The following is a 144,179-nucleotide window of genomic DNA, read 5'->3' as shown; positions in this document are numbered from 1 at the left end:
TGTTGATACACAGATACACTTTACTTGACGGGAAAGTTAGCTAGCTATATCCTTGTTTTGCCTAACGCGGTTTACGAGCTAGGTTTTCACATAGATGACAGATATCAAGACAGATATCTAATGTCCGCGTAGAAATACTAACGTCAGAAGTTAATTATCCCAAGTTGAACGGTTCGTAATGTTCGAAGTCTATAAACGTTCCTGAACAAATATTTGTATTTTTCCGATGAATAAGCCTTTATCACAGTTATAGCTTCAGAAATTTATAGTATACTGACTGTCACAGGCCAACAGTATTCTACTGTCACTTAGCTAATCGATTTATTATATTTAAGCGAAGTTTTAGAAAGTTCAGTTGGCCTAATAACATTCGAAGATACGCTAGTGCTTTCATAAAACATATTGTTGATTCTTGCTCTAAAGAATCTTTGAAAAATTTAGAAAACAGGCGAGACTTGTGCAATACACATTTATCAATATACGCTGCGTGCATTTCTAAATATATATTAAACTGAAACAAACATAAATATTAAAATAATATTAAATCCGTTATAATAGAAATCATAGAGAGTATTGTTCCGGCCCAGAATCAACTAACGAATAATGTTAAACAATAAAGCATTTAAAGCACTTTTTGTGGAGTTGTAAAAAGAAAAAGAAACAAAATGCAATATTTAATAAAGCTTGTTTATGTAGATTAATTTTAAAATGTTTCTTTCGAGATTGACATTGGTAAAATACCAGAAATATATATTATATGGATTAAACACTATTTTTTTCCTGGAATGACACTTTAAAGCAATTGAAGTATATTCCAAAACACATATTTTATGTAGAAGAACTATTAATTTAAAGTACATCTCTACAGAATAACAGTAGATAGCACTGAAAATATAGATTAAGATAGTTATTTTATAATATATTCCCGCACAAGTTAACGGAATTTCTGAGAGTTTAACAAAAGACAATAATTAATTTAAGGTTTCTAAACATATTTCTATAGTAAAATAACTGGTAGCTCGGCTACCAGTCTTTTTACCTTAAATTAACAGTGACATTTTTTACAGTGTGTGAACGAACTAGCTGTTTGACTAGTTGAGATTTCCAAGCGAGACAACTGTTGCCCCTAAAGAGTTTTTTTTTTATGTGCGCTTTGGTTAACAAATCTACTTTATGCATATGTAAAATATATACTATTTTATTATGTTTATTAAAAATAGTATTGTTATATTAACCATTCGCTACTGTTTGAATACTCTGTATGTTGAAAATAGATTGTCTTATTTTAAATAATGTGTACAAATTGCTATTTTCTGTTATTACCAAGGCTTCAATACGAGTAAATGTTACCTTTCATGTGTTCTACATTTTGCAGGGTAAGCATCTTGTCTTCAAATTCACACTTATCCAAAGACAAAAAAGATGAAATTTCCTTACTTAAATTTTCTAAGTAAAATTCAAATGGATGAAGCAAAAATTGAAACATCAATTTCAAATTTTTAAATTCGGAGAAACGTGATTCAAATTTTTGAGATAGATTTTTGATCCAGTTTACATGGAGAACATTTTTAGCAGGCCCGGCATGGCCAAGCGTGTTAAGGTGTTCGACTCCTAATCCGAGGGTCGCGGGTTCGAATCCCAGTCGCACCAAACATGCTCGCCCTTTCAGCCGTGGGGGCGTTATAATGTGACGGCCATTCCCACTATTCGTTTGTAAAAGAGTAGCCCAAGAGTTGGCGGTGGATAGTGATGACTAGCTGCCTTCCCTCTAGTCTTACACTGTTAAATTAGGGACGGCTAGCGCAGATAGCCCTCGAGTAGCTTTGCGTGAAATTCAAACAACAAAAGAAATTTAGCATCAGAGAAATCATAGTCCTTATTATTTTCTAGAAAACTATTCAACTTTGCAAAATGTGTCAAATCATTCTTTTGTAATTGTTTCGCAAGAGGATTTAGCTTTAATTGAAATTCATGAATAGACTGATTGTTTATTATTTTACCCCATTCCTGAAGCTTCGTATTCAAATTATTCAAGTGAGCCATCATGTCGCACAGAAAGTGAAAATCACAATGCTATGAGAAAGTTTCAATTTCAGGGAAATTTTAAATCTTACCTTTTTCAACAAGATACTGTTTTATTTGAAGAAATAAAGAAGTAAATCGTTCCAAGACATTCCTCTACTTAAGCACCTTACATTTGCAAAATCAGTAAGATCATCAAAAGTACAGTCACTGCTTTTCTTTAAAGACTTGACAAACTGTCGATGGATGAGAGAACTTCCACTTCTAATATAATTCACAATTTTTACAACAATGTCCACCAAATTGTTCAATTCATCACCTTTAGACATATGAGCACATAAATTTTCCTGATGCAAAATACAATGGAAAAATGGCAGAGCGGACTTCACGTTATTTTCAATTAAACGCTGCTTCAAAAGAGAAACAAGAGGGAACACCGTCTGTTGTGAGAGAAACCAGTTTTTTAAATACAGATTGAATTTTTTGACATTTCAAGAAATTTTTCAAAGATGTTCCACATGTTCGATCTCCTAATTCACAAAAGCTAAACATTTCTTCCCTCACTTTAAGATCTGAAGTTACGTATCGAAGCCAAAATATCAACTGTATAGTATCACTAACATTTGTTGACTCATCTAGTGCTAAAAAAAATACAAACAGTCTTTTAGTTGCTCAAGCAACTAATGTTCTATGTCTTTCGCTAACTCTAGCATTCTGTGGACAATTGTTCTTCGACTTAATTATGGCCATTCCCACTATTCGTTTGTAAAAGAGTACTAGCTGCCTTCCCTCTAATCTTACACTGCTCAATTAGGGACGGCTAGCGCAGATAGCCCTCGTGTGGCTTTGTGCGAAATTCAAAAACAAACAAAAATAAAACAAACTTTCAAAAGTATTACAATTAGTCTTAACTAAGAATGGTACTTGAAATTAATATTTAGGTTTAAACATTACAATAAACTTTTTATCATAATCTTTGACTGCATTAGTTTTGAGTGTTTTATGTTTTTTCGGCGAATATTATATGGTGTAATGAAAAACATATGTTGGCGGTGGGTGGTGATGACTAGCTGCTTTCCCTCTAGACTTACACTGCTTAATTAGGGACGGCTACCGCAGATAGCCCTCGTGTAGCTTTAAGCGAAATCCAAAAAACAAACAAACAAATTGACTTAATTGCAAACTATTTACCTTTTGAAGAATATTATCATTTATTTTTGAATCATAATTCTCTATCAGAGTTTCAATGACCACAATCAATATTTTTTACCAGTTTAGCATCAGTTAACGATTTCTTTTTTTTGAACTAGAATCCAAGCTACTTTATAGCTAGCTAATGTAACTAGTTCTGTCTATGATAAAAATATTTTCAGACCTCCCTTGTGTTCATGAAGTAAAGCTTTCAGACGGCTAGTTTCATTCATACGATTTTTGCTATTAACTGGAAATTTTACATCAAATTCGTTGTGAAAATTGTTAAAGTGTTGCTTAAGGCTGTATACTTTATTATTCATAACAACTTTGTTACACATAAGACACACTGGATTATTATTTACTTTAATCATTACAAATTTCAACTCCCAACTTTCATTAAATTCTCGTTTCATGTGTTTCTAGTCACACGTCATTCTCTTTTCAACAGTACTGTTAAAATCAATTAAATTATCTTTATTTTCTGAGTGTTCACCATCATCTGGATCCTTTCGTTTTCGAATTATCCATATTATGAGATTAAAAACAAAATATATTTAAACTCATGAAAGCTGCACGAGAAAAATATGTTTGCAATGGCATACGAAACAACGCACACTCGATAATAAACATCAAAACCATACTGACGTTACAAAATGGGCGGAGTCTGTGGCAGTGATGAAGCGCGCGACGTTAGCGATGACGTGAGGCATTGCAGTTGTTGATTATCGAATTTACGATACAAAAATAAATGATGGAAAAGGTTGATTCCTAAACTCGAGCTGGCCAGAATGATGCTATTCACTGGTCACATATTGTGAGTGGCCATGGAGTTGGCCACCCCTGCTATAGATCATTTGAAAGGGTGCTCAGATATGAACAATTATATGAGTGTCTTTATTGTTATTTATCTGATTTAAAATGTAATGTAGATCAAAACTACCTGAAATATTTCACTGGATGTTTATATCATTAATTAGTTAAATAATCTTACGCTACACTGTTAATCAATGTGAGAACAGTTTTACTTTGAATATCATCTATTCGTCCACAGCGTCCAACAGTGATTTAATCTAAATAATGGTAGCACTATAAATCACACTATCTTATTGTATGTCTTGTTTGTGTTGTTGATCAGAATAGAATGTCAATAACTTTATGAAATAACGATTTACTCCATCCGGTGTTTTCACTACCAATTTGTGTAGAAAGTTTATATGGTATAAGCCTTTAATATATTGTCCTATGATTAATTAATCCTAATATTTTATGCATTGCTAATCGGTGTAAAAAGTTTTCTTTTTTTGGAAGACTGTCCTCAGATTTTCATGAATTATTCTAAAGGTTGTTCAAGCTGTTAATTCCTTCAAAAGGTTTGTATTCTGGGGATCATCCACAGAATGGCCGTAAGTAAATTGTTTGTAAACATTATCTTAATTGCTTGTAATTGCAAAGATTGTCATACTTTAACATCTTTCACTTCATGTGCGAGCTTACCTCTGTTATAGTTAACAAAGTAAAGAAAACAGAAACATTTTGGTTTATATATCTTACAAACTCATTCACAGACTGCATTAACAATGACCAACCATTTTTTAAAGTTAGCACATTGTTGTTTGAAACATATGCGAACTTGAAAAAACTTTGAACCAAATAAGTCAGGTGATGATATACCATTTAAAATGTTTTATGATCGTCTTCATTAATTCCAATGTTCTTGCGAAAGGTCCTTGATGTTTATATCTTCTTCATGTATCAAATCTGCGGCAGACATCGACGACCATGGCATGCCAGACTTCTCTGTTGTCAATCCTCCTTATCAACTCGATGTTGCTCATTGAGTTCTTGGTGACATAGTTATTGAGGCTGTCGATATATTTAATTCTTTGACACCCTCTGCTTTTCCTCCCTTCTATTTTTCCACATAGCATCTGTTTCTCTATCCCATTTTTCCTACAGATGTGTTCTAGAAATTCCATTTGTCTCTTTCTTGTAGTGTTCATGAGGGACCTTTTGTATTCTGCCAGTTCCATGACTTCCACATTTGTTTTTCTTTCAATCCATGATATTTTTAGCATCCTTCTAAGGAACCACATTTCAGCAGCTTCTAATCTCTTCTCTGTATCTTTGTTCAGTGTCCAGCTCTCACAGCCATATAAGAGAACAGACCATACACATGATTTCAAGATGTTAATTTTAGTGACATTTGTTATGTTCCTGTTTGTGAATATGGACTTCATTTTATAGAAAGTATCCTTGGACATTGCAGTTCTTTTCTTTATTTCTGTGTCACTCTTTGCATTTGATGTTATGGTATATCCAAGATATTTGAAGCTTTCGACTTGTTTTATTCTCACGTCCTTGCCGGTTATGCTACATGTGGGTGTAATTGATTGTTTTGAGATAACCATGCACTCTGTTTTCTTTGCGTTTAACTGCAAGCCTTTTTCTTCACTCTCGTCTACTGTTGTTGTGAGGAGAGTCTGTAGATTTCGTTCGGAGTCCGCAATAAGGACTGTGTCATCAGCGTAGCGCAAGTTGTTGATATTGCATCCGCCTACTTTGACTCCCTGATGTTCATTGATGTTTCGTAGGATTATTTCGCTGTATAAGTTAAAAAGATCTGGTGAAAATACACATCCATGCCTCACCACCCTTTCAATTGGTCTATATTCACTCAATTCATTTTCAATTTTGATAGCTGCCATTTGCTGCCAGTGAAGGTTTCTAAGGATTCTTAGATCTTTAGCATCGATGTTCAGGTCTGACAACATGTCGAATACGTCACCACGTCGAATACGTCACCATGTCTCACTTTGTCAAAGGCTTTAGAATAATCGATAAAACATAGATATAAATTCTTTTGTACTTCCAGTGATCTTTCCATGAGCATGTTTAGAGCGAAAATTGCATTTTTTAGTGCCTTTATCGGCTATAAATCCAAACTGAGCATCAGAAATCTCTGGTCTTATCTTATTCCTCATTCTAGACATGAGCACTCTTTAAAGAACCTTGGTAAGATGACTCATTAGACTAATTATCCTGTGCTGTTCACAGTCAGTTGTTCCGGGCTTTTTCGGCAATGCAATAAAGATTGATTCTTTAAAGTCTTCCGGTATTTCACCCGTGTCATAAATAGTGCTCAGTAGTTTTGTCACTTCCTGGATTCCCACTTCTTTTAGGGCTAATGTTTATATACTCATGCACAAAGTGAAGAGTTCAGTACTATGGATAACAATCTCGGGGTTTGTTTGTTTGTTTTGAATTTCGCGCAAAGCTACTCGAAAGCTATCTGCACTAGCCGTCCCTAATTTAGCAGTGTAAGACTAGAGGGAAGGCAACCAACACCCACCGCCAACTCTTGGGCTACTCTTTTACCAACGAATAGTGGGATTGACCGTCACTTTATAACGCCATCACGGCTGAAAGGGTGAGAATGTTTGGTGCGACGGGGATTCGAACCCGCGACCCTCGGATTACGAGTCGAACGCCTTAACTCGCTTGGCCATACCGGGGCCGGCAATCTCAGGGATTGCACTGACCATACATGTGGAGACTAGATGTCTCGTAGAAGAGAGAATAGAGTTTTGTAATGGTTTTACCAGTGGCATTATGTCTCTACTGTTCTTTTGATTCCCCATCCTCTGTTATTCCAATTAGACTTAATGTTTTAGCAAATTCATTCCATCTTCATCCTGATAAAAAAAAAAACTTTCATGTTTTCCACTGTTACCTTACTAGTGCAAAGAAGTTTACCTTGACAGTAAACTAGTGCAAGATTTTGTAAAGAAGCTTCCACAACAATATTTCAGTTTTCTAATTTAGCTTTACATATGTTTGGTACAGATGTATCCAGGAGGTAATTTTAACATACAGTTGTTTTACTTTTTGCTATCAATCTTGGGACCAACCACATTGAATATTACGATCATTGCTTGTTTGTCAGTTACATATATTTTGTTTGTGAGAAGATTCCTAGTGGCTTCGTTGTGATGTTTTTGGTAAGCTTAAATGCTCCACTAGTCTTATATAGAATGTTTTTTCTCCACAAGACAATGAATGCCCAACCAGCTCTCTCACTTTCTATGGTGTAGAAACCATCTGTGGCCATGATGACATGTAACATTCCATGTTATTTTAAGTATAACTACAGGCATTTTAATATTTTCTGTCTAAATTGATATTTATAAACACCAGTGGTGCCACATGGTTCATCTGAGATGTAATGGCAACGGATTATCTCAGTGGTAGCTGTACAGCATCCATCCACTCATAAATGTTTCTTAATAAACCTGTTAAATAATATTCTGGTTGGTTGGTATAGCCAACTATATCCTGTGTAAATGATAATTCTCAATTTAAAGGAGCAGCAAATTTAGGATGGAACATCTGGTCCTTACATTACAAGGATATAGTGAAGAATGGTGTATGAACTAGTTGTCGGTGATCTGTAATAGTGCTGATACTTTTAAAATGTACCAGGATCTTGATTATGTTGGCTGAAGTACATCACATGACTAATCATAAAATATTGTTTTGTATCTTCTCAATCTTTTCTAGCTAAGTAACATTTATGCTCATCACCAGTAGTACATACTCAAAGATGGAGTGGCTAAAACCTTGGTAGAGCGTAAGTAGGTAACATTTTTCAACTTTACTTCCTGACTACAGCTGTCTGCATACTGATATCTTGGAAAGAAATAGTTATGATAATATTAAAATGTTGTGGTGGATTTGAGATTTGCCAATGGTGACCCCGAATTACTCCAGCTTTTAATTTTCAAGTGAAATGAAGGACGATGATGGCTTTTCATCATCAACATGTCTGTTGTTGATTGTGCAGAACGTTACTGTGGCTTTAGAAAGTTTGATGATCATTCCTATGTCATTTCTCCACTTACTCGCTCTGCTAGGAATTTTTATAATTTGTTTTCTACTTATATTTTACTAGATCCTCTACTGTACAAGAGAATGTTATTTTAAAAAAATTAGCACACAGCATCTGGTATATAATAATTCACATCAGAGTTATCGCCAAACTTATGGTGTGTTTCTTGACATAGCACAAATTTCTATTTATATCTGTTTGGACTGTCTAGGTGAGTTAGATCTATGGTGTAGTTATTGAAGAACACTAAATAGTGTTAAATAGTGATAACCTTTGAAGCAGACTAGTATTGATGGTGATCTACTATGATTGCTAGCTTACATGCTTCATGATGCATCTTCTAGTAGTTAGTGAAGTTGGTACCCATCTTACATATCATCATTGCTGCTTGTGGGAAACTTAAATGTTCCATCAGCCTTATGCAAAACGTTGTTGATCTGCAAGACAATCAATGTTCCAATAGCTTTATGCAGAATGTTACTGATCTGCAGACAATTAACGCTTCATCAGTTCTATCGCTGCAATATTATGATTACAGTTGCTTTATTTTACAGTCTACACCACAAGCTTTAGTGGATTTTCCGAGGAAAATGAATAAACCATCACTACGAACATAGCAAGAAATCAGTACAATTTAGTTACAGAGTCCTCTTTAATACAATAACAAACGAAACACCATTTTAATGTTGCACTAATTGTAACGAAACGAAAAGTCGATAATAATTTATGCTATATTCAGAAACGTTATGATCTTTTTCCTTAGCAAGACACACTTCTTTACTTACATATTCTTAATGGCGTTGGTTCATACATGTTCTATGTAACTATAACGTAGGTCTTTTAATATTAATGACCCATAAATGTACTTTAGATTATTTTAATAAATAGAAACAACGACATTTTGATTCGATTATATTTGTCAGAGCTATGGAAGGAAGAAATCGATAGAAAACATAATACAAAAATATATTGTTGTCAAAAGAAAACAACTAAATATGTTAATGATATACTCTTATAGCTAGGGGTGTGTATGAGCTGTTATAAACAAGGCACCGTGGTCACTCACTGGTCAATGAATTACATAAAATTTGTTTATGTTTTTATCTCTATGGGATAGGATATTATCATCATAGAAAGTGTCTAACAGTTGTTTTTTTTTTTTTTCGAGTTCAATAATGACTGAGTTTGGTCTCTTTTTCTTTTCTTCAGGTTATTTCCACTAAAGTAACTAAATTTCTCTATGTATTAAAAACCATACAAAATATACACTTAGTTATTAGAAGGTTAGTAATTAAACTGGTATCTTACATTTAAAATGTTTCTCATTCTGTTTTCATTGCCTGTTCAAAAGACCATTTTAATTCAAGTATGAAAATATCTGAAAACATCATTACATAAATTTATGTAAGAATTTCAATTTTTCGAAATATTAGAAAACGTTTAAGTTATCATACATGTAATAAAATATTGCAATTCAACCAATGTTGTTTACAACATTTCATTTTTACTTTACCTGTTGTTGGCTATTAATTAGAAAAATGAATGTTAATATTTCGAGTATGTATCTATTAGGAATCATCATAGACAAGGCCTTCGCTCAGTGCCTCAATTAACCAAATATAGTTTATATTCCCTAGCTTACAATGCCGAATCTGAAGAGATATAAGAATGTGAAAACTCACGTTTTTAAACTCTTTATTCCTGACTGAGCCAAAAAAAAAAGATTCTAGTAAAGGCTCTGAATAATGGCATTTTAATTTAAATTTTAATAAAAACCCACAAAATGGGCTCGGCATAAACCAAGTGGTTATGAAGCTGGACTCGGAATCTGAGGGTCGCGGGTTCCGATCCTTGTCCTACCAAACATACCCACCCTCTTAGTCGTGTGAACGTTATAAGGTGGCTATCAATCCAATTATTCGTTGGTAAGGAAGTAGTCCAAGGATTAGCGGTGGGTAGTGATAAGTGATTGCCTTTCCTTCAGTCTTTCACTGCTAAATTAGGTGTGGCTGACAAAAATATCCCTCGCGTAGCTTCACACGAAGTTAAAAAAACAACAAAAAACGTGATAAGCCAGTTGAAAGTGTAAGTTTTAATAATTACTAATTTTACTTCGATGTTTATGCATCAGATTTATAAACTTAAACTGAACTATTTGCGTGATGAGAAAATCTCACAAGATCTTCAGAATCCGGGAATATAACACAAAACACTGCACAACAATTTTTTGAAAAATTTTACTTCCTGAAAAGTTTTTGCTGATTGTGACGGGTACCTGGTGGATATGCACAAATATAGTTTTGGTTTTTGCTTCATCACGTAGGAACTCTGAGAAATAGACAGTTAACTGTTTACCGGAAATAACGTATTTAATTGCATTTATGTTTCTAATACGCTATTAAGTTCAACATAATTAAAAGTGTTTTGCTCCTGATTTTCGTTTGTATTCAATGTCCGGTGCATCACGTTGCAGTGTTCAACAGTAGTCAGCAAGCATTGACGGATTCCAGTTGCCCTGATATCGTTTTTACATTGTAACAATGTCCTGGTGAAACTGAAGATTTCGATGAAACGGTACGTGAGGGACAAATTTGGATGTGATTTTCGTGATCAGCAACCAGAAATCTATAATGAACACACAACAGTGTTCAAGAAGCAAAAACTTTGTTGTGCAGTGTAATTTTCGTACGATAATATTCAAATGAATTCTGAGATTATGTTAAGTTCATTAACTGTGAAGCTTCATATTTTTAGCGAGAAGATACGAGCTAATGGAAGTTATTAATCAATGAATATCAATTATTGTCGGTAAGATCTCAAATCATAAATTGCGTGATAAATCACTCATTTATCTGGTAACCATGTTATATCGATTCAGATTCATAATAACTGTGGTGCTGTCCGTATTTACATTTGTCTATGTTGGGGATCATCTATACATTATCCCATAATGATATTGATAACACCAATAAAAGCTGTTTTAAATCACATGCACATGCCTTCAACTTATTAGTATCCCGCTAGTATGGCGATAAGTCTACGGATTTATAACGCTAAATTGAGGGGTTTAATTCCCCGCGGAGGTTTCAGTAGGTAGTCTATTGTGGCTTTTGTATAAGAAACACTGACTAAAATTATTATCGTTCTCTTTACAATGAAGCTGTTACATATGCACGTGATCCAAAATTAAATATTTGGAACCGTTAATTACCTGTTTTTGTTATTATTAATCAGTATTTTGTACAGTGGCATATAACTTTATGTACAAACTTATGTTTTAACAATTATTTGAAAGTTTTCAATTTTATTAATGCTCATCATAATAGTATGTTTTGAAAGTTAGACTGTCACTCATATCTAAAAGTACAAACATGTTCTGATTATGTTAATATTATGTTATTATTATGTAATAATACGTCGAGTAAAACGATAAATCCACATTATGAACATAGCAAGAAATCACTATAATTCGGTTACTTCGTTCTACTTATTACGTCAACAAACGGAACACCGTTTTATTGTGAAGCTATTTTAATGCTGCACTAATTGTCACGAAACTAAATGTCTATAATAATTCACGGCATGGTTATGGCGAAATTTATGGTCTGTTTCTTGGCATGGCGCATTTTTCTATTTATATATATTCTTAATGGCGTCGACTCAAGTTTTGGCTCATACGTTATAAGTAAATATAACGTAAGCCTCTTAACATCAGTGACTCGTTTAAGTACTATAGATGACTTTTGTAGAAAGAGGCAACGACATTCTAATTCGATTACGTTTGTCAAACCGATGAAAGGAAGAAATCGATAGAAAATATAATACAAAAATATATTTATAAATGCAATGTAACGCTATACTGAAGACACAAATTGAAAAATCTCATTACACAATAATTTCTTTATCTGTTGGATATCCATCCGTCTTGAAAACAGCTGAAAACAGGAAATGGTGTTTGTTACTGTTCATATTAAATAATTCCGGAAACGAACTGTCGTTTCACATACGAAACTTAAGAACCGTATATTGAATTCCTTTAGAATCATATTTATTTTTATATTGAAGCAGAAATGGAAAAAAAAAAAAGAGGAAAAGACGCTTTCTGTTGTCTTCAGTCTAAAGTGGGGAAAATAACAATAGAATATATATAACCATAGGTTTGTTTGTTTTTTTGAATGTCGTGCAAAGCTATACGCGGGCTATCTGTGCTAACCGTCCCTAATTTAGCAGTGTAAGACTAGAGGGAAGGCAGCTAGTCATCACTACCCACCGCCAACTCTTGGGTTACTCTTTTCCCAACGAATAGTGGGATTGACCGTCACATTATAACGACCCCACGGCTGAAAGGGCGAGCATGTTTGGTGCGACCGGGATTCGAACCCGCGACCCTCGGATAACGAGTCGAACGCCTTAACACACTTGGCCATGCCGGGCCTTATCTGCTGTGCCCACCGAAGGAAATCGAACCCCTGATTTTGTGTTGTAAATCTGTAGACATACTGCTGTACTAGCGGGGGGCCATAACCATAGGATAATGATATCCTTTGTTCAAACGTAGGGTGTACTCTAGAATTTACCGAAATAGTAATGTTACAATCCAAACTACTTTTGTTCTTAAGTTATAATCACATAATAATTTAAGATAGAGACACTAAACACAGACAACGTTTCAATGTATCTCTTGAATAGCTCAGACGAATAATTAATTAAGCTAATAAATGAAAAAAGAATTAAATATTGCTCAAATTTCAGTTGTAGTTTAAAAAGAAGTCAGTATTTAAACGTCCCCTACTGGTACAGCAGTATGTCTCCGGATTTACAACTCTAAAATCAGCGATTCGATTCCACTCGGTGGGCTCAGCCTAATGTGGCTTTGCTATAAAAAAACAATCACATACAGGATTTAATTATCCTCATCTAGTATCGACGACACGTGTTAATGATGACAAATCTACCAACGTTTACACGAAAATAAACCTATTTAAATCCTAACTAACCTCAAACACCTATGTGAAAACATTTCTAAGCCATGTGTGTTGAAACAGTAAAAGCAAATTTACTTATTTCAAATAAAAACTAGGAAAAAAGGTCATCTGACAGACACGGTTATTAATAAAATACACTTAAGGCCAATGAATATAAGGGTAAAATATGCATTTTGCGTTGTTAGATTCAACCACTTATTTGAATTGAGCTTAGAAAGATGAAAATAAAAAACTTTTTTAGCACTTAATAGGGAAAATGTGAACACTATGAAATTAGCCTAAATATTAGCTGGTCAAAAGTGTAAGACCATACTGAAACGAAGCATTAATCGCTAAACACGTAGCGAAATCTAGTCATTTGTGTTCAAGCGTTAGCGTTGGCAAGATCTTCCACTGAAATCTCCTGTGTTACATTGGGTAAAAACATGGCAAAGGCTTAAGAGTTGATAGAGTTTGAACGTGACAAAATTGTCGAGCTGCAAAAGTAAGGTCTCTCTCAACGTGCCATCGCTGGTGAGATTGGGCGTAGCAAAACTGCTGTTGCAAGTTTCTTAAAAGACCCTGAGGGATACGGAACGAGAATTTCAAGTGGCCAGCCCAAGAAAATTTCTCCGGCATTGAGCAGGAGCATTCGACGGGTTGTCTCGCAAGACACCAGCCGATCGTCGAACCAGATTAAGGTCCTTACGGACGCAGAATGCAGCTCAAGAATAATAAGACAGCATCTACGAGAAAAAGGCTTTAAAAACCGTAAACGTCTTCTAAGGCCACGCCTCTTTCCACACCACGAAACAGATAGGTTAAACTTTGATTAGAAGCACCAAACATGGGATGAAGAAAGGTGGAAGAAGGTTTTGTTCTGTGATGAGAAAATATTTAACCTGGATGGTCCAGGTGGATACCAACGTTCCTGGCACGATAAGGATGTCCCACCGAAAACATTTTCTACACGACACAGTGGAGGAGGTTCCATCATGATCTGCGGTGCTTTCTCCTTTCATGGAACAATTGAGCTTCATGTTAAACAGGGCGTCAAACAGCAGCTGGCTACATTGGCATGTTGGAAAGAGCATCCTTATTGACTGAAGGCCCTCGCTTGTGTGAAAATTACTGGATCGTTCAGCAGGACAACGCTGGAATCCACAATGCTTGCAGGACAAAGGACTTTTTCAAGGCGAATAACGTGATTCTTTTGGACCATTCAGCGTGTTCGCCCGAACTGAACTCCATTGAAAATGTTTGGGAGTAGATGGCAAGGGAAGTCTATAGAAATGGACGTCAGATGCAAACAGTGCATGACCTTCATGAAGCCATCTTTACCACTTGGAATAACATTCCAGCCAGCCTTCTGCAAACGCTTATATCGACCATGCCAATGCGAATTTTTGAAGTTATTCGCAATGACGGCCGTACAACTCACTACTGAGACCTATTTTTGGGCATTTCCTACCCTGTTTAGGACTTCTTTTTGGTATGGTCTTAAACTTTTTACCAGCTAGTATTTAGGCTAATTTCATAGTGTTCACATTTTCCCGATTAAATGATAAAGTGTTTGTTTGTTTTTTAATTTTCCCTTTTCTTGTTTTAATCTTTCGAAGCTCTACTCAATTAAGTAGTTGAATCTAACAACGCAAAATGCATATTTTTTCTTTATGTTCATTGGGTTTAAGATTTTGGTCAGCAGTGTATGTTGTAGCTTTTATTTTTTTCTTTCGATCAAAACTTATGTTTCCGCATTCTAATAGTGGTATAAAACAATTTAAAATTGTTATACTTTTGTTTAAACAATTTCAAACTGAAAAAAATATCCCTACAAACCAGACTTTCATTGGATACAAACAATTAAACATCGCATCTGACTACAATTGTTTTAATTAGGTTCTATTTTACTATTTTGATTCGGTTATATTTTACTATTTTAATTAGGTTCTATTTTACTGTTTTAATTGTCTAACCACAAGTCTTGGAACAGGAGAGAAAATAGTATTTCAGATTTCTCCTTTGTCTGCCATAAACGACTGTTAAAGAGAGCCTTCGTTCAATACCAGACGACACCAGCTAGTCTAGACCCACTGCAGTCAAAACTATAACTGAAATTCTGTTTGTTTGCAGCAGAGATGTGAAGAGTTTATCGTCTTTGTAATAAAAGATGTTCTACCGTTAATTACTCTTTCTTGATTACTGCAAGTATTTCCTCGAAAACAATCCGACATTTTTGCTTAAAATGATCATCATTGGTTGATATTAGTTTGGGTATGTCCTGGTTTCTCATTTCGTTTAAATTTCTTTGTTTTTAAATTTCGCGCAAATCTATTCGATAGCTATCTGCGCTAGCCGTCCCTAATTTAGCAGTGTAATACTAGAGGGAAGGCAGCTAGTCATCACCACCCACAGCCAACTCTTGGGCTACTCTCTTACCAATGCATAGTGGGATTTACCGTAACATTATAACGCCCCCACGGCTGAAAGGGCGAGCATGTTTGGTGCGACGGGGATTCGAACTCGCGACCCTCAGATTACGAGTCGAACGCCTTAACCACCTGGCCATGACGAACCTCATTTAAAACAGGTTGAACTAGAGTCAATTGATAAAGTGTGATATACTTTAAATAATTATTTCGATTTTACATAACGATGAGTATTTTTAAATAATTTCACATTAATTCATCCTCCACCTCGATAGTTTAGAGGTATGCTTAAAGGTTAAAATCGGGGTTCGATCCCTGTGGTGAACACAACTCAGCTTGTTTGTATCTTTTCACTTAATACAAAACAAATAAAATTAAATGACATAGCCTCTCCAAAAGGTAAGTATGTATAAGTGTGACGTAAACAACAGGTTAAAACTGTAAATAATAGAAACATATAATTATGTATGAAGAATAATATTGATTACACATGTGGTATATCACATGTGTATTTTTGTAGCTAATACTTTCTCGCGTTGAAAAAAAAAATGTAACAAAAATGTTTGTTTCAGGCTTTAGATTATAGGGCTCTTATAGGTAGACTTACAGATTTACATTTTAATACAACTTAAGTAAACAGTAATTCGTTTATTGAAAAAGAACTCACTAACTTCATCAGCAACATTTCCTTAAAGAAATAGAAAATATTATAATTTTTGTTTCAAAATTTAGAAATATTCGAAATAAACTCTGTATAAATTACAACGATACTTATCAGAAGTACTAAATGAATAACTAAACGTGTTTGCAAAAATTAAACACATTCAAGGGCCATTAGTTTTCTCACAACTCAAAACCTCGAGGAATTGTTTCGTCGGGCACCGGTTGACCCTATGTTGGAACACTGTATTTCAGAGCTGGGCAAGCATGTTAGAATTTAACACCACAAAATGTTCCCCACACTTTAAGTTGTGAGTTCGTCGCAAAATCTTGTATGGTAGGCGGCAGAGAACAATCGACTTACTACTTTCCCTCTGGTAAGTAGTTCAAAAGTAAGGATGGTGGCTGACAGATTTAGTAGCTTTGTCATAGACACAAAATACAGAAACAACGGGTGTTTAGGTACTAACAGTAGTGTTAGATTTAAGTGGATTGAACTTATATCTTCTAATTGTATCACAATAATAAATTAATGTGCTGAGATATGTAAAAAGCAAAAATTGTGTAGCGATGCATGAAATATTAGACTTGTACGAGTGTGACTGTTGGAATGTTCCAGCAGAACGTACGATCAGAAAGGTGCTGATCATCAGTTTATCAAACACGTAAGCTTTATTTCGATTAGCATTACACATGTTCCTATATTTCAGTATTGTATTGCACTTTGACGTCACATTATAATGGGATGTAGGATGCTGTAGACTGGCTGTAGTTCCTAATTAGGGATAACGAGAGATAGACTCACTACTTTTGCTGATACAAAAACATCGATACCATTACCTACGTGACAGAAAGAACGTAGACCAGTATCATGCGTATTCATAAGAAAGAATTTACGATTAGTTGTAAATTTAGAGAGATGGGTTGGGTGATTAACAAGGCAGGTCGAAAGCCTTAAGTAAAGTTGCTAAATTTATCCCTTAGCACTTAGTATATACGTACGTGAAACTATCTAACAAGGTTAACTGAAATACCCAGGTTTATGTATCACGTAATTTTTAACTTTAAGATCCTAATGAAATTTCAAAACAAAAAACGAATGTGGCAAAAGAAATAACCGATATTTATAGAAGCTAATCCAACTTATCAATTGAAACTCTTGCCTTAAATTGTAATAATATTAATATAGTTACCAGGATGTAATGTTCACAATGTTGCATGAATAAATAGTTTTATACAATTATTTTTCAATACCTGTAACACCTGTGGGGACATTATAAAGTTATAGTCAATCCCACTATTATTTTGTAAAAGAGTAGTCCAAGAGTTGAAGATGGGTGGTGATTACTAGCTGCCTTCCATCTTGTCTTATGCTGCTAAATTAATGCAGATAGTCTCTGCGGAACTTTGTATGGAAATTAAAAAAAACAACTAAACTAAACATCTGGGGTTCGATTCTCTGCAGCGGACAGAGCTCATGTAATCCATTATGTGTCTTTGCGCGAAAACAAAAGCAGATGTATGTGTTATTGAATTAAAATAAATCAAAACACTAATTATTATTTTTACCCAAGTTCAAACTGACTTTTTTCTTTTGTTATATTTTTGACAGTTTTTTGTTGTTTTTTTAGTGATTTGGAACTTGAAATGAAAATATTGTTTACTTTTGTGTAAAATTTTTCTCCTTGTAGATAGAAGATATATCTTACTTAATTGTGTACAGTTTAGAAACGAAGATAACGTGGCATGCTTGTAGTTTTCGAGATGCGATATACACACACACACACACACACACACACACTTAAAGAAAAGCTTCAGTTAGACACTGACCCCCAAATGGCACATTTGTATGTCTTCGGACTCACATGCTAGAAACTTAATTTCTATATCTTTTGAGGGCAGAGCATACATAGTCCATTGTGTAACTTTGTGGTTAACTACAAACATCATCATTATAGGTGAGATATCATTATCATATTGTCGTATAACTATTAATGACGTTAGAAAAACACACAGGTTTAAGAAATCAACTTAGCACAAAGATATGATGCCCTTTCTCCTTTTTATTTTAACTCTTCTCATGAATTTTAAAAGGTCATAGGATATCGTATCTTTGGGCGTATAGCTATAATATCACGGGTCTCTCCTTCGCTCGGCTGATTTAAGCCACAACTGTAACTTATCGAATTTTCGTTTTGTCGATTTATTTAACCATAAAATCAACAGTCGATTGGACAGAAGCTAGTGAATGCTTTCGTCATAACAGTGTCTGCAAAAGGATAATAAAAACACAAGAAAATGCCTATCAACAATAACTTAGTATTCTAAGTTTTCATCAATTCCAGTTTTCGGCTCATCTCTTACAGAAAAAAAAAAAAAAACTCATTTGAAAGTGAATTATTTTCGTTTATTTCAAGACTTTGGTGAATATTTGTTGGTTCTTGTAAAATAGTTTACCTATAGAAAAATCATTTCCATTGCTAAAACTAATCAGTATACAATGGTAGAATATTCAAAAGTAATCTTTAGTCATACTCTTAGCTGAAAGTGTAAAGTTAATAAACGTTGTAAATACAGTTACCGTTGGATTCCTATTGAAGTTTGCCTGGTATGGCCAGTGGTTAGGGCACTCAAGTTACAATCTGTAGGTCACGGATTCAAATCTCTGTCCCACCAAACATGCTCGCCTCTACAGCCGTGAGGGTGTTATAATGTTACAGTCAATCTCATTGTTCGTTGATAAAAGAGAAGTCCAACAGTTGGCAGTGGTCAGTGATGACTATCCGCCCTCCCTGTAGTCTTTCACTACTAAATCAGGAACGGTTAAGACAGATAATCCTTGTATAGCGTTGCATGAAATTCATAACAAACAAACAAATAATTTATTGTAGTTAAAACGATCAGAAAGACGGGTTGTCCCAAAATGCTAGAATCTAATCAAAATAAAACAAGAATAATGCGTAGCAAAAATAATAATAAGGATGAAATCATTTGAAGTTCTTAACGTAACCAATGCCATTGTCATAGCTCATTCAGTGATTGACGAATTTAAATTTGGTTGATCAGATCCCAAACAATGAAAGCCATCAGAAATAATTGAAGAAAATACATCAGATATCCTCGCCATTTCATTCGTGGGGGCGTTATAATGTTCGGTCAATTCCACTATTCGTTGGTAAAAGAGTAGCCCAAGAGTTGGTGATGACCAGTTGCTTTCCATCTGGTCTTACACTGTTAAATTAGAGACGGCTAGTGTGCATAGCTCTGGTGTATCTTTGCCCGAATTTCAAAACAACCAAAAAATCTGTAAAAGTACTCTTACTTTTAAAATATTTTTAATGAACACCAAAACAATAATTTAGTATGCTAATTGCGTTTCTAGAAGCTAAAGATTGAACCCAAAATTAATCAAAATTTTATGTAAGATAAAGGTCAGCCAACAGGTTTTCTCTTTTTCAAATTTTCCACCAAAACATGGCAATTTCTGTAGAGTTGATATATTGTGATTCTTCCCACAATCATTATTTCAAGTTTAATGACTGTAGGGAGTAGTGGAATATTTATCAGTCTTTAAATATTAATGTTTGTAGCATATAGTGGAATCTTATACAACCAGTGTTTCAATGTTAATGTTTGTAACTTAAACTATAATTTTTTATACAAGTGCTAGATTTTCATTTTTGTGACGCATAATATAACTTTTATACGATCAGTTTTTCTATGATAATGTTTGTAACACGTACTATAATTTTTATACAACTAGTGTCTCGATTTTTGAAAATGAACAGCCAGTAAACCATCGTTAGTTAGGTGTTTGTATAAAAGGCACTTGATAAAAGGTGAAACCGAAGCATCGAACACAAACATTTAACGTAGTAGTTGCCTGGAATTAGTGATAATTCAGTTTTTAATAGGCCCGGGATGGCCAAGCGCGTTAAGGCGTTCGACTTGTAATCTGAGGGTCGCGGGTTTGCATCCCAGTCGCGCCAAACATGCTCGCCCTTTCAGCCGTGAGGGCGTTATAATGTGACGGTCAATCCCACTATTCGATGGTAAAAGAGTAACCCAAGAGTTGGCGGTGGGTGGGGATGACTAGCTGCCTTCCCTCTAGTCTTACACTGCTAAATTAGGGACGGCTAGCACAGATAGCCCTCGAGTAGGTTTGTGCGAAATTCAAAAACAAACAAACAGTTTGTAATAAATTAATTATTCAGTAATATAATTATATAAGCTCTACCTTTGTCCTTGTTCTGCATTTTTTTCGGTCTTATTTTCTTTCAAGTAGAAAGACAGCAGTAACAAACCCCAGTGCTTTGATTTTAAAATGTTTCATTTCTTCTGAAGTGGCGTTAGTCGCCACATAAATCAAAATGAACATGTAAAAGTGTATGTTAAATATTTCTAAAATGTTTGGGTTAATTAAACGACTTCTAACTCCAGAATATGTTGACTTATCAATTTTAAATTTATAACTTCTTCAGTCACGAGGGTTTACTTTGGTTGGTAAATCTACGATATAATAAGAACCTAAAATATAATAATTGGAAATGAAACTACCAATTCGTATTTTAATCGTTGTTTTTGACATTTGTAGATACAAAACAGAACAGAACGGATACATGTTTTATTTTTATCACGTTTCTCTTTATTTTATAACAAGTTAGATAAGGCTACTATCTGATGTGTCCACCGCTAGAGATTAAACACATATTTTAGCGGTACAAGTCCGTAGACTCAACTCTCTCCCACAGGCGTACATTTTCCTCTTTTTTTATTTTATTGTGAATTTCTAATCAGGACATTTCAGATTTGTCTTTCGTATAAAACAAATCATTTCCGAAGATGCCCCAAATTCAAAATCTGCAAACAAATAATTAAAGAAATGAAACTGTACAAACATTTATTAACATCTAGCCCTCCCTTGGTGCATTAGCGGCTAGTTGGCTGATTTATAACCTTAAAGCATGGAATTCGATTTCCTGCAGTAGGCCATGGCCAGGTGGGTTAAGGCGGTCGACTCGTAATCTGAGGGTCGCGGGTTCGAATCCCAGTCGCACCAAATATGCTCGCCCTTTCAGCGTTATAATGTGACGATCAATCACACTATTCGTTGGTAAAAGAATAGCCCAAGAATTGGCGGTGGATGGTGATGACTAGTTGTCTTCCCTCTAGTCTTACACTGCAAAATTAGGGACGGTTAGCTCAGATAGCCCTCGAGTAGCTTTGCGAGAAAATCCAAGAAACAAACAAATAAACCATCAGTAGGCAGAGAAAGTACTGAGAAGTCTTGCACTAATAAAAAACCTAACACTCGTCTTTTTATCGCAAGTATTAGGTCTAATAATTTTTTTCCACAGCGTGTATGATATTTGCAAGAATGTTAGTAATAATTAGGTTTGGTAGTCTGCCTGTTCCAAAACAATTACATTTGACATTCGCTATCTGTTATAAGCGTTCGACTTGAAGTCAATGCTGCGTATCTATTTTTTTGTGACTTAAAAATCTTTTAGCTGAGAATAAAGCCTCTACTTCCGATGAAGATGCGACAGCATATTCTCTGTTACTAAGCAATAAGCTCCTACACTAATAGTTCTGTTGCACTGGCTTGTCATCCTTAAACATTACATGACATTTATTTGTCGTATAAACTTCAAGATATTTCACCAATTTAATTATTAGTGCTTATGTAATACGCAACAAAGTAATATCATACATTTGTCACTTGGTCTTGTTTCTAGTAAAGTATTTTGTTTTTGTTATTCTCTTATCGGGGTATACATTCGAAATTAAGAAATTAATTTTTTATGTTTTTTTTGTCTGGGTGCATGTGTATTTCTGTTTATTGTCCTTTCAAACTGAGAAAATGAGATAGATATCCTTACTTACATGATATGAGCCATCTATGGTATTTTACATTGAGCATTAAAGTAGAAACATCAGTGATATAAAACTGAAAAATGATGCCAAAACGTAATCATTTACGTGAATAAGAGGGAAAGAACAAATTTTATCTTAATAAAAGAATGGAAAATTTATATCCTCTTGAAACTTGATCACTGTGCATAACATCATGCAAAGATATAGAGAAATTGATTGGATAAAAGCAAAAATTATCCAGATTGAATGATAAAATTGAAGAAAAGTGCTGAAAATATGAGAAATCGATATATAAGATCGTCACAGTAATTGATCATGGGTTATTATTCGCAGGAGCCCATTCAATGGCACGAAGAATGTTATAGTACAACATATTGAACGAAAGTATTGTTAAAATGTTTTCCTAACGTTCGTTTTTCAGGTTTGCAAAAACAATGAGCTGAAATCCATTTTGCATCAAATTTAGAGTGTTTTCACTGCGTTTAGATGGATGCCAGCGATGAAGGCGTGAAATGTAATTTTCATGAACGTATTCACTTTGAAAGCCATAAGAAACACTATCTTGCTTGATGTGAAGCCCATCAGAAGTAATGATCTGATGGTCAGTCATGAATAAGAAGATCCGTCTTTGAAGTTCTGGCTGAATGTGAATCTGTAGGTGTTGTGACTAATTTAAAGGAGTGAGATTCTGGCCTATGTGTGAATTGTCTGTATCTGTAAATGCTAACGAATAACAAAGCATCATAATTTAACACATTTCGATAGACATACTTTTGATCACTTGGCCATTATGTTGTCCTAGATTTGATACTTAAATTATATTTAATATTTTTTTTTAGGTTAGAGAGACAAATTCAAATTATTTCGTCAATGATTTTTAATCATGAGAATGGTTTTACTTTGTTTACTAGAGGAATATGGACAAACATCATTTTCTAACCAATGCACGAACTGAAAAACGTGGTAATTCTTTTTCTCATGGCCACGTTTCAACTTGTCGATAAAACAATTACTGGTGAGAATAGAGTTTAAGTGCTAAAAGCTCTGAAGGAATGCCAAAACTTACATGGTTTTAGTTGGACTGTACAAAAGTGTTAGAGAATATTTTGTCATTCTTTCGAGTTTATGTTGCTAATTCTTTCATGTCATTACAGAATGTAAATTTCAACAATATAGTAATGCTTCACTGATTTCTGAAGACAACTGAATGAGCCATGGTGACAATATTTATCATTCTTTAGAATTGCCATATACTTGTATCAAGGATATAAGAGTTCTGCTTTAATGAACATACTGACCAAACTTAGGATCTGAAATAACTCTCATGGTACCCCATTTAGTGTCTTAACTATATAGAAAAAAACTAACAAGAAGCTAGCACATGGCATCGGTGTATGCTAAAAGAAATCAATTTAATAGCACTCCACAAATAAACCTTGATAAAAACGGTGTTTAAACTATATATATATTAAGTTTTGTTGTCAAGCCAAGGCCCAAAAAGTATGGATAATTTTCAGTAGAGCAGAGAATTCGTATAAATGCTTTTACGTGATGCTGGTTGGACTATCCAACAAATTTCCGCTGGCTTGAAATGCTATCCAAACACTTTCAAGTATATCTTAGATCGTAACACCAGGACAAGTAAATTTGAAAATATAAAAGTAAGAGACAGAACACCTAAACTCGATAATACTGATGTTAAGTATCTTTGTTTACTTGACAAACCAAACATTTCTTCTAAAGAAACTTTATGGAAGTGTATTAGAGACATTTGTTGTAAAATTCCAAAGGACAGTTTGATTAAATATGTTGCTAACGTGCCTGAAAAGCTGTCGGCAGCTATTAAAGCAAAAGGTGACACACAAAATATTAACTGTTTAATGAACTCAAGCACTTCCACTAAGTTTCTGTTGTACTAAACACGAAAATTAATAAACTTTGATGTTTCACCTGTGACTTACCTTCCATTGTTCTCTGAAAGTGGCCTGAAATCTAGTTTTTGAATTTTTCCTATAATATATAATAAATGGAAGAAAGATAGTGAACAACTCTCTACCAGCTCTTAGCTAGCTTTTGTCTGGCAGAATATCTAACAGCCTCTTTTATGACACACCGCCAACTCCAAAGTACGTTTACGCAGCAACGAGTCGAGAACCATGAACCCTCAAATTGAACAGGTATAGAGATAAGGCATAGACACTAACAAATTTTGTATGTTGTAGAGTATATCAACACCGGATATATTACTTTTTTATACGAATGTTAAAAATCATTCATTATCTGATCTAATGGTTAGTGTGCCAGACTGCAAGCAATAGGATCCACGTTTCGTAATACACTAGGTATTCCGCGTCTTTGTGAGCCATGACAGAGGATATCATATCCCACCAGTCGATTCAACCCTACCTACCTTTCTTCTAGTGTCTTAGTTCATAATCAGGAATGACTAGCGCAGTTAACCCTTGTGTAACTTTGCGCGGATAACCGAACTAAACAAATACTATGTATTTGTTTTTTTTCTGTATGTATGAATGCATCAATATATATCGATAGGCTTTGCACCAATTTAAATTAAAATAATGCTTGTATTGTTGTAGCCGGTAACGTACACCAATATTTTTGCTTGTTGTTGCCTAACATGTTATTACCCTCACTGCTCGATTGGCGTATTTTGAACTTCTCGCAAAGTTACAAGAGAGCTACCTGTGCTAGCCGTCCCTAATTTAGCGGTAAAAGACTAAAAGGAGGGCATCTAATTATCACCACCCTTCCCCAATTCTTGGGCTACCCTTTTATCAATGAATAGAGGGATTAAACGTAACATTATAGAGGCTCCACGGCTGAAAGGGAGATCATATTTGGTGGACGAGGAGTCAAATCTACGACATTAGTTTCTGAGTTAAGTCCTAACCACTTTGCCTTACTGCTCGAATTTCCTGTTTTTAATATGACAGCGAAAATGGCCGTCGTTACACAACTGCCACCATGGCCACGTACCATACTAGGAAAGTCGTCAAGTTTAATGTTGTCAAGTGTTCCGCGTATTGATCTTCGTAATATTGTAATATTGAACTTATTAAAATAATAAATAACGTGTTTTTTTATTACAAGCACATTTGAGTGTTCATTTAAAGCAACTCTTAATTTTTTTTAAATATTCCAAACTTTTTAATGGATTTCTCTGATCATAATTCAGAGTGAAATGGACATATTTCTAATCTGAGCTAACTTTCTACGAAACTCATGGCGACTTGGTTGTGGTTATCACAGCACAAAATCTGCAGTTGTTTTAATATGCTAGATTGACCTTCCCAATATTCGCGTTGTATTTTAAAGCTGAAAACTGTCTTTTTTTCTATGACATGGTGAAACTGTTAGGCCGTATTTTATGGAATAAATTAAAACGATTTATACATTTTGGGAAGAAGACGATAATTATGCCTACATATATAAAGCTTCTTCTATAAACTAATTAATATTATAATTATAACACGTGCAAGTGTTTTTATTTATTAAGTGTTGCTAGAAGCACTAATGCAAAGTTGTTGTTTTTAACTTTTTTAAGCCTGATATTAATTTTCTGAACTAAGTGCACCAAATAAATATTACCTGAGACTTTTGTTATAAATGTAGCAGGAAAAAATCAAAATAGGTGAAAGTTTAATTTGTTTCACTAATTTTAAATAACCTTAAATGCACTCATAGTAAGTATTGGTAGTATCGAATAATACGGTCTGGTAATCATCTGATATCAGCCACACCCTCACTTGAATATTTTTTTCAGTTGCACAATAATATTTTAGGATCATAAATTTCTAATACATGATACCTTATTGCATCTCATATCCATACAGGACTAGTAACAAATAATTCAGGAAATAAATAATATTTTAATTTTTACATTTATTTTTCAACTGTAGAATAGTATTTTATAATATTAAATGTGTTTTTTTATATTTATCGACTTGAACGTAAGTGAATTTTTAACTGCAAAAATATCCTTACAGGTGCACAATTTGTGATCAAATGCGCAATAAGAAAACCTCTGGTGTTGACCAAGACGATGCTAATCGGTACAACTTTATTTTTATGATTTGAAGTACTTTTCAGTTTTGTCCATTTAAGAAAGGCAATAAACGATGTTTTCAAATGTTTCTAAAACATCGGATTAGTTTATTTGACGAGCATCAAGCGAGCAGTAAACGTAAAAATAAGAAGCTTTGATTTCTTTTTCTGTTATTTCATTGTTTTCACCTATGGATAAATTATGTTTTAAGAAGTGCTGACCCTCGTTAGTCCTCAAATTCTAATTTGGTTTTATGTGGGTTCCACATCGTATTATACTGAGTAATTTTACCTCTTTATATGCTACAACACTCGATCCAAACAAATGAACAAAGTAACTGGATAAAGTAATTTCTTTTCTATGTATATAGAGGAATCCACAAAAATTTAGACGAATTGATTATACTATTGATGTTATTTCTCTTTACGATTTTTAGTGACTTCTGCTCCGAATCCAACAAAGTTGTAGACCCACAAGCAATTTGATACTTATGTGTTGTTGTTTTTCTTTTAAGCTAATGAAGTTTATTAAAAATTACATCTTTTAAATATTGCCCTTTCGTTGTAATTGTGGCAACATGAATTTGGGTTACATCAGGAGACTGAAGCATTTTTCATGATAATACTATATTTATTTGTTGATAACCATTGACTTGTCTTTACTTATTTAAATTATACACATCTGTCATTAATTAAAGTCTATCAGCATGGCATTCCTTAAGGGGTACAACTACCTCTTAAGAAACTGCGGCTAGCAATAGGAAAAGACGACTGCAGAAGTTTATACAATGCAACAGTTTTCTAAGTGTGCCACGACTGGCCATTCAAACAGCAATGGTCTCCATATCACGCGAAGAACTTTACAAGTGTCATATGTCAGTGAACAACCATTCTTTAAAAAATATATTATTTTAATGAAAAGAGAAGAGAACTCAAAACATAGACATTGACTCACTGGAAGCATGATTGGGTTTTATATTCTCTTGTTTTGAAGTAATGGTAGGGTACAAGTATAAATAAACGCGTACGACGCACTGGACTTGCCTTTGTTGTTCCCTTAGAGCAAACTGCTGGAGGAGAGGTAATGGTGTGGGAAGAATGTTCTCGTGATGCTTTAAAAGATTTTAAAATATCTAACGTGTATAGCAACAACAACAACAGATAAATCATAAACTTCTTTGTTATTAAATACATCTACACCACATTTGTCTTATTCTTATACCTTTATGTTATTTATTATGTCACATCAAATGTCATGAGAACATACATATATTTTTGAGGTATCACGCGTTTAAAATATTTATAAGGAAATGGAAAACACCTATCATAACTTAAAATCACAGGATATGAAAGCAAAATAAAAATATCACAACTGATTGTTATGAGAATGTTATGAGAACACAAAAGAGTTGAAAAGTGAAGGAACAGCTTTAATAAAACAAAGAAACTTTGATGAACAAAACTTCAGGAATTAGGCTATTTACTATAGTTTTGTAACTCTAACATCAGTAGTTGATGTTTATATGTTGTCATGTACACATGATTATGCTTCTTGGCAAAATGTTATGTATGGTCTTAATTCTATTTTGACCTCGTTTTTAGATGTTTTATTTATTTATCTTCTTTATCAAACAGCACATTAAATTCTACGCATGAAAATGTGTAGTGACTCATGCCTGCGATAGTGTTGTTGTCTTGAACTTTTTCCATGTTTTACAATAATTTCTATAAAACATGTTAAAATGATATGTATTTTTCACCATCACATACAAATTTTCCCAAACATCATAATATGTGCTTTTATATAAGTTAATTATTTTCATAGAAATCAGATCACATTTTGTTATGCTTAAAATGTTGAGAACCACTGGCTATAGATTTCTTTAGGCCATTCGCGATGTGAGAATCTTATAGATCGTTCTATAACCCAAACATAATAATAAAAAATTTAATTGTGGTAAACAAAATAATAATTTTATCTAAGTAAGAGGGTTTTTTATTTTCAGATTTGCGAAACAAAAAATCCTTACGTGGTACAAAAAAAGAATAATATTATCGAAATCTACGTAGCTGAATTATGGATAATCAGTTATGGAAACCAAAACAAGTTAAAATTCGCAGGCCTGTGTAGATGTAATTCATGTTCCAGGAAATGTGGTTCCGTGTTCACGTTTCATTAAGTTAAAATTTGCAACTGCAAGCATGCTATTTACGTGAACAGTAATATTTGACATAAACGTAAATCTATGATTTATTGATAAAAGGTAAAGATTAAAAATATACATTAGAGTGTTTAATAATATCAATAAAAGTGTCTCCTTATTGGTGACATGTATGTTCTTTTTACTGTTTTCACAACCCGTGATTAGTTCTACTCTGAGCTTTTCTTAATACTTGTTTGTGATTCCGCGATCGTCCATACACTGAGCTCTTCTTGATACTTGTTTGTTAACCCACTACTGTCCATACACTGAGCTCTTCTTAATACTTGTTTGTAAACCCACTATTATCCATACACTGAGCTCTTCTTGATACTTGTTTGTAAACCCACTATTATCCATACACTGAGCTATTCTTAATACTTGTTTGTAAACCCACTATTGTCCATACACTGAGCTCTTCTTGATACTATTACTGTCCATACACTGAGCTCTTCTTAATACTTGTTTGTAAACCCACTAATACACTGAGCTCTTCTTGATACTTGTTTGTTAACCCACTACTGTACATACACTGAGCTCTTCTTAATACTTGTTTGTAAACCCACTATTATCCATACACTGAGCTCTTCTTAATACTTGTTTGTAAACCCACTATTGTCCATACACTAGCTCTTCTTGATACTTGTTTGTTAACCCACTACTGTACATACACTGAGCTCTTCTTAATACTTGTTTGTAAACCCACTATTATCCATACACTGAGCTATTCTTAATACTTGTTTGTAAACCCACTATTATCCATACACTGAGCTCTTCTTAATACTTGTTTGTAAACCCACTATTATCCATACACTGAGCTCTTCTTGATACTTGTTTGTCGACCCATGATCGTCCATACACTGAGACCCCCAACCAGTGGCACAGCGATATGCCTGTGAATTTACAACACTAGAAACCGGTTTTCGATACCCATGGTGGGAAGAGCACAGATACTTTTTTATGTAGCTCTTTGCTTATTTACAAATAAGCGAACAAACCATACACTCAGCTCTTCTTGTTTGTCGACCCATGATTGTTCATACTCTGAGTTATTCTGAATTCATAGAAGTTATAAAGTCATTACCTTGGAAATAAAGAAAAACCTTGAAATCTGGGGAGCAGGTAGTATTTAATTTATCTCAACACTTGACAAAGTCTCACACTTTTTCAAATTTTCTTCAACATAAAGTTATAGTAAAAATTTTATTAATATTTATCATCGCCTTTTCAAATAGTTTAAAAGGCACACCCCAACTAGAAGATAACAATATTTTCTGTGAAAGGTTTTTTCGATGCTCTATAAGGTTGTGTTAAAATAGAATATATTCTTGTTTTCAATAAAGTAGAATCTATTTTGACGTTTCTCTTTCCAGATAAGCCTCTAAAATCCTCAAAGGCAGCTCTATTATACTCTATTACACTTAAACAAGTTATAGTAGTGACATAATGATAACTTAAAAGAGATATAGCGAAACATAGACTTTGTTTTTCTACACAAGTTAAGTATTGTATGTGTGATGTCACGGAAGTGGTGTAAATTTAACAATGTTTGTTTTTTGTTTTTGAATTTCGCGCAAAGCTACACGAGAGCTATCTGTGCTAGCCGTCCTAATTTAGCAGTGTAAGACTAGAGAGAAGGCAGCTAGTCATCACCACCCACCACCAACTCTTGGGCTTCTCTTTTACCAACGAATAGTGGGATTGACCGTAACATTATAACGCTCCCACGGCTGGGAGGACGAGCATGTTTGGTGTGAACCCGCGAGTCGAACGCCTTAACACGCTAAGCTATGCCGGGCCGTAAATTTAACAAATCTTTGTTGTTGTTGTGTTTTTTGTTGGTCTTTTTACCGAGTAAATAAAATGAGTATTATTACCTGGTGAGAAACATGACCCGGCATGGCCAGGTGGTTAAGACACTCGACTCGTAATCCGAGGTCACGAGTTCGAATCCCCGTCACACCAAACATGTTTGCCATTTTACCGTGGGGGCATTATAATGTGACGGTCAAGCCCTATTCTTTGGTAAAGGAAGAGCCAAAGAGTTGGTGGTGGATGGTGATGACTACTTGTCTTTCTTCTAGTCTTGACCTAGTGGCTCAGCGGTATGTCCGCGGACTTAACACTAAAAACCGGGTATTGGAACCCCGTGGTGGGCAGAGCACAGATAGCCCATTGTGTAGCTTTGTGCTTAATTCTAAACAAACAAAAAATCCTTCTAGTCTTGCACTGATGAATTAGGGACGGCTAGCGCAGATAACGCCAAATTCAAACCATAAAGTAAGACATAGCGTTAAGATTTTAGCCCTTCTGAGTATAAAATATATAACTGTATCTAAGTTAGTTCAAAGTATTTAAATAAAATGCAAACTTTTACTAACTTCTACACTATTTGTTAATTTTTATTAACCTAGAATTGAGTTCGTTTTATGTCAACTAAAAAGGCTTATTATTTGGAACTATTAACGGCGTTAAATTAAAACCCAATATTTAATCGACAAAGTTAGAAAGAGAGATTGATTTTCTCGAAAGGAAGCTGCTGAGCACTGATGTTACTTAGCTTACTCAATGGATCACACTTTAGGGTGTCTAACTTCACAGCTGATTACACGCGGATGATTGATAATTCAACACTTCGCGCAGTGTGCAGTAATCATTTAGGTTTAAGTGAACTTCCTGAAGTATTTATGTTGTACACAACACATAAATAAAATTAACGCTAATTATTCCGAAATGTAACAGCTGATGCAGCGAGAACATGCAATACGCTTTAAGTGCGTGCAGTTTGAAAACCGTTTCTCTAACGTCAGTGTTAGCGTTTCATTTCCCGCTAACGTTCTGCGAAGAACTCGTACTAAGAGATATAACAGAAGTGTTGATTTTGATGGTCAAAGTATCAACTGATATGTTGTTGTTTTGCTGCTGTTTTGAATTAAGCACAAAGCTACACAATGAGCTATCTGTGCTTTGCCCACCACGGGTATCGAAACCCGGTTTTTAGCGTTGTAAGTCCGCAGACATACCGCTGAGCCACTGGAGGGCAAACTGATATGAAGGCGCATATAATAAACTTTTTGAACATATCAGCCTGATAAACGCAAGTTTTAATTTTTTTTATCCTGCACGAGGTTCTTTTAAACGAAACGAGTGGTCCGGCGATTAACAAAATAAATCAAACAAAACTCCAGGTGGCAGTGCTAAACATATCACACATATTTCACATCTACTTGATGTAAAATTAGTGTTTTAAATTTAATTTGTATAAGTTATACTTTCTGGTGTATCACGGTGAGTGAAACAGTTCTTAGGAAGGTTATAAAATATATTTAAGACTCAAGTTTCCTGGAGATGTTAGAGTGTGGCTGTGTTTCTCAGTTAGAAAACCATCTCTAATGGTCAAATACGGCGACAAATAAACGATAAAAGTTACCCGGAATTCGACCAAACAACTTCTGTTGTATGTGCAGGAGTAATGTTCACCAATAATTTTCTTTTTCTTTTGTCATTAAAATTAAAGCTATACAATGAACTATTTGTTCTGTACCCATCACGAGTATCGAAACCTGATCTTTAGCATATAAGCCATTAGAATTATTACTGAGCCAACGGGTCACTTGAAATGAATCGATCTGTTATTTGTTTACTTGCAAAGCCACATTAGGCTAACTGCTGTGTCCACCGAGGGAATTGAATCTCGAAATTCAAAGTTGTAAATATGTAAAATTACCATTGTTGGACATGAAAATGTTCCATCTCAATATTTACATTGTGAAAGTAGTCCTATATAATAACCAGTAGCCTTTGTCAAAATATTATGTGTTTTTGTATTTTCTCTGATTCGTGCACCATGTATTTTGATATGTTAATCAAAACTTGATTTTCTTATCGTGAATGAACAATATTTAATAATAACATGATTTTTGATGAACTGTTTAGATGTAAGTATTTTAAAACATTCACTAAACTGAATACACGTTATATATACTACTAATGCTTGAAAATCATGTACAAAGAGTCCTGGAGGAAGTAGTTTGTGGTGAATTAAAACCTCGAGAAGGAAGATCCGTAAATGTTCTGTAGCCACAGTTTCAGCTTCGTATTAATATTGCATTTGGTTTCATAATGTTGTTAAAACTGAACTAATCAAAAACTCGTTTTATTTGTTGTGGTTAACTTTAGTACGTCAGTTCGAAAATTACAAGATTTTAATTCATCACTCAAAGATTAATTTGCAGTGGCGATCACGTTCAAGTTAGGATATGTGCTGCCATCTATCAAAGCTTCAGATATATTTACAGTCTTTTAATTGCATGTCCGTTCAATATTTTAAACTCTTATAAAAACGGCACTTTTAATTTAGATATCACATTAATAAATATAAATCTTTTTTATCTACATAATTTCAAATAGCCTAAAGTCCAGGTTGGGCGTAGTGTTTTTCTATTGGTGTTTGTCGTCTGCTGTAGCATGGAAAATTTTTGTACATGTAATGAAATTGTTTAGCAAGATATGTAAACATAATTGGACAAAATTAGTATTACTATTCACTCAATAAGTATTTATTTTTATCCACTCCAGACAGCGGGGGATTGTCTTCACATCTCTTTGCGCGTGTAAAGTGAAGTGTGGGGGTCATGTATGTTACTCGAAATGTTTTCATAAATTGATATAAAGATTAAGTGCTCACAAAACTATTTGATTCACTTTCGGAGAATGTGGCTCAAACATCAACGACAGGTTAGAACCATTGTAACGGAGAAAGAGGGTGATAGCTAGAATTTTGAAAAAGAAAGTGATCAAAATTTCAAAAATTAAGATAGCAAGAGTTTTGGTTTGAATCTCGCGTAAAACTATAGCAGGGCTATCTGCTATAGCCGTTCCTAATTTAGCAGTGTAATATTAGTGAAAAGACAATTAGTCCTTACCGCCCATCATCAATTCTTGGGCTACTCTATAACCAAAGAATAGTGGAATTGACCGTGACTTTATAACGTCACCACGGCAGAAAGGGTGAGCATATTTGGCATGACATGGATTCGAACCCAAGAACCTAACATTACAAGTCGAACGCCCATAACTAAAAGATTTTGGTATTTATGCCTATATATCTGATGGTAAGATAATGCTTGTTGCATGATTTTCGTTGGTTAAAACAACAACAAAAGCAGGGCATGAGTGGCCGTGAATCATCCAGTACCTTCATAGTTTTTCTGGCTCGGCATGGCCAGGTGGGTTAAGGCGAGCGACTCGTAATCTGAGGGTTGCGGGTTTGCATCCACGTCGCGCCAAACATGCTCGCCCTTTCAGCCGTGGGGGCGTTATAAAGATACAGTCAATCCAACTATTCATTAGTAAAAGAGTAGCCCAAGAATTGGCGGTGGGTGGTGATGACTACCTGTCTTTCCTCTAGTCTTACACTGCTAAATTAGGGACGGCTAGCGCAGATAGCCCTCGAGTAGCTTTGCGCTAAATCCAAAAACAAACAAACATAGTTTTTCTCTAACTTGAAAACAATTATTGAAAAATTTACAATGGGAATTAATTAAGTAGGTGTTCAAGTTAGATAAACTTAACGAGTAAAACATTTACATTTATTTGTATTATGAAACATCAGAGAAAATATAGAGAGACCAACCAAGAACGACACAATTACTAATTACACAAAATAAAACAAATATACAGAGCTCCAACCTACACGGTATAAAACAAGAACACAGAACTAATATCGACACAGTATCAAACAATAATACAGAGCCATCACTTACAAGGTATAAAACTGCAATACATAAGTGCTATCGACACAGTATAAAACAATAATGCGGAATGAATATCGACACAGTATAAAACAATAATACAGAGCTACCACCTACACGGTATAAAACATGAATACAGAACTACTATCGACACAGTATAAAATAAAAATACAGAACTGTCACCTACATGGTATAAAACAAGGATACAGACCTATGAGACTGTTGCATATAAAATATCAAATTTTTAAAGACGATGTGAAACAAGTACATCCTTTTGTTGTTTAATTTATTTAACCAAAATAAGCTCCTTTAGACTAAATACATTCCTAACAACATGTTGTTTAGTTTATCAATGCCATCTTTCTAGAACTGGGTGTCCTTTGATGCAAATGATTCTTCGAAAGCACTTTTAATTGACCTTTGGTTTGCAAACGGTTTTTTTTTCTTTAAAAATGCCTAAATGTTTAAAATAGCTATCATTTGTAGTAGACAGATCTGGTGAACCTGGTTTATAAGGTAAAGTTTTATTCTGTAGTTCGTTTAGTTTCTGGATAGTGACAAGTAAGACATGAGGTCGAGCATTGTTACGAAGAAGTATGGGTCCACAGCGATTGACTGTTCCTGGATGTTATCGTGACACGTTTCAATGCATAGTTTCAAGTTCGCAACAATATTTCTCTATTGTGATTGTTTCTTTTGTGTTTAAAAATGAATAGTGGGTCACACCTGCCGATGACCACCATATGTTTTTAGGGTGAAAAGCTAGTTTTGATGCTTTCTCATAGTGAAGCCTCTATCAGGATCGTCGTCGTTTATCGTAAGTAATCCATTTTTTACCACAAATGACAATTCTACTGAGTAACGGGTCATTTTTGCTGCGAGTAAGGAGTGAAGAATAAATTTCAACTTGTCTTTTTGGATAGTTTTTAGTCAATTCGTGAGGCACCCATTTACCGAACTTTTTCACCTTACCAGTTAATTCAAGATGTCGGGAAACTGTTGAATGATGGACAAGAAGTTTTTCGGAAGTTTTCTCACGGTTTTGTAGGTCTCTAATTCATATAAGGCCTTCAATTCTTCCTCATTAATGACCGCATGAGGGCGACCGTGAGGCTCATTTTAAAGGCTTGTGTTACCAGAGAGAATTCTTCTAAACTAACGCTGTGCTTTGTGCTCATAAGCTGTGCCATCACCGAATGCGTGATAATATTAGGAGCTGCTGTCGCCGCATTGTGACCAAATTTGAAACTCGCACAAGAAAATTACACAAATATTAATTCTATCCGTTTTATTAATATGCCTTAGTTTCTGAAAAATAAAGTGAGATTGAAATTAACCACGTAATACACTACATTATTCTGACAAATTTACGATTATGCTTCTCTTTCAGACAATAAAAATCGAGTTTCAAATTTGCGTCTGAAAATCCGACATTTCATATGCAACAGCTTGGTACTATAAACACAATACAAAACAAGAACACAGAAGTACTATCACCAGACATTAAACAAGAATACAAATACAAAACTACCATCGACACGGTATAAGCAAGTTTACGATATGCCATAAAGCAAGAATAGAGAACTACCATCGACACGATATAGTACAGTAACACAGAAAAACAAGTTACACAGTAAAACATAGTAATGTAGAATCACTAGTGACACAGCATAAAACTGTAACATAGAATAACCAGTAAAATTATTTAAACCAGTAACGTACACTAACAGTAATAGAATAAAACAACAACATGGCATCATTCATATATATTATAGAACAATAACACAGAATAACCATTGACAAGTTATGAAAGAATAACACGAAATAACCACTGACACGATATAAACAATAACACAGAATAACCAGTGGTACGGTATAAAACAATAAAACATAATAACTAGTGATATAATATGAAACAATAACACAGAGTAGTTAGTAACTAGATATGAAACAATAAAACAGAATAATCAATAACAGGGTATAAAACAATAACACAGAATAGTTAGTGACTAAGTGTAAAACAATAAAACAGAATAATAAGTAACAGGGTATGAAACAATAACACAGAAAAATTAGTGACAAGGTATAAAACAATACGCAGAATAATTAGTGAGAAGATATGAAAGAATAACACGGAATAATTAGTCAGAAGATATGAAACAATAACACGGAATAATTAGTGACTAGGTATGAAACAATAACACAGAATAATTAGTTACTATGTATGAAACAATAACACAGAATAAATAACCAGTGACAAGGTGTGAAACAATAACAGAGGTGTTAAAGTGTATTATATTATTATTGAAGCACCCTAAAAAGTAAATTTAATATATATATTACATTATTTTACTGGAAAATGTTCCGTTAGAGTTATATTTTAACATTATATAAACGTAATAAAATTTACATATTAGTAGTAGACGCGAAGCAGTGATGTTTTCAATGTCCATCTCTATTTTTCTAATATTAAAACCTGCTAGAAAAATAACCAGCAAACTTACAAGTTCTTTAGTTTTTAATCTATCTGTTTCTTTTTAGTTAAGAACGACCATACATTTTTAAAATGATAGAACAACCAGCTTGATGGTTAAAAAATGTGATTTCACAAATATAGTTGAACAGATGCTTGCAGTCAGTGTCGTCCCACATCAAGTTCGAGGCCGACCATAAGTGGACACAGTCGTAGTTACAGAGAGGTTGGCCAGGGGCCCAATCAGTAAACCCATGTATTGTCGTATAGTTGCACTCTTTCAAACGTCTAACGTCGATCCAGTGGCTCGCTGGAAAACCCTGGTACGTGGTGTTGATTAGGTTTTTCAGGAAGTCATTGGTGGCGGAGTCAGGAACCACAGCCAACTTAGCTCCTACTTCTTCACACGCTGTTTTTGACTGATTCCACATCATTCTAGAGTCGGACAGCTTGAAGAAAGAGTTTCTGAATGGCACATAAGGTGGAACGGCTGCAAGACATAAGTTTGTAATACTTCGTTTGATGGCGTACGAACAAACATCATGCTCTTAATGTTAAAGCTGAAACACTTATTCTCTCGAGTCCCTACTGGTTAGTTACATTTATCAGAACACATAAACTTCATAGTTATATTTTCTAGTTTTTCAAATTAAAGTTGTCGTCCTTTCACCTTAGTTTTATCAAAAAAAAAAGCCAAACAGATAAATGGACGAAGCAACATTTCATCAATAAGAAATTTCCACATCAAACTTTCCTGGCAGAAAACAACAACATCAAGAAAAAAGTGACAATGTTCTAAAGTGTTGAAATTAAAAAGATTGATTCGTCGAAACGTTTGAGCACCAAAACGTTTTAAATGAGAGAAAAAAATTCTTAATGAAAAAACCGTTTAATCTTTTCTGGGTTTAGTAGAAACTTTGCATAATGCTGCATCTTGTTGTTACATATACATAAAATACACGTGCTTTTTATCAGCTTCCTCAACGCGGAATAGGTTAGACCTATTAAAAGAACTTTGCTTCAATTATTGTGAGCATCATTCCACTAAATGTATATTGTTACTTTCAAGAGAAGCTCCTGGGTGTGAACCACAACGTTAATTATTAATATAATCGAAAGATATGTACATCATATTAGTTCACATAATTCTGTTTTTTATTTCTTTAAACAAAATGTTTTTATTTTCTTACTACATTTCAATATATAGATTAATCACTATCGTAATGGATAATAAACTTACGCATTTCACATGTGAGTCCACTGAACCAGAACCCGCAATCACATTTAAACCAATTAGAGTCACGTAGATCAGGCATTTTCTCAATACAGTGGCCTCCATGATGGCATGGCCTGTCCTTACAAGTTTCCTAGAGATCAGTTAACTACGTTTAGCAACAAATATGCCTAAAGAAATTATTTTTCTGCTAACCAATTTTATTCCAATATTATACATCTTTTATTTCTTGAAAAAAGGCTGCTCTTAATATATATATAGTTTCCTAGTAGCTTAGCGGTAAGTCTGAAGGCCTATAACGATATAAACTGGGCTTCGATACACGTGGATGGCACAGCACAATTAGCCTATTGTGTATCCTTTCCGCTTAATGACAGAAAATGGACTTTACATTCCTATCTGTAATTAAATGATTCATTTATAGCATAAACCTAAGAGTTCATCATAACGTACGATCCCTAGTATCAGGTGAAAATATATTATTACTCCTATTTTATTTGTTTGTTTCTGTACAGATACACTGTCTTATCAGATATTTATATATAACTACATTAAACACTATGCTTTCACTTTCGTCGAATACGTGTATGTGTGTGCACGTGCTTTCTTATAGTAAAGCCACATCTGGCTATCTTCTTTGTCCAACGAGGGAAATCGAACCCTTGATTTTTGTGTTGTGAATCCAACGACTTACCGCTATCCCACTGGAAGACTGTCAGACACCTAAGAAAGTTAACTACGAATGATCCCAACTCCATACTCGGTTTATGAAATTTTTTTAATATAGAATAGATTATCCTGTTTCTTTGTTTTGAAACACAAAACTACACATTGGTTTGTCTGTGCTGTACCCACCCCAGGTATCGAAATTCGGTTTTTTAGCATGATAAACTTTTAGACTTACCGCTAAACCACTACTGGTAATACAGGATAGACAGGTGGTCAGAAATATTTATAACTATCGTGTTCTTTACTTTGTGTTTGAAATAATGTCTTTTTTAAGAAATGTGGATAAGTTATTTCATTCTGTATTTTCATACAACACGAAGTTGTTTTTCAAGGACATTTGTCTAAGTTAAACATATTAAAATAAAACTTTTAGTCAAAATTTTTGTTACATGAAAAGTGTAATATCATGACTGAATTTTTTACTTTTAAAGATACGTTTGTCCTCTTATAAAGTTTATTTTAATTGAATGGTAAAAAATAATGGAAACTTTAGTCCACGACAAGCAAGGCTCTCCAACCTCACCGAGCGATAGGCCTAACGTACACATAAAACTAAATAGTCAGTTACTTGTTAAATTTATTTCAGTATCAATGACACAAACAAAACACTGGTTGGCGAACAGACTCGCTAACTTAGCAATCGATAGTTAACAACGTAAACGACTCACTAACTTTCTAAAAAACAACTCTCTCTGATGTTTTTATGTTATCGCATTACTCTTGTCAAAGCCTAAGAAATATTCGAGACATCCTGTCAGATACACATATACAGTGCTCTAGTCGTCACACATCACTACGTGATATCAAAACTCCCTCTAGTAACTAGTACAGAACGTTTAAATCAGAACACTAAATCATAAACTCTAATAGTATTTCTATTAAAAAGATTATCTATGGACTGTGGGATTAGTTTATAGTATTAAAAAACTGTAATTTACTTGATCCAAAAGTAAGAATTACTTTATATTTTTAGCGTTTACTTTCGTTGATAGTATTTGTTGCAATGATTGATATATATATATTTGTATTAACTTTTATTTGTTATTATACATATGATTTTTCATCGGTAGCTTATAATATTAATTTAAGAAAACCTATTTCTCCAAAACAGCCCAACCTCGTGAGACATTATTGGGTTTATTTCCACATATGTCTTTAGCATTGAATGAACCCAAGTCATAAAACAATGTACAATGGTACCTCGGTTCTCGAACGACCTCCTTCTCGAAAAATTTGGTTTTCGAACATATTGTTTGAGAAAAAAATGTCTCGGTTGTCGAACATAAACTCGGTTCCCGAATCAAGCTGTCGTGGCCCGAACCCCCGAAATAATCCGACTGATGACCCGAACGACCCTTCGACCATTTTCAGCCCACGCCAAGCTTGCCCAAAACATTTTACCCGCACCTGTCCTGTCACTCAGTTCACACCTCCGCTAAAATCTGCTGTGAACGTTCTCGTTTTTCTTTTTGTTTTTTTGTTTTTCTAAATATTCTGATTAAATAAGCCACCATGGGGTCAAAGAAGGATAATGAAAGCAGTAAACCAAAAAGAAAAGTTGTTAGAGCCACAATAGAGGGGAAAAAAGATCTCATTGCGAAGTATGAGAGTGGTGTTCGCGTGTCTGACCTTACTACACAGTTTGGTATGGTGAAGTCTACAGTCTGCACCATACTGAAAAATAAAGAGGTCATCAAAGGAGCTGATGTTACAAAAGGAGTGACTGTGCTTACGAAACAAAGATCACAAACAATGGAAGAGGTAGAAAAACTGTTGTTGATTTGGGTAAACGAAAAACAATTAGCTGGTGATAGTATTTCCGAGACCACCATTTGTGAGAAAGCAAAGCAGTTGCATGCTGATCTCCTGAAAAACACCCTTAAACGAGTGCTTATACAAGTGATGCCTTTAAGGCTAGTAGGGGGTGGTTTGAAAAATTTAGGAAGAGAAGTGGCATACATAGTGTGGTGAGATATGGGGAGGGTGCCAGTTCTAATAAAGACGCTGCTGATAAATTTGTTAGGGAAATTAAGGACTATGTAGAAGCTGAGGGTTTTATTCTCCAACAAGTGTTCAACTGTGATGAGACAGGCCTCTATTGAAAGAAAATGCCAAAGAGGACTTACATCACCAAGGAGAAGAAGTCACTGCTAGGATACAAGCCAATGAAGGACAGGCTAACTCTATTGTTATGTAGTAATGCAAGTGGGGACTTAAAACTTAAGCTTTTTGCTTGTGTACCATTCTGAGAACCCGAGGGTTTTAAGAAAAATAATGTCCTGAAAAGTAAACTAAATGCCATATGGAGGGCTAATAGTGATTTTTTTATGGAGTGGGTCCATGAAGTGTTTGCTCCAAGTGTAAAGAATTACCTCATGGAAAAACAGTCGCCACTCAAGGCCCTTCTTGTGATGGACAATGCATCTACTCACCCACCAGGCTTGGAGGACGGGTTGGTGGAGGAGTACAGTTTCATTACGATGAAGCTCTTGCCCCCTAACATAACTCCTCTCATTCAGCCTATGGACCAGCAGGTCATTACGAACTTTAAGAAACTTTACACCAAAGCACTGTTTCAAAGGTGCTTTGAAGTGACCTCTGACACAGAGTTAACCCTCAGAGAGTTCTGGAAAAATCACTTTAATACCCTCCATTGCTTGAGGATCATAGACAAAGCCTAGAGGAAAGTGTCTTTGAGGACCATGAACTCAGCCTGGAAGAAATTGTGGCCAGATTCAGTAGCAAATAGAGACTTTGAAGGTTTTGAGGCTGAGCCTGTTGTCAAGGATATTGTCTCACTAGGCAAGTGTATGGGCTTAAATGTGAGTGATGATGATGTGGAAAAGTTGGTGGAAGACCACAACACTGAGCTCACCACGGAAGAACTCCAAGACCTTCAGAAGGAGCAGCAACAAAAGGCAACTGAGGAAGTGTATTCAGATGAGGAGGAGGGAAGGGAGGATACTTCTAGTTCACTGATCAAGGAATGTGTGGAAAATGGGGAGAGTTACAAAGTTTTGTGGAAAATTTCACCCTGATAAAGCTGTAGCAAACCGCAGCATAAACCTTTTCAATGACAATGCCATGTCTTACATCAGAAACATTTTAAAATGCAGGTAGAAACAAACCTCATGAGACAAGTTTTCAGTGAGAAATAGGTCCAGTGAGTCTCAAGCAGGTTGTAATGGCGCGAAGAGACAGAAATGAGAAAGAACCCCAGAAGGAGAGTTACCTGACGTTTTTATGGAAGGTGACTCCCCTTCTAAACAATAATAACCCTCCTACTCTCCTCGTTCCTCACCACCTTTCACTTACGCCATCACTCTCCTCAGCACAGGTAAAGTGAAGTTAAATTTTCATTTATTGCTTTTTAATTGTGTTTATAGTTTTTGTGGTTGACTTTATGCATATAAGTATTATTATACAGATATAAATAAGCAATATTTTTACTTAAAATGCTTCATAATGCGTAATTTTTGAAGGTCTGTAACGGACTAATTTAATTTACAGTGTTTCTTATGGGAAAAATTGATTCGGTTTTCGAACAAATCGGTTTTCGATCAGCCTTCTGGAACTGATTAAGTTTGAGAACCGAGGCACTACTGTATTATTAATTCCACAAGTAGTAGCGTAAAAATGGCATATATAGTTACCTGTGTTTATTGCCAGATTGTGTTTTGGTTTGAGTAGATAGGTTGTTACGGAAGTTTTTGTTATCAAAATATCGACTTTGAAATGTATTTTATAAAATAATAAAGTGTAGAATTTTATGAGAAAAAAGTTATATATATATTTCTCTGATCCTAAGTTGTTTACGTTGTTAACAAATAGACTTGGTGAATCAATAGTCCTTGCGTGATAATTTTCAGTCATTAACTTAGCCATAAAGCTATTATGGACTGTCAACTCAAGTTAATATTTCAGAAACTTCGAGTCGTTGACCTGAATTTACTAGGGTGGAGTTCTTATAGTAAAGAACAGAAAAACTTGGGGTTTCCGTTATAAATATTTCAGAATTCTTATTTGGTCAGAAACGATGGGGTAGTCCAAGAACTCCATTAATGTCATGACTATGCACATTATATTCCAAATCTTTCTGGAACCCAACAGGAAGTCAATACTTTAATAAAGAAATAAATCTACATTTCTGCGAAAGTACTAACGATAGGCATCACTGATGAATTGTACGAAACAACCTTCCGTGTTATCATTTCTTATAAATCATGTTTGGCCCATTTTTTGTATATTAGTAATAAGTCTAATAGTTTATAGTGTCTTTATACATGTATATAATAACTGTGGTATACATTGTATTTAGTTTGCTGTAGATTCCGTAGAAAAACAAGTTTAAAATATTCTTGAAGTTTTCTGTAAACGCAAAAACTAGAAGAAGGAAGAGAAGCATTTAGATGACGTCACTAAACACATTTCTCATTATCTTAATTTGTCTTAGTAATTATTTCCGACAACATGTATAAAACTTAATAAACGAAAATAATATTAACTTGAATGTTCAGCTTGTGCTAACTACGTTATTAAACACAAATATTTCATAGGACCTTTTTTTCCACGTACCTACTCCTATATCTCTTCATACGGGCAAAGGGTGTGTGTGTGTGTTTTCTTATAGCAAAGCCACATTGGGCTATCTGCTGAGCCCACCGAGGGAATCGAACCCCTGATTTTAGCGTTGTAAATCCGTAGACACACCACTGTACTAGCGAGGGGCACGGACAAAGGACTAGGAAAGTAAAGCAAAATCAATGGATAATGTCACTGCAAAGCTAAATTAATCATGACAAACTGAGTCCAAGGTTTAGAAAGATAGAGGGTGCCTTCATTCGTGAAAACACCAGTTGATAACGACACTGGCCTTGGCTTTTAACTTTCAGCTCTAAGTGGATTTTTTTCTCCAGTCTGACCATAACTAAAAGTTTACACTGTCCTTCTTACTCGCAAAATATTCCGTTGAATTATCGCGAGTCATTTCTAAGTTAGGCCACGGGAAGGCGTAAGCGTATGATTAACGCATTTCATCACGGAATAAAGTCGTTCAAATAACATAGTTTATAAGGTTATAACGTCTAACATCTCCGAACATTTGATTTATTAGGTCTTCCTGATTGTGAATTATGTTTACTAGTTTTGTCTTCTAGTAACAGTAAAAACTCTGCTTGAGTCTCTAGTTTTTAATTTCTTACACATTTTGTGATTTAAAACTTTCGTAGAAAGAAAACCACATCACTTTGCATCCACAATTATCGTACGTACCATGTTAACTCTTACTCGATTGGCTTCTTTGCCGGTGAATTCCACACATCGCATCATACTGAACTATTTTACGTTTTAGCTTGTTACAACATTCAATGTAAAGAATGGACAAAACTTTCTGGTGAAATAACTGATTTCCTGTGTGAAATATGTAGAACACTCCAGTAGTAATTACTAAGGTAAACTGTAATACTGATAGAATTTTTGTATTATAGTTTCGTGTAACTCCTAATATTATTAAGGACATGTAACTAACAAATTCATGACCCATAAACAGTCTTGTGCATAAATAGCTCAGAAAAATAAAGATGTGTTTAAAAAGTCGATGTGCCCCCATCTTAAATGTTAAATAATCACATAAGATTAATCGAATCCCCGTCATACCAAACATGCTCGCCCTTTCAGCCATGGGAACGTTATAATGTGATGGTCAATCCCACTATTCGTTGGTAAAAGAGTAGCCCAAGAGTTAGCGGTGGGTGGTGATGACTAGCTGCCTTCCCTCTAGTCTTACACTGCAAAATTGAGAACGGCTAGCGCAGATAGCCCTCGTGTAGCTTTGCGTGAAATTCAAAAACAAACAATACAAAATCATAAGAAACCTATAACCTGAGCCGTTTCTTCTTCAGAGGTAAACTTTATAAAATTGAACTTTGAAATATAATATTTGACAATGTTTTTAAACAAAAAAAAATATTGTTTGGCTAAAAAAAATGAGTGATAGAAATTGGAATACCTAGCACTGAGTCCAGCACTGAGTGAAAACGATAAAGAATGGATCTGGTAACATACAGAACCCTAAACCCTGATTATACATGGAAAACTATTAGTCTTAGCTCGCTGCTTGCGTTACGCTATATTTCCTCGAATTTCGTCTTTTCCATTTCAAATTCCCGAAACAGTTGCTTACGATAAGTGAAAGACAAACTACGTCTCAAATTGAAAGACAAAAACAAGTACGTGAACGTCAGGGGAAAGAAAACAGGGGATATATGTGCGCTACTCACAACAAAACTTGATTTACAGCAGTACAAATCGGAAGACATACCACTGTGGGTGGGGGGCATTACAAATATTTGTATTATGAAATGGACACGTTTGTTCCTAGAGTCATCAAGAAATTTGCGCTTCTTACATTGTTTTAGAATAACCTCTTTATATTTCCTGTTTTGTTCCCAGAGGAAAACTGCACATTGGGCCATCTTTACTTTACCAACCTCGGAGAATCGAACTACGGACTTTAGCGTTGGAGGTTCGAAAACTTACTGCTTATTCATTGGAAGATTTTAGAATAACTTTAGAATTGTCTTCTGGGTGTCCGTTAAAGTTAATAAGCTACAATACAAAATCAAGATTATACTCTGGAAGGCCAAATATCGTGTATTTCATGTACATTTAAAATTTGAGAGAAAACTTAATGTTCATTAATATTTTCATTAAAAAATATAAATTGTGTTTATGCTATGTTGCAACTTCAAAATATCTTGAAATCTAAGAAATATTTACTTTTAAAATTTGCAGTTTTGTTTCTATAATAGCAAAGTAAAATGCATTTGCTTCATATTAATATTTGATAATTTTATGCAAAAGGTTGTTTCATTTCAAGGTTAGTTGTATTTGGATTCTCTCAAAGTAATTCAAATGTTGACCTCTTACATTTAATGAATATAACTGTAATATTCTTCAACTTTTTCACCTAGTTTCTAAGTTTATTTTAAGCCACAAAGATAACAAGAAGTAATTAACAATTTTAAAGTGAATGTTTGATCTATAATAAATAAAATCCAATTAAGAAGTTGTGTAATTATCTAAAAGTAAACTAACATGCTTCAATTTGTAGTTTCTACATAAATACTGAACTTCGTCAAGTTTGATAAACGCCATTTTGGAAGTGAAATCCTTTTTTTTTTCCTTACCATTTGAGACCAGACGGAAAATAAGGGCTCATTCGTAATATTGGCCGTTTCTCCCACGAATGTTAAAAGCTCGCAAACTTTACTCTTGTAGCTGAAATTAACAGCCCGACAAGCTGTGGTCCTGTAACTACAAACTAAGGTACACTCTTCAATGGTTTGGACAGTGTCCAGAACTTCCAAGATGTTGTTCGTCTGCCGGCTACCGGTCAACAGCTTATAATACAACTTCTCATAAGTCCCTGTGGAATCAACAACCAGTTGTAAAACAACGGTGAAGATCCAATAAATCTTCTCAGCTAACATAACGTTTTGTAGATATGAAAATTATTCTATTCTAAATGAATTTTTCTTACGTGTTCATCTAACGCTTCTAAATTCAGTAGTATTTACCCCTGGCAGTTTATTTGAAAACGCACGTTTTGATTAGAGTTTTATACTTAACACTCTAGTGAGTCTAGTTTCTTTGAACGAGAGAATCTTATTGGTTGTTGTTCGTTAATAGCTCAAACGAGGACAAAGCAGTTAACCAATAAGCGTGCACAGAAAATAACTAAGGAGTTTGATAATATAAAACAATGGCACAATATTGATCGAAATATACTGCATATCTACACTGTTTGTATGTTGGTGTCTATGTTTTTAGAGAGACCTAATAGATGTTTATACAGTGCTATATTTGTAAGTTTGTAAATAAATGTGTTGGAGATAAAAAGTATCGCTCGATATTGAAAATTATTTTCATATTATTAACTTAGCCCTGCTGCTATGTGGTTAGTTGATTTCATTGTTCCTAGTTCTGTATTTCTATCTTTGTAAAGGAACAAGTGAGTGCAACCTCGTTAATTGTACCACGCTGTGGATGAGAAAATCCAGGGTTCGAGTACTAGTAAGAAGCTAAACACTCTTCGCACTTTTAGCAATGCGCATATTATAAAAGTAGCCTTGTAGCTGACTCCTTAATCTCCCTCTTATTAGTAGTTCTAAATGAGAGCTGGCTCCTCCTGAAAATTGGGGTTTCTGATCCGTTCAAAGTTAGAATACTAAACTCCATGTACAGAGGGCCAACAGTGGTATGGTAAACGTTACTAAAAATATAAATAAACAACCTCTCGTTAAGAGAGACGTCACTCCTTCAGAAAATTACTAATATTATTAACAAGTCCAGCTGCTAAGCATTTAGTTTGACTCTTATTTAAAATTAACTTTTATAATATTGTCAAAGACTATATTACGTTAAATCTTCTAAATATACTCAAAATGGAAAACAGTGAATTTTATATGAGAATTATTCTTGACGTTTTTATTCCATCCATAAGTCATCAGGAGAACCCGGTATGACCAGGTGGGTTAAGGCGTTCGACTTGTAATCTGAGGGTTGTGGATTTCAATCCCCGTCATGCCAAACATGCTCGCCCTTTTAGCCGTGGGGGCGTTATAACGTTATGGTTAACCCCACTATTCGTTGGTAAAAAAGTATCTCAAGAGTTGGCGGTGGGTGGTGATGACTAGCTGCCTTTTCTCCAGTCTTACACTGTTAAATTATGGACGGCTATCGCAGATAGCCCTCGTGTAGCTTTGCGCGAAATTCAAAACAAACAAACAAGACATCAGGATAGTCATCCAAACAAAATACAAGGCTCATTGTCTAAGATACACGATATCTGCACTGAGATCTTATGGTTTTTAGGTTCTTAGTAAATATAACAACTATATAAGTAAGTTTTAACTATTAGAATATAATAGCTACTGATTATTTTATAGTTTTACAAACTGAGAAACAAAATTCCAACACGCTTTTTTTATTTGTTTTTTATACTGTAAAAAGAGTCCTATCGTTGGAAACCCCCTATACTAGTCATTGCGTGAATAACCGGAAGCCATGCTCCTTGCTGGGTGAAGGGCATAAATCCTAGATCAAAGTCATAATTCATTTACAAAATTGCCACATAATATGACTTGCCTTAATATAGTTTGAACAGTTCCTTCATACAGTATAACCTTTCCTTAGAAAAAATCAGCGATTTTAATTTTCTGTTACTCTGTAATAAATAGGGTTATAACCTTCTCTAAGTTTAAATCAATAGACAAGAGCAGTAGTTTTCAAACTGGGTGGTACACGCCCACACCGAGAGAAGGCGTGGAATGTCCATACACACATTTCTTAGTATTTAAGTCGTATTTTAGATAACATTTTCTTTTCTGTATATTTACATGTTTGTTTATCTTAATAGATGGCGCACTACGTTTGAAGCTTTCGTGACAGTGGCATATTAGTTTATTTCTGCAGCTATGTATCTGTGTATTTTATGAATAGATATCACAGAAAATACAAACAGTGCGAAAAGGGGCTTGTTATAAAAGAATGAGAACCAGTGGTTTAGAGGTAAAGCTGTTAATCAACAACACCCACCATTTACTCTTAGACTATATAATCTTACCTAACCAAAATGTAAGATTTAATAGTCACTCTCATAGTCTACCCATAGTCCAGAAGTGCAGAGCGTATTTTTACGACAGCGGTCCACGAACAACGAATCTTATAATTCACCATACAATCATGCTAACCGTTAGATCACGCCCGGGTCGTAAATTAAACTTAGTGGCGTCATTCGCAAACGCTATGCGAAAATGAATCATATTTCATCTGCCCACCAGTAATAATAAAATTCCATTTTTTTTAGTTTAAAGTCGTTAAGCAGATGTCGCACAAAAACGGAAATAAAAAACATCAATGAGAACTGAATTGTATTTGCAGCTTATGAGTTGTATGACGTAAAGGTGAAACATGTTTAAAAATAAAAGAAAACTTCAACAGTACTATTCACAGTAAAAAATAAAATAAAAACATTAAAATTTAAAAAAATCTTATACAAAAAGACAAGTATTCTTAGAATAACATACATTAGTGTTTTGTTTTAAATAAAAGTCAAACAGCACAAAACGTCGACGTTTTAAAGAAAAAAATATCTCGTCCGCATTCTGTAAGTTTGGTTAAACGTTTTTACATAATATTTATATAGAGTAGCCAGCTTATGGCTAGGCAGTTAATTTTAGTGATTATAATGCTAAAAATCTCGACACCCACTATCGGCTTTGCGTGAAATTCAAAATAAAAACAGTACAAAGTCAATTGTACTTATTTCACTCATTTGACAATAGAGGGCAGAAAGCAGCAGCAATGAAAAGAAATAAGGGTTTGTTTTTGAATTTCGCGTAAAGGTACACGAGAGCTATCTGCGCTAGCCGTTCCGAATTTAGCAGTGTAAGACAAGAGAGAAGGCAGCTAGTCATCACCACCCACCACCAACTCTTGGGCTACTCTTTTACCAACGAATAGTGGGATTGACCGTAAATTATAACGCTCCCAAGGTTGAAAGGCCGAGCATGTTTGGCGCGACGGGAATTTGAATTATCTAAATCATTTTTTTTTCAAGAATTTCCAACTTCAAAAATCGGTGGATTTAAACGTAAGTTCATTCTCTTTCGTGTCTAACGCACGTTAGTGAAAATATAAATAAAAACACGTGATAATATCTTTATTAAACTGTTCGTTGACAAAATTAATTCATCACCTGCACTTTTCCTACTTTAATATTCACTTACATATAATGTATCCTTTTCATTTTGGAATAGAAAAAAAATGATTTTTCTATATTAATACAAATTATGAGAAGCTAATGTACGAAAAAACAAATCACTTTTCTCTATATTAATTAAACTTATAGGAAGCTAATTTACGAACAAATCAAATGATTTTCTTATGCTACTACAAGTTATGAGAAGCTGATACACGAACAAATCAAACGATTTTCTTATGCTAATACAAGTTATGAAAAGCTGATTTACGAACAGATCAAATGAATTTTCTATGTTCATACAAGTTATGAAAAGCTGATGTACGAACAAATCAAATAATTTTTCTATGTTAATACAAGTTATGAGAAGCTAACTTACGAACGGATCCAATGATTTTTCTGTGTTAATACAAGTTATGAGAAGCTGACTTACAAAAATATCATTGTTAAAAATAACTTCTTAGTCCAATAAACCGTGACACATGAATATTAATTTTAAAAGTGACGCATAAAGAACATTAACATTAACTCTACAGATGTTTATTAGTAAAATAATAAAAAAAAATCTTACGAGTTACGTGACTTAAGTTTTTCTGTCACTGTAGCAATTAATATTCAAGGAACTTTTACAGTACCTTAACAATAAATTTTAGAATTAAAAGAAGAGGTATAAAAAGGTTCGTTTTATTTGTTAAAAGCGGATTAGAAGTTAATGATAAGTTATTTAGAATAACTTTAGATATGTACTTTTTTATCTAATTCTGACAGAGCTGGTGTGTCTCTCTGCTGTCGTTCCTAACTATGAGCTGTTAAGTAAAAGGGATGCAGCCAATGAGCAGCGCCCTACCGCTCAATATCTACATTAAGATATTGACTGGCAATTTTATAACGGATCCGCATCTCCGCAACATAGACCTCTGCTGCTATTCCAACAGTGAGTGGCTCAACATCTAATAGAATGAAATATCATAATTATTCTTGTTCGATATCTATACAGAAACTCTATGTAAATTTCATATGTAATTTTACTGTTTTTTTTTTTAAGTTAAATCCAAAGCTACCCAATGAACTATCTGTGCTCTGCTCACCAGAAGTATTTTAACCCGGCATCTGACATTGTAAGGTGGCAGACATGTCGCTGTGCCACTGGAAGGCATGCACTTTTAATCATACTTAAACAAAAGTGTGTTGACAATGCGACATAGAGTTCATCGTCAGGAAGTATAGTGTGTAATAAATATTCAAGTTTCGCTAAGGGGTAACCTTTCTTTCTTCTTACTGTATGAGGAAAGAAAATAGACTGTTGAATTGTGTTGAAATTACTGTCAATATCTGTACACCTATGTGTTCTTCACGAGTTACTTTAGTGGTTCTATTTCAAATTACTGTCAATATCTGTACACCTATGTGTTCTTCACGAGTTACTTTAGTGGTTCTATTTCAAATTACTGTCAATATCTGTACACCTATGTGTTCTTCACGAGTTACTTTAGTGGTTCTATTTCAAAATGTTTTTCTCATCCACATTAATTAGCTTTTATTATTATGTGAAACTTTAAAGTATTTTTCTTCTATTTTCAATTATTTATTCGTGAAATAATCAGTAAATTTAAAACAGAAAATGTTAATCTCTGTCAGACCTCTTTTCCCTTTTAAGCCCTCTACCGGGAGTCATACACTAAAGACTTAATATTGTGTATACTTTATGAACGCCTTCATAATGTTTATACTGTGGAAACACCTTCATCATGTGTCTCATTTTTAAATGTCTTCGTATAGCATACACGTTGTAAAATATTTTTGATGAGTATATTGTTAAACCTGTTACTATGTGTATCATTTGGGAACCTCATCACGATGTATGCCCTTGGCAAATGGCTTCACAATGTATTTATTCGTAAATGTCTTTACTCATAACTTCTATACTGTTGTAATTGTTTATACCGTTGGAAGAGTTCTTTTAAATTATTCAGTAAAAATGAGAATCCAATTTCTAGTACACTTAAGGCTCTACACGTTCGACGTACTAACCTTACGTTCACCAAACGATTGGCCTAACTACAGAAATAATGCTAAAAGCGTGCTATTCATATCTGTGGTACTTATCCATAGACAGACGCAGATGGAATATATATGATTTTTATAGCACTCGGAAAAGAGTTGATTTCGTCGTACAATTCTGCAAAAGTAAGAAATAAAACAAGTTTTCAAATATTTGTTTTTATCCGCACAGTGTAACTGTGTTGTGTGTGTGTGTTTCTTTCAGACACTGGGTACATGTTAAGCCGCTCACTTCCGAAAGTGTGTTTCTTGCATTCCGAGATAAAATGAAGAGCACTGTAATTCATTGAAAGTGAAAAAAATAATTGACTATCCTACATATAGTTGATCTGATTATGTGGATTTGATGAAGTAGTCTTTGTTCCAAAAACTTATGTTTCTTCTGATGTGCCTGGATGACAGAAGAAACGTTTTTCGTATTAAGCTGACATTCTGTAGCGCCTAAGTAATTAAGATTTTAGAATGTAAATTAATCAAAAATAATTTATTTTTATTGTCTTCTAGCGATTCTAAATGTGTAAAAATGTACTGACATCCCTTTCCATAGCAATCCTTTTCCACGTCTCCGACATTCAACTTTCCCAGATACAAAACTATCAACCGCCATACTCCTTCCTCTTGGATAAAATCCTCAACTAACTGACAAATTGACTAACAGACTCGCTAACTCAGCAATCATCAATATATTCTAACTGAATAAAAAATAAATTATCATTTACCCTAGCCTAACTTGCATTTATTACTGACCTAAGTGTTTTAAAACATTGGATAAAGTTCCTGACTTTAAGTTACGCCCATCACGATACGTTATTAATCTCTACCATCATTCAACAATACTGTAAAAAGATCTTATCTGAGTATACTTAGTAAACGCCTTCTTAATGAATACCTTCTATTTGATTTAGAAACTTTTTTTATCTTGTTTCAATGTATAGTGTACATTTAACTACAATGATGTCATTAAAGTAGAAAAATGTTCAGTACTGGTGGGCCAACAGTTGTAGACGGGTGTGACACAGTGCAAAAACCTTCTGCCAAAATAAAACTGTGCATGCCCTTTCCTGTTCATAGAAATAATATTTTTATATAACTCTAGAGGGATCAAGCTATTGGCCTTCTTCTCTCTCCCTGTCTCCCGCTGGTACAGCGGTGAGTCTACAGATTTATGACGCTAAAATCAAGGGCTCAATTCCCATCAGTGGATTCAGCAGATAGTCCGATGTGGCTTTGCTAAACGAAAACACACACACACAAACTCACTCTCGCTCTCTCTCTTATATGCTGATTTTTCGATACTCATGGTGGGTATAGCACAGATAGCCCATTGTGTAGTTTTGTATTCAATAAATAACCAACCGACAAACAAACGAAATCATCTTCCAATTTTTTCAGTTTAATAAATTTATCCTAACATATCTGTTGAGAACAGCTTCATTCTTCCTTAAGAATACAACATTCAAGTAAATAAACTCAGAGTTACGTGCATCAGATGTAAAAAACACGTAAGAAGCTTCTGCGGTAATTAGATGAAAACATACTCTGGAAATAAAGTCTCGACTTCACGTGGTCTTAGTTTCAAACGTGTTTCCCCTCCAGACCTGTGTCGCCACTGAGCATGTCACTTTCTTCTAACCAGTCTCCGGTTTAGTGGGTGTGTCAGTTATCCTTTATCTCATGTCTCTGTCACTCACTAGGGCTAATGAAAGAGAAACTTACGTGCATTTTGACTTTTGTATTTCTTAGCTGCGATGCTGTTTTAAGGCAAATAGGAAGCACTTGATAATTCTCATAGTTAACAATATCTTTTGTGGTTTAGTTAACCTTGAAGCTAGGACTAAGTTTGAGAGAATAGTTGAAATGAATGCAGCGTCTCTCAAATTATCAAATACTGTGGGTTTTCAAAACATCCCAATTCAAGACTCGAACATCTTTAACGGTTCTAGAAATACGAAAATTGTGTCAGCTACGACATTTGTTTCATCACTCAAACCCGAAAACGTCACGAAATGTTTTGGCCCAGTCTTGGGTACAGCTTCTCCTATAGCGTCATCAGGAGTAAACATGAAAACAGAACGTTCTGGTCACTTTCTAGCTCCAGCGCCTCTTGACCAGACCCAAAGAACATGTCTCGTATGGGCCTGTAAAGCTTGTCAGAGAAAGAACACAACAGTTAACCGACGGAAAGCAGCGACTTTACGGGAAAGACGAAGACTCCGGAAAGTGAACGAAGCATTCGAGGTTTTAAAGAAGCGGACTTGCCTTAACCCAAACCAGAAACTTCCTAAAGTAGAAATACTCCGCAATGCGATTGTTTACATTGAATCTCTTAAATGGATTCTTCAGAGTAAGCACAGCTCTTGGGACGGATGTAATTCCTTCTGTACCAGATGTGACCCTGAGTCTGAAGGTGAACTCAAAACCGACAATGTAAGTTAATACAACATCAATACAAGACTGTTTCCAAGAGATTTTAAAACTGATCATTAAACATTCTATTTCAGCATGTCCTACTAGCATAATTCTCTTTCTTAAACTATTCTAAAACATTATTAATTAATGAGATATTTCGTTGAACTATTAAATATATAGTACTAATAGTTTATACAGTAATCAAATTACTCCAATAGAACAACTAAAATTACTTTAGCGTGTTAACTTACGTTTTAACTTAATACTAATCATTTGAAATTATATGTTGATAATCCTAATTTGATGTATTTCAATCGCCGTAAACACAAATAATTCATAATTGTGTTATGTTTGTAAATTGGTGCTATAATATTTTTTCTGATGAAACTCGTATTGTTTTCACATACTACATTACGACTCTTACTTCATATTATCAGCTTGCTAGACAACGTTTATGGCCTGTTTTCACTGTTATGACTTGTCTAAATAGTTTTCTGTCCGTTTAATTCTTTACTAAGGGTATATTCGAGTAAGAGCAAGATAGGATTTTAAACTTACGCTTGAGACCAAACGTTTCGAAGACGTTTTCTGACACAAAAATACGTAGGAAATTCAGAAAGTGCTTTCTCACCTAGCGCTTGAGTGACACGTACTATGTAATTATCAACAACGTGGTTTTCTTGCTGAAAATTAACATTCTGAGAGAATTAGAGAAATCAAACCTTATGTAAGTTTTCACATGCACAAAATTACAGAAATAAAATAATAAAAAATATGAAATGTATAATTGGTTTAAAAAAGAGTGAAGGTTTTACATGTTTGAAATACATAAACTCGAAACATTCTACTATAAAAGAAAACTAATAAAACAAAATTGGCTTTATGATTTCTGACCATTTCTGTGATTTTTTATAGATTGTGGAAAACGTGGTTGTGTTTTTGTATACATAATATAGAAGAGCATCCATTGAAGGTGTAAAATCATAATAGACTGTATAGGATACGATGAGAAATTTGCGCATCACATGATGTTGCTAATCCATGGCCTACGTAATTACAGATGTTTGAAATGTGTACTGTTGATATAATGATACAGCATCACAGAAGCATCGTTTCTTCACGTTCTTATAAGACTAACGACATCTCAAAAGTCAATAATACACAAAAATATTTGTTTGATTGTTGCTGAATTTTGCGCAAAGTTATTAGAGAGCTGTTTGCGTTAGCTGTATAACATTAAAGTAATAGACTTTAAGGAAAGTAATTAGTGAAAAACACCCACTTCCAATTCTTAGGCTACTCTTTACCAGTGAATAGTGGGATTGACCGTAACATTATAACACCTCCACGGCTGAAAGGGCGAGCATGTTTGGTGCGACGGGGATTCGAACCCGCAACCCTTAGATTACGAGTCAAACGCCTAAACCCACCTAGCCATGCTTAGCTTTGTATAAGAAGATAACAATCAAACACAACTTTCTAGAGATAGGAGGAACTCCCTGCTAGGAACGTAGTAGGCCAAATGAGAACTGATACTTTTCGAATCTGGAATTAATCTGTCGTGATATTGAATTGTACATGCTGCAAAGTTTTTGTTATATGTACATGACTGTTTCGCTTAAATTTAATACAATATTTATGTTTTAGATAGTCTTGAAACGGAAGTATTAATTTTAATATTTTTGGAAGCGATAGTTTGTCGCAAGCTTACTTATGTATTTTGTTTAGTTTGTTTAGAATTAAGCACAAAGCTACACAATGGGCTATCTGTGCTCTTCCCACCACGGGTATCGAAACCCGATTTTTTTTAATGTGTAAGTCCGCAGACATACCACTGTGCCACTGGGGGCCCTTACTTATGTAACCTTTTACGAATCATTTTTTGTGTTGTGAACTAACATCATTTTACTGAAACCTTTCAAATTTTTCTCGTTGCTTTAAGCTAGTATTGTTACATTATAACATCTCATAGTTTGTATAAAGTCCTAGGCTTAAGTGTCGAACAATATATATTTATATATATATATGCGACCACGTTAGTGAAAGTGGAGGTAAAAGTGAAAAAAGCTAAGTCAGACTATGTGCAAGTTTCGCTGTAATTGGTAATTTCCAGTTAGTTTCACAAAACGTATTGTAATAACAAAAATAGAGGATAATAATTAGTCTGGTCGAAGCATGTTCTAAAGCAACTGAACCCACCTTTGTTGACTTTAATTGAAAAAAGACAATTGTATAAAACTATGGATACATCCAATAGTGTAAGGAGCTTTTGTACATACGATTAACTTCTTTTTAAGATATTATTTTAGAACAAGTGGATTGTGTACTGTGCTGTTTGTTTCTTCTTGTAAGTTATTGCCAACAAGTCACAGACACCTGCCCCCCGCTAGTACAGCGGTATGTCCACGGATTTACAACGCTAAAATCAGGGGTTCGATTCCCCTCGATGGGCTCAACAGATAGCCCGATGTGACTTTGCTATAAGAAAACACACAGACACATACTGTAAAAACTCCTGCTTATACACATGCTATAAAGCCTAACAAATGGCGAGCCAGCCAGGAATATTCAGTGGTAAGTAGCGGTAGAATAAAATGTGAGCGACAACAGAAATATTCCTATGTACACACAGCTGTAGTGGTGGCCAAAATATCAAAGAGTTAGAAACTACACTCTTTAACCACGTTGATTGACTTTGATAAACGAATAGACAGAGGGGGGCGACTTGGGCTCAAAGATGGCGAACTACTAGAATTTGTTAAATAACAACAAGAGCTATAAAGAGAACAGTAGCAACAGAAGAGAGGGGAAGAGAGAAACAAAGACTGAAAGAAGAAAATGAGAGACAAAGAAGATAAAAAAAGAAGAGAGACTGGAAACAGAAAAAAATAACAGTATAAACTGAGATCACTAAACTCACTCGACAGAAAGAGGAAAGACCCCCAAGAATAACAAAGTTGCCCAAACCTGATGAAGAGAAAGACGACGTGGATGCTTTCTTGGAGGGATGTGAAAAATTGGCCTAAAGGCAGAACTAGGACAAAAGTGATTGGGTTGTCTGTTTCAGTCCACTTCGTGCAGAAAACGGCCTACAAGTGTATGCAAGATGACATCAGAAAATACCAGGGATTATGACATGCTAATAACGGTTTTGTAGAAACGCTATGAACTTACCGAAGAAGGTGTTTGTCGGAATTTAAGAGAAGTCAAACTTGACACCGAAGAAACTGTATTTCAGTTTGTGACATGTCTACAGTGATACTTGACAAGATGAACTGACATGGCCAAGTATAAGAATAGTTTTGAGGGACAAGCAGATTTACTTATACGTGAACTTATGTGTACTCAACTTACATGTCACTGTTCTTAAAGAAGAGAGTGCCAAAAGACGTGTACAAGATGATTAAGCTAGCAGAACAGTTTATGGAAGCCCATGGAAGGAGATTAACTGGCAAGTCCAAGAATATCCAGTTAAAGTCGAAACGAGGAGCGTCAGATAAGAAGCATGGTGCCCCTAAAGGTGACATGAAATCAACAGATAGAAGGGAGAATACATACTATACATTGCGAGAGGGTGCAAGTCTGATGTCAACAAGAAGCAACAGAAAATTCAACGCAAAGCAGCTGGAACTACCTACAAAAATTGTTCTGATATAAGACAAGTAAAGAATATATTTTGAATATGTTGTTTCAAAACAAGTGGATTGTGTGCTGTCCGTTTTTTGTTGAAATTCACTGCCGGCAAGTCACATAAATATATTGTAAAGAATCCCGCCCATACCTGACAGCTTGAAAGTAAAAGTAAGCTGGCTCGTATGCCATCTGTCACAACCACATAAGGGTAACAGAAGTTCACTGACATGTCATGAAATAACACACAATATTTAGTAGAAGATATCAAATTGAATAAAAAAAATGCCAACTATACCCACATCAATGGCATTTGTTTAACTGTCTGTGTCTTAATTGCATTAATATCTAACGGTACCGAATAAACATAGACAACCAAACCGATATCATTGACTTTTAATTGACGGTTTGTGTCTTAATTACATTAATATATAATGGTTTTGGATAAACATAAACAACCAAACGTATATCAATAGCTTTTAACTGACGGTCTATATCTTAATTACATTAATATCTAATGGTACTGGATAAATATAAACAATCAAACCCACATCAATGACTTTTGACTGACGGTCTGTATCCAAATTGCATTAATATATGATGGTACTGAATAAAAATAAACAATTAAACCAACATCAGTGACTTTTAACTGTACGGTTTGTATCTTAATTACATTAATATAAACACGGTATTGAATAAACATAAACAACCAAATCCACATCAATATGTTTTGCAGCCAATGAAAATTCGATGATATTAAAAATATATTTTTCTATGTTTTATAATAACGAAAAATATGTCTAGTCAAAATAACTATAATAATGTGCCAGTTTTATTTATTTATGTGTGATGGTAAGATATATTTAAACACGTGACTCAGTGGTGAGTCTAAGGCTTATAACTCTAAAAAACGAGTTTTAATATCTGCTCTTAGTAGAGAAGCGATAATCTTTGTGTAGTTTCGCGCTCAACAGCAAACAAACTTCCAATAACATTTATATGTTGAATTTCAAAGTGAAAAATGTTAAAGTAAGACGTTTTCAATGGCAATGGACAGAAGTTATGGTGTGTTTGCAGCGAAAGGCGCCACACAAACACATATTTAGTTTACCTCATCATTACATACTTTTGGCCCTAACTGTTGATATTGGTTTCTCAAGATGTTAACTTCAGTAAAATAATTTGTGCTTTCAATATGATTTTTATCGCTTTAAGTCTTTAATAATTTATTTTATTAAGATATTACTTTTACCACCTCTAGTGTAGCGTTTATAGAAATATGTTTCTTTAAGATGATTTTATTACCGCTAGTGTCGTGTCTTTAAGAATGTGTTTCATTAAAATAATATTTTTACCGTCTCAAATAGATTGTATTTAAGAATCTATTTCGTTAAGATATTTCTATCACCACTAGTAGTATATTTATAAAATATATTTCATTTCTGTTTCTTTAAGGTCAATTTTATTCCTAGCAATAAGTGTAGATAGTGAGTAATAGATTAAGTACATGTCATTAAGGTAAGAGTATCCAAAACAGTAACTGTTAATTGTAAATTACCTATATAAAGATAAGTTTGCAAAATAAGGTTAAATCTGCTAACACTTATCGCTATTTCAACAAAAATTACGTCTATCAGAATACGCTCCACATTTCCCACTCTGTATTCGTATCTTGGTTTATCTGTATATTCTTTACGTTATGCAGTGCCATTTAATTAATATATATACATATGTATACACACAGAGAGAAAATTAATAGATAGATGTATATATATATATATATATATAGAAGGCGTCTTATACATTTTTCCTCAACTTTCTCTTGTCATTAGTGTACAACCTTTCACCGAGGTGCTGTAAGTTATCACATAAAGATTAAAAACAAGGGGTTGTCAGTTTGCCAGGGACGCCACGAGATTGTGAGATGTGACGTCCCGCACTGTGCATTATGATAGCCAGCAGTAATGAACCTGCACTTCAAGCGTAGCTAGCTAGCAGCTTAATGACATCCTTCCACACACAACAGTTGCACAGAAGCTTCGGAGGACGGCTTCTTCCTCCAGAAAAAAAAACGACAGAAACTCTCGCTGTTAACAAATAAGCTATTTAATTAGTTAAAATAGTTTAATAAATGTTTTATTTCTTCCTTTTTTTATATCTTGTATGCATGCATGAATTTCAGTTTGCGAATTGTTCTCTTGTTTTCATAAAACGAACAACAAAAAAAAGAAACCAAAACCTAGATTATTTCTTTGATACATTTTATTGCTATCGAAGTTTTTCAGAATAAATATACGTAGATGTTGACTTCTCAGATTCTATAGTTCTTGTTGTTGTTAAATCAACTCGAGTTGTTCACTCAAAATGTCACATAATTAGTTCGCAAGATATTAATTAAAGTTACAAACATTTAAAGACGTGGACATGTGTAAGTCTTTGTTATATCTTAGTCTCTAAAATCCTATCTGTCTTTTGGTCAAGGATTCTTCATCAACGTAATGTTGATCATTTTTATTTCTGTTCAAAAGTGTGAAATCAAAAGCGTTTTGATTTCCTTCAAAATTCTAGACGTGTACTCACACAGCTTTCCTGCTACCATATGTTTGTTTAGCAACGTCACTTACAAGCTGACCTGCATATCTGTGACGACTAAAAAAAAATCAAGAGAACATTCTGATAAATGTCTACGCCAAGAATTACGACTTCCAGCGTTTCCCACGTTGGTCTCGATTATAAAAACCACCACTGCGAAATGAACCTCTAAAAATACAAAAGTTATGCGTTATTAGGTATATCAAACTCAATTTAACCAACGTTTCGGATTATTAAGCTCATTGAGTTCATTAACGCAACAATCTCAAACTCAACATCAACAGAAAATAGCCACTAAATCCCTCTTATGCTGTCTGGCCCAGCATGGCCAGGTGGGTTAAGGCGTGCGACTCGTAATCTGAGGATCGAGGGTTCGCATCCCCGTTGCACCAAACATGGTCGCCTTTTCAGCCGTAGAGGCGTTATAATGTGACCGTCAACCCCATTATTCGTTGGCAAAAGAGTAGCCCAAGAGTTGGCGGTGGTTAGTGATGACTAGTTGCCTTCCTTCTAGTCTTACACTGCTAAATTAGGGACAACTAGCGCAGATAGTCCTCGTGTAGCTTTGCGCGAATTAAAAAAAACAACAATCTTATGCTGCCACTTGACCAAAACAAAATTTAACGGAAAAAAAACTCGTCTGACAGTTTCGGTTTAACAGGACTATGTATTATTATCTGATTACGTTCAACACACACTCAAGGTTGGATATTTCAAAACGTTATTAAATTTATACTTTTTTCAAGACGCAGCTAAGCCTGTAAGTTTTACACAAAAACAATTCAACGTGAAGACAGATTAACAGCTGTATCTAAATAAGATATGGTAAGAGTATGATTGATCGTTACCGGCGTATTGTTTAATATTAAATAAATAAATTAAAAGTTTAATTGTGTAAGTGTGTATATTAATTATTTATTTAATTTTAAGATACGGTACAGTCTTTTACAAAAATATCTCTCTGTGTAAAACAACTTCAAGTAGATAAATAGCTAGAAAAGTGAACTAATAAGCAGAAACATGAAATGTTTGGACGAGCATACAACTCGATATGTTGTTATCCAAAATGAACAACATTTTACTTTGCTTTAAGTTATTGATAAATGTGAATTATGTTCAAGTTCCACGGTTCTCTTTTTCTTATACAAGCGTTAGTGGAATATATGTATTTAAACATTAAATAACAGAACATCGAAATAACACTGTTTCTTTGTTTTTAGAGCAGAGCTTCATTTGGACAGTCTTCTGTGTCCACCGTGGAGAATCGAACCTCGGGCTTTAGTGTTAAATCTGTAAACTTACTGCGGCCCCACCATCGGATAAATAAAATAGTAATTTAACTATAAGATCCAAAAGATTTAAATCGATCGAAGTTTGCCAGGATATTTTTGAAGTTTCTATTTTGGCAAACAACAAGCAACCTGTATCTCCTTTGTGTTCATTTCTGATTAGTATTCTATTTTATTTCGTCAAAAAAAAAGAAAAGAAACATTTGATGTATTTTACATCTGACTGGATATTTGTTACTACTTCTTGTTTCATAATAAAACTAATGGTTTCTTGCACACTATTCTCATAAACTCATTGCTTCGGAAACTTATGTTATAGATATTATTCTAATTTTCGCTAGGCCTGGCATCGCCAAGCGTGTTAAGGCGTGCGGCTCGTAATCCGAGGTTCGCAGGTTCGAATCCCGGTCGCATCAAACATACTCGCCTTTTCAGCCGTTGGGGTGTTATAATGTTACGGTCAATCCCCCTATTCGTTGGTGAAAGAGTAGCCGAAGAGTTGGCGGTGGGTGGTGATGACTAGCTGCCTTACACTGCTAAATTAAGGACGGATAGCCCTCGAGTAACTTTGCGCGAAATTCAAAAAACAAACAAATCTAATTTTTACTTGTCTTTATTCTTACTTGATGTATATCAAAAAACAAAAGCAATGCTTTATGCCTATTTCACTACTCCATCTCTCAAAACTTAAACAAATAATTAAATATATTTCACGTACTAGCAGTTTACTGTTAAAGTATTTTGTTGTTTAATAAAATGTTAATTTGTTGTTCTGTATATTTTACACAGTTTGACATCAACACCTACTACTTTCTTCAAGGCAACAAATCTCAAGCTGTTAAAGTTAAGTATTCATATATTGTTTAGTGATCAATACTGTATCTTTCTGTAAAGATCCGGAAACCAAACATTCGATATAACGAAAGACAAAAATATATTTCGTTCTTTTCGTCCTTTCTTATATTTACTGATTTTTTTTTATTTATCATTTGTTTATCAATTATTGACTTTTTGTTATCAGTTTTGATCATGTCGCCAAAAACCTAAATGCAGGAAATTTAATCCTACTACTGAACAGTTCAGTTTTTTAAATTTAACTTTATTTTTTCCTTGTAACAACATTTTGTTATATTTTAATTTGTTGTGCTTAAAAGAAACGAAAAAGAAAACGTACTCAATTGCTCCATTTATAATTTCACGCAACAAAAGAAAATATTTCAACACAATAACATTCAACAATGCCGTACATTACCCTAGTGTAAAGCTGTAATATCTATTTACAGATAGCTACATCTTAACCGCAAACTTTAAACCATGAAAAAATACTAATAGTGCAACACGAAATTTTCTAAATAATTAGTTTCTTTGTAATTGCTTTTTACTCAACTTTTCGGAAACTGACTTTACGAGAATCAACGTTTCTAAAACAACTTTGACTACAAGGCTAAGATATGCCTAAAGAAAGCAGTAGCACGTGAAACACCCATAAATGAATCAAGAGTAAATAATTTAATTTTTGCTGGAACCTTTTTTATATATATTTAAGTGTCACTTGCGATAGAGCACGTGTGTCACGACGAAACCATGCTACGTCAATTCCAGCACCTGATATAGAGTCTATAGGGAGTTTAAGCCACACTCTTATGTTGGCAGAGCTGTACTGAAATCTGGTGTCAGCCCTCAAAAGTACACTGATGACCTAGACAGAGACAAATTTGTGTGATACGTCACGACATTACACAGAAAGCTATTTCTGAGGACGTCTTTTTATTGAGACAAAAAATAAGTTATTGCACAGTATATTAAATATTTTGTAAGTATGGTTAAGGATGAAAGAGATCCATTTTTATCCTGTCAAGTAACATACGTAATTCTTAACCACCTTATTTATAGTTTACAAGTATAAAACATCATTATTCTGTAGCTTTTGAAATATTTGCTACATCCATCATATTCTCTCTTTAGGTCTTCCGAAAACAAATCTGGCAGTATTGTATACACACACTATATCCGATGTCAAGAAGTGCGTGACAAGATTCATTTATTTGCATACCTTAAATTTTTATAAGTTAAAAAATAAACTGAGCTCAAACCATCTAAAGTTTTATATCTTGTGTCATGCTCTAGTCATAAATCAGACAACTTTATACAACGTAAAAACACAGATTCATTAAGACTATATTTAGTTCGTTTTTTTAACGCAAAATCGCACGAGGAACTATCGGCGTTGTATTTACCATGAGAATAAAACCCCAAGCTTCTCGCCAAATCACAGTAAAACTACACTTGAAGTTCTTCCAGTTTGTTTGGTTGAAATAACAATGTAACAATGTGGTAATTGAAAGTCTTCTGATATTTTAAGATATATTAGTGTCATATAACTTTTGTAATGATATATAACGCGGGAAACCTCACTAAACTGCGCATGTAGCATTTAGTGCAGGTAATTGAATCCAGCTTCTTTCAATAATTTCAACTTTATATCGCCTCTGTAACAAAGTCTATTGAGTAAAACTGAGGTTAATTTTCTGTTAGTTGGCACCCAAACAGGAATCAAAATACAACTAAATACGGATAAAAATACTTTTTAGACAACCATTACATCCTAATTAAATGAGTTCCTATACCTTACATATTACTAGGTCTAATACCACTGATCGATTATCTTATTCGCTGTCATTTTATTTCTCTTAGATGTGTTTCTAAGATACCGTTTGATTTCTTATATTCTGTTAATTCTTATATATTTTAAGTACACTAGAAGCTAATGCGTTTATCAGTTGTTTTTAGTTATTATCTATTTCGTTTTATTCTTTCTAAATATGTCACTTGCTTACTTCTCAATTTCTATTTATTAGATTAAAGACACAAGCTTGTTTTTATTATTTCCTGTCGGCTCCTGTCTATTAAATTGTGTTCAAGATATAATCTTGTTTTTATGAGGTAGGCAATAGCATTGTTTATGTAGGGATAGCTCGGATTGTTCGAAATGGTACTTGTAATATCTCATTAATAGGTCATCAAAATTTTACAATACTATACAATGTTTTTTTTTCATGGCAATATCTATATAATGATTGAGTAATAAGTACATGGAATATCTGTTAAGTCTGCTTATTTTCTATTACATAATAATTCAAAACCAAAACAATGGTGTCAACCAATTTCACTGAAGTATGAAGTAACACGGATTTAAACGATGTATCCGCTTTTACAGGTATTTTAAACTAGTAGTGATGTACAACAAATCATAACGTTGTTATTATTACCCCTTGAAGGTAGCCTTCTCATAAGCATTTGATGTCCCTATAAAAAACACTTAAGTATATAGTGAAACAGGAATTACCAGCCAATAATAAATCAGCAATAAATATCACAGTTGGAACTTTACTGTATTTAGAACTTGGTTATAAATATAACCTTCCTATGACTATTGAAACATTTCACTACATTACAAAACAACAGCAAGCAAACAAGTTAAGAAAAACTTTTTAGAAAATGAAGTAAATATAGGGATGGCTAATATGAATTCTTCAAAAACAATACAAACAAGATAGTGCGTATGGAATTTGCACTATACTTACTTAGTAGCATAGGTCCAGATTAACATATAGCAATATACATATATACAACTATTCGATCATAGATTAATTTAACTTATCCTATTTTTTTCTCTGAACATTCTACTATAATGTGTGCCTGTTATTACTTCATGTCAATTCTTATTTATTAGTTTGTGTGCTTAGAAACTTCTGTTAGGTTCTGAGTCCAAGACATTGGGTCATTTCTCATGTGCAATATACATATATTAAAGTCTTCATTTATCTCTACTTCAACAACACTTAGAAAACATTAGTGTCTGTTTCTATATGCTTTGCGATTAACACCTTTTGTCGGATGTTTTTCGAAACGTAATTTTACACTTCAGTTACATTGATAGATAAGTTCTCCAAAACTATGTCCTCCAGTGTAACTCTGAACTGGTCAGTTTATTTGGTCATTATGAAAACTGTCTTTAACTAATATATTAAAGAGTAATAAGATGGTTGTACAAAAGAAATCTCTCTTTGAGACTGAATATTTTCCATTTTTTCTGACTTTCATTTTCACAACAGTTAATTTTGCATGTACACGTGATTAGAGGTGTAACAGTTCAATAAAGATAAAAATGTATAGTAATTATGTTTGGTGCATGAACGTGATAGAAAACACTGGACTATAAAATAATACAAATTTTAAGTGCTTTAAAAACGCATCTAATTAAGGCCATTCAGATTGATGTCTTCTGTAACTTTATCTGCAGTTTTCCTCTAACGTTCACGCTAGGCATTCAGCTCTCTCTCTAGGAAGAGATAAAGTAACATTGTCTTAATTACAGTATTCCTAGCGTCTCCAAGAAAGGAATTTACAGATAAGATTACAAAGATAACGTCATTAGCTCTTGATGTGAGTTAAGTGTTTAATTAGCTCGTATTTTCTTTTACTGATCTTTTAAGTCAATTATTCATTAACATTATGAAGTATCATAACACGAACTAGAGTCTACCGATGTTTTTCTCTCTTATCTCAAATTATATTTTATTTTCGACGTGTATATATGTATATAGTGTTATTTTTAGCTGCTTATTATGAATACTGCTTACTGTAGTCTACTCTAACAATTTCGTTGGTAACTGAATTTTAGCTATTCATATATTCCTGAATTTTGCTGTCTTGTTTGGCCCTCTGATGAGTGAGCGGCAAGTCTACATACTGAAAACACCAGAATGCGGGGCGCGATTTCCCCGCGGTAAACACAGCAAATAGCTTGTTTCATTTTTAATGTCGTGCAAAGCTACACGACGGCTATCTGTGCTAGCCGTCCCTAATTTAGCAGTGTAAACATAGAGGGAAGGCAGCTAGTCATCACCACCCACCGCTTGGGTAGCCCAAGTCTTGGGCTACCCTTTTGCTAACAAATAGTGAGATTGATCGTTACATTATAACACCCCAGGGCTGAAAGGGCTAGCATGTTTGATAATGAGGGAGATTCGAACCCGCGACCCTCAAATTACTAGTCGAGTGCCTTAACTACGTGGCCATGCCGGGTAGCAAATAGCTCCATGTAGTTTCACTCTGAAACAAATTGTCGTGGGTGTTTTTGTCTGCCCGGCATGGCCAGGTGGATTAAGGCGTGCGACTCGTAATCTGAAGGTCGCGGGTTCGCATCCCCATCGCACCAAACAGGCTCGCCTTTTCAGCCGTGGGAGCGTTATAACGTGACGGTCCATCCCACTATTCGTTGGTAAAAGAGTAGCCCAAGAGTTGGCGGTGGGTGGTGATGACTAGCTGTCTTCCCTCTAGTCTTGTACTGCTAAATTAAGGATGGCTAGTGCAGGTAGTCCTCGTGTAGCTCTGCGCGAAATAAAAAAAACAAACAAACAAAGTATTTTTGTTAAGCAAAATGCCACAGAATTGGCTATCAGTGTTCTGCTGACTGTGGGTATTAAAACTGGAATTTTAGCGTTATAAGCCCAAAGACTTGCTAGAGACAATTAGACATTTTTTTCTGAATTAACATTAAATATATCACCAAGCAGAATTTAACAGAAATGTTTTTGCTAACACTAACAAACGTTAAACTTAAACAAAAGAATTCTCAATTGTTAATGAACTAAAATAAGATTATAAAAAAATTGTTTCCTTTGACGTAACGTTTTTTAAATCAGAAAGTTTTCTTCAATGATGTCGGTTTTACTTGACACAATTTAATACATTTTTAGTGACTTGAAACTTTAGTCACCGTAGTTGGCTCTAGTTTTGGTATTACTGTTGATTTATAACTCTAAATTTAAAGGTTTGATCCCTGCAGATGGCATAGAGCGGATACTTATTGTATAGTTTTACCTTTTGAACTAAAAAAACACGAGCGTGAGTTGACTTCAAATCAATCTATTTGTGGTTCACGTTTCGTTGCCGTGAGAACGCACTTTGCACTTCGTATTGCTATAACGGTGGAATCCCACTATTTGGTTAGACAAAAATTGGCTCTGGCCACTCTTGATTAGCTACCTTCCCATTAGCTTATCATTTGGGCAGTTTTTTTATAAAAAATTTGAAAAGAAGCTAAGAATGGTGGTATTAGAGCAGGACTGCGGCTCTCGGACTATATGGTGTGTCCACCGAAATGAATCAAACCCCTGATTTTACCGCTGTCCCACCAGAGGACCTTCGTTTTTTGTTTAGGTTAGATCGTTAAGTCATGTTGCGGCTTTCGAAATTTTTAGGTCTGAGACAAAGAGAAAAGATCCTCTTCTTTGCGGGGTTGCCAACTCCTGGATTAGGGTATACATTATAACTGAGTTCTCTTATGGACAACAATTTTAAGGATGTTTAGAGTAAAGCGTTGCTGGAAATGTCATAAAATATTGCAAGTAATATGAAGATCAACGATACATGTAATGGAAATATTATATAAAACTGAAGGTTAATCGTACTTTGATCTAGACCAGGGGTGACCAAACTTTTTTCACAGAGGGCCAGATTACTTGGGTAATGAGAAGTGCGGGCCACATGATCATTATGTTCAATATTCATAAGTTAGAACGAAAGTTTCTGTAAAAGACTTAACACTAAGTTTAGGATGACATATTAGCCATGTGGGAGTAGCATGCAATACACCCATATAATAAAAAACAAACAGAAATACAACCAACATTTTTATTTACCAAAAGGTTATCAAAGAAGATGACATTAGCAAAAACAATTCTCACATCGCACATCGTGAGGACATATCTGAATTTCACTAAGCATCAAAAAAGTTAGTGAGATTTATGAAATTGGCGTTTGACTTTCAAAATATCTTCAATGTTCGGTTTGGAATTGCTGCATCCAATCGTTAGAATTGCTTTCAAATGTTCATCAGTCAACCTTGATTAATGTACCGACTTCACATATTTCATTTTTGAAAATGCTTGTCCACAGACATAAGTTGTTCCGAACACTGATGCCATACCAGATGCGAACTGCTTCAGCTTTGGAAAATCATCTTCAGGTATGCAGCTGTAAAATTCAATAAGTTGCCCCTCTCTGTGTTTTGCTTTCAACAAGTCATTTCCTTGCAAATCGATGACCTCAGCTGAAGTTCCACTGGCACGTCATCAATGACACAATCAAAAGGATTCAGAAGAAGGAGAATGTCACTTTCGATTCTGACGAGATCCGAAAATCTCTCTAAAAATGCTTATTAAAATCACCAATAATCTTTTTCTGAAACTCCAGGTTGACATCTTCTTCTTCTGTGATTCCAGCATAAAACTCATTGAAACACTGCAAATGAGAGAGGTTTCCTCGTTCCAAATGTGCTTCAAACAATGACAGCTTTCTCCGAAATCCTTTAATGATTCTATAGAGATCACAGACAAGGTTATTCTTTCCCTGAAGTTTCAAGTTCAATTCATTCTTGTGGGATGTGATGTCAACCAAAAATGACAACTTTGACAACCAGGTTGGATCCGACAGAAGTGAATCGGCTCTATATTTTTCGATAAGAAATATATCTATTTCTCTTCTCAGCTTATGAAAACGAGACAAGACTTTACCACAACTGAGCCACCTCACCGCCGTATGATAGGCAAGTCACAGAAATCCGAATCAGTTTCTTCAAGAAATATCTTGAACTGGCGATAATTAAGTTTATGACCCCGAATGAAGTTCACTGCAGTCATGACTGGTTTCAGTACGCAAGAAATATCTAAGTCTTTTCCACATAGTGCTTGCTGATGTATGATGCAGTGTATGAACAGAGCGCCTGGGAGTTGAAGATCTTCCAACTGTTTCCTGATCAGCCCCACCAGACCCTTCTTTACACCAGTCATGTTTTTTCCCCATCAACTGTTACACCTCTAAGCTGATTCCACTGAAGGTTATAGTCTTGCAAAGTTTTATGCACTTCCATGAAAATGTCTTCTCCAGGTGTTCTTCCGTGCATGCTGCAAACTGATGCCAACTCTTCCGTGATCTGAAAGTTCAAATTAACTCCATGAATGAACACGAGACGTTGTGACGTACTCGAGAGATCAGTAGACTCATCCAGAGCCAGCCAGAAAATACCATAGGAAGTTTCTAGCATTTTGGCATATCTGTAATGCGATGTTCTCTCCAAGTTCTTCTGCTCTCCGTACAACTGAAGTTGCTGAAAGGCTGATACTTTCAAAAAAATTGGCTTTTCAGGACACAGCTCATTTGCTGCTTCCATCATACACTCTTTGATGAAGTTGCCGTCAGTAAAAGGTTTTCCTCGCTCTGCCATCCTATGCACTATTTTGTAACTTGTACGAGTAACAGATTCATTTTCAGCAAACTTTCTGGTGAAGAGATTCTTTTGAGATTCAAAAACACGTTTCATGGATTCAAATTTCTCAGAACGACACTTTACTAAAAATTTCAAATATGTTGATAGATGTTTTGTTTCATAGTGACGCCGAAAATTGTACTCTTTTAAAACGGCAACACTTTCGATGCATATCACACAAGTAGCTTTCTGGTTTTTTTTTGTTTCCACAGAGAAGTACTTTTCTCCCCATTCTTCATTGAAAGCACGACACTCAGAGTCCACTTTTCTTCTTTTGAAGGCAGTCATAACAATGGATGAAAAAAACAGGATCTGAAAATGAAAAACACAGAACGCTGTGAGAAAAGTATTGTGATGGTCCAAGAACGCACAAACAAAATATATTGAAACGTACGTTTACCACGACACTTACCTAAGAACGAGTTACGAAAAGCGTATAACCCGACTAATAAGAGAAATGAGCTTGCTGAATAGGTAACCCTAGGCCGCTGAATTTACAAGACGAGTCAATAGGACGAGGGTTAAGTCTGTACTTGTTTTCGAAATCCTAATGCTTTCATAAATACGTGCCTCGATATGAATATACGGGCAGCAAGGACGAAAGAAGAATTTTCCTATTGGTTAAAAATGCGCGTGACAGCCTTGTTTTTTTTACAATAACTTTTGTGTTTGGCAGCTGAAAGCGACCATCAGTGTGATTTATTTTGTTATAACAGTCGGACATTTGATGAAATGTCACTTTTTATTTCCAAGCGGTTAGCTGCTGGCGGGCCGAACAAAATGACCTCGAGGGCCGTAGTTTGGTGACCCCTGATCTAGAGGTTAGGGCGCTCGACTCGCAATCTGGAGGTCGCGGACTCGAATTTCCTGTCGCCGGCATGTTCACCTTTTCAGCCGTGGATAACTTATAACACGACAGTCAGTCCCACTGTTCGTTGGTAAAAGAATAACCCAAGAGTTGTCGGTGTATGGCGTTGAATTAACTTACATCCCTTTATTTAGTCTATTACTGTTAAATTAGGGACGGTTAGCGCAAATAAAGCTCGTGTAACTTTGCGCGAAATTCAAAACAAACAAACAATCGGACTTTATTTAAATACGTTTAAGATCTTAACACAGTGGCGTGTCGCCGCAGGTATAAACGGTGTTACACTTTTCACATCAGTATACTCAGTTAACTAATGAATTATTTGGCACTTGACAGTGTATTATTGCAACGAGTGGCTTACGGCTATCTCGGCCTTTTGAAAGAAGGATATTCGTATTGTAAAATGCCTAAACGATGTAGAACTTTACAGTGAACATAAAAACAGAATAACTCGCACAGAAAATTGTTAAGGATACAATGAGCCCCAAAACTATACATCCGCAAAGTGAAGACTAGGGTTATAAAAGAGAACGTTCCGAGACAGAAAGCCATTGATGAAACTATCTCCTGGTACAGTCAACAGAATAATAACACGTATTTTAATATTAACTTGAGAAACAAGGACTTATAAGCATAATGAAAATTATTTTATCTAGAAAATATTTGGAAATGGCAGACCATATTTTGTAATATTTTTTTAGTATCGTATTAATATAACATACTTCCATAGACGAGTTTAAATATTTGAAGTTAGAGGCAGCACACCTCGAAATCAATAGTTGTTTTCATGAGAAATATAGCAAAGAAAGCGGCATTGCACCATTCCATTTAACTACATATCTGTCAAGTTTCACAAAGCATCAACTCCAGTGTAGAATCTTGGATCTTTGATTGCTTTGAACATGATTTTGGAAGCCGACGTCCACATACAGAAAAGGGCTTGTAGAATGTTTGTTAACATTTAAGGTTTAAGATTCGCCTAAAGTGTCCTTCACAGAAGCTTGTTGCTATTAAAATTATATCAAACTGAGCACAACAGAATATGTAAGAACTTCCAAAAATAGTGCAGAACTTTGAATATTATTCTTATAAAACGACAATGTAAATAGTTCCAGGAATAGTGGAAGACCTTTCAACATCATTCCTTTATAAAATAGCAATGTAAGTAGTTCTAAAAATAGTTAAGAACTTTCAACATCGTTCTTATAAAATAGCAATTTAAATAGTTCTAAAAATAGTTAAGAACTTTCAACATCGTTCTTATAAAATAGCAATGTAAGTAGTTCTAAAAATAGTTAAGAACTTTCAACATCGTTCTTATAAAATAGCAATTTAAATAGTTCTAAAAATAGTTAAGAACTTTCAACATCGTTCTTATAAAACAGCAATGTAGGTAGTTCTAAAAAAAGTTCAGAGCTTTCAACATCGTTCTTATAAAACAGCAATGTAGGTAGTTCTAAAAAAAGTTCAGAACTTTCAACATCGTTCTTATAAAACTGCAATGTAAATAGTTCTAAAAATAGTTAAGAACTTTCAACATCATTCTTATAAAACAGCAATGTAGGTAGTTCTAAAAAAAGTTCAGAACTTTCAACATCGTTCTTATAAAACTTCAAAGTAAGTAGTTCTAAAAATAGTTCAGAACTTTCAACATCGTTCTTATAAAACTGCAATGTAAGTAGTTCTAAAAATAGTTCAGAACTTAAAGCATCGTTCTTAAGAAACTGCAATGTAAGTAGTTCCAAGAATAGTGCGAGAACTTTGAATATCATTCTCATAAAAGTGAAATTAACCTCAGTATTATCGGGATATTTTGTTTAAAAGTGTTTGTAGAAAGATTTATAATACTTTAGACACTTCTGGATTGAAATTTATGAGCGTTAACCTTTTAAATTTACTTATTTATTAAAGCTTTTGATTTGCAAGTCTATAAAATAGATCACAACACCTGTTCACATACACTCAACGATTCATCACAAACGTACGAAGTCACTGACTGATAATGAACAAAATATCTGTCTACTAATGACCACGTGGAATATTAATTAGGTAGTGCTTCTTTATATGTGGCTATGATTCAAATGTAATGCCAATAACTTTTGTTAATAACTTCACTTTTTTATGCTATTTTATTTAATGTTTCAACGTCAACATTGCAACTCTCTTTACTCAAAATCGACAACAAAAACTAATCTTTATTTCATTTTCGTATATTATTATTGACTGAAGTAAATGAAACAGTTTATAAAAATTTAATGTGTTTGCAATTTATGTTTGGATATCAGTACTTTAAAACTTAGAGGGCACATCACCTTGGTCAAGGACAAGGACACCAATCTACATGATATAATTTGTGTTTCATAATTCAACTTTTCAGTAGGACTATCTTCTGTGTCTATAAAATCAACCTCAAGTCCGTTTATTGGAACATACTGTAGTTTTGTCAATGACGCTTCATTTGAGCAAGGAAAATCTTAAGCACGCAATATTCGCTTTGGACAATGTCAACTTAATGACTCTGAAACAAATGAAAACAATATTAGAAATCAGTATTGAAGAAAAAAAATGTATTAATTTATTTTCCGTTTTCTGCTGTATCTAGATTTTCTGTCATATGTTTTGCACGTGCTACAGTTTTTTCATTGTTATATACATAATTATTTAACAGGTTTTGACGAACAAGTGACGCCCTTGTCCAGTCTTGAATACCTGTCATACATCGTAGAGAAAATTTCTCCCACTTGTACTTCTCATCGCTTACTAAATTCGGTGGCAAAAACTAAGCAGTCCGCCAAAGTTGACGAGTAAAAATTAAAATCTTTACTGTTATTCAACTGTAAAAATAACTCAGAGATGATTCATTCAAAAAATGGGTTCACTTCGAACCCAGATGATCAACAAATTATTATTGATAATTAATTAACTGTTAATTAAAAAAAAAGACTTTAAATGACCTGAACTGGAATATTTTTATTCAAAATACGTTGTACAACATCTTAATTAAATATGTTAGACAATATTACCTGAAAAATGTAATTAATAGGAAAATATCCAAAAGTAATAATTACTTTTTTAATTATTAGGAGTGGATTAAATTTACAGAAATTTATAATTCACTTTATACATTTTGTATGAAAATCCCAGTGTTTCTAGTGTTTAGCAAAAATAAAAAAGCCGCTGAATAATTTCATAATATATTTTTTAATAAAACTAAATATTTTATATCGTATTTTCTCTGCTTTCCTTAATTATCATTGTAATGTAGCAGTAGACGTTTGTTGATTACATCTGTTAAACATCACGTGCATAGCTTTCACAAAGCACGTGTGAAACGTGCCTTGTTTTTAAGTATAACACATTCTTAACATAAATGTAGTGAATATAATGTTTACTATGTAAATTAGTTACTAAATATTAAGTATGGAATGAACTAAAAAAAACGAGGGGCTTAGTACATTCTAAATAGGAAAAGTTTATATCTCTCATGATGTTCTTGTGAATATGTTGTAACCTGCACAAAAGTTCGGTGAAATTATATGGAAGCTCAATTATAATGAAAAAAAACCACGACGCAACGTTTTTTGTTGTTGTTTTTTCAACATTACATAATAACATGAACGCACAAACCATTTTAGTAAAGGATTGGTTTGTTTTGAATTTCGCGCAAAGCTACACGAGAGCTATTTGCGCTAGCCGTCTCTAATTTAGCAATGTAAGACAAAAGGGAAGGCAGCTAGTCATCATCACCCACCGCCAACTCTTTGGCTACGCTTTTACAACCGAATAGTGGGATTGATTATCACATTATAACGCCCCCACGGCTGAAAGGGCGAGCATGTTTGATGGTGGGACGGAATTCGAACCCGAGACCCGCAGATTACGAGTTGAGTGTCGAGCATTTTAGTTAAGGAAGTCAAAATTAGTGAAAGTTTATTTTACATATCCAATGCATGATATTCCGAAACGCTAAGAAGATAGTATATATGGTACAGACTAATTTGATGACAAAATTTAAGTAAATAACTGATGCGCCCGATAAATAAAAATAAACAAGCTTTAAAAGCAGCTTAAAACAACATATTTAACTATTCATCGTTTCAACTAGCTATCACTATGATTAAAAGAATGCTAGAATACACTGCAATTAAAAGTAAAGAAATAACAAAAACGTTGCAAATGAGTCAATTTATATTTCATCAAATTTAATGTCTATTGTTGTTTTATCATGTCGTGTTTACAAATGGTCATTCTACCCGAACTGGCTCAAATCGTGTTGACATAGCAGAAACAAGCCAGAAACTCCGTGAAGAGTCAACCTGACAAACTTATTTATACACGAACTATGGTCCAAATTAAAGTCGAAGAAAAATTCCGAATGAATTTTCCAATTTGATACTGTGAACTATTTTTTGTATTTTTTATTTTCCAAATTTGAAAGAAAAAAAATCCAGTTCAGCCCCTTATTCTACATTATGGTTCATGAGACACGAACCATATGCGAATGACAAAATTATGCTCTGGTTGAAGAATGTGCATGCGTAAGAAAATCTTCCTGATGCACGCCCTGCTCGGTAAAAATGCATCTAGAAAGATGGTAAAGCCCCCGATTATGTGACCTTTTGTGTGGAGATAACTTACAAAAAATGTATTGCTTTAGAGGTTGTTCCAAGGCTTTACTTGCAAAATATAATTTACTGGCATTAGCCGAACGTTTCTCACTCGTGAATATTTTTCATATCATCAACTACTATCGATCGTGTACAACCATGCTCAATTCACTTTATAATGCAGTTAATCATTTAAGAGCTAACCGAGATGAAAGTTGATATTGGTCGGATAAAATATATATCTACACTGAAAATATTTCGTTGGTACGTCATTCACACGTAAAGGGCCTAGCTAGGAGGACGATTTGAATGTTGTGGGATAGAAGCCTGCCCGTTCTTTCAGCCGTGAGGCGCGATATAATAGAATGGTAAATCTTTCTAAATAAAACAGGAGTAGCTCAAGAGTTGAAGGCTATTCGGTTTTACAAACTGCATTACATCTAGTTTATCATTCGAAAATTAAGGACGGCTAGCTCGGATAGTTCTCCACTAATCTTGCGTAAAATTTAAAACATAATAAAACAAACACGTAAAGTTGTGTCAATTCTTATTCGCGTCATTAGAATCTGGGTAAGGATCATAGAGAAGTACATTTAGACCTAACCTCATCCCTACCAAACAATTAATCAGGCAGTTCTGAACAAAATGTAATGAGGACTTTCAACTGAATAAAATCAGTTCTCTCGTCCCTCAACAGTGTGTTTGTGTGTGTTTTTCTTATAGCAAAGCCACAAAGGGCTATCTGCTCAGCCCACCGAGGGGAATCGAACCCCTGTCCTCAACAGAGAAACTGCTGCAGATGTGTTTGTCCGGAAGTGTGGTGTTCTAATTCTGAATTCTCAGTGACGAGTAATATCGAACCTGCAGGATGTGTCAAAGAAAATTTGAAACTTACCCTAAAGGCTTTGGGCGAAAAGCCAATTAACGTTATCCATAAACAGCGACAAACTTATGAATATGTCGCTTTAAAGGAGGTCACGAAACTTGTTTCAAGGCAATTATAACTTAATCTGGAAATGTCGCGGAAAGTTCACTCTAGTAAAGGAAATATATAGTTCAAACGTGAAACCCAAAAACGAACCAGGTATCTTTCCTCTATGCAGATAGTTGTCAACATGTGATTATGATTATTTCTCATCTTGTATCAAACACTTGCGGTAGATAAAAAAAATTGCTGTGATGGAACAGACTGACTTGTCTTAACCGTTTTTTTCTTTTTGTCTGGAAAGCCTTGAAAGAAACTTTTAAATGTGGTTAATGCTACTCTTGAAAGTCATCCCCACATGAAGAGAAATAAAAGTTTCCAAATTTGAAATCTTTGGAACTTTTAAAACACTTTCGTCATGTAGGACATTAACTACATAGATGTTTCCTCATTGTCATGTGCTTTCAGTTCTATATTGTGGATAGGAAGGTAAAAAGAAATTATTTTAAAACTGAAATACAAAATAATTCCTATGTTGAAACTGAATTTTACCGTTAGCTTCCCTATACCCTCCCCTTACAGTGATTCATTATGCTATGAAAAACATTCAATGTGTGATGTTCAACTAAAAACCTAGGTCAAGTAAAAACTGCCTAGTAGAAATGTTCATGTTAATTAATCAGCACATTCATTATTGCGCGATAAAGTGGAATCTATTAGAAATCAACTATCAACGCATTCCTTTTAAACTGACACCAAATAAAATAGAATATTTCAAAATTTAACTATTAACACACCTTAAAATTAAATTTATCAACACTCAGCACATTCGTGTGGACTGATTTAATTATATTGTAATTTATTAAAAATCAACTATCAACACATGCTTATTAGATTTATACAAATAAAACAATCTATGGAAGTTCAACTACAACATATCGTGTGAACTAATTTAATTAAAGTGAAATATATCAACATTCAACAATCAAAACATTCATGTAGGATTAATACAAATAAAGTAGAATACATTATAAATAAGTTATCAATATAATCGGATTACATTTATTCACATACAATGAAATCTGTTACATATTCACTACCAGCATATTCGTTTTGGAAATTAACAAATATATTTGCAATTACACTTTCAGTTATCACCGTGTTATTTGTCAAACGGTTCTATACAAAATAAAAAACTGCCATCGTGTTTCTATATCGACTCCAAGTGAAAGAATACCAATCAAAGATCAATTGACTACACGCTCCAGTTCGAAGATAGAATATATTGAAAATATCAAATATTAATGCAGTCCTATAAGAAACCTACCCAACATTTTATAAAGAAATTGGTGAAGAAAAATAAATATTTAAGGTATTTGATAAAGTAATTTGTTTTTCTTTTTAATGTTGTGTATATTACTTTGTCAATTAATACCAAGAGGTTTAATTAGTGACAAATGGAAGTATTTATTGGTAAAAAAATATATATGAATAAGGTCGAATATTTTCAAATTATAAAAATAAATCATAGTAAAGGACAGGGAATTACTTTTTTTGTCAGTCCAGAAATAGAATATACCAAGATACCAAAAATTGTTCAAGTAACATAAAAAAAAAATATTAACAATCAGGGAATGTTTCAAGAACTAAAACACTGTTTCTCATAGCAAAGCCACATCTGTCAAGTCCACTGAAGAGAATCGAATCTTATTTTAATGTTGTAAGTCCACAGACTTACCGCTGTAACAACAGGGGACAGAACAAAGAAAAAAATATATTTTCTGCAACACAGAACAAGTTGTGATATGTTTAACAAAGAAGACATTTTCCGATTGCAGCCAATAAGCCATTCATTGTAAAAACAAACGATTTTTCTGTTGAAAATAAGAAAATAAAATCTAATGAGAAATAAATATGTTCGTGTTAGAAAAGAAATTATATTTAATAGAAAATATCACGTCAAATATCATATTGTTACGTCTACTCCTTATAAAAACAATATATATTTGAAATTAACAAACCTGAAACCTAGTTGTTTCTTTAAATATACTGTACAAAATAATTACAGAAATTAATTGAAATGCATAACATTTTATCTACAAAAAAAGCATGTGATTGAAAATACAAATAATTGGCCATTCAATCTGTGCTTGTAAATAAACATTTAACGGATATGGCTTTATATCATTTTTTATTCATGGCATTTCTCTTCAGTATTTGTAGCAAGTTTAACAGAATCAATGCTGAATGCTAAAAGAAAAGTCTTGAATTACTATAGTTCAGTGTCATGGAAGAACTATTTCCAAGTGCTTTAGTGCTTAACCTAACAAAGATGCAACAGGTCATACAAGAGTGTCTCAGAGGTACCATTTTCTTTAGACTGTGATGGCATTCACAGTCTAAAGGTAATATCTGATTTAATCTCAGACAATACACCTTATGATTGCAATGAACCAGATATCTCATGATGTGGACCAAGAACTGATTCATCCACCAGCTAGCTGTCTTAACAACTATACTATTGATTCGAGAATAATTCATTATGTTCATAATGCTCAAACACTTGTGGCTAATTTTCAACAGCATACTTGTCAGCTTCCATTCATCCAATCTCTCTTCACATGAATGAAATACCTAAATGTATTTTTTCATGCCTAACCATGGCTTATGAATAAATAAAGTTAGCTTTAAGCTCTACAATTCACTATAAAATATCAAAAAATAAAACAAAGCATGTGAGACCATTATAAACCAAGATAAATAGACAGCCACTTGTATTTTGTATCACATGTCTGATCAAATATTTGATTTATATAAACTGCTTCAGCATGGACAAGTGTATCAGAGGATCAGTTTTAAAAAACAAAACGATGGTATTCCCTGATGCTAGAGAATAACTTATTTGTTGAAGAGAAATGATATTTCCTGGTTACAGAGAAAAGGAAAAAACAATTTAAGAAAAATGTAATCTAATAACGGAAAGGAAATATACCTAACAAGACAGAAAATATTCCTTTTGTGAGATACAAAACTGTATCTGGTGAGAAGCAGTATTTGCTGATAACAGACAATAAACCACATGAATGATATATTTTCTAAATAAAGGCAAGAAACAATTATGTCGTTTGTTGACACTAAGTAAAATAATTTGAGATATAAAGAAATTTTTTGATAGAAACATAACAAGGAACAGATTATTTCTTCTTTCATTTGCTTATAACACAAACAGCTTAAAGAAAAAAACAAGCCTAAATAGATTTGTACTGGTTATTCTTGTGTATGGAGATCATTTCATAAATATTTAAAAATATGCCATTGTAAACTTTCAACAAGACTATTGAGAAAAAAACAAAAGCAGTACTACAATAGTAAGTGAAAGGAAATTGTTCTATCAAAGTTTTAATTCAAAATACGAGAAGAATACACTTATCCATCAAGAACATTGTGTAAAAAGCTGTGTTCAACTATACTAGCATTGAATTACTGACTGATATACCTTTATTAAACATTTTATTTTTCCAATACATTTAGATGGACTCTGAAATATAACACAAACTTAAGTGTATAATATACACTCACATACGATTTTACAATAAATCTATCATTAGCCAGTGTCTGCATACACAAAAATTAATTCAAGAACTGTAAGAGCAGAAAAAAAAATTGTAATAACAAATTTCTACAATTATGAGGGAAAATGCATAAATTTATATGAATTAACTATAAGGAAAATATTAAGTCCTCGCAGCTTGCAAGAATTTTTTTTTTTACTAAAAACTTATTGTTTATAATTACACACAAAGCTACACAAAGGGCAACTCTGCCCACCACTGCTATCAAAAGTCAGTTTTTTTAGCATTGAAAGTCCGCAGACATACTACTGTGCTCCTGGAGAGGCTTTCAGTAAAACTAAGAAGCTTCTTGGTGCTAAACATGGTTAACATCACAAATAATTTCACTTTATGACCATTTTAAGTTCCATCAATTGTAAACAACTGCATTAAAACTTATTTTAAACTAAATACAATCACAGAAATACAATGTGTCTCAGAGGAAATGTGCTCTACAGAAAATAGCAAACAAATACAAAATATATGGATGTTGAAGAGCAGTCTGGTGTTGAATTTACTTCTAGATACTTTTGTTCTAAAATTATTTTGCTTTATAACCAGATTTAGCAATTGAATTTTATTCACTTTAGTATACATTGAAAAATGAAACATATCCAATTAAGGACAACAGAGAAAGTAGCATGATCAGTTAAATACTGAAGTTTGGGAACACATCAGCACAACTAATCAAACTTGTTATTAAATTGAACTTTCATCACACAAGGAAAACAACATGGTCATTTACAGAGTAGAGTGGACATTAATCTTATCCATCTTTCTTTATAGTTGAACCATCCACAGAATCTTTTAATGAAATCAACTAATGTTAACATTATTTAACATCAAAGGTTACCATCTCCTCAAAACTGTTACAAGAAATGGTGGCAAAAAAATTTTCTACAGTGTAATATCTTACAAGTTTAATTTAATAACAAACAGATCTATAACCTTTATACTTTAAAAGTTTTTTTCATAAAACATTATGTACAAATGGCTGTGTCTATTAATTAGTACAGCAACCAACAATAATTTAAGATTCTACAGCAACATGGAAAATTCTAATTATTTTCACTGATTAACTATTGTTTTCCATATGAACTATTCCCTGAGCATAAATTTAGCTTAAAATACCCACTCCTAAACTGTTCCTTTAACTGTGTGTCTGATTTTAAATAGGTAAGACAAAAACAATTTAAGAGGGATGTGACATTTAATACAAAATTCACTGAATTATCTACCTTAATATTTATACAACTTTTAATAATGTCTTTCTTAGGATATTTATTACTTCTTAAGTTCATTCTGCAACAAATCTTTAAAATTTTGGGAAAACTGAACTGGAAAAACCAACTATGCAAACCAAGTGTGTGTGTGTGTGTGTGTGTGTAAATATCTAATTTATCAGATGTATATGAACACTGAGTTACAGAAAAACCCAGTGAGATAATCCTGATCTACATAAGGAGGTTAATGAATAGTGAATGTGCACCAGTAACTTCACAAGACTACCACATTACAATACAGTATAAAATAAGACATCAGAAAATTGAAACAGAAGCTAGTTATATTACATAACTATGTATATACACATAAATAGTATTACGGTTTTTAACAGGAAGGCACGTAATACCAATTAAACCTTCAAACACAATAAATCATGATAACAGTTTATATATGAAAACAAATGCTTCTATAATAAACAATTAAATTTGAAAATTCAATTATACATTAGTGTAAAAATACAAATTACTTGAATAAATTTTACTAAAGAATCATATGGATACACCCATCTTTCTAATCATTTTCCTGGAAATGAAAGAAATACACCAATTCAGACTTTTCTTCACACAAAGATGTTTGAAGTTGTAATAAGCACTCACAAACAAACAAGAGAGGTATTTATCCAATAAATTAAACTTACTCTTTGCAATTTTTCATCATAACATAATGAAACTTATACTCTGACCTTTTGGTACAAGACAAATACAAGCTGCAAGAGCTTATTACATGAATATTGTAGAGAGGAATAGCATGCATTATGCACATGTTCAAAGCCAATATAAAGAACGACTTTTGATGGCTTAATACTCTGCTATTTTCTATATAATTACACTTTTTGTATACAATAATAAGTAAATGCTAAAATAAGATTTTTAACCATACATTTTTGTATATACCTAAGGAAGGTTAACCTATTATATATACACATACACACACTTTCACAAAAAATTAACTATACATATTTCATTTTGGTTTCACACACCTATTTTTACTATTTATATACAAGTCACTGTAACAAATACATCACCTCAAGCATATTAACTCTTTCCTAATAGCAACTTTCACAGTTTTATGTCTTGTATTTGACTCTTACGTTAAATGAAACTATAACCATTATTTTAGTTGCAATTAAGCATAGCCTTTCAAAGATTTTTTCTAAAATTCAGTAAAACAGCATGAACCCAAATTCATGACACCCATCTTTCAAATAACTGATAGCATGTAAAAATCCATTGATTCTACCAAAGAATGAGCAAGAGAATTAAACTGGAACTGATGCAAAGCAGTTAAGTTCATATATTTTGTCAAAAACTTGCACTTCCTTCAATTTTCACTAACATTTCCGGGATTATTTTAAATGTATTTTTACAAAAATCTTTGTAATAAGAATTCAGTTGCAGAAAAACAAATTCCTTGCTGACTCTGAAATAATAAACTTTCAGTAAATAATAACAACATAATAGTGAATAATAGAAAATGGAAGCTTTTAATCATACTTAGTACTTTACCCCAAGTTTCTCTACCATTATGGGGATTTATTTGAATATTGACAGAATAAACTATGTTAGAAGTAGATTTCCACAAAGTAACTTGCGGTAAATATATATTCTGGAAGACAAAAATTAAAGATATCTTTAATTGGGAAAAAGAACTCATGCTATGTATGATCTGGTATACCACACTTAAAAATATGTTCAGAAACTTGGTATACCAGATCATACATAGCATGAGTTCTTTTTCCCCCAAGTACAAACTTTCAGCTCATAGCTCCATCTCTTGAATGATTTGACATCTAATTACAGCCATGGCTGTTGATAACTCCTTGTTGTTTTCTTTTCAAAATTCAAATTGATTGGTATGATAACTAAACATTTATTTTCACTTTGAAGAACTATATCATTAATCCAACATTAATTAACAAATTCGTTTTTTTTTCTTTTAAATGAATTATGGCAAATTTTTTACTAATCAGGAGAGAATATATTAATATGTTCAATGTTGGTTAGAACAGTCAATCACTTAAACAACACACATTTAAGATAAAATAACTTAGTTATTAATACTGATAACCCTGAAAATGCAACCTTTGTTATCACACTATCTAAATAGTTTATAACAGTTATTTGTAAACAGCAACTACACATAAAATTCCACTTCATGAAATGAAAAAATAATTACACCATTATAAAGTCATAAGAAAAACAAAGATATCTTAAAGTTCTAAAGCAGTCATATGGTATGCTCACTACTCTAACAGTTTTATACTAATGCTAATTCACACTGTCATCACAATAACAGTTTTCACAGCAAACACTGATCACTGAAATATTTGTTAGCTACTAAATATTAAGTAACCAACTTAATACAAAAAAACACCAGTCACCACAAAAATGATTCTATAGGAATACTCTCCAAAGCCATAACTACAATAATGATTCTAATACTACAATAATAATTCTCCAAGAGTACCTTTAAGAAATGACCCATAAAAATTGGTACTATCACTTGGGTACCCTCACTTTAAAAATATTTTGTAGCTGAAAACAATATTTCACAAGGTTCTGCCAACTTAAAAAACGTTATAAGCTAATCTTAGATCCATATACTATACAAATATGCAAAATAAACTACAGTAAAACCATAACAAAAATAAAGAAATAATAATAAAACATATGTATTAAATATTCTAATCAATACTTCTAATGAAAGTAATATTAAAGAGAATAAAGTATATCTTATGAAATGTCTGCTAAGCTGACTGCTCATTAAAATTTTCTCAGTTTCAATTTTGTTGTAAAAAACTGTAGCTTTGGTATTTAACAAGTAGTAATTAGTATGTTTGTTACGATATTTTCACAATATATATAAAGTTCACAATCAAAGCATATTATGCTGATAATCACATGGTGGAAAAGAACCCTATATTAGGTTGTAATATACATAGTTACAAACATATTAATTAGTTCAAGAAGTTACCAAGAAAATAACTAGCTTTCACATAAGTTACAAGGAAAATAAACTTCAACTGTTACCAAAATCGTTAAGCTTTATACATATATCTCAACTACATAAATTATAAATTGATATAGCATGTACTGACAAGTACCATTAGACAAGAAACTAAATTACATAAACTTGCTATGGTATTACATTCCAAGAGAAAATACTCTGACAAAATGATACCCAGACTTAGCTACTAATAATTTATAAGCCATAATTTAGCAACAGGATTTAAATAATACAGCTTGTATAAGAACATCATAGGGAAAGCATAAACATATAAACAAGATTCTCAAATCATCACATTAAACAATTAGAAGGGAACAAAATAATTACTGTTTCCCTAAGAGTTGAGTGTAACTACTGACAGTGCTTTGGTTACTTTCAACATAGGTAGTAAGACTCTCTCTTGAAGATAATGGTTCATACGGTGATCGCACTTCTGTTGGAGTGTCAGGATCAGAGCAAACATCTACAATTGTATCTTTAGACCAATCGTTTTGTCCTTCAAGTACAACCAATTTTTTCTCTTCATCTACAGTATTTTCTTCAGTTTTGATTGGTTCAATGCCCTCTACCTTTGTGTATAAATATTCAGAGAAAGTAGTAGGGCCATCTGGAGGATTTGTTTCAGCAGGAATATCTATAATGAGTGAAGTTCGTTCCTCGGTTGTCCCTGCAGCATCCCATTTTGAATCCCCTTGGGACTTTTGTTGTCCTACACCTAACTGCTGATCACAATTTACTTCATTCTGATGATTCTTTAAGCTCTCATTCATGGAACTAGAACGTAATTTTCGACACGGTGTTTTTAGCGTGAAAGTGGGCATCAAATTTCCTTCTTTTTTAGGAGTTTGTGCAACATTCTCAGAACTATTGTGACCAATCAACATATTTAAAATCCTGCTTCCAGGAAAATCTGGGAAAACTTTCATGCCTGATTGAGATCCTGTTTCATCAATGTTTGGAGTGGTGGGCTTCTCTGGTTGAGGGAAACCTGGATAAAGCAACTCTGTGCTGGGGCTGACTGGAGGACTATTGTAGATGTTTCCTTGTCCACAATCCTCTTCTAAGATGGTTTCCATGGGAACAAATTCAGCTTCCTCTGGATTAATACTAAAATTTAAAAAAATTACAACAGTTGATTTTTTTTTAGATTGTCATAATTTCCACAAAGTATAGAAAATGTAATACTAGAAACAAAAAATAGTTATGTCTAAAAACACATCTTAGTAACAATACCAAAATGAATATGTATACACATGTAATGCTATTAAGTTTTCTGAATGTTGATGTTTTAACACCTGACAATTTTTTTCTTAGTCAAAACTACAGTTTCTTGATTTCACCAAGAGATGTTTATCATGGAAAATTATATGAAAGTGGATTTTCAAGGATAATTCACAAAACGTTTCCATAAGACATAGTATAATCAAAATGAAACAAAAGAAATATTCAACATCGTCTGCTTAACTTACTCTAAGTTGACAGCAGAACCTAAGTGAGGTTGAGTACGAAGAGCAAATGATGATTTTGTGTATGGAAGCTGAGGCTCCAGTTCATCCCAGTACTGATCCTTGATGAGGCGAGGGTGCCGTTGACACATCTCATCTACTATCAGAAATGATATCTAAATGGAAAGAAAATTCACATCAAAAGTTGCTAAACACAACACATGGTACTTGTTTGATAGTAAACTTATACTGTGACTAAGTCATTAAATATAACTAAGACAAGAGCAAAAACAAGGTTATTAACTGAAAGCAATACCCAATGCACAATTGTACTTTAATTTTGTTATTACAGTCACTTAAACAGCTTTTTTTAGTTCTAAGAAACAAGAGAATGTAAACAAAAAGTAAAAACAAAAGAAACAGAAAATTCAAGTTTTTGCAATCAACAAAAAGGGATCAATAATTACATAAAAAGGGATTTGAATATAAATAATGAATATCAGTCACTTGTGGTTCTTTAATATCACACGACATGTTTCTATAAATTGTGCAAAGAAAATTTGATACATTACAAATACTGCATGTATGCATAAATATTTCATTATCAAAAGAAATATGACATACACACTATAATTACTTTATTGTAAGAAAGCATACACACCACAAGGTTTCTGTCCAAGCACCAGTTCAACTCAAAGTCATCATCATCTTCCCCAAAAGGATTAATTAACTGTTCTGCTACCTATTAATCATAAACAAATATTTTTTTATGCTTTAAAAATTGGTTAACAGTTTTAAACACTACTTTCCAATATCAAGCTAATGTTAAAGTGCAAAAAAGGACAAATAATAAATTCACCGACATTAACTACGGGGAACATTATAAAGTGACATTTGAATAAAATCTATAATTCATAAATATTTCAGATTATTTTTATAGTAATATAATTTTTTGAAAGCTTTTGGTCATGCTTACATAATTATTTTTAGATAGTTAATAAACAATCAAAAACTGTCATGGAATAGCTCCCCATTCATAGCTAAAATCTGTATAATCAACAAAAACTTGTCAGTAAATTAACAAAAAAATGGCAACTTAACAAATGAGGGTATTAATAATTCTTACAACTACAGTCGAGTGTCAGACTCCTTATTTATAATAAAAGACATTTTACTCACCTTTAACCAACCCATATAGAAGAAAAATTGCAGAATTGTAAATATGGGAATATAAAGATCTACTTCGTATCCAGGATATCCTTTGTCTGGATCTAAATACTGTCTCCCCATAACAGATGCAATGAAGTATGTGTAAATTGCTAAAGTCACAACCTATGAAAGAAAATAATTTATGGTTCATCACCAGCATATTTCCATGTGCTCTTATAAACACTCTTTGCAAACAATTACTGTACTTCATTAGCTTTATTGTTTTACATAATTTCTGAAATGTGTGTGTGTGTGTGTGTGTGTGTGTGTGTGTATACGCACCAATCTGAACAAGTAGTTAGACTTGAGAAAGTAGTACTGCTGTGATAGAGACATTTATATATGTTATATAATGAGGTAAATTAATATACTTTAACAAAAATCTTTGCAAGTATTTGCAAGTAAATATGAAAATATAAAATGCTAAGCTATCTTTTCTAAAAACTTAGATTACTACATTAAACATTAACAGGACCACATACCACAATGTCAGTTTACGTAAAGCGAAAAGGAATGTTATTCCAAAAAGATATCTATGCATAATGTACAAGTCAACTATAATAAACCATCTAAAGCCCAAATTTCACTCTCAGTATAAACTCCCTCAGGGTAAACCTAAGATGCATATTCTATGTCTTGTTTATTAAATGTAAAAAACAGAGAAAATGACTGACTTTGTTCACATATCAATCACTCTTATAGCACTAGTGCATTAGATCATCATGGGTACAACACAATGTTCACACTACTTTTAAATATTGGCACTTGCTTATAACAGACAGCTGTATTGTTTGTTAAACCAATGTTTTAGTGTATACTGAAAGTGTAAAATGCTGACCTTTAGTCCCATCTCCTTACAACAGATTTGTGAATGTGTTAACAAGTTTAAATTAAGGTGTAGAGCAGGTAATACACATTTTACTTTTGAAAGTACATATTTAATTTTGATCTTTAAATGAAAGTACCATAAAACATGAATGCAGTTTCTTCTTAAATTACCAACAAAAACAAGTTTTCTAAACATATGAAAACATTTAAAAAGAATAAAAAGGTAGTAAGAACTCCCTCAAAGAAGTCTCAGTTTTTACTGAAAATGCACATCTACAAATTGTACAGTTTCTTCTTTTCTACCAAAACTTCAAGTCCAAAAGTTTGATTGAGTATATTAACAAAAGACTTAACACAATATTCATGATAAAAATAATTTTTACACAAAGGTTATATTATACATCCATAATTCAGAATTAACAAATTATAGGAAAGACAGCTAGTTAACAGAAACCATTCCAAACTCTTACACTACTCCAACATGATTAAATACTGAGATCTGATTGTCATTCTTATAGTATGTACATGGCCTCAAAGCATGAGCATATTATTGTGATGGTAAGTTGTAAACATTGAAATCTCAGTTTGAATCTAGACATGCTAACCACTAGGCCTGACTCAAACACAATTTACAAATAAGAGACTTTTAGATTTATCTAGACTATTCCATCCATTAAACTAAACTTTAAAAATAAAACATTCAAAGTCAATTATTCAATTACTTACAAAGCCTTCCCTTAAACTTCACTCACATCTGAAGGCAACACATTTCAGAATTCAACCACCTTGTTAGAAAAAAATTAAGCTATCTTATTTCAACCAGGTCCTAATCTATATTTTATATCCCCTAGCCCTATGACTTTCACCAATAACTATGAAAAAGATGAATCACCAACACTATCTATATCCTGGAAGTTAAAACTCTCACACTTGCTCTAAGTCTATGAGAAGTCAATTTCACAGATTTCCATTTGTACTTATATGACAACCTATCCATCTTAGATATTGTCCTCATTTCTTTACTAAACCCTTTTCAACAAACTAACGTTCTTCCTAAGACGAAGAGACCATTATGGAACACAACACTAAATGTGGTCTAAACAAAGAAATAACTTCTTTAGACTTGCATTTATGTAGATACAACCTAACATTCTAGTTGCCATGCCACAGACAACAGTGCATGGTTTGGACGGCTTAAGAATCTGATTAACTAGAACACAATGTATTTTTCCTCCATAAGACTATTAAGGTATTTCTAGCCCAATTGTTTAATTTTCAGCTTTTTTTTGAAAAATATATATTTGATACTTTAAAATGTCTACTTTCAGTTTCTTCAATGTTTTGTCAAAACACCTAGAGATATCTATCAAAAAAAAAAAAAAAAACTATTAAAAATGAAAATCCTGGACTGAAAATTAAATTATTCCCCATACAGCAACCACCCTAGCAATAGAATTCATGACAATTCATAATCTCTTTGATGGTAATTTGTTTCAGTTTTCGTGACACAAATCTCATTGCATAATGAATATAGGTGGTCTAAAAAAACCCTTACAACACTGAAACTGTTTGCTAACTTACTATGGTAGAGCTAAGAAAGTTTACAGTGAACAATGTTTAACTCCACGAGATACTTCTCTGGAAACTACATCCAATCCTTTCTCCTTTATAAGTTAATTCACTCACTGTAAGGTTTTATTTGTGGCCAAAAATTTCAACAGTTGGATGAATTTTCCTTTCATTCCATACTGAAGATCAATGGCAAGTGTGAAGAACTTTGGAAGGAAATGAAGATTTCATGGAAACCAACACAACAGATGTAGCAGAACTGAGCCACATATACTACATAAATCAATTATGAAGATGGAAAATTGTTGAACTGATGGCAATTTTCATTTTTAATTGTACGTTTTTGTTCATTCTAGCTTTAAACCAACCTGACAGACAGAAACAAATGTAGCTTGTTATATTTACATGGATTTCCATCAATTTGTCAAACAGAAGAGCTCAGAAAATTTTGGAGGGAATAAAAACTGAATGTAAAACCACAAGTTTGCATGTATCTCTGCGTAGACCCAACAAACCTTCTTGCCAAATCTGGAAGATCCATCAACAAGGAATGAAGTGGTAAAAAAATGCAAAAACAGCCATAAAAACTACCAAAGGTAAAGTTCAAAATTTGTATGCATCAAATTGAGCTAATGAACATTTGTACCAATTTTGGAAAAGATACATCCACAGTTTGTAAAAGTAGTTATATTGACATACAACAGACAGTACTATTATATTTATATAGATTCCTTCATTTATGTCAGGTAAAGCACAAAAAATGAAAAGTCTTACACAAACAAAAAAATACTATCATGTGGCTCACTCATCCAAGCCTTCCTTTTCTTCCAAACCTAGAAGTATTTGGAACTATTATTCTTTAAGCTTCCAAACTGTTTTATTAATAAGCTCAGAATTAATGTGATCATTTTATTTGATCTTGTTTTCATCTAGCACATGTTCAAGATGAGAAATAACTTAAAATTAAAAAAAAAGCTGAAGAAAAAAGTACAATAATAGCCCAGCCTTCTCATAATCAGATGTTAACCTTCCTATATAATCACTAAAAGACCCTACTCGCACACTTTGAAAACTGTTAAAATCTTAGAACTATTGCTAAAAGGGTAAATTATAGTAAAAATCAACTACTTAGACTCACCTCATATTTTTTCAAATGACATACACGAATTTTATTACATTAATTTTACATGTCTTATCACACTAAAGCTTATTTCATTCAGAGAAAGAAACACATCTTATTACAAATGATAATTAACTATATTTTATCCACAGAAGTTAGAATATAGCTTGTTTTCAGTCCTGGGTTCATATGTTTTTCAAAATACTTTCCCTAAATTTTCAAGACATCTCATATTTGAAAGATCTATTCTGTAGGTAAGTGCAGAAAATTTAAACAAACATAAAAGTCAAAACATTTGATGTCAGAAAATGTTGATAAGTATTTGAAATATTTGAAAGCTGACACTCACCTGTGTGTACACAAGAGGAATACTAATCCAGTCATAACTGAACAGCATTCCACAATTCCCACGAAATGTATGCATTTCCTGAAAATGTATTATATTTGTAAATTACAAAATAAACCTAAAAATAAATATAAGGTTTCATTAATACTTCATTATCCATAAACTGGTGTTTAAGGTTGTTTATTTACTATAAAATGCCTATATAATGTTTTAAATTTGCAATTTCTTTGTAGAAATCTGACTTTTCTTAAATAGTTCTTTAAGCTCCATAGTAAAACTGTTACTAGATTTGTAGGCTAGTAAAATATTTTAATTCATTTATTTTAAGCTTTTCATGGAAAGGTTAATTCTTCAAAACTATCTGCACAAAGTGATCTCTAATTTTGAATTGACAGATTAGGTAGAAGGGCAAATATTCAATAACACCCACTGACAGTTCTTGAAATACTCTTATTTAATAACATAGTGGGATTTGACTTTCATTCTTACAGTGTACCTGCAGAATAAAAGTGTGAAGCAAACCACAAACCCTCAGTTACATGCTAAATACTATACCATATCCATCCCAGTAATTCTAAAATGGGGAACTTGAAGTTGATGGTCAATGAGATCAGAGCATTTGTTTTTTTAGACCATTAATGTGAACGGGGATTTTCTAACTACTTTGTTAAAATCATAATGATAAAAACATTAATCATGTATGTAAAATGTATGGATCTGAAAAGTACATTGCAAGTTTTAAAATGTTTGTAAATGGTACACAACACTGAAAACTTACATTCAATAGGTTACTCAGAAGGATATCATCTTTTATTCGACCTTCCTTTCTAGCACGCATGGTCAGAGCTGTGAACCACTGAGCCGGGATCCACCATTTTCCATGGACAACTGGAATTTCTTCATACACTGTACGCTCCTCTTTGGTCATTAAGCCTATCAAAAGGTGATTGAACATACTAATCACTTAACAATACAAAATACTACTTTCGAACAGTAGGTCTTAACTCAAACTCTTCACTTATTGATGTTTACTTTTATAAAATTTTATTAAGAGTAAGATTCAATTCAACATCATTTAACAAAATAGTGCTGGTAGAACAATACCGCAAAAATATTTTCAAAAATGTGAGGTACATTCTCTTTAGAATATTAACTGGTGAATTACAAACTTACATCACTAAAGAAAACAGAAAGTGCTTATTTTACTATTAGCTCAAACTATTTACTCATTTGTACACATTCAATCAAGAACAAGCATTTACAGAAAGATGGTTTATTTACCTTCTCAGTAATCTGCTTGTTATGTATTAATCTATTTCTATTATTGGGAAAAAGTTAAACATCTTAAATTGAACAAATGATAATTTAAAGAAGAGAACAGCCTAAAACATAAACTAATATATAGTATTAAGCAATAGAGACATCTTTAATCTACTTGGCTCATAGCCAAGTAATATTAATCAACAAAAAATGATGAAAACAAGTGGCATTGCAGAAATTTACAAGTCAGATATCAAATAACCTTGAATAAATCACTTCACTCCATACCTGCCTCCTCTAAGTGGTCCAGAGTAGGGAAGCGTTTTTTCACAGCAGTACTTACACCTTGAAACGTCAACACAGAAAGCAGACTTAAATAACGAGCAAGCGTTCGACGAATCATGCGGCCTCTTTCATCTCTACCATGAACATATGCTGATATAAGCATACAAGGCCTGTAAAATATAAAATCTTAAGCTTCTGAATGTTGTGTACTAATAATCTAGGTGCATAACTTGAAAGCAAGACATGCTTTAATAACTAAATTATCATTACTTGGTTCCTTACAAACCTACAAATACACTACTAACAAGAGCTACACCAAACAAGATTTTGAATTCACTTCTCTTTTAAGAGAACTACTTTTTATAAAAAAACATGAAAACATCTAATGCAAGCAACTATGTACAACAAATATATACAGAAAAATGTTTACTTTACACTGTGCAATACCCCTTTACAGAAGTTATCTACCATACTTACTTATCTGGCCATGGAAGAGACATGAATTGTTGCCACCAACGAGAAACAACAATGGACACATAGAAACCCAGCACGAAAGACAATGGAATGAGATTGGTGAAGGCTTCACAATAGAAAGCCAACTTCTCAAATACACTGAAAATAATGTATATTCAATTCATATTATTAAAATATGTTATACATAAAAAGTCAACTTATTGTTAGATATAGCTGTTAGAATACCTAAAAAATATCTAAATCAAAGAAAATAAAACTAGTTCAACTTCACTATGGAAAATGCTCAACTAAACTGCATTTAATGAATTTGATACATCTGTCTTCACTTATAATAATCCCTAATAAAAACTTTAACTTTTTATAATGTTTATTACAACATTGACCTCTCTTCTGTAAATATCACACCATGTAATTTTGGTTTTAGAATCATCATATTTAATATTTTTTTTAGTAAGATCTTTTGTGATGACAATATGTAATATGATGTATTGTATAGGATATAAATAAATCCACCATTCCAGACACTGTTTCCTATATACACCAGACACAATCACACCCAGGAGCATAGATTTTTTACATCCGATGGGAGGGGGGGGGATGATTTTTGCAACCACTTTTGTGAAATGTTCAATTTGCAAATTGGTAATCTCTGATTACGTGAACCTGAAAGATGTAAACATGCAGTTACAAAGTAATCTTATTGCCAAGATACTTACATGTATACTTAGGCCAACTTACTGATACTTACGAACTATTGCTTGGATCGAAAAGTTCAAAAGCATGCCTATATTAAAGATGTACATTTTGGCTACTGAAAAAGCCTACATCTAGGCCTAATTATGTAATTCGATTGGTAAGAACACGAGAATCACAAGAACAAACACACAATTTGTAGGTGTGTGATGCAATAAAACAATTCAACAGACCAAACTGTAGGGGGGATGATTGTATACACCATATCCCCCATCCCCCTCAGGATCTACACCCCTGATCACACCTGTACATCACAGGTTACATCTCACTACAGTTTTTTTTTTTAGATACACATTACTGCCTGTGTGTCAATCTGATAAAAATATTCTGCATATATATACGAACTCTAATTATATGAAAGTTGAATGAAAATGACAGTTTTACACCAAACCAAACATTATTAGACTAGGTTTTATATGTAGTAGGTTCTAATTTGTTTAAAGTTACCAGTGAAATTAGTATCCTAAGTACAACCATAATGTATTGAAACAAACTGAATAGCCAATGGTACAATTTCTAAGTACAACATGAATGGGTAGGTACCATTCCATTTTTCCTGTTGTAAAAATTACATTCTATACAGGATAAATCCTTCAGCTTAACCTTTATGCTGGGAGAATTAGGTACATTTCAGGAGGCTGTGAATATTTGCACATACATATATACTCCAATCCATATGATGCAAAATATTAGTATGATGATATGTCAACCATATACAAAGGTACAAAATGCAAACATGTCCATGCCTATAGTTATATTTTACAGAATTGTGTGAATGTTCTAAGTAATAAACATAACTTATTTCATTTCACTTTTGACAAAGAGGAAGTAAAAATATGCCCATCACATCACCAAGCCCCAGCCATAGCAATCCAACCAAGATATTAATCACACTGGTCACATCCAGGTGCATATACTTGTAATAATGACCCACAAACAACAAAAAAATGCAAGTAAATGATACACACACACACACACATTGGTGACACTTGTTTCTTAACTGACAAGTAATACATACAAAATTACTAAAGTATTATAGTGCAAAAAACCTCCAAAATACTTTGTACAATGTTAATATGAACACTTTGACATTGCTCCAACTTAACTTTTTCATGACTGGGCACAGCTAACAAATATGTCTGATGTCCCACTCCCACATCCACCATGCAGACAACTTAAGATTTTGTTTTGGAGGCATAAAATTTAGAGATTGTAACAATAAAGTAAACAGAAAATCAGTGCTAAATTATGTTCCATCAATTAAATATAATTGTTCTTTCTTATTATCTGAAGTAATTTGAAAGTACACTTCAAAAAAGAGACCACTATTAAAAAGTACTAAACAACAAATGCAAAGTACTTTAAACTCCCAGAAAAAGTTAACTGTACTGTCACAAGGCTTCTTTGAAAATCTATGTAGCATTCAAGTATCAGATGAAACTTTAAAAGACTACATACTACAAAATAAAACAAGCAATTCAATTATTTAAAAATGTTACAAGTTGTATAAAAATATATACCTGATTAATTACATATAACATGCAAAACTTTTAAAACTGTGTTACTCTATATCTAAACAAAAGTGTTTACTTACGTTCTCTGGTTTTCTGTTAAGATATACCTGTAAAGTGCACTAAGACTGTAGTACAAACCACAGAAAATGATCATTTCTCTGTACAACAGTTTATAAATGCTGCCTCTCCATCTCAGTAAAAGTTTAGCAAAACCCAAAAGTCGAGCTTTTGATACATTTAACGAGTACGTAACCGTCATCTTGAACAACTTCTCTATATCGCAGCCAGTACTGGAAATTATGAAACTCCAAGATAAAAATTCATGTACTATTAAGAATTTGTGCCACAGAAAATGTCACACACACACACTCCACTTTCTTCAGATCTGCTATGTCAAGCCCATGTCAAGTCTTAAGTACCTAATTCCACACAGTATAGAAGACAAAAGCTGTTTATTGTATCAATGAGGAGTAGAAGATAGCCACAGAAACATTTAGGTTTTCCCATCATGTGACAAAAGCAAAATAAAGCACACAGAAGGTTTCAGCAATTTCAAGGAGTTATTGTCTTGTTCTGAAAAAAGTTTATATGTATATATATTAATAATCAAAACATGAGCATACAATTAAAAATCTTGAAGTCTAAACACATTAAAAAAATTGTGTTACAGCAATTAGGCCAAACATTACTATAAATAATGCATAAAACTTGTGTCTATTACAGATGCTAATTTCAAGTAACTAAAAAATTTCTTTTTTAATAACATTACCTTATCTTAAAGATGAAGCATGTAACAATATGACTGTATATTCTTAGCACCAAAATACCAAGTTGTAAACTTGGCTCATCCAGTTTTAAGTTAAAGATATTAGTTTGGTAATAAAGTTAAAAAAAGACTTATCCTCCAGTTCATAATAAATAAATTTCAAGACAGTTTCATCAAAACTACAAAACAGAAAAACTGATGGAAAAATGTTTCTTCTTGTCTTATTGCCAAAATTACAATCTCTCAAGTGTTCACTACAACGCCTGAAACACAACACAATAGTATTACATGTATGTTATAATGTTATTGGATGCAGTAATAAATTCTAAGAACACTTAAGAAATATTCTTATGATCACAGGTCTGAGTTGCAATTCATTGTAAAGAATAGTTTTCTCTAAGTTACATTGACATTTTGCAATAAAAAGTCATGCTGCAGGTTATTCTAAGCTACGATTTTAGGTGACTATTTTATTGATATTAATAATTATAAGTAGCTTAAGTTCTTCAAATCATTTAAAAATTTAAGAAATAATTCAAAATAATGAAACAGTTGAATAAAAAGTAATATCTGTTCAAATTTTGTGGCATAACAATAACACTAGTGAGCACACTATTTCAGAACTTGGAATAAAAATACAAACTAACCCATAACTTAGAATAAGGAAGAAAATACAAATTTATATTAAAATTTTAAGAGGTATACAATATTCAGAAAACAAACTGTTGTAAGTTGCAACACATAAAAAACTTGCATATTTTTGTAATAATCATAATTTTTAACATATGATACCTACAGACAGATACAAAAACACAGGTATGAAAGAAGGATGTACTCCACCTAGTGAGCAACTACAGCTCTTAAAAGTACAACTCGTACACATAACCAAGTTACAGGTATTTTTCAAAAGCATCTGTAGAGAACATAAAGTCAGTTTTGTCTCAAATAAAGAGAAAGGAGTACAAGTTCTGGTTCAAAATTTATCAGTATCACCTTTATCTAATAATGTTACAAAAGTGACATATGCAAGGATGAAACTGATAATCAAAGCTACAGCCAAAAGATCGGTTATGTTCTTCATTGTACACCAATTTGTACATATATATGAAGCAATCATTGCTGCTTTTATTCAAGTTTTCTCTCCTCTTCAGAACAAATATACAGTTCCCTCAATTTTTATGCACTAATTAGTTTTGTAAGCACAAAATTAAAACAACCAACACCTTTCTAACATTTTATCAGAAATATATATAACACTAAACATTTAAACAAGTCTGTAATTAAGGACTTCCTGTTTAGTCAATCAGAAAATTTCACAAAAATTTAGAAATTTTGGGATTATGCTGTTATATACTTATGTGAAATGGAAGCAAAGAGATAATGGGATATTACTGCAGCTTTAACTGCAAAGTTAGTATATCAAAGACTATTGTGTCACAAACATTTTGAAAAACAGTTCTAAAACCCATCACAAAAATGGAATCACCAGCTCAAAAACAATTACAGCAATATTCATCAAGAGAGATTAACTGTTCAAACACAGTAGAATCATTTAAGTGAGTTGATCCAAACAGACAAGTCCTCAAACCACATTGCATAATGAAATTAACTTAGAAGTGAATGAAATTTGGCCATAAGATAAGAAATTACAAATATGTCGTCACTTAAATAAAACTGTTTATCATTGCCATTCATGATGTTTTCCTTGCATTGTATTGAATGTGACAGTGAAACGCAGCTCAGGGGCAATATATATATATATATATATATATATATATATATATATGGATTATTTTTTATATATAAACAAGTTTTGTAATTTTCTGCTTTTTTAGTATTAAACATAATTAAAGGTGAAGTGACAAAATGTCTGAAAGGCAATATTTGAGAAGATATATTTTAAATGACAAGTGAACAATGTCCTCTTGTTATTTAGTTGAGCTGCTTTTTAATTTTACTCCCAATTAGAATTAACTGTAACATTGCTGTTACAATGAGACAATTTACTGTCCCCGAGTTGTACTGAGGTTTACTTCACAGTAGTTGGCCTGCAGTCATGTAATGTTAGGACTTTCAGTAAATCAAGTTGATTATGTAAACAAGTTCATCAGATGGTAAATAACTACCATGCTCTCTGCAGCAACTAGGTTAAACTAATGAGTTAAGGATGCAACAGCCTCAGACACTGTTTTGACAGCTTCCTTTGACTGCTGATTTTAAATCATACTTCAGGTAGAACTTTATTTTCAAATTATTTTAAAATAATTCCAACCAAATGCAATAACAACTGATTAACACAATTTACACATATGAAAACAAAGTTAGAATCAAGAGGTCAATAGCCATCAGACTAATACAATATTGGGTTCATAAACAATTTCAGTTCTAAAGGTCTACCCTTTCCCCATAAAAACCTCAGGTTTAAATTTTTAAATTACTAAATTTTACAACTTAACACTTTATCAGAGAAAGCAGATGTTTATTCAAACTTTTGGTTAATCTGGTTCCGTCAATAACTTGTACAGAGATTAAAAGTACATTATATTAAAACAATTTTGGAGCCTCAATGTCATAACTCTCCATCTCCAGTCATGCTCTTTCTAATGACCATGTATCTTGACAACAGAGCAAAGAGATTAGAGGAGTTTGTTAATACATTAATTGTCAGCCTCAATCAATCTATTACATTTAAATAATCAATTATTCTGATGCGAGACACAAACAGTTGTAAAATGAAACAATAATGATCTCAAACACTAGTTAATTATCTTAGTGGCATTAATTGTAACTTTATATTAATCTATGTAGTAGATGCTCACAGACAATATCTTAATCATCTAGCTCCACTTGACAACAGTCCTACTGTACAGTTCCCTTCCAAAAGGCTCCATCATAAGGTCATCATGCTCGTAGTATACCTCTATTCATCTTGCAACTTTCCATTATTCACCTAGCATACAATAAATGGTTTCCCAGCACCCTTTTCAAGAATATATTCATGCAAGAATCTACAAGCATCCAAAGACAATTCGTATACCTTCATAAGAATGTCAACAGCATTTCCTTGCTACATGAGGTATGCAACCAATGAGTTTTTACATTACAAAAGAAATTTTGTCATTTTACTTGATGGAGATTTATTATGTGGCTTGGGACACATATACAGCTTTACCACTGGCCCTTATGTCTTTGAATTCTCAATTGTAACACTTTGCTTACTACACCTGGGGTATGACTTTTCACAGATGTCTTTCTGGATTATTCTGATGCCCAAGTAGGTAAATATATCTTTGTTACCAAACACCCTTAAATAGAAGGGCATATCCTTATCATAAAATTTCTCAATCCATGACCTGAACGCATCTATGACCTGGGTGTATGAATATTTTGCTATTACAAATACTTCCAAAACATTTCCTGATGGCATCACACTACCTACAAAATACTAAACACAATTATAATATAGTTCAAATACATTCTATTACAATTCAGCCTTATACTGACTGTGGTTATCAAGTGACTTGTTGATTTACATTTCCAAATTCACCTTAATATAACATAGTCAGCCCTCTTCACTCTGACTTATTTAAACTTGGAATCATGAAAAATTAGTATTTCACTGAATGTTACAAAAAATTGTTTTTATTCTATACTAGTTTATGTTATAACCTAAAAACGTAAATGTCTTTCTTTCACCTCACTTTTTATATTACTTTTATGAAAGACTGTCCAATGGTAAAGATATTTTACTCCCAAAAATATGCAATAATACAGCTACTTTATCACATCCTTACACTAATACAGTTGAAGTCTCTCCTAGAATAGATACATGTTGTACATGTTAAACTTTTTTTTTTATTCTGAATATAGTTTATATTATATGTGCTAACTGGAAATTCCAAGTAATACATGAAAACTACAGGGTGGGAAGTTAAATTATTAACCAAGAATCAATCAAGGTCTAACCACAGTGTCAAAAATTTAAAAAACAACACAAGATTGGCCTAAATATTCAAGTATCTATATCTTAGTTTTAATGATTCAAAATTTTAATTAAACAATTAAACTAAAAAATTTAAGTTTCTATTCTTTATGTGCAACACTTAAAATCTTTATTACAAGACTGATTAGAGTTACACAACTTTAGAAAATGCTGAATGATTCTACATATTAAGTTTTAAACTTAAAACTCTGGTATCTTAATCTGTAATGCTTACAAATACCAAAATATTACAAGATCAAACTGAGTACCTTAAGAATGCTCTAACACTAACAGATAAACTGGATCAAGGATGTCAAAAACATGGGACTATAACTTGATTAAAGCATTTACACAAGTATTGAATTTGATTTTAATTGGTATCAGTTTCTATTTCTCCACTTAAATTTATGATCAAGTAAACGATACTATAATAAAATTACAAAATAAATGACATCACATACCATAGTGATCCTTACAATAATCTTTGTACAAAGCCTTCCTAATTAGTTTCAATTTATTAATTAATCTAAAACGGTTAATTAACACATTAAATTTTATAATTTCTGATTATATTTTTAATTTAATTACACTGAATAGCCGATGTTTTAAGAACAATATGATCATGATATTGGTACTGTGGAAGTAATACTACCCCTAGTGTCATAATGTTCTTAGGACTACTTTAAAAAGAAAGATTTATTAAAATCTCAAAAAACACATTGTTTCAGGCCTATTGGTTTTCCAATTTTTTGCTGGATTTCAACCACATTGTCTGAGTGTTACTCTACATAACTCTTCGCATCTCCACAACCTTCAACTGTAGCCTATAGGTTACAACTGTATCAACCTATCCATCTTTTACTTCTCTCTGATAGTGATACTGAGTTACTAACGCTAGTCACTCAATAAAGACGTGTAGTGCTAAGCTCTAAATAAAATAATGAATGAATAAAAATAAATCTGTATTTCTAAAACGTAAAACAAAAATGACTCACCGAGTATATTTCGAAAGTAGCTTGCAGTTCAGCAAAAGTAGTCCGTTGATTCTTAACTCAAACTAAATTGAAACATAGACATTGAACAAACTCGACTCCGCGCTACCAAATACAATGCGACAGCAGCATTCGTTTGATGACGTAGAGCAAAAGAGCTTAAACCTTTCTCTAATGGGTTAATCACATTTCTGCATATAGGTAGGTAGTTCATTAGAAATTTCTCTGCACATGGATACTAATATTCATGAGAAGCACGAGTAACAATCTTGAGATATCTAAGCGTATATGTTATAACCTAGTAACAAGAACTTATGCAGCTGTTATTATAGAAACATAAAATAGTCCAAATCCAGAAACACGAAGTAAAGTTCGCCAACCAAATAAAGTGGTATTTTTCTTTATGGCGTTTTTGACATTTCATTTTATATTATATTTTACCTTCACTCATAAATTCTTTGAAAGCTATATTTTAATTTAGATCCTTATTAGAGGGAGCTGTTAACAACGATGATGATGTAATATGTAATACTCAAAAAGTTCATTATGATGCAATAATCGAGAAGATTATTGGTCAATCATCTAAAACTAAGGTGCAACATAAATATGAGCAACCATGTTTTAAGTCTATCTAGTTACTTGATCCATTCTTTATGGAATTGTACCAGTAAATTTATTTGTGACTTTTGCGTGTAACCTTTACAAGAAATTTCTTTTGAAACATTACTTGTGCACATAGACTTACAATATGCGTCAAATTGAGGGTAGCTTGTAGAAATGTTACAGAAGAAAGAAACATTTTTTATTGTTATTTGGTATGGATTTGGAAATATTTTTACTGAATAATCTCCCATCAACAAAACACACATTGCAACACCGAAGTCAAAAGTGGAGTTATTAGGTGGAAAATATAATGGAATCTTTAATAAACATCGATACCACATTCCAGGCAAGAAGTAAAATCAAAGCCTTATTGGAGATTAAGAAACAATATTTGAAAGAAGGTCAATGAGAAAGAAGTAATTTGAAAGAAGAACAATAAAAACATAAAATACGGGCCTAGCATAATCTGGTAGTTAGGGCACTCAAATCACAATCTAAAAGCTGCAGGCTCGAATCCTAGCCCTAAAATTTTCTCGTGATGTCATTATAATATGTGAGTCAATCCCACTATTCATTGGCAAAAGCCAAAGGGTAGCTCACTAGTTTGGTCGTTTTGACTGACTGCCTTTCCTCTAGGTACATCTAAAGCAGATAGATCTAGAGCAGCTTTCCACAAAATTAATAACCAACAAACAAACATAAAATCCGCAGGACAAGACAGAAAAGTAAAAAATTAACAAGAAGAAAGCAATCTAAAATCTAAATAATAAGAGAAAATTCAAAGACCAAAAATAAATTCATAAAATGTTAAAATAAGATCAAGAGATAAGGCACAAAAATTTAAGAGAGGAGTTTGAAAATATAATACTTAAATACAAATTAAGAACAAAAATCATTTTTATTGATTGTATGGCCTGTGGAGATATTAGGGATGAATGGAAAGATTATAATAAGATAAGGCACAGAAATTTAAGAGAGGAGTTTGAAAATATAATACTTAAATACAAATTAAGAACAAAAATCATTTTTATTGATTGTATGGCCTGTGGAGATATTAGGGATGAATGGAAAGATTATAATAAGAATCTTTTAAGAAGTGTGTAATGACATTAATAAAGTACAGAAAGGTTGTAATGACAAAATGAAAGAAAACAATGACAAAGTAAAACATTTGAAACATAATTGGTAAATTTAAAGATTAAATCAGCCACTTTTCTTTCTGTATCTGCCCAAGAATTCCAACCTGAAACACAAGCCACTGTAAAATTTAGTTTTCTCTATCTATTACCATTTATGTTATTACATTTGTTACTACAGGAGTTTCCAGTAGTACTTTAGTCATGCGAATACCAAACCAAGCATCGGAAATTAGTTAGCTAATTCAACAAAATTAATTGAGAAACTAATGCACTATAACGTAAATATACAGTGAGAGACATACAAGGCTCAGTTCTGAGTAATTTCCAGGGTGAATAGGTGGAAAAAGAACAAATTATTCAGCTTACTGTGCATTTAAAAGAACTATATTTAACAACATTAAGTAACCTTCCAGCTGAGCGGTTTGGAGTGACAACCAGAAAGAAGTATTCAAGCAAAGTTCTGAAATAACATATATAGAGAAAATGGTCTTAGCCAAACTTATATAGAAAATTTAGAAAAGTTTTTACTCAGATGCTTCTCACGAAATGATTATTTTGTTGCCATATGACCAGTTTATAGATACCATAACAGATATCAGAAGTATGCTGAAGTAAAGTAAATGTATATCTTTAAAGGAATTTCTCCTGTTAAGTGTTGAATTTTAATTCAATAAAAAATTCACAAAAACCAATGATGTCACTTGAAAGTTGCAGGATCATGAGATTCATCAACTGAACAGACATGATAACTCTTACTGCCAACACTGATTAGCAAAATTTGAATATATGTATATTAGTGATATATTCTAGGAGTATACATTGTGAGATTAGAGCTTTTTTTAATTTGGCAGTTAATAGTTCTTTGTAAATGTACAAAAAATGCTTTAATAGACTCTTAATAGGCAGTTGTGACTTATGAAGTTTGTATATCTTGAATTTCAGAAATAGTACCGCTTAGAGATCGGAGATTCGATAATCACGTGAAATGAAGAAAATATAAAGTTGTTGTTTCTTTCTAAAATTGATTGGATGTAGATTAGGAGTTAGCATATCAGAATGTGAATCAGAAGGTTTAAGGTTCGAGTCCATGATATGCCTTCAACCGCAATCATATTATAAAAGTGACAGTCAATCCAATTATTCAGTTTAAAATAGTCATGTAGGAAAGCAGTGCTGCTTCATGGTTGTTATCCCTCTGATAGTGTTTCAATATTAGTTTATTAATGCTTGACTTTTAGGATTTGTATTCTAGCAGCTTAGCTGCAGTTGAAACTACCAAATGTTTTATTACTCCCCTTTGCTTTAATAACTACAGACAATTTTCAGGCATTGTTGCAACATATTTAATTAAACTATCTATTGGTACTTTACTCCACATATCTCTAACACACTCCCATAAAATTTTATTTGGAAATAACTTTTGATTTGTTACGTTTTTGATCTATCAAATTCCAGACCTACTCAACTGGGTTGAGATCAGAACTCTGTAGCGGGAATTGCATCATTTGAATGACTCCAGCAGTTTTATTCTTAGCTACGTAATTTCTGCATAGGTTGGATAAGTGTTTGGGGTCATTATCTTCTTGGTAGTAAAATCATTTACTAACAATACGTAAACCACTAGGTATATCATGACGGATCGGTATCTAATGGTACTTGCGCTGGTAAATTATTCCATCCATTTTGCAAATATCTGCTATTGCTTTAGCAGAGAAACATCCACAGACCATCACACTGCCTCCCTCATGCTTCATGGTAGGTACTTGGGAACCAAATATTTCAAACTTGGACTCATCCGTCCATAACACCATTTTCCAATCATCAACAGAGCAGTGTTGTATTTTTAGCAAATTTCAGTCTCTTGATAATATTCTGAAATCAATATAAAAGTTTTTAAGTGGTTCACGATTAAGTATTCCATTCTCATTGACTCTTCTTGATACTGTAGATCTCAACGATTTTCTGTCATTTCGTACATGGTCGTTTATCTCATGCTTGAGGTCAGTGGAAGTCATTCTTCTGTCCCAAAGGCTGCATAAACAAAGATACTTAACATAATTATCATTGAGTTTAGTTGTTATGCCTCTTCCTTCCCTTTTTAAAATTTATCTGTTTCTGTTACCCGATCTAGGGTTATTTGACAGTGTTTAGGGAGCATTTCATATGTGCAGCTGTTTGTTGGAGTCCAACGAGCATTACATAAGGCTTTGATGCGTACTCTTTGAAATACTGATAATTTTCTTCTTTTTTTGGCCCTGAGACGTGAAAAGAAAACTTAATATATAGTGTTAAACACCATTTTTTTTTTATCAAAGTGTATTTGTGGAGTGCTATTAAATTTATTTCTTCTAGTATATACCAGTACTGTATACCAGCTTCTCACCAGTTTCTCTATATTGTTAAGAAACGAAATGTGTTTCCATTACCATTATTTCAGACCCTAAATTTAATCAGTATGTTCATTCAAACAGAATCCTCATGGCATGCCCTTCGTACAAGTAGATGGGAATTCTAGAGAATGATAACTAGTCTCACCCTGGCTAATTCAGTTGTGAATAAAAAAAAATCAATGAAGCATTACCATAGTGTCAAAATGTACATTCTGTAATGGCATGGAAGAATTAGTCCCATAAAATGGAAAGAATGACAAAATATTATATTGTTCTAACACTCTTGTCCAGCACTGTACACTACAATAAGAAGATGGAATATTCATGGTATGCCTGCATTCAACATGAAGGTTATATATCTGTTTGTTGATATGGTATTTTCAGGTAAAATTAATTTCTTCTAAGAGTGACAAAACAGATCTCTTAAGTAACAAAAAGTTTATCAAGATGCTTACTGCAAAACAAGTCCATATACTCTGACTGACTGAATTCATAAGGAACAAAGTAAAATTGAACACATATGCACAATCAGAATAAATAATATTTATTAAAAACGAACACTGTGAAAATATTTACGTTACTCATCACAGTCCTCTCTATTGGAAACTGGATGTGATGGTGTTCTATATTGAAACAGATCTTACACACGACTAGTTGTAATGATATTCTGTTTCAGCCTGAATTAATCTCAAGTTGTGTATTCAAATCATCAAATTCAGACTCACCAAGAGCAACTAGTGTTAGACACAAGACTAGTTATCACCAACAAACCATGAGAATAATTATTGTTTCAAGAGATCATCTGATGGTTAGCAGTAGAGTTCCTAACTTAATATATCATACTATGAGTGGCTTTGTAGCTATCGTTCCAATAGGTGAATAACACAGTTATAGTTCATTAAAGCTAAAAGAACTGAACAGCCTTCCTGACCAACATGCTCTGTGAAAACTGCAAAATAACTTTTTCAAAATGTCTTCATTAATACAAGGAGATCAAACACACATGTTATGCTTATATACCCTATTTATCGTGCCTCATTTACTTTAGACTTGTCCTTAAATTCCATAAAATTGACAAACATGTGTTTATTAAAGAGGAGTAACTTTTTGTATTCCTTGTGAAACACTTACATGCAATATACATGAGACAATCCCTTAGAGCAGCAACTCATCAGTTTCACTCAAACACCCTTTAACAATGACTTACTACAGAGGAAGACTCAAAAATAAAATACAGGCTCTTGTTTTATAATATTACACAATATTTAATACAATACATCCTGTTAATTACATTTATACAACAATATCATTTAATAAAGAAACCAACATACAATAAAACACTTAAATAATTACATCACTTGCACATAGTAAGAATACGTAGAAAATAAATAAATCTTTTAACATAGACCTGTAATATAGAGCAAAAGTACAACCTTTAAATGCACCCCAGTGACTCAGCGGAATTTCTGCGGACTTACAACGCTAAAAACCAGGTTTCGATACCCGTGGTGGGCAGAGCACAGATAGCCGGTTGAGTAGCTTTGTGCTTAATTCAAAACAACAACCTTTAAACAAAACCGCCAATTTTCATTCATTTTACTGATAAAATAATAACAATCAATTATATTCTACAATTAAAAAAAAAGTCAGAACCCGAAAAAAATTGTACAACCAAGTATACATTTTTATATAAATTAAGACAAGGAGAAGTGAATTACAAACTTGCTTCATTCAGTACTAAAAAACATGAAAACGAAACACACATATTTACATTATACATCAAAGTACTCTTCAAAGATATTGAAAATGATAATCATAGATTAAACAATGCAATATAGAGAAAACACAATGAAAAGCCTTTTAACCTTAATGTGTTATAATACTAAACGACAAACATATCGAAACAAGCCGTGTACACAATTAAGAAGAATATTCAGTGTTTACATCACAGTACAACGCTTAGTGCAACCCAAGTGTGACAATAGGTTCTCTCACCTTATTTTAGATTGGATCTTAGATATTTTACAATTTTCATCTGTCATTTGCTGTCGAAAGTGGTCTGGCATATGATTTTCTTGGATTTTTCCAAATCCTTCTGAGTCTAGCCTAACTCTCATTTAAAAAAGTAAAGTCTTGTTTAGTTTTTGTGGCTTATTCCTGACATTGCCTTTCATAATTTGAAATATGACCCAAATCATGGAGCAGCTTCAGTGATGGCGGTATGGGTGACATTAGTGTTTTAGTAGCTGTCAGCTGTTTAAACCTTGGTCTCAGACAGGGGAAACAAGTCAACCTTTTAGAAGATTTTACCTCAAGAAAACGTTTTTGGTCATTCCACCAAAGATGAGAGCACATGTGGCACTTGTACCAGATGGTAATAGCATATTCTCTGAGAGGACACCTTATCTACAGAAAATTACATCTGGTTAGTGGTTAATTCGTTTCCTCTTTATCTTGCACCAGTGTGCCTGTAGAGTGGTGACTTTGGGCTGGGTTCAACTATAGTAAGTACTGATAGCAGAGAGTCCATTGTATCTAAATACTCTTTCTAGTGGTCTTTTGGTATATATACGTGACACATAATTCTATCTTCTTCTAGCATCATCAAGACACACTGTAGTATGTCATGCGGCCCAAATAACCTACTGCAGGACACACTGTGAGAGAGTTTAACTATTTTCCATTTTCTACATCTCGGACTTGTGGTAAGCTACGCACATTTTTAGTAGCTATGCGCTACTGGATTTTTACTTCACTTGCCAAATTTCAAAGCAATCCATTAAGAAATATCTGAGATATAACATCTCCAATTTTGATCGAGTTTCTTTCTTTTTTCTTCTTCGCACCAAAATAACGAAAACTTCATTTGATTGAAAAATACAATTAACTTTTATAGATTGTTTTTAAATTTGATATACTGATAGATTTTTACAACCCACAACCAGGAATCTCATTTGGTATAGATATAAGCCATGCATACAAAGTTATTCAGCAAAATTTGACAAAAAGTTTGGCGCTAAAAGTTACGTGAGTTAACGATCCAATGTATTTTCTACAGTTTCACCTAAGACCAAAAGGTGAACCGTTTTTAGTTTTTGTCTTTCAGATTAAAGATGCCTTATTTAGAGCAGCAAAACCCTTAAGATGAAAGGACGTACAGATACATAAATATTGGGCAAGCCAGAAAAAAAGTAGATTAGCAGTTTCTAACTTAAGTTTTCAAAATAATCTTACGAGTGGACGGTTATTGTTTATTACCAACTTTTAAGTACAAATTTCCTAATTAAAGAACGTTTAACGTCACGTGATATTAGTTTAAGTTGTTAGCAGAAATAACGATGAATGAGGCAGCTGTATTAATTGCATGGGCGTGATGAAAAGAAACTGTAAAGTTAAAGTCAATGACGTTACCATAAAGGGTGGGTGGGTTTGGCATTTTATGGCGCAAAGCAACTTGGCTATCTGCGCCTACTATAAAGGAAGCTAGCTATTAACACTGTTTTAGAAAAGAAAACTAATATATACTTTTAAAATATTGTTGATTCTGTAACGTATAGGTCTGTTCCGAATAAGAGAGTTGCGATGTGAAATCTAATGTTGGTTACTATTGAGTGTCACTTTTTTACTTGCTGGGAGGCCCGGCATGGCCAAGCATGTTAAGGCGTGCGACTCGTAATCTGAGGGTCGCGGGTTCGCATCCCCGTCGCACCAAACATGCTCGCCCTTTCAGCCGTGGAGGCGTTATAATGTGACGGTCAATTCCACTATTCGTTGGTAAAAGAGTAGCCCAAGAGTTGGCGGTGGGTGGTGATGACTAGCTGCCTTCCCTCTAGTCTTACGCTACTAAATTAGGGAAGGCTAGCACAGATAGCCCTCGAGTAGCTTTGTGCGAAATTCAAAAACAAAAAAAAACACAAATACTTGCTGTGATTGTTGCTGTGTATTATTCAATACTGAACAAAAATCTTGGTTTGGATAATTAATGAATGAATATTTGCTGTAAAATCGTTATCGATAATATAAGTGTATATCTACCAGTTTGGCCCCAGTTTTGATTTCATTACTTTAAGTTGTATAATCAGTCCTTTTTGGCTGCACCTTTTTCACACTTAAGGTGTTTTTGACTAGATTATATTTAATCTGAATCTATTCTTCATTCTATATATGTGCAGCTTTTGCATAATGTGATCAAAAACACCATAAAATTAATTTCATTCTGGCTACCTTTGTTTCTTTGTTGCAATACTGTTCATTGTTCAAAAATGTTGGCAGCAGCGTCCTTCATTTCTTGTTCAAGCGATTTGTAATGAATACGAGTTTATGCATGTTGTAACAAGAATAACCAGTCAGGTGAGTATCACTAGTTACTAAGGGCAAATGTGACATTTCTTGCAAACAAAACTAAAAAAAAAAAAAAACGTTAGCTTCAAACAGTCTGGTATATACAGTATTTGCTACTTAAACAATTGAATATAGTGGATCCAGTGACTTACATGTAAAAACATTAAGGGTACACGGTACTTGTATTTTATTGTGATAATAAAGGTTGTTCATATTGTATTTTACTTTGTACATTACAACTCAGTGATACGATGTTTAATACTTCTTCATGATTGCTATCTTGATCTAATATTCAGTTATTAAGTTGACTTTTCTGATAGCTCGAAGAGTGAGTAAAGGTTAGTGCTGTGCCCACAAAATATTGCATTGCACAGTTTGCTGTATTTGATTTAGTTTAACCTTTGTGCATTAACTTGAAAACATTTTCTTTGTTAAAGAAAATGACGTTTTCTAAAACTAGATGTTTGTATGACCTAGAGGGAGAGACAATGAACCAAGGGCAAGTGGTCGTATGAGAAAGTTGTCTGATCCAGAAGATCTTTCCTGGATATAAGACTCAACACTGATATAAGACTGCTGAAAAAATCCATGACACCTATTCCACTATAACCAACGGCTCAAGAAGAAGGAGAAAAGCATATGTCTTGTGTATGAAGTATTGGGTCACCATTGAATGAACTGTCTGTTCCTTGCCAAGAAGTGAAGTTGGCAAAGTTATAGGCTATCAAATATAAATGATGATGGAACAGGTATAGCGGAACCAACAATAGGGAATGAATATTGTAATTCCAGGAAACTATAGAAACCAAGATGGACTTAAGAGAATGCAATAAAAATATTTCACCAGAAACATTATGAACAGACTCCCTCTCCCAGGGCTGGGTCAGTCTTGACTTGCATCTGTTGGAGAATAATAGAGCTCTTGGAGTGGCCAGAATACTGATAGATCTTGTGTTTTTTGAGAAACTCTGAATGTAGCCACTACTGAGAACATTTTGGTAATATTTTACTGATCCCTATTGGCAAATGAAAGAGTTAAGGTGAGAATACTTGTTTTTTCGAATTCCCATATACTTGTACTAAGCATGTGTCATACGGATTCTGTCTGAGCATACTGATCAAATTTAGGGTCTGAAATAACGATCATGAAGCCACATTTAGGGTCTTAACGATATAGAAAATCCGGTGAGGAGCTGGTATATGGTATTAGTAAATACTAGAAGATATCAATTTAATAGCACTCCACAAATAAACCTTGATAAAAATAGTGTTTAACACTATATATTAAGTTTTGTTTTCATTCCTTGGCCCAATAAGCGTAGAAAATTGACAATATAGCACAGAGTTTGCAACAAAGCATTTTCTGATGACAAGAAACCCACTTGAAATAAAAATGTATCTCAGAACGGCTGGTATGGGTATTAACACTTTTACTAATAAAGCGTTATTAGTACAAGTGTTAATACCCATACCAGCCGTTCTGAGATGTATCAAAGCTTTACGTGATACTAGTTGGACTCGCCAACAAACTGCTAAAGACATGAAACGCTCCCCAAACACTGTCAAGTTCGCAGTAGATCATGAGACAGAGACAGGTAAGCTTTAAAATAGGAAATGAAGAGACAGAACAATTAAAGTCAATAATACGAGTTATTTAGTATCTTCCTTTATGCAGCTTATGGGAGAGAAGAAAAACTGCCACTGATTTTGAGCATGAGATAAATGACCATGTACTGAATGGAAAGAAAGGTCCAGATCTACAGCAACAAGAAGACTCAATAAGACTAGAATATTTGGTCATGTACCAGTTACACAACCTTTACTTTCATAACCAAATATTGTCAAGAGACGAAACTTTGCCACAAAAGTATAAATACTGGATTTTTTATGATCAGAAAAGATTATTATGGTTGGATGAGACCAAGTTTGAAATGTTTGGTTCAAAGTGTAGGTTGTATACGTACGGCAAAAGAAAGATGAAAGATACTTAAAGCATGAGTTACAGCAGTTGGTGAATGCTTGGGCACTCATAATACAAATCTGTCAGTTGTGTTCATGAATGATGAATCTCTTTGAACTGTCTTGATTAACAGTCAGAAGAAAGAAGGTAATTATATAAATGAAACTATTATTATATCCCATTCTGACCCTATAGATGGAGAGGAAAGAGCTGATAACACTTACCTGTCTGCTCAGAAATAGTCAGATCGAAAAGGGAGTCTCAGGTTTAACAGATCACGGAACAACTGTCAAGAACTTTCAAACTTCCATTATACATATCTGAGATTAAACTCAGTCACAATAGCTAGAAATATTCCTGATTGTAGGATTCCTGGTTGAAAGGAAGTTGCTTTCTAAGTTATCAAATCATGTAGATTATAGAATGTGTGCACTACATTGTGTGGTATCCACTTTATTAGCATAAAGTTAAAATGATTGGTCACATAAGATGCAATCAATTATTTGTTTTCATAACTGGAGATGATCTCTACGAGTATGAAAACCCAGTTGTTTGTTTTTGTTTGTTTGTTTTGGAATTTCGCACAAAGCTACTCGAGGGCTATCTGTGCTAGCCGTCCCTAATTTTGCAGTGTAAGACTAGAGGGAAGGCAGCTAGTGATCACCACCCACCGACAACTCTTGGGCTACTCTTTTACCAACGAATAGTGGGATTGACCGTCACATTATAACGCCCCCACGGCTGGGAGGGCGAGCATGTTTAGCGCGACGCGGGCGAAACCCAGTTGATAAAAGCATTGTAATTCTCGCTTTCTGTGGTATCTGTTGGTATTGAAGATTACAGTGCATGCTCTTCATTTCATAATTACAACTTAATCATCTGAAGGCAAGACAATTTGTTAATTTTAAGATTAATGATCACCATTGAAGATTAAAGTGCTTTACAACCCTTACTTTGTGTTATTGAGCTAAGTTTCACTGTAAGAAATTTCCATAGGATATTCGATAATAGCTACTGAATGAACACAGTTTAGAGATGTTTGTGCCAGTAAATGTTAAAAATGTTTTGTAATTCTTATTTTCTAAACTTCTGAGTGACTTTTGCCTAGGCAAAACATGTTGCAGAGATTTCATATGAATCACTTGTATGATCTACTTGAGTACAAAGAATATTGTAGATGATACTGCACCCTCTTCACTACATCTTTTCCAGAACACCTGATAGGGCATACAACTTCTCCACATGTGGTGAATTGTGTTTCGTCTGAGTTTATATAGTTATATCGTGTAGTACTGACACTAAGTTAATTTTGACTTAAGGGAATTTAAATAGATGTTTGTTGGTTATAATTTAATTTGTGATGCCTGAAAAGAAGAACACACGAGTTTGAGGTCTCACAGATGATTCATCACTCACTCTTGTATCTTCATTCGTAAGCTCTGCTAATCTGAAAGATAGGCTTATTACATGCATCTTGGGAATGACCATTCGGTTCACATTCTCTCCATCACTAAACGGGAAGCCCTGAGCATAAATGTCCTTGTAACCTCCTTTAATCTAATAACAGTTTCAATTAACTGAAATTGCAAAACAAATCATACTATGTTACAAAATTTTCACTTTCTTTTGATCCTGGGCAGAAAGTCTTATTTCCCAGTTGCTTATGCCTAAAGTAAACAGAAAGGTCCTATTTTTCTCTTCAAACTTTGCTTTTGTGACCTGGTAGCGTATAAGGAAAACATGATGGGAGACTATATTTGAGGGCTGGTGCGTGAAAGTGATTTTTATTACAGTCGCAAATCTAGAAAAACTACTCACTTCTAAACATTTTTGCTCATATTTGTATAAATTTAGTATAAATACATGTAAATTTTGATTCATGTTGTTTTATTAAGACCTTATGTATATGAAAATCCGCAAATGTGCCAGTTTTTACATGGAAAATAGGTTAATTTTGAAATTTCATTATCCACCTCACAAAAGAAAAGTTTAAAGGGAATAATGGCCACTTTCCGTACTTTTATAACATAAGCAATTAAGAAATAACACATACTATCCAGGAACACAATTTGTTTTACATAGTGTTATCTAGCAACTATCCAGTAACTAACCTGCTCTGACCTAAAACTATCTTTCGTACCTCTACCAACTAATTTTTCTATAGGCTTTATATATTTCCATGCATTATTTACCCTATCAACTGTGAATGCTTCCTTCCACTAGGTTTCAAATCACAACATACAGTCGTGCTACCCACTGCTACCACTCACATGGGAACAGCTAACAAAGCTTATACACTGGTTGTTTCGCGAACAGTAAGAAAGAAATGGAAGCAGAGACTGCAGAAACTGGTTCCTGAACAGCCATGTCGAGAAAACCCACTTGTTGAGAAATTTATATGCAGAAACGGCTCGTTTGAGTTGAGAAAATATTTTACATAGAAGAGCGAACAACGTTTCGACCTTCTTTGGTCATCGTCAGGTTCACAAAGAAAGAGGTAACTGACCGGAAGCTGACCACATGTTTGGAAGGGGTTGTGTAACTGAGTGTCGAGTAAAATATTTTCTCAACCCAAACGAGCCGTTTTTGCATATATATGGTTCCTGAACACATGAGCTGAACTTTAACCCCTAATTACTGAGCGTGAGATTCAGGTAGCACTTACATGGGTCTTCCTTTTAAACGTTTCCAAATACAATTTTAATACTATGGAGATGTAATTACATATTACACAACATGCAGGTTTCGTCTCCTCACGGAATTTTATGTATTTTTTATTGTATCTTGCACTGTAACAAAGTTAAAAATATTTCAACATGCGTCACTGGGTATATTTTATCATGATAGTCCAATGAAAGTTTGAGATAACCTTGCAGTGAAGGTCCAACAGTAGATCTTTGTTGACTTTTCATCTTCATACTATATACAATCAGAAAAATAAGTATACTTAGCTGGCACTCTTGGGCATTTTAAAATAATGATTGGTTTCCATGGTAATCCGTCTCCCGATTTCAAGCATAATTTTACAGATACAAAAAGTCATATGTCAGCAACTACAAGAAGTAAAACGTTAAATAAATTGTCCATTTCTAGGTTTGCGGGCAAAATAAATATACTAAAGGCATTATTTTATTGATTTGAGACATGTTTTATACTTTTATAGCAAGTATGAGAAAATAAACAAAAGACCAAGTATAACAAACTGAGTGTCATTTAGTTTATGGGTTTCTTACAAAAACATCTCATGACTACAAAAGTTTATATTTAAACAACGTATGCGATAAGCACATAAAACTATTATTAAACATTCAAAATAGCAGTAAACTAAACACCTCTACCATAATACTTAAAATCTGTAAAATTTCTAAAGCAGTATACTCCATATGAAGTATATATCTCCATAAAATAAAAAAAATGACACCATGGACATACAAAAGTTTATAACATTAAATTAGTTCCCTTCATCTGCAATGTCTTTTATATTAATTTTAGTACACTCATTACGACAGTCTGATCCAACTTCACAATAACAGAATATTTGACATGGCAGCATAGTCAAATGTCATTAACATCTTGACTTAGTGTACGTTGCACAAGCACACTTAACCAACTTAATTATAGATTCTGGAGCAAGTAGTATGCAAGGTTAAAACATTACAGAATGTAGTGTTTTATTAACAGGATCCTTCGACCATCCGAATAATGTGGGGTCAGTGCATGTTTTCATACACATACTTGAAAATGTGCTCTCATTACGTTCGTGGAATGTTTCATCAGTGAGAGCCAAGGACATGAGCTTATCAAACGTAGAATCCTTTGTTGTTGGATCTTGAGATGTTATCCTACTTTAACATATAAATATAACTCCTTTGAATAATTTATAGTGTTCACAGTCTGTCGCAGTAAACAAAAATATGACTTCTTTAAATGGTTTATTATGTTCACGGTTTATTGTAGTACTCACTGTTTCTCTCTTTTGATCATCTTCTTATCGATTTGACACGAGTCTCCATGAAACAAGCAATGTGCTTCGAATTCACTTCGAATATCAGAATGAAGTGTCGTCTTTCTTCAAGATTTGGTTAAACAGCTTGAGTGTCGATTTTTCTACTCTTCTAAGGTGTGATTTTAAAGTATATAATACACAGTATTTGTAACAGCGCACGGCGTAATTAAGGTCAACATAAACGTTTGTCCATGTTATAAATGCTGGTTATCGTCTCTAAGCTTGCTTGCTTACAAGATATTTATGATTCGTTATGGTGTGCAAACTGAGATTGTTTGGTTTGGTTTAGAGCAGCCACTGAGTTTTTCTAATATACATTCATTCATGATGTTTATGTTTTGAAAATATATTAAACACCAAGTTAGGATATGGGGGTATACACACTAAATGCTTAACCTCATGTATATCTAAGTTTTCAGAAGCTTCAGTTGCAGTGAAGATATATATATCAAGCGCTCGAATCAGTACAAGTTGTGCAACTGGTTAGAACAAACACAATATTGATTATTTTAAAGGTTTATTTGTGAAGTTAAAATAAAAAAGAAGCATGTAAGTTTGTTTTAAAATTTAAGAACGTTATAATAAATACAACTCGGTTAAACACTGATAATACCTACTCTTTATATAATCTTAACTAATTAGTTACTGTTGATATTTTACTGCATATTTTGTCAGACTTGCCATAAGGATGTAAATTACATCGCCGATCAATAAAACGATGCCATCATTAGATTTGTTGTGTATAAAATACTAAAAGTTGAAAGTTTATTCGACATTTTAGAGTTGTATTTCCTGAATGTTTGTGAGATTTTTGTAGTCAGGCGCAAAGCTACACATAGAGCTATCTGTGCTCTGCCTACCATGGGTATCGAAACTCTGTTTCTAGTGGTGTGAGTCTAAAGATCTGCTGTGCAACTGGGAAGCTAGTTGCTGAGATATGACCGTTGTGTCTGTAAAATTGAGGTGAGGGGAAGGCTTACCATAGAATCCAATCATTATTCAAAAATGCCCAATGATACTGGCTTGGCATATCCCATTTTGTGATTGTATATTATATGAAATTACAAAATTAGCAAAGAACTACTGTAGGACCTCTAGTACAAAATTAGGTAAAAGTAATCTATTTTGGCTGCCAGTCTGTAATCAAACAGAACGCTGGAAACATCAGGTTTACATTCGACATGATGTCCAAGCTACTTCCCGTGAATTTGTTATACTGTTGATAACTTAACCTACCTACAGATATTTTAATTTACTCCAACTAAGTTATCTTGTACTATTTTTACAATGTTAGGAACCGGTTATAGATACTCGTGGTTAACACAGTACAGATGCACCAATGTTTAGCTTCATGCTTAAACAAATAAAGAAAGTACTCTTACAAAAAAGTAGATGAAACAGTTTTTCTCTCTCCAACATTTGGAGGAGTTTGCTTGTTACTCTTATCCTTCAATGAAAATTTATTGATTGCTGGATGTTTCATTGTCAAACTTGAAAGACTGTTTCATCATTATTAATGAAAATAACAGTTATACTGTGTCTTCCAATAATACCTTTCAGGTCAGTAGTCCAGTTAATTTTGCATCACAAAGTCTTAACATTCCACTTAAATTCTTTATTTCCATTCACATGTTGTCTTTATGTAATTGGTCCATTAGTGCAAAACAACACTCATAAATGACTATGTAATATTCATAACGGTGTGCAAAACCACACAGACATATTTATTTATGCACATATATTATTCTTCACACATATATCCATTACCTATTGTCATGTACAAAATAGCTTATAACACAATGTTTCAGGCGCATGCATCATAAAGTTAAGAGATTTTAGCTACACTTATCATCAGCAAGAATTAATATTCATATCGTTATTACAATATAGCATATCAATACACTTCTAGAAAAAACACAATTTCTATTATATAACGAGAAATTATATACACAACGTGTACTCAAGAGAATATAGCAAGGATCATGTAGTATTTTACATTGACTATCCATTACTAGATCAGTGACACTTTGATATTTCATCTAAAAAAAATCAGTCAGTAGCTTGGATATCAACTTTTGCAACACCATTTTGGTGTCACCGATCTCATGATCAAGAAGTCATCCCAACTTATAGTGATAAAGCAGTGGTCACTCTTGCAGCTGTTTCCCAGAATTATTCTCAAGACTTAGAAAGCAAGAGCCACAAAGCTATTTCTGCAGTTTGAGTTCTGGTAATTATCTTCAGTTGGTAAAACTAATTTTCTACTGAACGTTACTTCATGGTAGCTCAGAATGTAAGGCATTACTTTCGTTCATTCTTTGAATTTTAACCATGTGACTATCCTTACTATCCAGTATTGGTTTTAATCTAAATCATATCAAAAAGGAGGTCATCATCACTGGCTCAGCCAAAAATAAGAACTGTAATTCACCATTGCATGTAAGTTTTCTCATTTAAGTCACCGAGATTAGTTAAATCAATATCTTAGGTGCAACTCGACCAAACCAATAATTAGATGACAATATTGCTGGGAATAATCTGGAGGATAGCTAAGTTATATAGATATAGGATCTGAGTAGAGTTCAAGTAGTTTGAATTAAGTGCAACTCGACCAAACTGATAAGTAGAAGACAATATCATTATACAGATTCATCTGAAGGGTAGCGAAAACTTATAGATACTAGATTTTAACAGAGATTAATTTGAAGAAACCAGGACTGGTAAAACAAGGTAAACCTACTTTTGAATTTTTGTTTCTGAATTTTCTTTATGTAATAAGGCTCCCCTACTTTATCCCCATGAGGCCCCCTTGAGCTGTCTGATCAGTATAATACTTGATACTTCAAGATTAATAATGAACAAACTAGACAATACAAACGAAAATATTGAACTAATATTGTGTGTTTTTTTCTATAGCAAAGCCACCTCGAACTAATTGCTTTATCTATCAAGAGGAATCAAACTCATGGTTGCAGCGTCGTAAATCCGCTGTTCCACCATAGAACATTACTATTATGATAAAACACCAAACAATCTATGAAACATAGAGCTACAGACAACCAGTTAAATTTACAAATATAGCTGCAAAGCCAAAATAAACTACAATTTTTCAAACACTAACGAGCCACCTTAATGTAAAAAAAAATATTAGAGCATTACATTTATTTACCTGTGTAAAATAATGTGTTGGTTTAGGTAATAGACTAAGCCCAAGTTTCCCACTTTGAAGTTGTTTTAAAGATATTGGGCAAGAGCAAGTGCTTCTACAAATTTCGAAAGGATATAAAGGTAGGTGCACTTCTAGTAGGTATTATTATATGTGCTTTATATGTACATCCGGGATAAACTGTCTCGTGTAACCACTAGCAGAATCCTTACATCCGAAACGAACTATATCCTATAATCACTAGAGGAATCCTTATATGCGGCACGAACTGTCTCGTGTAATCGCTATCAGAATCCTTATATTCAGGACGAATTGTCTCGTGTAACTACTAGATGGTCCTTATATCTATAACCAACTGTCTCATGTAATCACTAGAGGATCCTTATATCAGTGATGAGCTGCTTCGTGTAATCATTAGTAAATCATTATATGCAGGATGAGCTGCATTGAATGATAACTTTGTAAATCAGAATATCCAGCATAAGTGATATATATATTTACGGTTAAATGATGATGTATTGGAAAGAAATCGTTGTCATGGTTAATAATTTATACGACCACCAAAGTCATATTATTATTTAGACAATATTTTTTAAATAATTAGACAGCAATTGGTAACTAGTTTTTATACGAGTGCAGATTGGCCTTGTGGTAGAGATTTGTATTTTGAAGCTGGGGAGCCGGGTTTGAATCTGTGATATATTATAAAATATTTCCAGCACTTTGAGCTGTGGATGAGTTATAATAATAATCACTACCTCAGTTTAGAGGCCCAGCATGGCCAGGTGATTAAGGCACTCGCTTCGTAATCTGAAGTTCGAGGGTTCGAACTCCCGTCGCACCAAACAGCCATGGGGCGCTATAATGTGAAAGTGAATCCCACTATTGATTGGTAAAAGAGAAGATCAAGAGTTTGCGGTGAGTGGTAACGACTAGCTGGTTTCCCTTACTCTTACACCGCAAAATTAGGGACAGCTAGCACAGATAATCCTCCTGTAGCTTTGCGAGAAAATTCAAACCAAACCAAACTTGTGATATTTCAGTATATGGTTAACAACTGCTAAAAAAGGCACATTTGTCGTCAAAAACAATGAAAAGTTAAAATGAACAATGATTGGAAAACCTTTTTTGTTTTTTGACTTGAATTTCGCTCGAAACTACACGAGGGCTATTTGCGATAGCCGTCCCTAATTTAGCAGTGTAAGAGTAGATGGGAGGCAGCTAGTCTTCACCACCCATTGCCAACTCTTTGGCTACTCTTTTACCAACAAAGAGTGGGATTGACTGTCACACTATAACGCCCTCACGGTTGAAAGAGCTAGCATGTTTGGTGCGACGGGGATTCGAACCCGCGACCCTCAGAATACGAATCGAACGCCTTAAACCACCTGGCCATGCCGGGCCAAATAGGAAAGAAAAATGCATATAAAAATTAATTTAGATAGTGGATTTGGATTGTTTGACGCATTCCTTCTAACCAGTAAATCAAACTTAGAGACGGCTGCAGAGTGTCTACGTACAATTTATTTCTGAAATTTTGGTTAATTTGCTCTTTTGGGAATCCCTAAAAGCAACTACTTTTTCAGTTAGCAGGGATAGGTATTCAATCCAGAGTTTTCTTGGTGCGTTATCTATTCGAACGAGGTCTAGATCTTAAATCAACTACTTGCTAGATTAACTGCATATGTTATCAGGTAGGTTGATGTAAAAGGCTTCTTGTCTTTTTTCTGCTCACATGCGGTTTATATATTATCGATTAAGTATTATTTCACATTGTATTTTTCTCTGACAGATAAATTGGTATGTGGCCCGGCATGGCTAAGTGGTTAAGGCACTAGACTCGCAATCTGAGGGTCGCGAATTCGAATCCCAGTCACACGTGGGGGCATTATAATATGATGGTCGGTCCCACCATTCGTTGGTTAAAGAGTATCCCAAGAGTTGGCGGTGGGTAGTGATGGCTAGTTGCCTTCCCTCTAGTCTTACACTGCTAAATTATTGAGGGCTAACACAGATAGCCCTCGTGTAGCTTTGCGTGAAATTAAAAACAAACCAAATCGATTCCTCGTCCCACCAAACATGGTCACCCTTTTAGTCGTATGTGGGGGGAGGTTATAAAGTGACTCTCAGTCACACTATTCGTTTGTAGAAAAGTAACACAATCATTAACGGTCATGTCTTACTACCTTCCCTCTAGTCTTACACTGCTAAACTAGAAACGGCTAGCGTAGATAGCCCTCGAGTAGCTTTGGGCGAAATTCAAAACAAACCAAACCAATCTTAACCCTTTTCAGAGAGGTCATGGCTGAAAGGCCATGTCATCACGTTTGTTGACTCACATACAAAATTTTATTGAGCTATGTAACGAATCTGTGTCATTAAGTGCGGTTTCAAACTGTAGATTATAATCCAAATTTACATACTATATATTATTTAATTTTGTAATTTGAAAGTAAATTTTAAAAAACATAGTCAAAAATTAATTCTTCTATATCATGTGATATGTTGAATGCAGCACTGGTTCAAATTAGTTGTTTATCAAAATATAAAATCTATAGAATTCTAAAAATTAGGAGCTCAAATTACTGATATTGTCAAGCTCGAATATAATATAAGGACTTCCTATCATTTCTACTTACTTAGCTATCGCTATATTTATAAAACATAGTGGCCCCTCTCATCTATTTATACTTCTGTAAACGGTCTCTTATATGCACTTACTTTTATATATGACATGTGAATAACCATTCAAGAGCTCAAAATCTTCCCTTAGCCATTTTCAAATATAACAGTATCTTCTCTTTCTCTCAAGACAAACTTTCGTGCTGGTAAGATTAGTTTTAGCCTATTCGAAATTCCATTTTTTTTTTACACAAATACAGATTGATTACTAAACTTAATAAGTTATAATGGAAGTATCATCCCATAAGTAATGTCCGAAAATTTAATACAGAAAGTGCATCATCATTTATGTCTTTGTAGAAGGCCTTAATGACTTAAATATGTAGTAGGATGTGTATAAAAATGTTCAGACAAATAAAAGAAACTAACCCAACTCCACTTTTCCAGATCATTAATCAAATAAACCCTTATGAAGATAGATGTGTCTGACGAGCACATAAGGCATATAATGCTTTATGAGTTTAAAAAAGGCAATAGTGCAGCAGAAACTACACAAAACATTCAAGGTGTTTATGGTGCGGAGTATCTCAGTGAAAGAAAAAAAAAAGTCAAAGGTGGTTTCAGAAGTTCAGATCAGGTGACTACAGCTTAAGTGATGCACCATGTTCAGGTCATCCTGTTGAGTTTGATGATGATATTCTGAGGGCTCTACTTGATGAAGATTGTGCTGCAAGAGTTGAAAAACTAGCATAGAAGCTTAATTCAACCCATTCAACAGTTCACCGTCATGTGCAACGGCTTGGAAAAGTGTCAAAACCTGGAAAAATGGGTTCCCCATGATTTGACAGAAGCCAACCTAAGAGCAAGAGTGAACATTTGCACTTATCTGCACTCTCGTGAATGTAACTCAACTTTTTTGAACAAATTAGTGGCTGGAGATGAAAAATGGATATTTTATTAAAATGTTAAGTGTTGTAGACAATGGCTCAGTGAAGGTAAATTGGCTAAAGTACAGCCAAAAATGAACCTCCACCCTAGGAAAGTCTTGTTAAGCATTTGGTGGGATTATGTTGGTGTGATCCGCTTTGAGTTGCTGCCACTCAATGTAACGATTACGTCAGATTTCTATCGTCATCAGTTAGAGAACTTAAATATTGCACTGAAAGAAAATAGGCCTGCTTTGATCAATCATAAAGGTGTTGTGTTACACCAGGATAATGCACGGCTCCATACAGCAAGGATCACATCTGCAAAGATTGAATAGCTAGATTGGGAAAAACTTTTACATCCTTATTATCCAGACCTTGCTCCATCTGATTATCATCTATTCCAAAATTTGCAGAACTATCTTGATGGAAAAGAGCTTGCAGCACACGATGTCAAAACAATTCTCTTTACATTCTTTTCCTCCAAACTCAAAGTGGCATTCAGAAGCTTGTGAATCGTTGGCAGGAAGTAATTAATAATAATGGAACATACATTATTCATTAAATAGCATTAAAATCGTTTAAAATCCTTTCTCTTTTTTAACCTAAAATTGGATATTACTTCAGGGATAACCGGATATATGGTATTGATGAATTAATTTGTGTTTTTCGTTATTCAAATGTATATGTAAATCCTAAAAAAACTTATTTTATTTCACATCCTCCTGTTCGCATCCCCGTCGCGCCAAACATGCTTGCCCTTTCAGCCGTGGGGTCGTTATAATGTGACGATCAATCCCACTATTCGTTGGTAAAAGAGTAGCCTAAGAGTTGGCGGTGGGTGGTGATGGCTAGTTGCCTTACCTCTAGTCTTACACTGCTAAATTAGGGACGGTTAGCACAGATAGCCCTCGAGTAGCTTTGTGCGAAATTCAAAAACAAACAAACAAACAAACATTCACATCCTCCATGTGCAACATTTCTTAAAACTTAGCAAGCTGTGACAAGTAGCAACGGAGTGCAAAAGTCATAACTAGAAGAGAAAATTCTTTGCTTTACTTCTTTATTTCGCCCCCAGTGGCTCAGCGGAATGTCTGCGGACTTACAACGCTAAAAACAGGGTTTTGATACCCGTGGTGGGCAGAACATAGATAGCCCATCGTGTAGTTTTGTGCTTAATTCAAAACAACAACAACTTCTTTATTTACTGTTCTTTGTTTTAAGTTATTTGTTAAATTTCGCGCAAAGCTACTCAAGGGCTATCCGCGCTAGCCGTCCCTAATTTAGCAGTGTAAGACTAGAGGGAGGGCGGCTAGTCATCACCACACACCACCAACTCTTGGGCTAGTCTTTTACCAACGAATAGCGGGATTGACCATCACATTATAACGCCCCCACAGCTGAAAGGGTGAGTCTGTTTTGTGCGACCGGGATTCGAACCCGCGACCCTCCGATTACGAGTCGAACGCCTTAACCCACCTGGCCATGCCGAGCCGTCTATGTTTTAAGAAAAATATGTTTATGAACTTAGTTCGAAATAGTAATAGCTCCCCGCTAGTACACCGGTATGTCTCCGGATTTACAATGCTAAAATCAGGGGTTCGATTCCCCTCGGTGGGCTGAGCAGATAGCCCGATGTGACTTTGCTATAAGAAAAAACACACTAAATAGTAATTATATATATATATATATATAATGTTCAATAATTAAATATGACTGTATATTACAAAATACTAGTCTATTAAAACACAGCCAAAACTAGGTTATTTTAAAGATTAAAGGTCAGTTTTTATATTATTGGATATGGTAACATCAGTGCATGTTTGCCACATCGGTGCAAGTTCTGTAATGTTAGCTAGGTACGTCTGAAAGTTCCATATAATAAATGTATAATATTAGGAGATTTAAGCTATTTAGTCTAAATATGTATTTTTGTGTCATAATCTGTAGTCATTTTAGAACAAAAAAAATATAATTTATATTCATTTCCTATTTTTATGATGGTCACGAAATCAGTCAAATCAACGAAACTAGTACAGAGATTCATAAGTGAAAATAACACAAAATATAATGTTGTTCATTATGAAATATCTGAGAAAACTATCTGGACATTACAAAGATTTCACATGTGAAATTTAAAAAATTTCTGATGCACAAAAGTATTTTTAATCTTTAAATAAAGATTACCTTGCATCTTGAAAAGGCAACATGTAAAAAAAAAGGTATGAGAAAAATATTGCTTAATAAACAAAGACTTAACAAAAAATATGATATTATATGTATGCAAGCATTATAATGATTACTGATAATATACCAAGTTTCATGAACACGGGTTTACTAATTTAAAAGTAATTGCATGAAAACTGTAACAAGCACAAAATGGTTTCTAAGTTGGTCCCAGAAAAAGTTAAATTCCTGCTTGGGAGGAACAGGTAAGTGTTGTTCTTGTTTCGAATTAAGCACAAAGCTACACAATTGGTTATCTGTGCTCTGCCCACCACGGCTATCGAAACCCGAATTTTAGTGTTGTAAATCCGCAGGCATTCCGCTGAGCCACTGAGGGAGGTTAGGTGAGTATCTAACATGCTTATGCAGTGTTCAGAGGATCCGCGGCCCGGCATGGCCAAGCGCGTAAGGCGTGCGACTCGTAATCCAAGGGTCGCGGGTTCGCGCCCGAGTCGCGCCAAACATGCTCGCCCTCCCAGCCGTGGGGGCGTTATAGTGTGACGGTCAATCCCACTTTCGTTGGTAAAAGAGTAGCCCAGGAGTTGACGGTGGGTGGTGATGACTGGCTGCCTTCCCTCTAGTCTTACACTGCTAAATTAGGGACGGCTAGCACAGATAGCCCTCGAGTAGCTTTGTGCGAAATTCCAAAAACAAACAAACAGAGGATACGTAAATTGCGGCCTATTGACGAAAAAATACGTTTTAAACTTTCAAGAGTATAGACGAGTGACGGTTAAGTCCAACTCTTCCATGGCGCAAGAGTAGTTCAAAGGCTGGCGGTGGGTATTGTTGACCAGCTGCCTTCAGTCTAGTTTATCAATTAAAAGAACTGAGACGGTTATGTGCCGATACCCATATGCAAAAGTTTCTAACAACTAAAAAACAGAAACATTTTTGCTGGTACACATACATTTTTACTTTTTTATTCTCAGTAAACGTCTGCTGCTAATAATACACTTTGTGTCACACGTTTTTTACCGACTTTTCTTGGGTTACTACTGAAATATGATGCAAATAAGTACCCGACCAGATAGGAAGAAGGATCGCTTGCCAGCCTATTTCAAATATTTTTTAAACAAAAAAAACTACTCGTTTTATTCGTTAACCAGTTCTTCCTTAACTTCTAACCATCACTTTCAACAAAGATATACACATATAATAATAGTCATTCACATTTTAGTCATCTTATTGTAAAAGTGCTTGCAGGAACTTCACTTTGTCCTTTCGACTTTGAACATTAATATTTACAAAGAGAAATTGTTACGTAATTAATATTCTAAAGACTCAGATACATTTCTTGTAGTTGTGCTCAAGATGTAACGCAAAGTTTTCTTCTAAGTTACGTCAGACGTTTTTTGTAGGGGAGAGAGAGTTTATCAAATAAGAGTTTGTATGGTTACTGCTTAAAATTAGTGTGGTAAGAACATTGGGAAAATCAGGGTCGTTTTATAGTTATTTTAAATACAGACTTTAAAAAAAATCTTGTCAGTTAATATTGAAAACAGAGAGCAGAAAATATGTTTAGACATATTCAAAATATAAATTCTATAACCATGACGTTTAAAAGCAAAATTACACTGCTAACACATTTGTAAACGCGTTGAAGTTAAAATTGACAAGGACAAAATTATGAAGATGTATTTTCAGTATTTTTGGTCAAGGGATGAGCGTGAAATTGTATGTATGTATTAAATTTATATTTTCTTTTGCGTGTGTTTTTCTTTTAGCAAAGCCACAAAGGCTATCTGCTCAGCCCACCGAGGGGAATCGAACCCCTGATTTTAGCGAACAGTAGTTATCATTCGAATTTGTTCAACAGAAGGCTAAAGCTCGCGTCAGGACATACAGTTAAATTTGTTCAGCGCTTTCAGCTCATTTTTAAGACAAGGTAACCCAAGTGCTGGCGGTACATTATTTACTACTTACCTCTCCTATAACTTATCAGTTCAAACGTACGACGAATATGTGCAGAAAGCCCTTAAGTTTCATCCAGTTGACATAGCAGCCAATTTGAAATGTATGAAAAAATACTCTTCGTAAGACAGATTCAAATAAATATTCATCTTACACTTGCACACCGTCCTACTATTCACGTAAACCCAACAAAATGTTGCTCCTGACTAGAATACTTGTACTAGTTTATTAACCTTTAAACAGCGAACATCATCAATGTTGCTGTTACGAAGAACATAAGGCCCAGTAGGGTTAACGTTTACACATAATCTTTAACAACATAGAAACCTGTGAACTGAGAGGCAGGTATTATGAAACATTAATGCTAAATTTAAAGGTACATGAAAAATAATAATAAACATTCTTCTAAGTACTCAGACAGTAACACAGTCATTATCCGTGTCATTTTATGATCTGTTTGTTTACGTACGTGTTTCTAAACTTCAATTTATTTGACATAATTTATAGTGATCTAATCCTTATTCAGCAATTACTATTTCAATGTAGGTTAATAGTAGAACAACTCTTATTTAACAAATATAAGCCATCGAAATTAAATACGCTTATGTATCTTACACACATAAAAAACTTATGAAATGTTCTTCACTATTTTAAGATTTCGTTAGTTTCTCTTGTAAGATAAGATTATGTAACGGAATTATATTATCCGTAAACCTCTGGGTGTTTTTATAGCAAAGCCACAACGAGCTATCTGTTGAGTTTATAGATTGGAATCGAAACCAAAACAAATTTTAGAGTTGTAAATCCGCAGACTTACCGCTGTACCAGTGGGGAACATCTGTAAACCTAAAATATAATTTTTGAAACATAAAGACAATAGGATTCATGTGATATACCGTTTCAGTTGTCTGTTTAGATTTCAGTTAATGACAGAACCCTTCCTTCATAACCAACGAATGTTTTTACACATGGAAGTAGCATATATATAATATCAAACTAAAATATTATAGAGCAACTATTTATATGAACTAATGAGAGAACAACATACACATAACTCAAAAATTAGCCTATTTTCATTTCGTATTCGGCATTCTCAATAAAGGTTAAATAACTAATATTTTGAAAGGCTACTTGATTCGAGAGTCACTAACCAGCTAAATTTGGGACAGGGTAATTATGTAAATTGACCTTAATTATAGCTAAACATTAATATATTTCTTGTTTGCTTGTTTCTTGTTTTGTTTTTAATACCTAGATAAACGAATTTGTTCATGATAACGGATTATGTTTTAGCTAATTATCAGACGTACTATACGTTGGCCAATTAAGTTCACAGCTGTATCTAAGTGCATCGATCAAAAGGACCTTGTTCCAGTGAGCATCCTCGAGATCAATGAGATGTTTGTGAGAAATAAGTGTTGTGTAGTTGTCTTTAAATTAGTAGTATGCGTAATAGCGACTAAGGGCATTGGAAACATAGTATGCAAAACTGATTTAAAATTTCGATGCTACAAGTCAATAAGAATCATGAAAAATATGTATTAAACGTTTAAGACATCGCACACAATGACACGATTACTTACAAACAAAATGAAACCTGATTTTAAACTAGATTTAGAAATAATAATATCGTTTTCCAGTGATGACTTTATGTAAACATACTACACGAACAAGTATAGGATAAAGTAAGTACAGCTGAGCTGAAAACTCCTGAAATAATATGAAACATCAGAAAAATTAGATAACAAGATGCTTTTAGCTTCTTATCTGTACAATGCATGAAAAATTAATAAATGTTTGAGTGGTGGAGTTATTGTAGGACATATCTATTCCATTTTACTATTCAGTCAAAGCAACTATCCGGAACAACTTGTTTTATAATTTTAAAACAAATCAAAGATTTTGAAGAAGTTTCGTTTACCTCTGAAGTGAAGTGATCTTTCTATATAACATCATAAGGCGATCTTTCTAGATATTTTATCGACATTTTTAGTAAAGAAGTAACCAGCCATCCTGAAACCATACGAATGTTGCGTGTAATTTAACGTGTGATACTTCCCAGAATGGACAAAGTAGTTATGAATATGGAATTTTGAAGAAAAAAAAAAAAAGAGCACGAAGGTTTATAAAAATTCAAAAGTTTGTCTGTTTTTGGAATTTCGCGCAAAGCTACTCGAGGGCTATCTGCGCTAGCCGTCCCTAATTTAGCAGTGTAAGACTAGAGGGAAGGTCGCTCGTTGTCACCACCCACCGCCAACTCTTGGGTTACTTTTTACCAACGAAGAGGGGGATTGACCATCACATGTAACGCCCCTACTCGCTGAAAGGGCGAGCATGTTTGGTGTGACCGGGATCCGAACCCGCGACCCTCGGATTACGAGTCGAACGCCTTAACACACTTGGCCATGCCGGGCCGTCTATGTTTCAAGAAAAATATGTTTAAGAACTTAGTTCTAAATAGTAATAATATATATACATATATAATGTTTAATAATTAAATATGACTGCATATTACAAAATAATTTATTATTTTTTTGTATGACTGTATATTACAAAATAATTTATTATTTGTTTGTACCAGTCTTAAAATTTTTCACTCCAGTGTCCGTGTAGCCTTTGTTTTAGTCACGTATATTTTAATAGAGCGAAGGTGCCGTTTTGAATTTATTTCACACAAAATTTGTATTTTTCCTATTAGATTATGACTAAAAAACTTTGTTATTGTAGAATCAAGAGTAGCTATTCTGCATATACAGTATTTCAACATTTAAAAGTACTGCTTTCACTAGAGTTTTAAAGTTTTTTGAATGACGTGAAATTTCTAAAGTTATCAATAGTTAAGTTTCTGTTAATTTTCATAATCAATGAAATTATTCTAGAAATAGCAGGGTCACCACATAATTCCATCTTTCATATTTTTCACTTGATAATAAATGACTTAATTAGGCATTACATTTAAAAATATATAAAAATTAGGAAACAAATTTTACATTTTGTAAACAGAGAATGAACCTACGTACTGACGTGTTCCACTTTCTTTTCCTCGATTCTGGATGCTGTAGTTATATTTCTTCTAGATAAATAATAATGTGTCTATTATGATTACATAACAAGTATTTCTGTGAAAGAATTGTTAGAGGCTGTTTTGTGCATGACAGCCTCATGTTAAGTTTATCTGTATATTTCATTGGTTACAAGTATTTCTACAAGTGAGTTGATAGACGTCACAGTATGCGTATTTCTATTAGACTTTTTTGTTTGTTTGTTTTTTCACATTAACGTGTTTGTATATATTGAAATAATTTAGTGAATACAATCTGAATTTACAGTATCGAATTAAAATTAATACTATAAATAATAAACTCAACTTCAGAATTTGAGAAACAATAAACACTATTTTTATTTTCATATTTATTATTGAATATTTCTCTTTTACGTAAACAAACATCTACCTATTTGTCTAACAGAGTGACTAGCACGAACTTTGAAAAGGTACGGAAAAATACACCTGTCTAAAATACGATTTAACATCATCTGTGTGTTAAGTACGTGCAATATCCTGAAAACAAGTTTAGTTTAACCTGTCAAGTTGAGCTAAGCAACAGAGAATAGTGTTATTACGTTGCTATGGCAACGTTGGCAAGAGTTTGACTATGCCAGGTGGTTTAGAATGGAACAGCTCTCAAGAATAGAAGCGTGATGTAGTTGACAGTTAAAACCAATGGTTTTACTCTCACATTCGTGATTAATTATTGATTTCAAGAAGAACGTTTATAATTTTGAATGTTTTAAAACCCCACACAGTTGCTTTTTTGTATCCAAAGTTTCACGTATATAAAACTATAACTTATAATATCTTATACTGTACTGATTAATGTTCTCAATATTTTAATCATCGTCTTGTGACTTTATATTTCAAGATATTTTAACTTTGATAAATATAAATTTTATCTGATAAATATAATTTATAGCAACACTTTTTTTCTATTCATTATCAACGAGTTTACTAAACTGACACGGACGTTCCAGTTTCTCTGTGTTCCATTATACTTTTAATTTATTTCAATATGATTGTTTGATTATTTTATTTAGAAAAAAGAAACATTGGGCTACCTGTTGTGTACACCGAGTGGAGATATATATAGCATGGCCAAATGGTTAGGGCGCTTGATTCGTAATCTAAGGGTCGAGGGTTCGCATCCCCTTCGCGCCAAACATGCTCGCCATTTCAGCCGTGGGGGCGTTATATTATGACGGTCAATCCCATTATTCGTTGGTAAAAGAGTAGCCCAAGAGTTGGCGGTGGGTGGTGATGACTAGCTGCCTTCCCTCTAGTCTTACACTGCTAAATTAGGGACGGCTAGCACAGATAGCCCTTGAGTAGCTTTGTGCAAAAAACAAACAAACAAACTTGCACGAAATTTAAAAAACAGAACAAAATCACTGAGGGACAATTCTGACGTAACTTACTACGTTCGTATTTTATTGGTAAATACCACCATTACTTTCTGAATTCTTACTAACTATCAATAAAAAAGCGTACAAATAATTAAATATATTTTTTGCACAACTTTCCCAGAAAAAGTTATTTTTCGACGCACTGAAAATTTGTTTTCTAGCAAGAGGGAAAATATTAGTGATAGTAACGACTAAACCATCCCTAAAATACTAGTGTTAGCAATAACTAAATCATTAAGAAACAGAATAAGCGAATAATCTGTTAAGATAATTAGTTAGGCTTAGTTTCTTCTATGTTTTGTTTTCAATTTGTCAGAAGTTCTTCATAAAGAGAGAAAGGTTACATGGCAGTATTTCAACAGCCACTCAAAACATTCTCTACCTGTGGCGAAAACAACGAGTTACAAACTCAAAAATTATAGACTTTGTCTTCTAAATCTTTTGATTTTTACAGAAGGTGAAGGCAGGACGAAATCAATGGCCTTGCTAATGGAACGTATACGAGTCAGATTGCCGACTACATAAACAACAATCCTGGCTTGAGCCATGAAGAACGTTGCGGAAGTGAATCACCAAGCAGTCAATTAGCTCATACAACCATTACACAGAAACCACTAATGAGGTTGGTCGTTAAGAAAGATTTACGTGACTTATACGCCAGAAAATAATGTGAAAATGGTATAAAACACATCAAACCAACCTTTAAACATTTTGTTATATATATATTATATACACTTTACAGTTTTGTAAGTGATTAGTTTACACTTTACAAGACTTTTATACATGAGGTTCACCTCCAGAAAACTAGACAAAAAGTGCCCCTCATGAGATATCAACACATAACATTACAGTAAAAACATTACAGGGTAATATTACTACCATTAAATATTTTTTTCCCTCCGAATTTCGAAAAAGTATCAAAAGACAAACTCACCTAACCATTCACTCTAGTCATTATACTGTAAACATGAGCCCTTAGTTTGATGAATGAGCTTAAATACCCAGTATTCTATCCATCACGCATGTGCTGTCATTAAAGATAGCCTTGAAACGCGGTTCGAGATAAAACAGGCATGATGCAATTGAAGTAACCTATATTTCGTTTTATATAATATGTAGTTTTGTTTCTTGCTGTAAATTATTCATTTATTAAACAAAATAATACAATTTTATAGCATCTACTGAAACACTTTACTAAATAATACTGTTGAAAACCATTATGTTAAAGAAGTTCGGTTTGTTTTGAATTTCGCGTAAAGCTACTCGAGGGCTATCTGCGCTAGCCGTCCCTTATTTGGCAGTGTAATACAAGAGGGAAGGCAGCTAGTCATCACCACCCACCGCCAACTCTTGGGCTACTCTTTTACCCACGAATAGTGGGATTGACCGTAAATTATAACGCTCCCACGGCTGAAAGGGTGAGCATGTTTGGTGTGACGGGGATTCGAACGCTCGTTCCTCAGATTACGAGTCGAGTGTCTTAACCACCTGGTCATGCCGGACCATAACGTTAAAGAATTACATTAGAAAAAACAAGTAAATTCTTTATCACAGACTCTAGAGCTGAATAATTGGTTACTATTAGATGAAAATGAACGAATGTCACTATTATATAAAGAAAGTATTTAAATTCTGGAGAAAATTTCTCGACGTTTATCAACATCGTTTATTTCACTGAAGTGTTTCTTATTTTCATAGCTGAAACTACACATATAAGTAATATGTTCGTGTATAAAATAAAATTATGAATATCAAGAAAAAGCATAAAATAATAATTTTCCACCCATCCACCTTGACTTTTTTTTTTTATTCTACGTGCGATAAGGGTCTAAATAATGTTTGTTTGTCTGATTTCAGTTTCGAGTAAGCCTACACGAAGGCTATCTGCGCTAGCCGTTGCTAATTTAGCTGTGTAAGACTAATTTTCCACCCATCCACCTTGACTTTTTTTTTATTCTACGTGCGATAAGGGTCTAAATAATGTTTGTTTGTCTGATTTCAGTTTCGAGTAAGCCTACACGAAGGCTATCTGCGCTAGCCGTCGCTAATTTAGCTGTGTAAGACTAGAGGGAAGGCAGCTCATCACCACCCAACGCCAACTCTTGGGCTACTCTTTTATCAAAGAATAGTGGAATTGACCGTCGCATTATAACGATCCCACTGCTGGAACGACCGCTAGATATTGTAAACCTTGTGTATCTTCACTTTTGTTGAATTCTTTTTTCTGCAACTACTTCTCTTACCAAGGTATATTTTACAAATTTCTAGTTGAAATTAGCGGCTTAGTTTCAGTTGTGTTTCTTTTATGCGAGGCGTTGATTTTAGTTTGTTGTTTTTCAGCTGAAATTCGCCTTAAAATTCAATTGAAAGTGAAGAAAGACTATTAGTGGTTTATTTTTTTAATGTTAAGCTTATTGTAAGCGTTGTTAATCTTTATAAATATATATGAACATAACACATATTACATACATAAATCTTGTCATATTAATGCCAGTTGAAGTATATAAAAATGTAACAGTAAAGACACACATTTATATATTCTTCAAAAAAAAGAAACGCAAAAGGGATATTTTTTATTTTAAAGAGAAATATATGTAATAATGTTACAAGCTCAGAGTATGTGATGTTACACGTGTTAAGGCACTGATTGTCAGACCAAAATGACAACAAAGGTTGTGCACTTTGAAAACGGAGGAAAACATCGGATTTTTCGCCAAAACGCATTCGTGTCCAATAAATGTGTTCTTGCATGTTCTGCAAGTGCAACATGTGCAAAATCCCTATAAAAGTGACGGGTTCTCGGTTTCCATAGCTCAGTGTTAAGCCACCGACACGCAATACAGTTACGCCAAGACTGACTGAAGCACAACGCCATTGGTCGCTTGGAAGCAGGCGAATCTCGATCAGATGTTGCCAGAGCTGTGAATGTCCATCCAAGCACCATCACAAGGCTATGGAATCGTCACCAACAACATGGATCAACTCGTGACCGTCCACGATCTGGCAGACCTCGTGTGACCACGCCTGCACAAGATCGCTACATCCGGTTACGTCACCTTCGGGATAGAACCACCACTGCGACGTCTACTGCCTCAACCATACCAGGGCTGCGTAGGATTTCCGATCAGACCGTACGCAACCGTCTACCAGATGCAGGAATCCGACCTCGACGTCTAGTCAGAGGCGTCATCCTCACCCAGCGACATCGTCAAGCACAGCTGCAATGGACTCGGGCACATCGGGTATGGCCTCATTGACGATGGAGGCATGTTTGGTTCAGCGATGAATCACGTTTTATGCTTCGTAGGCAGGATGGAAGGACCCGTGTTTACCGTCGCCGAGATGAACGTTTTGCAGCAAACTGTGTGCAGGAAATTGACAGATTTGGTGGTGGCAGCGTCATGATGTGGGCTGCCATCGCCTACATTGCCAGAACAGACTTTTTGCACATTCGAGGGAATCCTACGGCTCAACGATACGTCGACGAGATTCTTAGGCCCCATGTGCAACCCATCATGGTGAACGTCAACGACGTTTTTCAACATGACAACGCCCGTCCTCACACAGCCCGACTCACCACTGTCTTCTTGAGACCCCACAACATCAACGTTCTTTCCTGGCCCTCCAGATCACCAGATTTAAACCCCATCGAACATCTTTGGGACGAGTTGGACCGACGTCTGCGACAACCTCAACCGTAGACTCTACCTCAGCTTGTAGCAGCTTTGCAGGCTGAGTGGACAGCCATTCCACAGGATGTGATTCGTCATCTCATCGCTTCCATGGGGAGGAGATGCCAAGCATTTATTGATGCTCACGGGGGGGGCATACTCGTTATTGACGTTGAGTGACGTTAAACTTCAACTAGTGAGCGTGGACTTCGCCTTTGCGGACTTTGGATGCTCAGCAGTGAATGTGCAAAGTTTCACACATGTCATACAGAACTACCCGGAATAAACTTGTTAACAATTTGTCTCAAATTTTGCCTTTTGCGTTTCTTTTTTTGAAGAGTATATATATATATATATATTGAAAAAAAGCCTTACAAAATGTGCGACAAACTAGCCACTTACAATTCTACGGCTATGTGTATTTTTGCGTGATTGAAAATATAAAGAAGAAATATTTGGAAGTGAATTATTTAAAGTTAGTGACACTCGTTACTGAAGAATCTTAAAAAAGTTGAGAACCTTAAATGTAAAAAAACGAATTAAAAACCTAGTAAAACAATAACAATCAGCGTAAAGTTACACAATAGGTTACTTGTGTTTTGTTCAATGTAGGGAAAAGAATCCGGATTTTAGCGTTACGAGTCAGTAAAATGTATCAATAACTCATCAGAAAACAGAAGCAATTCCAATGAATGTTTTATAGTCATGTCTCCACATAATTCCTTGCTTTTGTTTTGTGTTGAAATTTTTCTTTGTAGATATCTAGATAGAGATTTTGTTATCACAGAATTCGATTATTCTCACGAATTATAAAGTTTTTATTTACTATTTTAAAAAGCATTTATACACTGAATTAACATAGCACTGTAATTTAACTTTCATATAACTCGCCCCTTGGTGGCTCGGATGTTATTCTGATTGTTTGTAATGCTAAACGTTAGGTTTGAAAACCGTGATGTCCAGCGTAAATATCATACTGTGTAGCTCTGAACTTAACAAAACAATAAACAAATAAATTTACTTTGAGAATTTGTTTAAAACTGGCACAGTCCTGCATGAACCGGTTCAATCCAGCATATGAGAAAGCTATTATGAGACGTGACAGAGTCCAACTTTGATATTAAAATCCACAATGCAATTAGGAAACAGTTAAATAAAATTGTGCAGTTAATTATATACTGGCGAAAAACAATTATAACATAGTTTTGTTACCATACTGACTGTAATGTGTGTGTTTCTATTTGTATATTATTCTAAAAGTGTTTGCTGAAACCAATATTCCTATATGGTGTAGGACGTTCTCTTCAGTTGTGGTGTCATCTTATCCCAAAGGCTGAGAGGTGTTTCCGCCATATTCTCATATTTAGTAGTTACCCAACACCGTCAGTATTTATTAATGATAAGATTACCCAACATCACCACTGTTTAATAGTGAGTATATTACTTAACATCGACACGACTCGTAATCTGAGGGTCGCGGGTTCGAATCCCCGTCATACCTAACATGTTCGCCCTTTTAGCCGTGGGGGCATTATAATGTGACGGTCAACCCCACTATTTATTGGTAAAAGAGTAGCCCAAGAGTTGGCGATGGGTAGTGATGACTAGTTACCTTCCCTCCAGTCTTACACTGCGAAATTAGGGACGGCTAGCGCTGATAGCCCTCGTATAGCTTTGCCTGAAATTAAAAACAAATTAAACCAAACTTAACACTGTCAGTGTTTAGTAGTGAGTAGATAACCCAATATAATTTTAAATATTCGAATACTTTTATATGTCAGTTAGACATTAAATAAAAAATTAACTTCTCATAAAAGCGAGCTATCCATATAGATAAGAACTAGAAATATATCCAGTAACAAACATAATTAATTAAATATACCGTTCAAGCTATCTCGTTTATAATGACTAGAATGCATTGTTTCATCATTTGGATACTCTCGCTATTAATAATATTTAACAGCTAACCAGTTTGCCCCTGAAGAAAAAAATTATACCTTTCGAAAGTGCTTGAGCTAAGTTTTTTTATCATTTTATATTAAGACTTCTTGAACCTACGTGTTTTTTTCTGACGTCATAAAGATATTTATTAGTTAACGTAATAAAATTGTACTAATCATTCTTACACCATCTCATGTCTTCAAAATGCCTACGAGAAACCTGGTACGTTTTTTATCTAATAAAACCTTGTGTAGTTTAGTATCAGGTACTGATTGATATAACTAAAACTTCGAATTAAGTCCCTCAAAAATATTTATTTGTAGGTATTCAAAACCCAGTTGAGAGTTTGGGTTGAACTGTTGTTATGTGCATGTATCTCTGGTTTCACGGAGACACCTTGTTAGTCAGATGTGAGAAGGATGTATGTGTACGTGTGCTGTTTATTCTCAAACACATCAAAAATATTACTTAGGTGTACCAAGTTCGACACTGAGTGTTTTTTCTGATATGTTTGTGGGTTCAGTAGAGAACATTTGCATTGTAAGTATTTATTCTTAATTGTGCCATTTAATTGTTTAATTTAGAGGTATTAGTCAACTCCTATCTATAACACTTAGTATAGAAAGTTTAATTGAGTCTTTTTATAGGATTTATTTTACTGATTAGATAAGTCGCAGTTTGCAGAGTAGGTAAGAAGTAGCTATGACACTTAGTTTAGAGATATTAGGCAAGTCATGGTTACAGTGCTTAGTTTAGAAAGAGTAAAACACACTACCCTTCGACTGCATAATAAAATATCAGAATAAAAGAAGTAAATGATTAATAGATGACATATACACTGCTGGCCAACATCTTAAGGCCAATGAACATAAAGAAAAATTATGCATTTTGCGTTGCTAGACTCAACGACTTATTTGAGTAGAGCTTCGAAAGATGAAAATAAGAAAAGGGAAAATGAAAATAAAAAACTCTTTTAGCATTTAATAGGGAAAATGAAAATAAAAAACTCTTTTAGCATTTAATAGGGAAAATGAAAATAAAAAACTCTTTTAGCATTTAATAGGGAAAATGAAAATAAAAAACTCTTTTAGCATTTAATAGGGAAAATGTGAACACTATGGAATTAGCCTAAATACTAGCTGGTAAAAAGTTTAAGACCATACCAAAAAGAAGTTCTAAACAGGGTAGGAAATGCCCAAAAAGAGGTCTCAGTAGTGAGTTGCACGGCCGTCATTGCGAATAACTGAAACATTCGCTTTGGCATGGTCGATATAAGCGTTTGCAGAAGGCTGGCTGGAATGTTATTCCAAGTGGTGAGATGGCTTCACGAAAATCATACACTCTTTGGAAGTGACGTCCATTTCTATAAACTTTCCTTGCCATCCACCCCCAAACATTTTCAATGGGGTTCAGTTCGGGCGAACACGCTGAATGATCCAAAAGAATTACGTTATTCGCCATAAAAAAGTCCTTTGTCCTGCAAGCATTGTGGATTCCAGCGTTGTCCTGCTGAAAGATCCAGTAATTTCCACATAAGCGAGGGCATTCAGTCAATAAGGATGCTCTCTCCAACATGCCAATGTTGCCAGCTGCTATTTGACGCCCGTGTATAACGTGAAGCTCCATTGTTCCATGGAAGGAGAAAGCACCACAGATCATGATGGAACCTCCTCCACTGTCTTGTGTAGAAAATGTCTCTGGTGGGATATCCTTATCGTGCCAGTAACGTTGGAAGCCATCTGGACCATCCAGGTTAAATATTTTTCAGAACAAAACCTTCTTCCACCTTTCTACATCCCATGTTTGGTGCTTCTCATCAAAGTTTAACCGAGCTGTTTCGTGGTGTGGAAGGAGGCGTGGCCTTTGTAGATGTTTACGGTTTTTAAAGCCTTTCTCTCGTAGATGCTGTCTTATTGTTCTTGAGCTGCATTCTGCGTCCGTAAGGGCTTTAATCTGGTTCGACGATCGGCTGGTGTCTTACCGGACAATCCATCAAATTCTCCTGATCAACGCCAGCGAAATTTTCATAGGCCGACCACTTGAAATTCTCTTTCCGTATCCCTCAGGGTCTTTTAAGAATTTTGCAAAAGCAGGTTTACTACATCCAATCTCACCAGCGATGGTGCATTGAGAGAGACCTTGCTTTTGCAGCTTGACAATTCTGCCACGTTCAAATTCTGTCAACTTTTTAACCTTTGCCATGTTTTTACTCAATGTAACACAGGAGGTGTCAGTGGGAGATGTTGACAACGCTAATGCTTGAACACAAATGACTAAATGTCGTTACGTGTTTACCGATTAACGCTTCGTTTCAGTATGGTCTTTTAACTTTTGACCAGCTAGTATTTAGGCTAATTCCATAGTGTTCACATTTTCTCTATTAATTGCTAAAGAAGTTTTTTATTTTTATTTTCCCTTTTCTTATTTTCATCTTTCGAAGCTCTGCTCAAATAAGTGGTTGGGTCTAACAACGCAAAATGCATATTTTTTCTTTATGTTCATTAGCCTTAAGTTTTAGCCAGCAGTGTATTAGTTAAAAAGGTGTCAGTATTTCATGAACAGAATCTATGTGCACGTGCTTTAAATGGTATTTAATTCAGAAGATGTAGCTTGTGGGTAAATTCTTGTTGCGGGAAGATAAGCAACAGACGATATATTTTTTTTTAAATTCCATGCTCAGTATCAATAAAATTTACTTATAATGTTACAAGTAACAGGCAAAATATTATTAAACAGATACATACAAGTTGTGGATATATATGTAACTTAAATGAAGTGTCAAAGTAACAGATAATACCTGTGTAGTGAAAAAAATGCAGGTAACTTATCAGTAGTAATTTTATACAGATTCAAAAGACCCGTCAGCACCCTGTTTAAAAGAAATAGACAAATCACGAATATAACTCACACGTAGATCCTTAAATTAGGGAAACAGTTGAAAAGATGCTGATAACAGGAAATACCTAACATAAAGATGCAGTAAAAAGTATGGATAGAACCAATAAATAATAAAAACATTATTAATGTTGAAAACCTAATTAAAATATATAGAAAGTCATAGATATAACTCTGAGGTATGGTCATAAATATAAAAATGACTTATGAAAAGACGCAGAATGTCATAGTTAGGATCCGAATGCAGGTCCATAAGTAATGGAAAATATCTAATGAAAAGATAAGGAAGTCATAGACAGATTCCAAATATAGGACATAAGTAATGGAAAACGCCTAATGGAAAGAAGACTAGAGTTATGGATAAAGCCTGATGTAGAATCCTAAGAAATAGAAAAACCTAGATGAAAAATGCGTCCAACAATATCGTTAACAGCGAGGGTATTAAAATGGTGTAACAATGTATTCTAAGAATCTTGTAAGTAGAACGTAATAACAGAACATTTATCTAGTTGTACTCATTACCATGTTGATTTTTGTTATTATTTATGTTGATAGCTTGATTACATCAGAAGTTAATATTAATCATTGATAAAACATGTTTTATGGCCGTAAGTAACAGCGAACCGTATAATATACTTGTTTGAGTATTAGGAACAAAAACATCAACTTGTTAAAAGAGATGCAATTTGTGGATGAATGCTAGGTACAGAGACATAAGTAGTAGATAGAATCTAATAAATAAAGCAACTTCGGAAGGTTTTTTTAAAAGACATAAGAGTTGGCGGTGGGTGGTGATGACTAGCTGCCTTCCCTCTTGTCTTACACTACTAAATTAGAGAAGGCTAGCGTAGATAGCCCGCGACTAGCTTTGTGCGAAATTCAAAACAAACAATAACATTCGAGCCCAAGTATTTTAAGTTGAATTCTATTTCATTTTACACTCCAACTATTTTGTATTCAAGTATTTCTTTCACTTTCTTTAAAGAATTCTTCTTTTGGTTTTCTTTATCAGTTTAGTGTAAACATAACAAAATTGTTATTAAATTTACTATAGCTCATTTGTATTTCTTTCTGTTAAGCTTTAAATCATCATTTTAAATTTCTCGGCCAAATCCATTAACAAGAAATGTAACAGCTGTATACATAAATTTGAAAAATAAAAGTCATAAAATATACTACGTCGATTTTAAAGTCGTTTTAATTAGTTGTAACTTATTTAATTATTACTCTACTTGTTTTATTTTAGTGTTAAGTTAATAGTTAGACCCTCATAGGTGGTATGATGAAAAACTAAAATTTGTGTCTTTATAGTAAAATCTCTTATTAATCTGATGACTATCATCGTAATCATGTGTTTCATGTTTGGCCAATAAAAGTGGTAGCATTACATCAAAGTTTGATGTTGTGCCTGAATGCCGTAAATACTGAATAGGCCAGAGATTCGAAATTTTCGGAATGCACTTGAACTACAGCGGAAGCTCCGAGAAAATATAAGTGTCGTTTTATATAAAGAAATCAATTAGAATTCAAAGTGCGTAGTAATATCGCAAGATGTTTAATCTTTGAGAAAATTATTGAGCCATTTTACAGTTCTTAAGTAAGTTACTGTTCGGATGTTGCTGTTAGCAACGTTAGTGGTGACTCTGATTATTTTACAGTTGTTGAGTAACTAAAATATTGCTATTTTATAACCTTAGAGTTACTGGAGCATGAGATGGTTATCTTGTTACTAACTTTTCTCTTGATTTTAAACACGTAGTCAGAATAAATCTAATAGAGAATTACTGCATGAAAAAATAATTGTGTTTAGATAGAGTACCTAATTAATACACTTAATTCTCAGAAGTAAAACATTAGCTAGTTCTATGTATGCAGGTCAGTCTGAGAATCATTAAAAAGCTGCTTTATAAAAATACAGCAATAGGTTTTATTTTATTACATTTAACTTCGTTTATCTTTTGTAGTTTAATTTAAATGCACGTGTTTAGTTTAAAGTTTATTATGAAATAAATCAAAGGCAATAGTTAAACATTTAACAGTTAAAATATTTCTCTAGAATGAAACTAATGAATACTTTAAAAATGAATAATGACACGTGTTTAGTTTTCTTAATGGAGTGGCTATTTTTATTTTAATATGGATATCATAATAAACATGTTCTCAAGGTTCATTATTGTACCTTTATATCTAAAAACGATGATCTTCTTAACGTTGTTTAAAAAATATATTTACAATCAATGACACTAGTTACATACGATTCTAGTAAACTTCATGATTCATGATGACGAGAAACCCCTTCTGAAGTAAAATGTGTTTGTTCTTAGAAGCGCTATGACGTCATGTATCTTTATAATCTGTGTTGCCACCTGGAGATTCTGATTTTTCTGAAAAACTAACACTGTTGCCAAGAGGTTCCCGAATTGCGATACATTACACGTTAATTTCAGTAAATGCCTCTCGTTTAGAAAACAATGATTCTTCATCGTGTGGGGTAAATATTTCAAAATAGTCTCAGTACCGTTTCTAAGTGCACTAGTAACATTATAATTTTACTGTACATCTCGCTGCTGAAGACAAAAAAACAACATGCTTTGTAACCCTATTGAAGTAAACAGTACCAATTGCAATGATGCACTTACAGAAACATAAGAGAAACGACGGTCTTTGATCTTCAATAAAACCTGAGAGAAACCTTACTAGAACGTTCAGTACATTTTAGTTTGAAAAAAACAGGCAATATAAGGAATGCTTATCTAGCAGCAATCTGTCTTTTGGAATAGCGCCTCTTTTGTCGGATACACTATATTGACAAACTCTCCCATATACTAACACAGAAAGACTTACTACTGTAGTTGATCTAGATTTCTCGATGTGTACTCTAAACTTAGATCTGCTTCAAAAATATGCTTGACGTAAATGTGTGTGCGATTCTGTTTGACTTCAATAAACAGCATTTTTCAGTTACAATTTCTTAGTGATGTGCTGTCTGAAAATTCGTTTGAAAGCAAAATAACAACAATATTAGAAAATATACTTTCAATAGTATAACTCCTCTCCAAAACCATTTATTTTACTATTTTTGAAGTCATGAATTTCTTATTGGTATCCTTCGCACTTATATCTCTTTGTAAGGAATTATTAAAACAAAACTTTGTAAAAACTAATATAAAAAATACCGATAAAACTTTCTCTTGACGTTATTGACGATTATTTATCTAAAATATAAAATTTTCTAAATGATTCAGCCAGAGACAATAGAATATTTCATAACAATTTTATAACTAAAAACCATATATTATAGAAACGTAATTATCTAAGTAGATACTTAGTTCCAATGACATGTTACATGTATTTGCCACTGTTAAAACACACACGCGTTTCTCTTTATCGTTTATTTCATTTCGTTTCATACTTTTTGTAAATTCAAATTATTGTTTAGTTATAAATAAAATAACCACAATTATTGATATACAAAGCTACGGTTGTTACTTTTACATCATGAATTATCAACGGATGAATAATGTGTTCTAAAAACCAATATTGTTTCTTTAAGATGCTAGAACACACAGTCGTCGTCGCTGAGATTACTTAGTCTAATTAATTTTTGAAAGTTAACCTGAGAATATTATCTTACCACAGTAAAAACTGTTGTAATGTACCAATCTAAGTAACTTAATTCGAGCAATAAATATCTTGATTATAACAGTATAAATAACATAAAGGGTTTTTCACAAATATAAAATAGAGAGGACTTTTAATTCAAGCCACAATTATCCTAATTCTATGTATGTATCATATTCATCTCAGTTGTATGAATATCAGAACTTTAATTTGAGTAAAAATATTTATATATATTAGAGAATAGTTGTAGAAATATACAGCTACACAACGTATGTGATTCTAAGGAAATTATGTCAAGAAAAAAATATTTTTAGCATCAGGACTATTTATAGAGAATCTTCCTACTTAAGCAAGATACCTACAGAGATGAAATTATAAAATGGGAGTATAGGATAATAAAAACACAAATATACATTGATTAAATGCATTCATTCATTTTGTTCAGGCGTAAAGCTTTACATTAAGCTAAAATTTTAAAGCAGTGTTACTCGTATGAGTTGATGTTGTTGCCTGAACTGATTTGTAACAATAAGGTTATCTTACTGGTTCTTAAGTATAGATACCTGTTGTTGCTTTTAGTGTCTAAAGAACCTCAAATAGAATAGTTTGTAATGCATTTTGAACTCACTATTTTTACCATTTTTCATTGAAAATTTCACAAGTTTTTTTTTTTTTTCCAAGGGAATGTCAGCTCTCGTGTTAAGGCTCTATGATTATCCTCAAGCCACATACTCGCACAAAACTTAAATAGAGCGTTGTGGTAAATGTTATTGCAAGAGAGGCACATGTTAACTGAACTAATGTGGATACTGATGAGCGCCTAAAATCATACTTTGACCAGCACATACACGTTTAAAAATTACTTCTACAAGGTGTGGGTTTCAGATTCTAATCAAGTCCAACTTTTCAGTTATAGAGGTGTTATAATGTGAGGGTCAATCGTTTATTTTCGTTGGTAAAACAGTTGTCCAAGAGTGTAAAATATGATAATATGTTTTCTAGCATCACTTTAACTTGCTGCCTTTCCTTACCGTAAAACCTTTTAAAAACTTAATTTTCGTTCGATATAAAAAATGCATACTGTATCTGGAGCTGTCTTTGAATCACTAAAGACTATGATATAAAAAAATTATTCCATTTTTAGTGAGATTTTATTTAAAGAATTCAATGCACAACTACCTAGTAAGCACGGCTGCACATCGAAGAATCCCATGTTTGATACCTGATGTGACTGAACATGCTCCACACTTTCAGTTATACGTGCTTTACAAAAGTGACAGTCATACCTATTAGTTGATTCAAAGACTTATATAACTTCCTTGTGGTGGAACATTTGTAAAACATTTTGTAAACTGAAACACTAACACTGACTGGATGTTTCTCATCTAATCTGAAGTTCAAAAGTAGGAACAACTTTATATCTGAATCCCTTGGGTGTCTGACAGGGTTGTTTACACACACTCTCATAAGATGCCTTTCAAGTTCGGAATTCCACTTGCATTTTAAAATAACTGATAATTAACTGTCTCGGGAAATTTTATATAATATTACAATACAGATACATTAAAATACCTTGAACATTTGTTGTTTTAGGAACTTAACACAAACATTTCTTATTCATGATAAATTTGTAAAAAAACTAACACCAAATACCTCACGATCACGGACTGTTCCTGAAAAACAAAGAGCAAATAGTTCCTGAAGATGTGCAGTTTCCAAACAACTAACACCAAATATCTTCTAAACACGAACTGTTTCTAAACACTAACACCAACCATCTTCTGAACAAAAACTGTTTATAAAACACGAACACCAAGCATCTTCTTAACACGAACTGTTTATGAAACACTAACACCAACCATTTTCTGAACACGAACTATTTATAAAATATTAAC

At 33.7% G+C, this 144,179-nt stretch overlaps 3 protein-coding genes across 4 annotated transcripts; 1 reads left to right on the top strand and 2 right to left on the bottom strand.

The window, feature by feature from the left end:
• Window positions 1-36,571: 36,571 nt before the first annotated feature.
• Window positions 36,572-46,088, bottom strand: LOC143231517 (brevican core protein-like). Its single transcript, XM_076466043.1, has 3 exons — window positions 45,674-46,088; window positions 37,764-37,890; window positions 36,572-37,013 (listed from the first exon to the last, which is right to left on the bottom strand). Exons 1-3 carry the CDS (start codon window positions 45,974-45,976, stop codon window positions 36,592-36,594), a joined length of 852 nt encoding a protein of 283 aa, XP_076322158.1. The 5' UTR covers window positions 45,977-46,088; the 3' UTR covers window positions 36,572-36,591.
• A 6,839-nt stretch (window positions 46,089-52,927) lies between these two features.
• Window positions 52,928-75,730, top strand: LOC143232366 (transcription factor SUM-1-like). Of its 2 annotated transcripts, XM_076467706.1 has the most exons (3): window positions 52,930-53,736; window positions 62,019-62,073; window positions 73,098-75,730. In XM_076467706.1, the coding sequence occupies exons 1-3, from the start codon at window positions 53,167-53,169 to the stop codon at window positions 73,235-73,237; spliced, it is 765 nt and encodes a 254-aa protein (XP_076323821.1). In that variant the 5' UTR covers window positions 52,930-53,166; the 3' UTR covers window positions 73,238-75,730. The 2 variants fall into 2 exon arrangements, with proteins under 2 accessions (XP_076323822.1, XP_076323821.1); XM_076467707.1 differs by lacking the exons at window positions 62,019-62,073; window positions 73,098-75,730 and adding an exon at window positions 61,161-61,474 and having other exon boundaries at window positions 52,928-53,736.
• A 3,724-nt stretch (window positions 75,731-79,454) lies between these two features.
• Window positions 79,455-100,564, bottom strand: LOC143232365 (bestrophin-4-like). The gene is made up of 10 exons (XM_076467705.1): window positions 100,409-100,564; window positions 94,746-95,238; window positions 92,402-92,536; window positions 91,928-92,094; window positions 91,158-91,312; window positions 90,383-90,460; window positions 86,487-86,639; window positions 85,969-86,049; window positions 85,332-85,483; window positions 79,455-84,969 (listed from the first exon to the last, which is right to left on the bottom strand). The coding sequence occupies exons 2-10, from the start codon at window positions 94,922-94,924 to the stop codon at window positions 84,186-84,188; spliced, it is 1,884 nt and encodes a 627-aa protein (XP_076323820.1). The 5' UTR covers window positions 94,925-95,238; window positions 100,409-100,564; the 3' UTR covers window positions 79,455-84,185.
• Between the last annotated feature and the right edge of the window lie 43,615 nt (window positions 100,565-144,179).

The sequence above is a fragment of the Tachypleus tridentatus genome, chromosome 11, assembly GCF_004210375.1.
Source record: "Tachypleus tridentatus isolate NWPU-2018 chromosome 11, ASM421037v1, whole genome shotgun sequence".
Taxonomy (NCBI): domain Eukaryota; kingdom Metazoa; phylum Arthropoda; class Merostomata; order Xiphosura; family Limulidae; genus Tachypleus; species Tachypleus tridentatus.
This window is presented reverse-complemented; position numbering and strand designations above follow the sequence as displayed.

Excerpts from the sequence above, each read along its gene's own strand:
- LOC143232365 (XM_076467705.1), bottom strand. The coding sequence starts at position 94,924 with ATGACGGTTACGTACTCGTTAAATGTATCAAAAGCTCGACTTTTGGGT. Across the intron at positions 91,313-91,927 it reads GGACCACTTAGAGGAGGCAG|GCTTAATGACCAAAGAGGAG; the intron begins GTATGGAGTGAA and ends ACCTTTTGATAG. Across the intron at positions 85,484-85,968 it reads GCTTGGACAGAAACCTTGTG|ATATCATTTCTGATAGTAGA; the intron begins GTGTGTATGCTT and ends CTTTCCATTTAG.
- LOC143231517 (XM_076466043.1), bottom strand. The coding sequence starts at position 45,976 with ATGTTAGCTGAGAAGATTTATTGGATCTTCACCGTTGTTTTACAACTG. Across the intron at positions 37,891-45,673 it reads TTTCCGTCTGGTCTCAAATG|GAAACTTGTAAGGACAGGCC; the intron begins GTAAGGAAAAAA and ends ACTGATCTCTAG. Across the intron at positions 37,014-37,763 it reads TGGACTCACATGTGAAATGC|CCGTTCCACCTTATGTGCCA; the intron begins GTAAGTTTATTA and ends TATGTCTTGCAG.
- LOC143232366 (XM_076467706.1), top strand. The coding sequence starts at position 53,167 with ATGAATGCAGCGTCTCTCAAATTATCAAATACTGTGGGTTTTCAAAAC. Across the intron at positions 53,737-62,018 it reads GTGAACTCAAAACCGACAAT|TTTGACATCAACACCTACTA; the intron begins GTAAGTTAATAC and ends TATTTTACACAG. Across the intron at positions 62,074-73,097 it reads CAAATCTCAAGCTGTTAAAG|GTTTTGACGAACAAGTGACG; the intron begins TTAAGTATTCAT and ends ATTATTTAACAG.